At 48.4% G+C, this 133,082-nt stretch overlaps 12 protein-coding genes across 31 annotated transcripts; 3 read left to right on the top strand and 9 right to left on the bottom strand.

Annotated features, from left to right (window-relative positions):
* The first annotated feature begins 44,161 nt into the window (after positions 1–44,161).
* On the top strand, positions 44,162–52,728 carry LOC117903747 (hormone receptor 4). Of its 2 annotated transcripts, none has more exons than XM_034816147.1 (6): positions 44,162–44,558; positions 47,010–50,088; positions 50,166–50,314; positions 50,769–52,211; positions 52,294–52,415; positions 52,503–52,728. In XM_034816147.1, the coding sequence occupies exons 1-6, from the start codon at positions 44,294–44,296 to the stop codon at positions 52,581–52,583; spliced, it is 5,139 nt and encodes a 1,712-aa protein (XP_034672038.1). In that variant the 5' UTR covers positions 44,162–44,293; the 3' UTR covers positions 52,584–52,728. The 2 variants fall into 2 exon arrangements, with proteins under 2 accessions (XP_034672038.1, XP_034672039.1); XM_034816148.1 differs by having other exon boundaries at positions 44,163–44,558; positions 52,297–52,415.
* Positions 52,729–56,670: 3,942 nt separating this feature from the next.
* On the bottom strand, positions 56,671–61,020 carry LOC117903755 (putative GPI-anchor transamidase). Its single transcript, XM_034816165.1, has 6 exons — positions 60,373–61,020; positions 60,193–60,310; positions 60,025–60,135; positions 59,804–59,964; positions 59,643–59,737; positions 56,671–56,935 (listed from the first exon to the last, which is right to left on the bottom strand). The coding sequence occupies exons 1-5, from the start codon at positions 60,963–60,965 to the stop codon at positions 59,644–59,646; spliced, it is 1,077 nt and encodes a 358-aa protein (XP_034672056.1). The 5' UTR covers positions 60,966–61,020; the 3' UTR covers positions 56,671–56,935; position 59,643.
* A 2,584-nt stretch (positions 61,021–63,604) lies between these two features.
* Positions 63,605–75,774, top strand: LOC117903745. 11 transcript variants are annotated; one of them, XM_034816145.1, is made up of 8 exons: positions 63,605–63,852; positions 65,818–69,590; positions 69,661–69,811; positions 70,364–70,606; positions 70,686–71,155; positions 71,226–71,395; positions 71,461–73,081; positions 74,005–75,774. In XM_034816145.1, exons 2-8 carry the CDS (start codon positions 66,039–66,041, stop codon positions 74,227–74,229), a joined length of 6,432 nt encoding a protein of 2,143 aa, XP_034672036.1. In that variant the 5' UTR covers positions 63,605–63,852; positions 65,818–66,038; the 3' UTR covers positions 74,230–75,774. The 11 variants fall into 11 exon arrangements, with proteins under 11 accessions (XP_034672036.1, XP_034672031.1, XP_034672032.1 ...); XM_034816140.1 differs by having other exon boundaries at positions 63,606–63,852; positions 70,686–70,850; positions 70,881–71,155; positions 71,461–75,774; XM_034816141.1 differs by having other exon boundaries at positions 63,606–63,852; positions 71,461–73,835; positions 73,869–75,774.
* A 1,544-nt stretch (positions 75,775–77,318) lies between these two features.
* On the bottom strand, positions 77,319–89,711 carry LOC117903749 (alpha-actinin, sarcomeric). Of its 5 annotated transcripts, XR_004649528.1 has the most exons (11): positions 89,607–89,697; positions 87,939–88,246; positions 82,835–83,251; positions 82,620–82,773; positions 82,309–82,460; positions 80,001–80,093; positions 79,586–79,936; positions 79,341–79,519; positions 77,928–79,062; positions 77,473–77,855; positions 77,319–77,441 (listed from the first exon to the last, which is right to left on the bottom strand). XR_004649528.1 is itself a non-coding variant. In XM_034816152.1 (10 exons), the coding sequence occupies exons 2-10, from the start codon at positions 88,050–88,052 to the stop codon at positions 77,697–77,699; spliced, it is 2,754 nt and encodes a 917-aa protein (XP_034672043.1). In that variant the 5' UTR covers positions 88,053–88,243; positions 89,607–89,711; the 3' UTR covers positions 77,319–77,696. The 5 variants fall into 5 exon arrangements, 4 of the variants coding, with proteins under 4 accessions (XP_034672043.1, XP_034672046.1, XP_034672042.1 ...); XM_034816152.1 differs by having other exon boundaries at positions 77,319–77,855; positions 87,939–88,243; positions 89,607–89,711; XM_034816155.1 differs by lacking the exon at positions 82,309–82,460 and adding an exon at positions 81,151–81,236 and having other exon boundaries at positions 77,319–77,855; positions 89,607–89,699.
* Positions 89,712–92,852: 3,141 nt separating this feature from the next.
* LOC117903754 (protein ultraspiracle) lies at positions 92,853–95,103 on the bottom strand. Its single transcript, XM_034816164.1, has one exon. It carries the CDS (start codon positions 94,660–94,662, stop codon positions 93,205–93,207), a length of 1,458 nt encoding a protein of 485 aa, XP_034672055.1. The 5' UTR covers positions 94,663–95,103; the 3' UTR covers positions 92,853–93,204.
* A 1,387-nt stretch (positions 95,104–96,490) lies between these two features.
* LOC117903756 (protein goliath) lies at positions 96,491–97,063 on the bottom strand. Its single transcript, XM_034816166.1, has 2 exons — positions 96,850–97,063; positions 96,491–96,791 (listed from the first exon to the last, which is right to left on the bottom strand). Exons 1-2 carry the CDS (start codon positions 96,972–96,974, stop codon positions 96,506–96,508), a joined length of 411 nt encoding a protein of 136 aa, XP_034672057.1. The 5' UTR covers positions 96,975–97,063; the 3' UTR covers positions 96,491–96,505.
* Positions 97,064–97,623: 560 nt separating this feature from the next.
* On the bottom strand, positions 97,624–101,579 carry LOC117903751 (G-protein coupled receptor moody). 4 transcript variants are annotated; one of them, XM_034816157.1, is made up of 6 exons: positions 101,306–101,579; positions 101,001–101,002; positions 100,494–100,604; positions 99,906–100,046; positions 98,825–99,834; positions 97,624–98,750 (listed from the first exon to the last, which is right to left on the bottom strand). In XM_034816157.1, exons 3-6 carry the CDS (start codon positions 100,595–100,597, stop codon positions 97,939–97,941), a joined length of 2,067 nt encoding a protein of 688 aa, XP_034672048.1. In that variant the 5' UTR covers positions 100,598–100,604; positions 101,001–101,002; positions 101,306–101,579; the 3' UTR covers positions 97,624–97,938. The 4 variants fall into 4 exon arrangements, with proteins under 4 accessions (XP_034672048.1, XP_034672049.1, XP_034672050.1 ...); XM_034816158.1 differs by lacking the exon at positions 101,001–101,002; XM_034816159.1 differs by lacking the exons at positions 101,001–101,002; positions 101,306–101,579 and adding an exon at positions 100,697–100,871.
* Positions 101,580–106,809: 5,230 nt separating this feature from the next.
* On the top strand, positions 106,810–108,639 carry LOC117903752 (G-protein coupled receptor moody). Its single transcript, XM_034816161.1, has 3 exons — positions 106,810–107,352; positions 107,414–108,055; positions 108,116–108,639. The coding sequence occupies exons 1-3, from the start codon at positions 106,865–106,867 to the stop codon at positions 108,588–108,590; spliced, it is 1,605 nt and encodes a 534-aa protein (XP_034672052.1). The 5' UTR covers positions 106,810–106,864; the 3' UTR covers positions 108,591–108,639.
* Positions 108,640–109,572: 933 nt separating this feature from the next.
* Positions 109,573–116,395, bottom strand: LOC117903748 (serine/threonine-protein kinase par-1). 2 transcript variants are annotated; one of them, XM_034816149.1, is made up of 9 exons: positions 116,026–116,395; positions 114,621–115,591; positions 114,492–114,555; positions 114,140–114,426; positions 112,891–114,081; positions 112,545–112,841; positions 112,418–112,491; positions 110,517–112,344; positions 109,573–109,708 (listed from the first exon to the last, which is right to left on the bottom strand). In XM_034816149.1, exons 2-9 carry the CDS (start codon positions 115,299–115,301, stop codon positions 109,601–109,603), a joined length of 4,530 nt encoding a protein of 1,509 aa, XP_034672040.1. In that variant the 5' UTR covers positions 115,302–115,591; positions 116,026–116,395; the 3' UTR covers positions 109,573–109,600. The 2 variants fall into 2 exon arrangements, with proteins under 2 accessions (XP_034672040.1, XP_034672041.1); XM_034816150.1 differs by lacking the exon at positions 116,026–116,395 and having other exon boundaries at positions 114,621–115,714.
* Positions 116,396–117,224: 829 nt separating this feature from the next.
* Positions 117,225–120,266, bottom strand: LOC117903750. Its single transcript, XM_034816156.1, has 4 exons — positions 119,802–120,266; positions 119,385–119,730; positions 117,680–119,308; positions 117,225–117,609 (listed from the first exon to the last, which is right to left on the bottom strand). The coding sequence occupies exons 1-4, from the start codon at positions 119,917–119,919 to the stop codon at positions 117,456–117,458; spliced, it is 2,247 nt and encodes a 748-aa protein (XP_034672047.1). The 5' UTR covers positions 119,920–120,266; the 3' UTR covers positions 117,225–117,455.
* Positions 120,267–121,021: 755 nt separating this feature from the next.
* Positions 121,022–122,087, bottom strand: LOC117903220. The gene has a single exon (XM_034815120.1). It carries the CDS (start codon positions 122,012–122,014, stop codon positions 121,022–121,024), a length of 993 nt encoding a protein of 330 aa, XP_034671011.1. The 5' UTR covers positions 122,015–122,087.
* On the bottom strand, positions 122,048–123,820 carry LOC117903753 (probable cytochrome P450 311a1). Its single transcript, XM_034816163.1, has 4 exons — positions 123,652–123,820; positions 123,212–123,589; positions 122,808–123,157; positions 122,048–122,745 (listed from the first exon to the last, which is right to left on the bottom strand). Exons 1-4 carry the CDS (start codon positions 123,800–123,802, stop codon positions 122,155–122,157), a joined length of 1,470 nt encoding a protein of 489 aa, XP_034672054.1. The 5' UTR covers positions 123,803–123,820; the 3' UTR covers positions 122,048–122,154.
* Between the last annotated feature and the right edge of the window lie 9,262 nt (positions 123,821–133,082).

The following is a 133,082-nucleotide window of genomic DNA, read 5'->3' as shown; positions in this document are numbered from 1 at the left end:
GCAACCCCTACACTCCGCACACACAGATGAAGTTCTAGGACCTAAAGAGGGACAGGGACAGGGACAGCTAAGCAGGGAGCAAACACAGCACTGAGAGCTCTCCACGCTCTTCGCCTGCCGCGGTCGGCTCTCTCTGTGCCTCTCTCTGCCTCTCTCTTTGACAAAAACAAGCACACGGAAGGGAAGGTGAACACCAGACAGAGATGGAGCGATGAAGCGAATGATAAGAAGAGAAGAAGGGAGGGAGAGCGCCACAGTAGGTGCCTGGGGATAAGTTTGTGTCTTCTTTTTTTTTGTCGGTCGTTGCCCGAAATGTTGGCGTCGCTGTCAGCGTCGCTGTTAGCGTCAGCGTCAGCGTCGGTCGTCCCGTCGTCAGCGCCAACTTTGGGGTCGTTCCTGGTCGTTATCCTATATACCGAGAAAAATCTATTTTTATTTGCATGTGCGCAGGGGCTGCCCACCCCGCCTGCCCCCTGTCTGGTGGCGATGTCGTAGTCGTCGTCGTCGTCATCGTCTCGTGCTCGTGCTGCAGCGAGCCACAAAGGGCAGGTTTGGGGGGCTAGGACCAGAGGGTGCATGGCATGTAAATAGGAAATAGATTGCAAGTGGAGGTGGTAGTGGTAGTGGCAGTGCGGCAGGAAACGGGATGCGGAACAGGAACGGCAGCAGCGCAGCACCGACAACAACAACAAGTGAACCTGCCCTCGGACAACTGTTGTTTGGACCTTATGCACTCGAGAGGGTCGGTCGTGGGGTTAAAGGCCTTGAGAGGACACACTGCACACACACACACACTTCCAGGCACAGTGACAGTCGATGATACGCTCCTTCTCGTACTCGTGCTGGTAGTCTCCGTTCTCAGACCTCAGACAATAAGAAGGATTTTATGCAGGAACCCCCCCGGCGCAGCATTTGATTGGGAACATTGTTTTGTTATAGCTTAAAGCTGTAAGGCTGTACGTTGTGGGGTTCTTTTTACTCCGATTTTACGCGGAATTAGCTGGCAGTTTCCGCACATTTGTTACATATTCCAAGAACTTCTTCTGCCCTTTTTCTTGGGTGAAAATCCACACCTCCAAGCTCTAAGATTTCTCCAAAGTCCAGTCCCACATGGAAATCGAAACTCTTTCTGCAGATCTTGAAATGATTTTTATGAATTAGTTATGTTGGACAGGAGGGAGCATGGACTCGTACTACCGCTGTGCTGGTCTCGTCTCAACTTTTCTTTCCACCTGACGGGGAGAGGCTCAGTCTTGGGCGCTTGCCTTGAAATTTCCCCCATCATTTCCAGATTTTCCCCGTTGATTTCTGTTTTTGTTTTGGTTTTAGTTTCGCCATGCTGCTTGCTCTTGGCGCTCGCGCCATCTCCATCTCTCTCTGTTTCATTCTTAGTTGCCCTGAGTTGCATTTTCTTCCGCATTTCTGAGAGCCAGATTGACTGACGAGCGAGAGCGAGAGAGAGAGAGAGAGAGAGTGCAAACTCCGCAAGAGAGTGGAGTGAAGTTTAGGCGTGGGGAGGGAAGGCAAGTCATGCTGTGGGAGCCATGTTGCAGGTGCTCTTCGGCTAGGATGTGGGCGTGTGGCCATACCGAAGCAAACAACAGCAAAATGATTAAAGTTTAGATCGAAGGCGGCAGGCAGCATTGCATTAGAAATAACCCTTTTCAGTTCTATCGTTATATTATCTGTGGCAAGCGTTTACACTGTGAACAAATATTTTGTTGACTTTCTGTTGCTAAATAAATTTGATAATTACGAGGGCAGGCTCAGGTCTCAGGTTTAAAGGGCTACGCTGACGCCGCAAATCTTTGTTTCAAATTACCCTAAAGTATGCCGGGAAATACTTATCCTCTGAAGCATGTGGAAATATCAATGTTTCCCTTAACATGTTCTCATCAATTCAAGGTTAATAATTGCCTTGGCGCTTTAAAGTTGTTTGGGAAATATTAAAGTTTGTTTAAAAAATTCACACATACTCCTATTTGCCGCGAATAAAAAATATACCTTTAGTATTTAGCAGTAGCTGCAGGGTATCACATGCTGTCGTGTCCATGAAACGTACTTTGTTGACCTTTCTTGTCGCTGTATCTGTGTGTGTATTGCCGCAGTCGGCGTCGCTGCAACATTCGTTGGGGTTAATGGAACCGATTGACACACAAATTGCAAGCACAGGCGGCACACACACCAGCACAGGCAAGAGAGCGCCTAGTCAAAGAGAGCGGCAAGTCAGTGTGCACTCACACAGAGGCACTGCCCTAAGAGAGTCGTTTTCAGAGTAAGAGAGTTTATGGCTCGGCGCTCTCTCTCTCTCTCTCTCTTAGCTTTACTACCGCCACCTATGTTATGTGTGCGCAACTGTAAGTATTGCAGTGGCTCCTCCACTTGCACTCGACGAGAAGCTGTTTGGTCTGACAAAAGCTCGCCGCCACGTAACTGGATGTGTGTTATCGATTTGCCACTCGACAAAAGCTGAAATGTATCATTTTTGTATACTTTATATGTTCCTTCCTTTATGCACATGTTATACAGTAAATAATTATTTATAATATAATGATAATATGTTTAATAAGAAAGCATAAGTTAACGCCACCTGTCGTTCACCGGCAAGGGCCGAACTTGGGTCTCTGGGCGTTACTTTTTGAATATTGCATCTGTTTTTTTTGTCTTACCACAAACCAAACTTAATTTAGCTCTCCCTTTCATTGCAGCAACCAAAAAATTGTGCATTGTCGAAACAGCTTTGCGTTAAGCTTTTATATCATTAACAACCGATCGGAACCAGCCGGGCTCAGATCATCCACCAGCTCAACCTCAACCTCATCCTCGAGTACGAAAGCTCGAGCCAAGGACCGTTTGAAGAGGGGAAACGAGGGGTAAGTTCGCAAAAAAAGCTTTTCGAAACTTTATTTGCCAGCAGCAATCGAACATTTTGGAATGGAATGTTCGAGAAATGGGCCAGAATTAGAAGGAGCGCAGCAATTGTCGCCATGGGCAGAGCATTCTCACCTACAAATGTCTTTAGTTAAGCATTTTTTGATTTTGTAGCTTTAAAAATGGACAGATCACAGGCTCATTTAAGCTGGGGCACAAAATTGTCTGCATTTAATGGATCGTTTTTAGATAAATTCTTACTTACAACAGAACAAAACTCTTTGTGCTCGGAACGGTGTGGGAAAAACTTTGATAACCTCCAACTGCTCGACGTGTAATAAATGGAGAGGCCAGGAGTCGACACTCGCATGAGATGGGAGTTGGGCGTGAATTGTGTGTGTTAGTGGGCGTCGACGTCAGCCCACCCAGTCGGGATGGGATGGTTGGTTGGATGCATTGTGTTCGTGCAGGGAGTGACTTTTATGTAAGGCCACCCCACACTCGAGCGGGGGTCCGTGAGTCCTTCAGTCTGGGAGTCCAACGAACACTGACCTTTAACCTACATACCACCTGACGGATGGGTGGCCGCCTCCCTCCAGCTTCGATCTGTTTCAGGTCTGTAATTTGCTTGCATTTTATTGTTACATGCCATTTGGTTGGGTACCACAGGGGCATACTCGAATTGAGAAGAATTCCTGCTCCTTGATCAGCTTATGTTTCCATATGTTGTAGCGTATGTTGTGGATTTTCCAGCATGTTTTGCAACACGATTGTTAGATGTTTCCACCTTCTTATTTATAAATGTTTGGTAGAAATATTTCATAAGGGAATGGACTAGTTACGGGCAATTCAGGATATTTTATGATGGAATTCCATTGAACCATTTTCTTGAACCTAAATGCTAACTAGGATCCAACGTACATGTGAATGTGTTGTGTTTTATTCTATTGCTCTGCAAAAGATCATAAAAGTGTAATAAATTGTGTATTTATGTATCTTTGAAGTGCATTCTAGACCCGTGCATATCAAGATGATTTTGACCTTTTTTTTATTGATGTGTACCGTTTTGGTAGAGATAGCCATTTGGCCAGACATTCGCAATCAATAATTTGGCGCGTTCCATGCGACGACCATGCCCATGCCTCTAGGCCCATTACGACATCGCTGAATGCAACGGCAACTGCAGCGACGGCCAACTGCAGTCTCTTCACATTCATCGCTGTCGACGCCGGCGTCGTCGTCGTGGTCGCCTTGCCTCGCCCCGCCATATGGAAGCCACTGCAAACAAACATGAAAGCGATCTAGTGGAAGGGGAGGGATGGGTGGTTGGGGGAGGCAGTCGCAACGGCAGCAGTGAAACATGTGTTCCCCGTCAGTCAGGCAGCGTTGCCGCTGCTCTGCGCTTTGCCTTATGCTATTTACATTTCGAAGCTCATTGCCTGCCTGCGACGCAGTTGGCGTCGACGTCGACTTCTAGATGCAGCGACGAGGACACGACCGTGGGGAAAAATCAGCCTTTATGTGAATCGTAAACGTTCAAACAGTTTGTCAATGATTTCCGTCTGCAAAAATATGTACGAAATTATGTTATATAATCTGGTTTTATATATGGTTTTATAACTCGCAAAACTAGTTCAAAAGTTTGAGAATTTTTCTAGCGCGTTTAATGGATGGGATATCATTTTCGCAACGTAGAAATTCAGTTGGGCCCACTGTGCGACGCATTACAGACGCGCGCAGACGAAAGCGAAAGGCCATTGTCCGGAATTTTGTTGACCTACTAAGGCAGAATGTAAAGTACGAGGCGCTTGCTACACTGTCATTGCCGTTGCCGAAGCGACGCACAGTGGCTCGTTTTATAAAGATAAGCTGCAAAAATCCATTTAAAGTTTCTTGGGCAACAAAGTGGACATTTTATTTGTTTATTAATTATGGTTATTGCAGTACCAGGTTTTATATTTAAAAGAGCTTTTGGAAAATAATTGTTGCTGTTACTTGCCTAAGCATAGTTCGCCAGTCTTTGGGTCAGACATACATACAGATGTATGATTGTACATCATAAAAGTGTTGCTCTATTGCAGCTGTTATGGAAAGTTACTTTTCTTTCAAGTAAACAAAAATATTCTGTACAAACTTCAAAGGTTATGAAAAGTTTGAAGTTTTTTGAGAAAACGAGCCACTGTGCGTTGTTGTATGCACGAACGCTGAGCGAAAAGCTTTCGTGGAGCTGAAAGCTGCGCTGTTGTTGGTTGTTTAGGTTGTTTTATGCATTGCGCCGGGGGGCAGACGGGGAGATCAGCCTTAGCTATGAAAGTTCCTCGCTCATTTTTAGACAGACAAAAACATCAACTACAATACGAGTGTATGAGTATCTAATGCCCTGCATTTACAATATCGCCCAAAATTGAAATAGTAGCAGCAGCAGCAGCAGCTACAAGCGTACGTCAGGGGAGCGAGAGCGCAAGAGCAAGAGCGAGCGAGCGAGCTAGCGGCTGCGCAACTTCAAGTCATTCACCTTTTGGCCGATCGATGCGCTCTCTCAATCTTCCGTTGCGCTGCTCTCTCACTAAACAAATGTTCTCTGCTTGCTTTTTGTTGCTGTAAGTTAAGCTTAACCGCTTGCGCGCTCTCTCTCTCTCGCCAAGTCTCTGTCGCTTCCGACTGCGCAGCTGACTTAACGCCCACACCAAAAATGGATGTATACATAGATACCAGGGGATTGGGACAGAGGCAGCGGCAGAGGCAGAGGAGTGGGCGGAATAGAAAACGAAGCAAACACCCATCAAACTTTTTGATCCATGATGTGTACGAGAGAGACGGAAAGAGAGAGAGAGCGCAAATGAGTGATGAATTGTTTTTGTTTTTACTTTCTCCTGGCAAACAGAAACGAAATTATGTACGTTGAAGGCAATTGAAGAACCAACTGTTTTGGGCTATGTAAGTGTATTTGTCCCTGGCGTACACTGAATCGATGTACATATAAGCTTAAGTGAATTTTCACCTATCATCTTTTTGAAAATACAATATGCGAATGCATTTGTTAACTAAAATCAAATGTACATAAATCGGTTACAGGTAGGGCAGACCACCATCCCATTTCGCATCCCATTCGAAGAGTGAATGAACTCGTTATTCGAGGTGCATTCAAAGCTGTTCGGTTCGGTTCTGTTCAGCAATGCATATTCATAGTTTCATGTGAATGATTCATGAGGCTGCATTTAGGCAAACAAACTGCTTCGCTTCGCTCTCTTCCGCCCTCTCACTCGCTCTCTCTCTCGCTCTTGCTCTCTTTCCCACTCTTTTTGCGCTGCTTTCGGTTATGCTCTGTTGCACAGAAAGTTCAATTTATGTGCAGGCAGCCCCCCATTACCCCTCTGCACACCACTATGCGCCGCGTCTGAGGTAACTTTGGCGAGCTTTAACCCAGTTTAAGGTCATTTCTAGTCAAAGACAAACAGCAGCTTGGGCGCGAGAGGTGGCAGGGCATAGAAAGTGCTTGGGGGAACAGTTCATTGCAGTTTGATAAGTGGATAGCATGTGCGAGTAGGAGAGGAAGAGGCGGAGGAGCAGAAACGGGTATGGTTTGGCATGGCAATGCTGCCATTTGGTCATCCTGTTTGGCATTTGTCAAGGACTTTTCAAATAACGGAATTACCATTTCTAGAATCGAATCAGGAAGCGCAAAGCTGGACTCTCTCCCTTGCTCTCCCACTCTCCTATTTATTGCATTATTTCCATGGCCAAATTGAGTACGATTGGTAACCACAATGTTTACACTGCAAGAAAGCATCAAAAATCCTTATATCAACAGATCAGAATGGTGTTTCTCTATTTTCTGTATTATGCACGCATTATTTTCCCAGAAGGACGTCCTTTTGAATGGTCTCGGCTGCATATCCTTCCCCAACTTTGCGATGAATTTCCTGTTTTCTTTTTAAATTTTGCTCAAATTATACCCAAACTGTCTCAGGGCTGTCGGATTTTCTTTTTTTGTAATTGATAATGATATTTATTTCTGATGATATTGGAAATTGGACCACATTTTGGGAGTTCATTGTATAAAGTGTCGAATTGCTCGGGTAAATGGTTTCTGTTCATGTCTTTAGAAACGTATGTGTCCGTTTACTTATAGGATATTTATACAGCGAGTCAACGTCACTCGCCGATATTATCCTCCGCCGCTTTTTGGGATACTGTGGGGTTCCACTGTGGATAACTTTCACTGTTTATTTACGTACATCCATGTGAACATATGTACATATGTATGTAAATGCATACATATGTACGTCTGAGTGTGCGTACATATACGCAATTACATTTGTTTTAACTGTAAATATGAAAAGAAGGTCGCAATTAGCTTGACATTGCCTCGTCTAGAGAACCAATGCCGCCAGAAATTAAAACCGAAAGACAACCGTTACCCAGGCATCAGTATTCCCGTTTACCCATACGCATATCCCTCCACCTGCGCCGGCCCACCTCTTGCCACTACCACTAGCCCCCCTTTGCACGCTTATCAGCTGGCGTTAACGGCGAAGTTTTGTTGCTTTTGCGGTGGCTGTCCGGCAACGACTTCAACGCAGAAGTCGGCGTCGACGCTGGCGTCTGTGATAATGAAACTGAAAATTTCATTGCTAATTGCGTTTAATATTTATAATTGACCCAAATAAATTCTGCGATTGGCTTTGCCAAAACAAAACCAAACAAAGAAAGAAAGCAGAAGTAGAGGGAGAACATGCAAAGCGAGAATAAAATGTGAGAGAGTGCGCGAGGGGGAATGGGGTGGCCTAGACAGACAGAAAGACAGAACGAAAGACGAAGCGTGTCTTGGGCCTGGCTGCCTGGAAGCGTGTCTAGACTCTGCACCGGTCACACAATTACAGCGGGAGGATTTGTTGTTGCGAAGTACCTCACTCGACTGGGGCCACACCCTAGGAAAAAAGGAGGCTTACATTATGTATTACCTTATGTATTTATTGGGTAAACACAGTTGGATCAAAATCCTACATCATGTCCATATGTACATACAATATCATCCTCTAAAAAATTGTATATGAAATATGTATTTACAATAAATTAGCGTACATCATTCCTATGTGCTTACATCACGTCGTTGTTGGATCAGTAACAGTCAATACTCCTTTTTTTTATAGCTAAATGCGATTGCAAAAGGACACTGGAGAAATTCCAGCAACAAAAATTTGATTGGAAATGCATTCCATCAACAGTTAGTTGTTGATCCAGCAGAGTGGAGGCTGTATCTCTGATCCAACGGACTCGATCGCAAATTCAACTCAACTCCGGGCATGTACTGTTACTGCTGCTGTATATTGGATGTCCATTTGTAAGTGCAAGCAGCACAGCCACATCAAAATGAAACTGTTCTAAATATGTGCACGAGAGGGACAGCGACTCAAATGATTCACATACGAGTGCACCTACGTACATACATATGTACATCCATACATATGAATGGGATGTACGTAACTTGAGAGCTGACTGCACGCTCTCACTCTTCCGCCAGACACATTTACAGTTCTGCCTGCCATTGCCTCACCCTCTCGCTCTTGCTCGCAGCGAAAGCAACGAAAACCAAATTAAAAAGAAAAAAAAAAGTGCCAGCAATGATGAAGCGGGGGGAGGAGGGCAAAGAAAGAACAAAAAGTAGGTGAAAGGTCTTCAACCTTTTTGCATGAAAACAAAAATGTTCAAAGCTGTAGCAGCAGCGGAGTGGTGGGGGGAAAGCATTTGCAGTTCTAGCTGAAAACGGAAAAGGAGGGAAGAGGGAAGAGAGAGAGATCGAGATACAAAAGGAGAAAACAAAAGCACAACACAAGCTGCAAGAAAGGCAATAAAATGTGAAGCAAAAACGATAGAGTGGCGAAGGAAGAGCAGGAAAGGAGGAGCAGGTGGTGGGTGAGGTGGTGGTGGGCAAGTGACCGACAGACCAACAGAGCGAGCCACTGCATTCAGCTATTTTTAGCATTACCAGCCACAAAAACACACATTCATATGCGAGTGTGTGTCTGTATGTGCAAACAGGCACAGCCTGGACTTGGACCTATCCCAATGGCCCAACACTGTGGGGCAGGTTCGGTCGAGCGGCGACAAAACAGATGCGCCAAAGTTTTTATTGCAACGCTTTTGCACTTTTATTTTTGCACTGAGAGAGCTTTTGCACAGAGTGAGCAGGGAGAGCGGGAGTGAGAGCGAGCGAGTCAAAGAGAGAACGGCTGTGAGCTTGGACATGGATGCAGCGCGCTCTGTTTCCTACCCGCTCGTTTGCGCTGCTTGTGTTTTTGCTAATGCTTTTCTTTTCTCAACTTTGTCCCTCACCGCGACCCTCAAAAGCTTTTCTCTCAGCCAGACATAGACATTGATTTCGACTGCTGCGCCGCTGACTTGTACGGCGCGGGTGGGTGTGGGACGGGGACGGGGTTACTTTGTTGGGATATATTGAGGTAGGACCGACCGAGCCAGAGCAAAACGCTCAATAGGATGGGGAGGCTCTACAGATGAAAAAGCCGGAAGAGGAATACAGCAAACAATTACAGTAACAGTGAAAGCACTTTTCGCTTACAGCTTGTTGGCACGCTATTTTCTCCAGGTCAGCAAAATGCTTTAGAAATACCTGAACGGAATATTTGTATGACTAAAATTACTAAGCAAGCTTTTACTATAGAAACCAGCGATTAACAGGGACATGGAAGTCACTAAAATTACAGCTAAATAATTGGTTGAAAAATATGCAAAAGATATGTTTAGTTTTACAATTATCAGTTTTGTAAGTTTTAAGATCGAGCTTTTTCTAATTAATCAATTTCGCTTGTTTTTTGCACTGTGTAAGCAGTAAGTGATCCCTGTACTGTAGTCACCATAAAGCAGTGCAACGGTTCCCTTGTGCCCTGGAACTTCCCTCACATTACCGCTACTTTCCCCACTTGCGTTACATAATTATTCATCGTCATCGTCTTCTCCTTCTTCCTTCTCGTTGCAGTCATATTCATTCGAGTGAACAGCCAGACGTCGCCTCCTCCTCGCGGTTTCTTGCATCCTCTGCCGCCTTGGTTCACCCGGTAAGTGTCAAGACTTCGTCGCCGATCGGCAGAAGTAGTTGCCGCCCACTTACGCGGCATCCTCATGCACATGTAAAGTTGTTTTTTTTCGGATGCTGTGGTAGCCCATGAATACCCTTTACTTATTTTGCGGAGAAGATATTCGTTTCGGCTCGGGCACTTGACTTGTGCAGACTATCTTGAGCCCTGCCTGAGGATCAGCAGCAAGTTCGTCCAAATAATCTTTTCTTATGGAGTGCAGCAGCGAGCCTGGTTACATTTGTTACTGTCCCCGCTCAGCTGGTCATACCATCGCTTCCCCATCCCATCCATCCAACCATCGACTGCAATGGCAAAAGCAACTTAAACATCGACTTGACTGCGAAAGGGGCTGGCTGGAGTGAAGAGTGGTGGCGGGTGTCTAGGAGAGAGGGAAAAAGCAACAACCAGAAAAATCCAAAGCCGAAATAGAAGCAATGCAAAAAGAAAAAGGAAAAACAAAATGCCCGTGTGTGTGTGTGTGTGTGTGTGTGTGTGTGCGAGTGAGTGAAAAAACTGTGCCAATGCCCTGACAACGGCACAAGGTGATGATGCAAACTGCAGCCGGCTGCAGTCGGCGTCGACGTTGCCGTCGTCTCGGTCGCTTCGCAGTCGTTGCAGTCGTCTCAGTCAGTCAGGCAGGCAGTGACGCCAATTGCCGTGATGAAAGAGCCAGTGGCACAGTAGTCGAAAAGTGCAAGGGGGGGTAAGGGGTGGCGGTGGTGTGCTGCTGCCGCTGGCTGGCTCTGGTAACGATGCGTTGGCGAACATGCAATGACGTGAATGACATACATACATGTACATATCTATGTATGTATGTATTTATGTACATACATTTGTATGTGTGTATGTATGTATGTATGTAATAAACGACTGGCGCAAGCAGTTGCATGCCAGGGAGAGGGACGTGGGGGCAGAGTGTGTGTGCGCACCAGGAAGGCCGGGCCATGTCGAGGTCGGGCAGAGAAGGGGATCCGTGTGGGTGGGTGTGTAGGGGAAAGGGTGGGTGGTAAGGTGGCACTTGTCCGTTGTTGTTGTTGTTGTTGTTGTTGTTGCTGTAGTTGTACGTGTATGTTGCATGCAAACAAGGAAGTACAACAATTTCACGCTTTGCAATTGAAATTGCAGCCAAAGCCAAGATTGTGCATGACGATGGGGCGAGTGGGAGGGGGAGGGTGAGGCACACGAAGAGAAAGAGAGAGTGTGTGAGACAGAGAGCGAGTGATAGAGTGAGAGAGGGGAGGAGGGCTATTAGGCCCCAACTAAAAGAGGTGGATGGACACACTGGGAAATGTCCACTGGGAAGTTCATTTGGCACCAATCCACTCCACCCCACTCCCGTCCGTGGCAACCTACAACAGTTCCCACAAGCCCTCACTCCACTCCACTTCCTTCTCTTTTCTTAGTTGCGCAGCCCACTCCTGTTTTTCCTCTCCTTCAACATTGACTTATGCAATGGAAAGTGTGGCAAAAAATAACAAAATCGTATGGAGGGGGGCAACTCCTGTAAATGCATTTGACTTTGACGAACAGTGGTACAAGCCGTCTAGTCGGAACTTTTGATTCGTGTACCACAAGTGTACCGACACCAAGGTACTAGGATAATGCTTACAGGCTTAGATTAATTTACCAGCCATCCGGCTATATTCAAATTAACTAATTTATAATCAAAATCATATTCAGGAACACCAATAGCTCTATTATACATACCTCTTCATATGAGAATGTGTACAGGGTGTGTCAGGGCAATCATTTTTGGCAGCAACCTCGAACATTTCAAAGGATTACAAATGTCTTTCCAAAACATTTTTTTTTGAATTAAATAAAGAGTTTCCTGGGAGTTTTCAACCCGATTTGGAAGATAGTTACAGCGTCTTGCCAGTCATTGATTACTGTTTACATACAGTATGTACAACTTATACATAAATTTGTATTTAGAGTTCCGATTTCCCAACTAGCTCGGAATACAATAAAAATCTTAGAAAACTTTCAATTTGAATCGCTGCATGTTCAGGAATATTTAACGCCACGAATACAAAATTCTGTAAAAAGTTATGAAAGTTCCCAGATTCCAAATTTTAGTTTAATTGATTTTGGGGTAATATTACAAATTCCTAGTTTAAGAAAGTGCTCCAACCATTGAGGACTACAACTTAATTTTTGTCGCCTGTAGTCGATTCCTTCAAATCAAAGTCCAAGATAACATTAGAAGGGCTTTTGGAATGTTTTTGGAATCCACACATGTCGCATCTGAAACAAAAACTAATCGATTCGACTAAACCATAACACCACTGAACGTTTTTCGGTTTATCACATTATCACATTCAGTTGATCTTAGCAAAAGGTAACATCAATAGGTAATGGCCAGAGGGTATTTTTTGGTCGTGTCTGTGCCTGATTTGGCCATGCTGCACCTCGCCACCCCTTGCCCGACACCCATCCCAGCGCTTGTCTAGTTCATTTTTTTGTTGCACATTTTCCCGTTTTGTTGTTGCTGTGTTGTTTTATGTGTGTTTCGCTGTTTCGTGTTGGATTTTCTCATGGTCTGCATTTGTGATTCGATTTGACTCGGTTCGTGGCGACTGACTCGCCGCCGCGCCTAACCTCGGTCTGTTGGCTGCCTCGGGGGGGGGGGAGGCAATTGCCAACAGCCGCCATTGACTCGTTGACCGAGCGACTCACTAAGACTCTCACACGCACTGGGCTTCACTGCCTGCCTGCCAGACCGCCCGCCCGCCTGCCTGCATTGGTGTAAGCTTTTTGCTGCTGCCGCTGCTGCGCTGCTGCTTTGTATTGCATTTTTCAGCGAAATCGAAAGTTCAATAAACTTTCACGTAATCGCAAGTAACAAAAAAACGGTGTTCAAATTTGCATGAGGCTGGTTGGGGGTTTGGGGACGTGTTTTATACTGTCCTTTACACTATACTGCAAGAAGTTTACTTCTATAATAATAATATTGTTATTATAATAAAATTATTAAGTATTCAACTTCTCCCTTGCTCTTCAGGGCCGGGGATATGTAACCATTGAAGCTCTTCCTGGCTATTGGCTCTCCTTCTCCCTCTCCATCTGTCCCTCTCTTTGCTTTGCTCATTAGATCTTCAATGGCCTGTGCTGTGGGATAGCTGTTCAAGTCAATCCCACTTTCCCACCACCACCACCACCTCTCTCTCCCTCTTTATCAGCTCTCTTTCGTTGCTGGTCTGGCAAAGAAAGTGAATGGAAAAAGGGCAAGTACAAAACCAGACAGACGGACAACACAAAAAAAGAAAAGAAAAGAAATTACATAAAAGTAACAACGAACTTTTTGCGCATGAACAAATCCCGTAACAAAAGCAACAACAACCGCATGGAATGTCAATCAAGAGTTATAACAACAAAAACAACAACTGCAACTCTGCGAAAACAACACAGCAAAACACAGCAACAACTCTAGTTAGAAGCAATCAAAGGGGAAGAGCCAGAGAGCGAGAGCTAGAGAGAGCTCCAGAGAGAGAGAGTGGGAGAGCAGACGAGATCTCTCACTGAACTTGCATGCGGCTGCTCTGCTTCATGCTCGACACGTTCTGCTCAGTTGCCTAAGCTCGTCGCGCCGTCTCCCTCTTGCTATGGCTTTCACAACACACACACACGATGATTCCCGTTCGCTTTGATGGAGAGACGACTCCACTCTCCCCACTGCGCGCTCTCTTTCCACGCTGTGGGACTGAAATTGGGTCAGCCATTGAACCCGTTGCGACGACGCTGCTGCGGCGCTGGCTTTGCTGGCGTCGATGTTGCTGCCGCTGCCGCTGCTGACGTTCGTTCTGTGTGTGTTCTCTCTCTGTCCCCCGTGGGTGGTTGTCGGGTGGGGGGTCATCTGCTTGCTGCCGCTTCTCCTGCATTTCTTCTGCTTTTTCTTATTTTTTCACTGCAACTGGATAAGTACTGGCAGAGGGCTTACCTGAGCAGCAGCAGCAGCAGCAGATCCAGCATCTCAGCAAACAGCTGCGATCAAGCTATCTCCCTCCCCCACCGAATGGAGCAATCTTAAGGTTATGGTCACTCGTAATGAGCGTCACTCGGCTTTGACCCCAGCCCATTCGCTGTCCCTGCCACTGCCCCCTGCCCAACCAAAAATAGTGTAAACTAAGCTCCAAAAAATGAAAGACGAAAAAAAACCAACAATAAAAAACAAAATAAATGGAAAAATTTCACTTTCACATCAATTACGACGACTGCGGCTCTGTCGGCGCTTTTTTTGTTGTTGTTGTTGTTGTTGTTTTTTTAGTACTGTACTTGAAAAAAAACCCCCAAGTACAGTTATGCACGTACACATACAAATGTACATATGTATGTATGTATGTAAAATGTACGAACGTACATATGTATATATAGCCGTACGGGTGGCGAAGAGTGTTGATTTTTGTGTGTCCAAAATTTGATGCGACATTTGTCACATATTGTACATCGATGGTAGATAGTTCCGGTTTTTTGTAGCTCCCATGATCCCACACTTCTCGAATGATCCCCGCCATCAAGTTTGGGCATTCATTTGATTCCCTTCGAGCAACCTGTCTGCAATTGCAGGCCATGCCACCAATCCGTTGGGATACCTCCTTATCTTTACTTTGAAACGGTTTTTGTTGTTGTTGTTGTTGCCTTTTCGACCATCGTTCGAAGTCAATGAACGTTTAATGGGCAACAAAAACAACCATACGCTACGCCCTTTTGGCAACAGCAACAAAAGCAGCGGCGAACAAACTAACCAAAAACTGGTAGACAAAAGAAATGTCAAGGGAAATGGAAATGGTGATTGGCAGGGGTGGTGTGTGGTGCATGGAGGGGTCAACACAGTCCGCCACCAGACACAGTCTGACGCTCTATGCATACTCTTTCCAGCTTTGGCTACACACAATGGCAATTATGAAGGGAATTATTTTGATTATTTGAGGGGAAAGTTCACCCAGTCTCTACCAGCAGAAGTAGAAGTAAAAGTAGAACGAGGATGTGCCCAGTTGGAGCGGGCTTATCCTAAGTCTCACTTGTCCATGGGTAAGGGCATTCGAGAGTTTTGCTTAAACGGGGGAAACTTGTGTTTTTTTATGACAGCTGTTTTATGACAGCTTTCCTTTGCTCTGCCTTCACACCCTCTTCACCCGCTCACCTTTCCCGTTGGGCGGCGGGCTTGTAAATGTTGCCTGGAGCCAGAGCCAGAGCAAGAGCTCAAGCCAGACCAGAGACCCCCAATAAACAGAAACAGAAAAAAAACAGAAAACAGAAACCGGTTACAGTTACAGTTCAAACATCTTTTGCAGCGTCTCATATTCGGGGGTCAAACCCAGACATGTGCACACACCGACACGTGTGTGTTTGTGTGCGAGTTCAAACATGACTTGCCACACCTTGAAGCTCAGCAGCAGCAGCAGCAGCAGCTCCACCATCTCTTTATCTGCATCTCTTTCCTTCCTTCTTGTCTGGGGCTGCTGCTGCTGTTGCTGCTGCTCTCGCGTCATTCTGTCGCCCTTTATTTTTGTTGTTGCTTTTTTGGGCAGCTTAATTTTTGTGCGTTTCTTTTGCTCTTGTTGTGGCATGTTGCTGCTTCTCTTTCTCCAGAAAGTAAACTTGAACTTGTCCGTTCACTTTTACTCCAGCTCAGTGTGTGTGTCTCTGTGTGTCTCTGTGTGTGAGAGTTAATTGGCAGCCCTCCCCACCGCTCCTCTGCCCAACACTTCTCTGCTCTTCTGGCCCCATCTTGCAGATGCTTCGACTTGATTACTCCATGGATGAGACACTCATCTCTCTGTATTGTATCTGTCTGTCTGCTTGCTTTGCTTTTTTTGGGCCCCCCATCATGGCCGTTGATCATGAAAATTTTCTATTCAAGTTTAGGTGAAATTTTAATGCGTCACACCCGAAACGGAAGAAGCGACGAAGGGACAGCAACAGCGAGAGAGAGAGAGAGAGAGGGAATGATAAGGCCAAGCGAGGAAAGTTTTCTGTTGCTGCTGCACTCTTTCATCCAGAAGGGGAGCTTGGTGTTGCCAATAGCAGGATTTGCATTCTCAGTTTGGCAATGAATTGTCATCACGGAGGGCTATCATTCGTTTAATGCTCAGCATACAGGTGAAGGGCAGGGGGTAAACCTTCCTGGTCCAAGGATAAATATTTTATGATAAATCAAATTTCCAATCAAATCTCTGACCAAATTAATTCCTACCACAGAAGAACATGGACAGAAGCTGTGGAATTTGGAAGCAGTTCAAAAACACCACGCGTAGAGCAGCAATATTTCAGGAACATCATGCACACGGCATGTGTATTGTTTTTCCCAAATCTACGCTGAGAGTTTCTTGCTAAATTCCGTCTGTAATGGCCGCTCTGGCCTGCTCGGCCTGCTATGTTGTGGATTCTCATCATTCACATATGATTATCACCCACGTGGGGGCTACCATTTGCATGTGGATGATGTAGGGCTACCAGCACGGCTGAGCTCTCCTTTGGGGGCTGCCGCCACATGAAGTCTGTATTTGTGGCAATTTCAGTTCTGTTTGCTGATTGCAGCACCAACCCGCCACACCCCCCACCCGCACAAAAAAACTTGGCCAGCCCCTACAACCAATATCTCAACTCTCCCCTCGGCCCGCTCATCGGGATCCTGTCTTCCTGTGTCCTACAACCCCCACGCTTCTGCTCCTGCTCCTGCCACTCTGCTAACTCAAAACAAAACAAAAAAAAAGGAAAAAAAGAGGCATAAAAATGCAGCCCAGCCCGAGCTACTGCACTCCACTCTTAGCCAGCACACGACCACCCACCACCCACAGGCCGTGCACCCCATCCTCCCGCACCCCCGCCTCACAGCAATCTCATGCATGTGGCCAGCGAAAGTTTACTGGGACTATGACCGCTTAGAATGTCTACACAAACACAGGCGCAGGCGAGCCACACACAGACATCTCACATGCACACAAAATGCGTTTCTCTGTGTGCGTGTGTGTGTGCGTGTGTGTGTGTGCGTGTGTGTGTGCAGGAACTTGTGTCTGGAACTTGAAGCACAATTTGTGCAGCTACACATGTGTGTGGCCCCAGCGTTTGGATGCCCCATAGAAGTGTCTGCCAGTTGAATGGCAGTGGCAGTTCGCCCTCCCCCCTCCCCATCCTACGCCCACTCTCTCGCGTCACTCTCTCTCTTGAACCTCCTCTCCCTGTGGCACATGTGTGTGTGTGTGTGTGTGTGTGTGTTTGTGTGTGCTTATCTCCGAGTCGTTGCCTTGAATGTAGGGCAGTAGTCGGCACTCGACAAATGTTGCTGTTGTTGTTGCAGTTGTTGCCGCCGTTGCAGGCGTCGGCAATGCAGACAGAGGGCAATGCATGCATGCCACTGCAGGCCCCCAGCTAGGCCCCAGGCAGAGGCACCACACCACACCACTCCACACCATAGACAAAAAAAAAACAACAAAAAAACACACAAATAAACAAGCAGCGCCAGCACACATGGGCATAGGCATACCCGCGCCAGTGCCAGTGCCAGTGCCATCCCTGGCTCGGGTTGCGCCTCCTTCTGCTCGCACCACCACCCCACTTCAAATCAAATGCATGCATAATGTGCGGCACCTTTTGATACCCTCCCAAAGGCTTCGGTTTGCCCGAAAGCTAAGCGTCTGCGACGACAGCCACTGATCAAAGGATGAAGAGCTGCTTGAAAGTTGGTTTATGAAATATATTTTACGAGTCTTTTGGCTGGATTTAAATCGTTAGCTGCAACTGCAAGTCCCTTTGCGGACTGCCCAGTCTTTGGTGTCAGCAGCGCAGCCGTTGTCTAAGTGCGAACTAATAGCATGCATGGTTAGAAATAATCACATAGATTGCGATTTAATGGAGATTGTGCAAATAATCATGTACCGAGCATGTACAGTGTACTTAGGTAGGTGGCGATTTGAACTGCAGATGTAAATATGTGTACCGGGTCATGGGGAGGTGTCCGTCATTAGAGCCTTAGCTGGAATTTGGAATCCTTGGAATTAGAGTGCCACCAACCAGACAGACTGGACTGGACAGGGAATGCCACAATTTCAGCAGCAATCTTAGCATTTAGATTGCTGAAACTGGTCCACACTCCACGAGTATTTTTTCAAGGGAACCACGAACCACGCGATAAGTTCCGTTGCACCATGCTCGTATTTATTTTTATTTGCTTCTAACATTGAACGGAGCGAGTGATACGAGCGCAAGAACAATGCACACAGATAACTCGTGGAAGCGGGGTAAAAGAGTCACAGATAAAATTGAAGTGCAATGGCGAACAGCGCTCCCCTGTCATGCGAGAACACTGGAAATGCAATTGATTGAGTAATAATCAAATATTCTATGATACATACATATATGGAATAGTTTGCTGTCGATATTGATCTCTAAGAAACCTGGGGAGAGGCTCTCTGTAGGGGAGAGATCTAACGAAGATCTTGAAAGCTTTTGTAAAATCTTTCTATCCATCAATTTTGCTTATCTAATTGCTTATCTCTCGCTCTTGCTCTTGCTGCCTGCCCTTCTGGTTGCGTTTGTTCTGGCTCATCTCCTGCCGCATGCTTGGGCTGAGGTTAAAAATAAAAATTAATGAAAAAAAAATACTTCGAACTCAATCGAGGCCCCATAAATAACAAGGCACCCAAATGGGCAGGAACTTCCACGCCCCATAATAGAGGAAGCAGCAGGCAGCGCAGCGGTCTGAGGCATTGAAGTAGCCAACGGGTACAGTAGACACTCTGTGCAAACGAACAGCACAGGCTGGTTGCCAAGGGATCATTAATTAGAGATTTTATAGCACATGATCCTTAGCCATTGGCGTTAATAGGGATCCTTTCGAGGAGGCTTTCACTGTACCTGCGTATAAAAGAAAGAAAAAACGAAGCAAGAGAGGAGAAAAGTGGAAGAAGAAAAAGAGTCATCGTCGTCGTTGTCGTTGTCGCCGCCTGTGTGTAAATAAGCCATTCAGAATTGGGTTAAAAGTTTATAGAGCAATGCAGTGATTTGTCTCTATATTTGTCTCTCTTTCTCCGCCGCTATCTGCTGTCTCCCTCTGCATATGTGTGTGTGGTGTGTGGTGTGTCTTCATGTCATATCAGAAGTTTTTGGAGTGGTTACATGGGTCTGCGAAGGCTGCGCCAGTTTCTAATGGCAAAGACAAGTCAACGTGCTTCACATGCCACATGCCACCACCACCTGACACCTAACCTGACACCCGCCACCCTTAAAAATGCACTAAATTCACTTCCCGGTGGATCCAACAAACATTTCCATACATATTTACATATTTACATATGTTCGTACATAGTATGTAAGGCAGAAGGTATGCAAATGCAAACAGATGCTCAAAGACAAAGCAAAAGCATGAAAGATGGAAACGGAAATGGAGAGAACTTAGAAGTAATGCGGAAGACAAGGGAAGCGGCAATATTGTGGGTAAACTAACCCAGTTCCTGGCCCAGGACGACAGGAAGAGCAGACCCAAGGAGACAGGTAGAGAGTGGACAGCAAGAAGACAGATGATGGAGTGAATGCAGAGGAGTAAGCAACGAGCAAAGGAAGTACAAGAAAGATGAGCAAGAGAAAAAGAGGAGAGATAATTATGAAGCGACTTAGAGGAAGAAGTAAAAGAATGAGCAGTCGGATTAAGAGGGAGGCTGATGCCAGAAAATGTTACTGTCACTTACAATACACCAAAACACATGCATACATGCATACATACACGTGCACATCCATTGAAAATGCAAGTAATTTTTTGGCAGCAATGAAAGGGAGTGGGAACCAGAGAGAGAAACTGCAACAGCAACAAAAGAATGGCAGAGAGTGGAAAGAAAGCAGCAGCAGCAGCCCCCCAAAGGGAGAACCGCACAACAATAGGAGGCTGATAAAAAAGCAGCGGGATGGATGGATGGTTGGAGGGAAGCAAAAATAAGGCGAAGTAGAACCTAAAAACCAACCAAACTGTGGAAAATAATAACAACGTGCAAATGAAAATCTGAACAACAGAGCGGAGAGGGAGAGAGAGTGTGTGTGTGTGTGTGTGTGTGTGTGTGTGTGTGGTAGCGAGTGCGAGAGAGGCAGCTGACTGACTGGCGAGAGAGCTTCGTCAACAGTGGGTCAAAGACCTGTAGGAGGTCGTTTCAGTCGTTGCAGTGGCAATAGGCAACGTACAATACCATGGCGAGGCAATGTGTTTGTTATTGCTGTTGTTGCTGTTGCTGTTGTTGTTGGCGGCGACGTCGTCGATGGCGGCAGATAGCGTAAGCACAAAACACACACACACAGACACACACACAGACAGAGATAGTGTGATAGAGACAGCAAGGCGCAGCACTATTGAATAACCAGAGACGACGTCAGCAGCGCTGCATTTTGCAGACTGCAGCCAGCGTGTGAGAGATATATCAAAGCAGTTAGATAGAGAGAAGAGAGCGAGAGAGCTTGCTCTCTGTAAAAGCTCATTCGCTGCACTGCTCTCTTCTAATGCACGCCAGCCAGCTGCTGCTGCTGCTGCTGCAGCCTCTGCCTCTGCTGCTGCTTTTGCTGCTGGTTGCTGCTGCTGCTTCTTCTTCTTCCTGCACGAACGACCCAGCGACCGAGCTAGCGAACGAACGAGCGAGAAAAAGCGAAAAACGAAATCAAGAGTGAAATGCAATCGGCTGCACATGCAGGCATTCTAGACTCAAACGAAGGGGGTGGAGGGGGGGGTATATGGCAGTGGTTGTGTTGTTGTGGGGGCATTGTATTGTACGTAAACATGAATTTGATGTATGATATGTGTACCTACATTAACCCCTTCTCTTTCACTCTCGTTGCAGACATGCCAGGCGGAGGAAAGGCAGACACCAGCAGGATCACACAATTCAGGTGAGTGAGTGGTGATCCCGAACTCCCCCATCCCCCCCGCCATGGAAGACTTATGCAACAGCTCAGCCTCAGCAATTTCCAAAATGGTATGAAGTGCACTCCAAGCACTGTGATTGCATGTGCCCCAAGACCCCATGACACCCACAGGTAGTCATTGTGTGAGATACTCTAGCAAAGGGTACAACATATTACGATATAGGAAATGGGATAGAATAGTTACCATATTGAATGGTTGATCGAAAGGGTTGATCAAGCTGCAGGGAGCTAAAAATGTACAAATGATCGGTGGCTCATGGAAACTTTAGCTCAAAGTTACTGCCACTTATTTGTATCCTGATTCCTGTATTAACAATCATTATTCTCCGTATTAGAGGCTTTTGTGTGAGGCTTTTGACTTTGATCAGAATGAAGAAATTAATACCTAAGCCCGGAAATCCTTCAAACGTTCGATTGAGCTTTCTTTTTCCTTTTGCTGCGCAGTTAGTGTAGCCCTTCATTCGGTTTCGTTTGCTTCCTGTGTACCTCTCCTGCGCCTACTTTTTGTGGCTGTTTTTGGCATATCATTTTCCTTTCGCGTTGAATGTTTTATGTGCCACAAGAGCTGGCTGGCTGGCTGGCAAAACTTTTCCGCTTTTCACGTTCAACGACGACGATCGTTACCTGCCCCTGTCCCTGCTCCATCCTACCCCTGCTGCCGTCCACCGTACAGCTGTGTTGTCGCCGTCACTGATGTTGTTTTCCTTGTTTTGCTCTCCCTCTCTGCTGACTCCATTTGCGCAACATTTTGCGGTGCACACACACACACACACACACACAGAGGGAGACAGATAAATAGATACGTATAGTAGAAGGGGTTGGGAGGGGGGGGTGCATCATATGATTTGCAATTTCCATTTGCCGCTGCATGCATTGCTGCATTGGTTGCCTGGTTGCGTAACCCAAAAGTTAATGCCACATAATCATGGCTGAAGTTGCAACAAACTGCGCCGCGCTGCACGGCGGCGGCGGCGGCGGCGGCCGCAATGGGAAATGGGGAAATTGTTGTTGCTGCTGGCTGTTGTCCGGGGTAGTAGGCACAACCATGACACGCCATCTTGCGCCGATCATCGTAGCAGGTTTTCCAGTTTTTCTTTTCTTTTTTTTTGCTCGCTGCCTTTGTTTTTCGTTTTTCTTTTTGTTTTTGCAACGTTTTTCCTGCCACTTTCTCTCTCTGGCGCACGCGACGACGCGACGGGACGATGAAGTAATCGAGCAGCAGCAGCACCCCCCCTGGGTTACCCGGGTGCCTGCCACCGATGCAACGGGGTAGGTTGATCGTCACAAAAGTTGCGGTTGCATTTTGCAGTTGCACTTTTTGTTGTTGCTGTTGTTGTTGTTGTTGCTTTTGTTTTCCTTTTACCGGTGACTTAATTTTTGTTGTGTGTTTGCCTCTTTGCTTTCCATGGAAAACGGGTTTCGCATTTTCCTCCATGCCATGCCAAATGGTAATGATGCTCGTTGTCGTTGTCGCTGATCGCAGCCAGGCGGGGCGGGCTCTTGGCCACTTTTGGTGTGGCCCAAACGGGCATTGCAAGTTGATTACGTCTTCGTGCAACGGCAGCAGCAACGGCAACGGCAACGGCAACGGCGGTTGCAACTGTAGCGCTAGGAGGCAGCAGGACGCTGTTGGCATCGGTGGGTGAGCGGTGTGGGTGTGATGTGGGTGAGCGGTGTGGATGTGTTGTGTGTGCAAGGCCCTAGACCCCTAGCAATGCGATACGTCTCGAATTTCATTAGCAAAAGTCCAGAGACAAGAGCCTGGGGGAGAGAGAGAGGGTGGACAAAGGGGAGAGATGATTTAGTATTATTTTTGGTTTAGAAATTCGAAAGGGAAATGTTCTAGTTGGATCAGGCAGCAGCTTAGACATGGACAGGCACAAAACTGATTTGTTTCATCCCGTAAATACTTGCATCAAATATAAGCTTTGACTGCTGTACAAAATAATTGTATCTCAAATGTTTCGATGCAGTTTGTCTCTCACGGATAGCTGCAACAATCTGAAGAGCATTTTTTAGAGCAGTTCCAAGAGCTAAGTGCAGGAAAAGCAAATAATTCCTTAACAAACGATATGAGGATAGATGGATACAGCTACAGGAAGGAATATTTACATAAATATATTGAGGGATCTATGAGGAAGGAGTCTTTGGTTTCCCACTGCATCAACCCCTTCATCAATTTGCAATTTCTAATGAGATTTTAGAATGTTTTCCATGATTCTCCTCCAGGATAATTGCATTCCAAACTCTCGGTGGAATTGGTTTATGTTTTCCTATAGCTTTACACAATTATTTGCAACTGATTGCGCCACAATCGAAGCGGCACGTTTGAGGAAATGCAACCTCAATTGTGCCTCATCTGCCTCACGATCGCGCGCTCTCTCTCTCTCTCTCTCTCTCTCTTTCTGTCTGTGTGTCGCCACCCGGCTTCCCCTGCTGGATCTCGGTAATCGATGCCAGTGGAGGCCGAGGAGGCCGTGAAGGAGCTGCAAGGAGTGCAGCAGCAGCGGGAAAAGTTGTTCGTGGCACTTCCTGCTTGGCCATGCAACCATTTGAAATCGATCATGCCACATGCAACAGTCTCAACTCCTGATCTCCTCCACTCCGCTCCCCTTTGGCTGTGCCTCTGCTGGCTTGTAACGGTAACATTGCCTGCTAACACCATTTTCCTTTTGCTGCTGTTACGTGAGGAAAAACGAAAGTAAAACTCGCAATTTACCGCCGACGATGACTTTGGTGCAACGCGTTGCAATGACGTTGTTGTTGTTGTTGCTGTTGTTGTTGCTCTTGTTGTTGCAATTACAGTTGGCATTGTTAGTTTTCATTTTCACATTATACCCTCACCGGGCAGCTAATCGGCAAAGCACTGAGCCCTTTCCATTGATGGGCAACTTGGTCTCTGTCTGATATCCAGAGGATGCAAATTTCTTTTATTTTTAAAGAACAAATAATTATTGCAGATTGCAGATGGTGCGTAATATTTGTGAGCTTTATTCAATTGCATTAGACAAATAAATTGTCTACCATTTTTCCTGCAATTTAATTCCGTTTTACTGCAATTGATCTTTACAAAATCATGAAATCATTAGGGAACTTTGCTTATCCATGTCAGAATCAATTGAAGGATGAGAAATCGCTCAAGTGGATCGATCGTACGAAATGCATCTGGAGACTAATAAAATTCTTTACATGTAAAGATCTTCGCTTGATCGTTTGAAAGTAACGAAAAAACTGATGGAGATCGTGAAGCTATCAACAGATCTTTGGCAGGAGTTCCTTTTATTAACTCGCTTTAAGATCAGCGATTTAAACCGTAAAATGTAGGATGCAAAATGGTTAATTTTGTACTGTTTGTATCCTGTGGATCCTTGCAGCGATTAGGGATCTTCGAATGTTAAACAAATCTCTGTCTTTGCACTGAAAAGATTCAGCTAGAAGCTTCGCTCAACAGTTTCTCTATGATCTTTTATCCTCACAAATAATGAGCGCACAGCGCGTATCCTTTTGGGAGAGTAGCTCCGATATCGGCTCTGGAAAACTCTACGGTTTTTGGTTTTTCATTTTCATTACGATCGCCGCCTGATCGAATCAGTGAATGGGGAAAAACGGGATTTTCCAGCCGAAAGGCAAGAAAACTGGAATGTGGCACAAGCACACAGAGGAGAATGAGGGGGTTGCCTGCTGGTGTCTCAAAGGAGGGGGCTCTTTGGCTCTTTGGCTGCTTGGTTGCTCGGTTGCTCGGTTGGTTGGTTACACCTCACTCTGTTTCGTGTAGGTAAAGATCGCCGTCGTCGTCTCCGACTTGTTGCCGCTTTTTGTGCTCTGCCCACCGGCAGTTGGCTTGGCTCGGGTTAGGTTAGGCAGTTGTTATGTCATACAAGGAAGCGAATGATGGCCAACAGCATGGATGTGGAGTGGAGTGGAGTGGAGTGGAGTAGAGGGAAGTGAGGAGTCAGGTGGTGGTGCTGCACGCTGCCTGTTTGGGCATTGGGAAATCGTTGGAGCAGCAGCTGGAGATGGAGCTGGGAGCTGGGGACTGAAGACTGGGAGACTGCGAGACTGGGAGACTGCAGAAGAGATTCCAAGACGTGGGCTGTCTTTGCTGTCTTTATCCTCCGCTAGACCCGAACAAGTTTTCCTTTCATCGACAGCATAAACTTCGTCGTGATGTTTATTTTGTTTCTCCTTTTCCCCATTTTCATTTTCATTTTCATTTTGGGATTTGAATTTTCTAGGTTTCCTGCTGCTTTTGGCGTTAGTGGGTAAATGTTACATAATCGCTTCGGGCTCTCGCCTCTCTGTCTCCCGTCGAATGTGAACGAACTTTGCTGCAAGTCGAACCTTTGAAACGAGTCGCAGAGTCTGAAATTGGAAGCTTCCAGAGAGGTTAAAGCTGTGCGTGGGTGCAGGGGCAGGCACTGGTAGGGCTGTAGGATGTGTTTTTTGGTTGACTTTCGGTTTCCCGTTTTATTTCTAATCCGTCTTTTGTCTTTGAGCAACAATTCGGTTTCGGGGAGACCTCTGACCATCCCATATACCGCCCCCACTTTATGCCACTACCCCCTCCCCACCCCACCCCGCGCTGCCCTCCCCCAACGCCCGGCCATACCCTTTTGGCCTGGCCGTGGCTGTGGATAATGGGCAAAAAGCAATTAAAATGTCAAAAGCGTGCACAAAAGGAGAAAGTGGGAAAAAAAGTGCAAAAAAATAAAAATAATAAAAAAAAAATAAAAAAATACAGCAAAAAAATAAAGATTGTTAAGCCATTGTTGTTGCTGTCTTTTTTGTAAGTTTTATTTCATTTTTGTATATATTTTTGTTGCTTGTTGCTGTTGCTTTTGGCACTTTAACAATTACACTTTTGTTGTTGTTGTTGTTTTTTTGTTGCTTTGTAAAATGCGAGACAGGCGAGACCCCAGCAGCAACAAGAGGCAAACGACAAAAAACAAATAAAAAATATAAAAAATTATACGAGTGTCAAAAGTGACCATGGCCATGGGGTGTGGTGTGGTGTTAGGTGTTAGGTGTTAGGTGTTAGGTGTGTGTGTGTGTAGAGGAAGGTAACGGGATCTAGCAGGCGGAAGGGCTTAGGAAATGGGCAAAAGGTGCTTTGGGGAGGTTTTCTATCTATTTCAAGGAAGGATTTCCCCTCGGAGCATTCAATTAAAAATGAAATAGAGATCACTTTTATTTAAACATAAATTTAAAATTAAAAGTTAATTGGATATTACCCATAATTAATAAACTGAAATTTAAATTTGTTTTTAAGTTTTATTTTAAATTTTTTAGTGCTAAAAATCAAGTGAAAAATACTTTCTTTTGGTGCATTTATAAATCTAAGTTGAAATGCGACAATTTCAGGCGCTATTTTTTGGTCTAAGTTAGGTTTAGGGATTCCGTTTTCTTGACATAAAAAGAGGAATAAATATATGCACCTTGATGATCATTGTCATGTGGAAATATGTACGTACATGACACCCAGTGTAATGTGTAATAGCAACAACAAATAGTTAGAGCAACAGCAACAATCACAATATTCACATTTGAGCAACTTTCACTTGGCGCTTGAATTCAAAGCACGACAAATTCAACGACAAACGATCAAAAGCTCATTGTGTGTGAGAAGTTCGTACGCGGAGTGGCAGTGCGAGTGCGAATCAATGCGTGTGGTGTGGGTGTCCGCCCCTCCAACACCCCCGCAAAACACACACAAGAAAAGTAACGAAGAAACAGAGAGAGAGAGAGAGGAGAGTGGAGTAGAGATCGAAACTCCATCGATGCAAACTAAAAGTTGAGCAAATCGAATGGGAATCAAATGCGAATTGAATAATCGAATCGAATAACCGATTCGCTGCTGTGCATAAGACTCTGAATATCGAATTCGTCTAGAATGGGCACTCCAAAGTGTCTTGAATAATTGTAAAGAACTTCTTGCCACGTGCTCACGCAACAAAGCCTCAGGCTGCGCTGCACAAATGTCACATAAGCGAATGGCGAACAGTGAGATTATTCGGCATGAGCGATTGCTCGATTCTGCCTTGAGCTCTTCATGCTGCATGGGCCAATTTGTGTCTGTTTGTGTGTTTGCGTCACACTCCTCCACAGAAGTAAGAAGAAAGCAGAAAATGTCATTCGCATATCGACTGAGGATGAGGATTACATATGTATATAGAGGCGCGTCCTTCCGCCACATGCGTAACGGGGAAACGGCAGAAGGCAGACGGAAAAACTGCGTAATTTCTTGTTGGGCAAAAGAAACAAATATTTTAGAGCCCAAAATTAAAGCAAAATTTAAGTTTAACAAAGAGTAAAATTAGCAAGGAAGCTGGCCAGCAGGAGAGAGATTCAGGACTGGACTTCGTTTCGTTGAAGGAACTCCTCGAGGAAGGAAATGTTCTCTGTCAACTGATGAATGGCATCAGGTGCAGTTTTCCCCAACTCTGTTTAGGCAGGGCAATGCTCGTCCTTGACTACGACAACGCCACAAATGACGTTGCAACGCTTGAATTAATTTTAAGTAGCATAAAAGACAGTCAGGAGGGTGCAAATAATAGCAAATGGCAGACAGAGCAACAGGTTTTAGGTACGCATTTGTAATAAGCATCATTGATGCCAGGCCAATTAGTAAATTTGTAATATAATTCCTTTTGTTTTGTGCAGGAAAAACTGAACCAATTTTGCGTATTTTCCATTAAATTAAATTGATGTTGAGCCTCAAGCCGAATGCTAAAAAAAATACACTCTGTATGTGTGTACATAGTGCACGGCATATCCTTGATTCCCGCTCTTTGCCTAACCCCAAAACGTTGCCTTGAAGTGCGCTTAACTGCAGCCAAGTAAAACAACTTCACTCCACAGCCAGCCATCCCCCCCACAATGCACTCACCGCAAAAGCAAATCAAACAGTACATATTCGAATGTAAATATGTACAAATTTACATATTTTGTACATATGTATGTACACTTGTACATTGTTTCGTTTGTGTTTCCATTTCTTTTGCTAAGTTTGAGTAGGTGTTTCTGTCGCCAGCACATAGAGCGCCTCCTGCAAGTCTCTTCCTGGGATCTTCGTTCCATTCAGAGATCAGTTTTGGGGGCATTCAATTTTGAATGCATTGAAATGGACATTGGGACTGTGGACTGTGGACTGTGGGCTGTGGGCATTCAATGCCAGAGGGTCTCGCCTGTGACACACTTTTAACGTTCTCCACGTAATCCACATACACGGACTTTGATATATAAATACATATATGTTCATACATGTCTGTGTGTATTCGTGTACATATATTTATGCCTGTGTGGGCATACATGTCTGCACATCCATGGAGCCTGTCATGTGCAGCAGGCATTGTGCGCGTATCAATGTCCTTGGAGCGCTCGTGGCCCGCTGTGGTGCATTGAACCCTTTGCTTTCGTGTTGCCTTGGAGCAGACCCAACTAACGGTACAGCGTGGTGTGAGTGCGGGGGGTTGGGTTTTGGGGTATCTTGGCTGGGCGCCTGTGACGGTTGACACGGTTCTGGGACCTGCGCAGTAAACGTCACGGACACGGACATGAACACGGACACGGACATGGACATGGACAGCATTTGGCACGGTGCGGTAGGTCAGTGCTGCTGCTGCTGTTGCTGTTGCTGCTGCTGCCAGAGCGAAAGCTCTGCTCCCTACCCCCATTGTTGATGCTGTTGTTGTTTCTGCTTCTGTTTGGTTCGTTTTTGGTTCGGCTCGGATCGGCTTTTGCGCTGCTCTACGCTGCTCTGCTCTGACCTGACCTACCCCAGTCGAGGCTGGTCGCGAGCAGCGGGCTCGCTGCAGCGTCACGTCACGTCACCTTGCCAGTCCAATCCCCCAGTCCCCCCAGTTCCCCCTCCTCGCCACAGCATGCCACACAGCATTTCCATCCTGCATGCATTTTTCGACTGCTGCTGCTGCTGCTGCTGCTGTGTGTGTGTGTGCTGTGTGTGTGTGTGCGTTTGTTTTGCGCCCAAGTGCAAGTTCAATCTATAAATTTGAACGGATTCTGTGCACGGCCCCGACCCCGAACCCGCCATCTGTCCTCCCTTCAGGCCCCTGCATCTCTCTCTCGCTCTCTCTCTATCGCTCTCTCTGCGGTGTGTCCTTGCCAAATTGCAAAGTTCATACATCAGCGTATACATATGTAAGTCCATGTACATAGCAGCCAGCAGCACACAAAGGCGAAGCCACAACTGACATCTAGCTGGGATTTGCTCTCCCTTTGCCTGCTGGCAAGCGTAATCCAATCGAATGCGAAACGAAATCTGAGCATGACACACACACGCACACACACTGCATGGATCATACGTCATATTTGTGGAGTTGCTGGAGTAGTTGAAAGTTTAAAGTCATTAAAATCCATTCACGCACGGCCAGAGAGAGAGAGTGAGGCAGATTCATGGAGAGTTCATGGCTCACATTGTGGCATTAGGCAGAGCTTAGCAGTTATATTTATACTAAAGTTAAGTGCATATGCTGATGTATGATAGATACATCAAAGAGCCACCAAAGAGCCACAAAAGAGCCACCAAACACCCCATCGAAGTCTCCACAAAGAGCCACCAAAGACCCAGCCAAAGACTCCCCCAAAGTGGCACCAAAGACCTCATCTAAGAGCCATCGAAGAACCACGAAAGACTCCCCCAAAGCGGCAGCAAAGTTCCAGCCCAACTTCATTCAAATGTTAAAAAATGTACAAGGAATCTTTTACATAATTTTGCTAGCCAGTCAGCGGATAGAACAAAAGATGAGTGCAATCAGCGAATTCGACTCATGAAGAGCTGTAAATACATAAAAAATATATTCAAAAGTGTTGAGGAAATAGAAAACGAATCAACAGGTTAACTGGCACTATCCAGAAGAGTTTTGCACCAAGAAAAAGTGTTCAATGTTGGTTGGTTCAATGATTAAGCTTCTTGGCACAATCATTTTGTATGCTATCCCATTCAAGTGTTCAATGTCAGCCACACACAGACAGGCAGCGAGATCAAGATCAAGAATCGAATTGAATTGAATTCTTGTTACCAGATTCTGGCTGGTAGATATTTGTCTGGCCACTTGCCTAGGTCTAGGCCACAGCCACAGGCACAGGCACAGGCATGCCCATGCTCCATGCCAAATAAAGGTACGACCTGCCTTGCCTTTCCCCAACTGTTCCCCCTCTTTCTCTCTCTCTCTCTCTTTGTCAGACTGTCTTAGCCGATCGATTGACGCTCTAGCTGTCTGGCATTCGCTTTATAAATATCAATTTCCCAGCAAAAAGCGACAACAGCAACAGCAACAGCAACAAAAGTTCTGGCTCACGCTGCCTCCTGCCTCTCTGTCTCGCTGCTGCCATTCTGCGTTTCGATGTTAAGTTCAATGTTGAAATTAGCATAAAATACCGTTAATTGCATTAGCATTAGTCTGGCCCGGACTCGTACTCGTACTCGGACTCGGACTCAGACTCAGACTCGCCCCCGTCTCGTCTTGGCTCCCACACCCGCAGACGCCGGTCGAGCGATCAATTGCGTTGTCTCTGCCATGATTACCGTTCAACGATCACCGATCACCGATCCCCAATAGCCAGCCACTCAATCCCTGCCCCCGATCTGTGATCCCCTGCTCCAGCCAGCAGCATTCAACATTCGATTGCACTTTTTACGGCGCATTCTTCGCGCATATGTCACGGAACACACGGCGACAGCAGTTATCCTTGAGCATGTTGCCGCTGCTGCCGCTGCTGCTGCTGCTGCTGCTGCTGCTGTCTCTGTCTTTGCTTTTCCGACATTGCATTGCGCATACGCGCCGTTGGCTGCCAGCTAACAGCACATTTCTCAGTGTTTAACCATAAAAAAGGCAAATACAAATAAATAAGAATAACGCAAAGACTATACAAAAAGAGAGCCGAGCGACTAGAGCTGTGCATGGAGTTACCCTGTAAAAAGAATGCCAATTCAGCTTCAGTTAAATGTAAATCAAATAAGCCTTAAATCTCAAATATTATTACATTTAATTACAGTGACTTTGACATGGTAAAGTTAAGCAAAAAATGAGGTTCTTTGGTGCTTCGTTTTAGCTCTCCAAATTTGTGCTTGTTCTGCACAAAAAGTCTTAACGTTGGATTAGAGATTAGCTGGAGAAAAACTTCTCATTAGTTTAGATCCAATCGCTGATACGCTACATGGGGGATAGTTGGCCATTAACTATCGATCTGCGATAGCCATAAAATCTGATTATTGTTTTGTTTTTGCTGCAAGCTCCGTTGTGCCACAGAACTGGTTGTTCTATTTGTGTGTAGAGCCCAAAAGCTATCAGCGCAGAGTTAGCTTAACATTGACTCGGCTGCCGCTGCCGCTGCTGCCGCTGCTGCTGTTGGGGCGTTTTAGCCCTGACCATAAAATGGTTTTAGAGTAGAGGAGAGGCACACACACAGACACACACACACACACACTGCAGGCAGCGAGAAGATGAATGGCAGATGTGGAGCCAAAAATAAACAACACTTCAATGCATCCACATAAATGTATTACAACATTTTTCTATTCAAAACTAAATGTGAAACACTCGAAAGTAAATACGGAAATGCTGCTAAATACGAAGAATATTTACTTGAATTATTGGATTTATTTAAATGAATTATTTCCATGTACCCGCAAACATTTTAAAGGTAATTTTTCCAGGCATTTTCCTCAGCATGGATATTTGGCAGCAGAATTGTGCAAAGGTTCAAAAAGAAATGGGAAAAATGGGGAGCAAAACTAATGATAAATGGGCAAAGACGAATTGGGCAGGTGAACAGAAACTAACAATTAAAAAATGAATCTTGATTAGCAAAAGAGAGTTCAAGGAATGGGAGGATCCTTCGATGCATGAAGGTTTGGGTGGAGTGCGCAGGCCAGAAGCAAGAAAGAGAAACAGCTGCGGACAGAGAGAGAGAGAGAGAAAGGAGAGTGTAGACCGGAGAGAGTGTCGATCGGTGAGTGGCGGGGCGGCGTGCGTGGAGATAGCCGAGCAAATACAAGTAAAATATTTGACCCAGTTTCCAGGCGCTGCCTCTGTGTTGGTACTTGTGCCTCCGTCCATGTGTCCATGTGTCCATGTGTGTCTGTTTGTTGCTGTAGACTAAATAATTCGTTGCTTGCTGTTGCTGCTGCTCTATCGCCGAAAAATAAGTATTATTAATTCGTGTGTGTGTGCGCACCCTCCACCTCCACTGATCGAGCGTATCAGCTGCGGGCTGGCAATTGATCATCCGCGGCCGTGCAGAGCATTTCCGCTTCGACTTCGCGCCCCCTCTGCACCCCTCTCCCGCTCGCTCTTTCTCTTTCTCTGTTGATGTTTTATGCCGGGTGCGAAGAACATGAACACACACACACACACACACGCACACGCACACACACACGCACACACTCAAGCAACCGGCAAAAGCAAACAAATTTGTTCGTTCACCGAAAAAAACATAAACGAATACAACAACAAATTATTCTTTGTTTAAACTTTGTTGTTTTTGTTGTTGTTGGAAAAAGAACTTGGGGAAAAAAAAGACCGATGACTGCCGATAAGATAAAGCCGCACAACAACAACAAAAATTAGGAAAAAATTAGAAAAAAAATATGGAAGCTAGGAAAGAAATTTTCGGGAAAGAGTTGAGAAAAAACACAACACACACACCGGCACACACTTTTACACGTTTTTTTGTTCTTCTATTTCGAAACGCTGGCGACCTACTTGTTGGCTATGTGTGGGCGTGGACACACGGCGGGGGCGGGTTGTGGTAGTGGGCGGAGGGGTGCGGTGCCGTGTGCTGCTTTCGGCTCTTTTTTTTCTCTCTCTTGTTATTCATTGTTAAAAAAACAAAAAAATGATTGTAAACAAAAATAAACCTTCAACTTGATACGCGTCCAGGGATGTGTTGAAGGTGTCCCCGATAGAGAGAGAGAGAGAGAGAGAGAGAGAGAGAATGTAAATATGTATGTAAATATGTACATTTTATGTACATATGTATGTAGCCAGAGATATCAGCAGGCCAAGCGGCTGTGTGCGTGGAACTATCGTCAAAGCAAGGCGAGGGCACAGTCACAGACACAAAGATACTTGCACCGAAAGATCTCTCAGTGTCTCATACACCTTTCCACAAATTAAGCGGTGCGGACACGGGGGCACGGGGCACAGGGGCGCCGATATATGGGTCAGCAGCAAACATAAATAGTGCTTTGTGGGGTGGCGATTGTGGCCGGCAATGCCTGACGCATGGACAGACGCAAGAAGACCCAAAGAATAGTCCCACCAAAAAGGCGTGCATCGCAATGGAAATGGAAATCAATCGCAGGAAATTGAGTGCATAGATTAGGCATGCTCCTTCCGTTCGATTATTTAGAGTCTATTGGTGGGGAGAGATGGATCACAGATCAGCCAGCAGCACTTCTTGGCTCTAACTATGGCAATTAATTGCTCAGCGTGCAGGTTACAGCTAAGGCTACAATTTTGTGAGTCAAGTCTAAGCTGGTCGCAGCATTAATGGATATTATTTGGAGTGCTTGGAGTTTGCCATCAAATTGTATAAATGCCAGCCAGCTCCATGCAAATGAAGGCTGATGGAATATACTCTGGTTCTACCTTCGGCGATCCAAATGCTTTTGTTATGTTCTTCAATGACTTCTCCAAATGAATATATTCTATTCTTCAATGAATATTGGTGCTTCCCCCTCACTTCCTCCTTCCATTAATCGTTATCTCTGCAATTCCTCCAGGAATTCTCTCTTACCCAGCTCCCAGTCCCTCCACTGCTGTTCCTTTTCCCCCCCATCTGTGCCCCATCCAACGCATTCCCAGCAGCAAACCAAATGTGGAGCAGACATGAATTTTGTCATCCATCCAGCAGCAGTGAAAGAAATGAAAATGAAAAGGAAAATGAAGAGGAAAACCCACACACAATTTCAAGTTCTTGGCCCAGCGCCCGTCGCACATCAACTCTGGGCTGTTGTTGCTGGCTGGGGGCGGGGGGGTGTTGCAGTGGAAAATATTGATGCTCACTCAAAGTGCTGTTGTTGGTCTTGCTGCCCAAAATCGATCCCTGGGCGCTGCCGCTTGCCGCTGCCTGTCATTCATTGTCGACGCAACTGTCAAAATTGACCCAAAAACCAGCCGAAAGAATACAACAAAAAAAGCACAAAAAATGAAGACTAAAATCAAAAAAAGAACAGAAACAAAATGAGAATTTGACAAAAAAAAAGCGCAGCAGCAAAGTAAGGGCTGTGTAGGGTGTGGGGCGGTGCGGTGGAAATTTGATATGTCCGCCTGCAGCACGCCTCCTGCCACCCCGCCGCTGAGCCCTGCTGCTCCGCTGCTCCGCTGTTCCCCTTGTGGGAAATCCGAGATAACGGTGTGCATTTGGTTCCACATAGAAAAAGAACACAAAGAGCAAATAACAGAACAAAACACTTCAGTTGACCGACAAAATGGTCGAACCGAAATGGGAAATTGAAATGGAAGAATGGTCTCTGGGGTCTATGGGGATCTGGAATATCTTTTTTTTTAGTTGCGTATTATGCAACACTGTCAGCACAGAACTAGAACAAACTATTGAACCTATGCATGTACTATGTACAGTGCGTTTCATGGCTTTGTAGGTAACCAAGTGAGAGCTGGCTGCTGATCGCGATCATCAATCGATGACTGGAATGCATAAGGAAAGGATTAAAGCTTAGGGAACTGGCATAAGCATAAGGCTGAGCAATGATCTATGGATGCATAGGAATAAATATTTTACATAGATGGATATCCAGTCGGCAGCTCAATAAACATTTCTGGGATCTACTTGGGGGCTCTACAGCCTGTGAGTTCTTGGCGTAGTCTCAGTTGCTCCCTTGCTGACTCGAAGACCCTTAAATAATTGTGAATATTTGATCAATCGCTAACTTATCGATCTCTTATTCCATTTCAGTTCTAAGAGGGAATGACGCGGGCATTTCTTTTGCAGCGTTGGACTTTCGTTTTATAAGGTAAGTGGCTTGGGTGCAAATGGGTGCCATGGGGTCACGTCACCCTATGGCAACACGAGGTGAGAATTGATACGGACTAGATTTATGGTTAGGTTACACTCTGCACCACCCCCAACCCCCAACCCGCGCACCACTCCACAGGTGTACTGGCGGGCTCTGGTGTGTGTGTGTGTGCGGAGCCTCGCGCCAAGTTCGAGTCGCTGCTGGCGCCCCTACAGATGCACCCGAAAGTTCCTATGTGCATGGATGGATGTGTTTATCGTTGTGCATGTGCAATATATGACTAGCTGGCTGTATGGGTGACCCAGAAACATAATGCCAGTAAGAACAGAAACAAAACAACAGCAGCAGCAACAACAGATTGTCAGCATTTTGCACTTTTCCGTACAGAACTTCACCATATTCTCCCTCCCTACCTCCCTCCCTCCCTGCTTCTCTCCCCCCCCCCCTCTTTCTTCTCGCATTCTCGCGCTTCTCTTCTTTAGTTTTTTTTTGGGCTTCTCATGAACTTTGTCTCTGCTCTGCCCGCAGCTCGCTTTTCTGTTCACTTGACATTCGATTCGGTTTGGTTCGGTTCGGACAAACCAACACAAAATAAATGCATAAAAAAGAACACATAAAACATATGATAATAAAATATAAAGTTTGGTAACAAAACAATCGTTTTGTTGGCCCCAATAATTCGCGTTGTGTTGTGGCCTTTTTCTACCACATTCTGCCGAATGCCAGCGACAACAAGAAATTAACCGCTCCACAGGCCCTACCTCTGGCCTAGTCGCTGTCTTCCTCCATTCGCATCTCTCTCTCGCGCGCTCTCCCTCTCTCCCTCTCCTGCTCTCTCGCGCTGTCCCACTCTTACGTCTGTTGCAATGGTGGCGTATACGTAATCTTGTTGTTTGCTTCAACGTTCAGCCTGCAGTTGGGGTTTTTATGCAAATGGCGTTCAAGGATTTTTGTGTGAAAGTTGTTGAACCTCATGACTGGCAATTAGAGTATATGTAGCTTGTATCTAAACACACACACACACACACATACACGTGCCATGTGTGTGTGTGCAGTTGGAGCTGCAAGTTTGAGTTGTACGCATAGGCCCATGGTTTCCATCTACATATTTTCTATTGTTAATCGAATGCGAATGAGCATGGAATCCACATACATCTTTACCCTGGCCAAAACGTTGCTCTGCTTATTATTTCCTGAATATTTGTAAAACAATTTCATCTCAAGAACAGAAGTTTGTTGCATTTTCTTTGAATTGGTTCCTTGGCCTTGAGGCTTGCATTTTTTGCTTATATTTGTAATGAATTCTGAGTTGTTTTTGATGGCATATTACGCGTACGTTGATTGAGTTGAGTTTTGAAGCTATAGTTTATCCCTGGAAACATAGTTTTGGGCAGAGTTTTGCCTGCTGCCACTGGAGCATGTTTAACGAGAGTAAAAATGATCGGCCGATGGATTTCTTTTCTTACTCCGCTGCTGGGCATATGGTAACCATAACAACTAGTGTTCCCCCCCCCCCCTGCTGTATTTGAGGAGCGCGAAGTCGATTCCTGACAGCAAGAGAAATGCACACAAAAAGTGCACGCAACGCGCGAATGTCAACCAAATAAACAAACAAAAGTGCACCGAGAGTGCTACAAACGCATGTACATAAATACATACATACGTGTACATACATATGTACATATGTCTATGTACAAGTTTATGTATTCGCTCTGTGTGCCTTTTGCTCTGCCATATACTGTTCCAATATCAGCCAAGGATATTCGGCTGCACTAAGTCCACATGACCTTCTAAAGTTGGTTGACTCGGTGGCTGCATGCGTCTGCAACCCCCTGCCCAACCCCAACCCCAACCCCCACCCCTTGTGCTTTTCGGTGGGTGTGGGGACGTCGTGTTAGCTTTTTTGCTGCTTGTTGTTTTTGGTATTTTGGGGGGCGCGTGAAAGGCGGCGGGCGGCATATTTTTTGATTAAGCAACGGCCACTGCAAAAAAAAAAGCAAATTCCAAGGCAAGGCAGGGCGAGGGCGATGGCGCGGGGTAGCCTATGATGCAAGCAGACCCAAAGAGAGAGAGAGAGAGGGAGCGGGAGAGAGCTTAGAGCGCTCGAGAGAGAGAAAGAGAGCGGTGGCGTTGCAGCGCTGCTACTGCCATGTGCACTTGATGCCAGTTAGAAGCCAAGAGCAGCGCAGTTGCAGCAGCAGCAGCAGGCAGCAGCATTAGAGCAGCAGCCACAACAGCAACAACAACAAATGGCAGTAAGGAAAACCCACATTGAGACGTTGTGCAGCAGCAAAACTGACTTCGTTTTCGATTTCTGTTTCTTTTGCTTTTGCCTTTGCTTTTGCTACTTCTGTTGCTGCTGCTGCTGCTGCTGCTCGTATCTCTCGCTCTTTGGCTCGCGCTCTCTTTGAGTCTCTCTGCGTTCTCTCTCTCTCTCTCACTGTCTCTGTGTGTGTGTGCTGCTGCTGTGACAATTTTTGCTTTGCGGCTGTTTTGGTGGCTGCCAGTTGCACATTTCCGTTATATCCGCCAGACCGCCGTGCAAGAAGCAGCCGTCAGCCACAGTCACAGCAGCAGCAGCAGCAACAGCAGCGAGAACTTGCCATAAATGAAAAGTGCACCACACTGCGTATGAGTAACGCTCGAAGGAAATCCCACAAAAATTGTTCAAAATAAAAATAAAAATATAATCCGAAATGTAAAAAAAGAACCAAAAAAACAAAACCAAAGGTACCAAAGCGAGTGGAAGGGGCAGACAGACGGGGAGGGGGTTAACGGAGCACAAGTGCAGCGCTGTCTGCTGTCTGCTGTCCAACGCTGCCAACGCTGGCCGTGCGTCTGCTGCTGCCTCTGCCTCTGCCTGGGCTTTGTTTTGGCCCCAGCCTCGGCAGCAACTTCAGTACGAATTGTGGCTCGAAGGCGCAGCCCCCGCGCGGCAAAAATAAATATACAAAAATTGCCAAAATACGGAACAAAATACGCAAAGAGAGAGACGGAGCGAGAGAGAGAGAGAGAGAGAGAGTAGAGTTGAGCGCGGCATGCATTTTTTTCCAGTGTTCTTAAACGAGAGTGTGCGTGAAGAGATTCAGATACAGCTACAGATCGAGATTCACATCCAGATCGAGTAAAGTGAAGTGACAAGTGACAATCCCCCCAGCCCACACCCCCCCCAAAGGAGCAGCTAACCAACGACGTCGCGCCAGACTCCAGCTGCAGCAATGCCTGGCCCGGCACTGTGGTCCGGTGAGTACCCAAAAATTGCGCACTCTCGCAACGATCTCTTGCTGAGAGCGAGACACACACAGAGAGAGAGAGAGAGAGAGCGAGCGAGCGAGCGACAGACAGAGTGGGAGTAGAGAGAGCGAGAGAGCGAGATGAGATCGCTCTCTGTGGCAGAGCCAAACTGCAAGTTGCATACACGTAAACGTGTATATTTCCGCATGCCATCTCCCTCTGGCTCTCGCTGCTGGTCTCTGCACTGCGATCAGAATCCCAGCCTGCCCTCCTCCCTGGCACCAACGAAACGTACAACTTTCACTTTGGCACCAACCAGCAACACACACACACAGAGAGGGAGAGAGAGAGTGGAAGAGTGGGAGAGGGAGAGACAAGCTTTGAGCCAAAGGCTTCCTGACATTACAACTTACAGCAACAGCAACAGCAACCCCAAAGCCAGGCTAAGCCAAAGCCAAAGCCAAGCCTCTGCTGCGGCTCTGCGACGTCTTGATATGCAGCGACTGCTGCTCCGCTTCTTGCTGTTGTTGTTGTTGTTGCTCATTATAAAGTCGTAAGCCATTTACGTTATGCATTGCGTGCGTGTGTATGTGTGTGTGTGTGTGTGTGTGTGGCAAAATGTCAGTGAGCAATAAGGAAATGAAATGTGCGCCAAACAATTATTGCTGTACTTTTGTTGTTGTTGTTGCTGCTGCTAGCAGAGCAGCATTTGCAATGTGATTTGAAATCGAAAGTGCTTTCGGACAATGGTCAACGAACGTATTGAAAGCAACAAAATAACGAACGACAAGCAACAGCAGCAAGAAAGGGCAAACAAACTGTGGGTGGACGGGATGTCGAAGCAATTGATACACTCGCAGAACCATTGCTGGGAGCCACTGTTGGGATAAGTGAAAATATATTTGCACATTGCTGTTGGATTCTGCTTCCGATTGATTCTTCTGATTGGATTGATGCCGATGGATGCCTCTTGTGTCTGATCTTGCCCATGGCAGTCAGTTTTCTGAACAGTTTCTATTACATTTAGCAGAAATCACATTAAAAGAAACTTCGAAATTTGAGTTTAAAGACTTATCCCATATCAAATTATTGGCTCCAAAAATCAACGAATAATTCCTAGAACCTCCGCAACCAATTGCTGTATCTGATCAACAATATTTGCAATGTATTTTCAAACTTTTATCCATTTGAATTTTGAATTTTAATAGAGCATTCGCAAAAGAGTGCCCAAAGTGAAGCTGAAGCTGGTGTCCAGAGCATAGATTTCGGGGGAGGGGATGGGTGAGTGGGCCACCAATTTCTTTTGTCGTATTTGGCCATTCCATGACATTGGCGATTGTCTCCACCATTCAACGTCCACTGTCCGCCGCTCCACTTGCCATGCCATGCGCTGCGTTGCGCAATCGCCTTGCCATTGCCCATTGTTCAATTATTGTTGCAATTGTTGCTCCTAATACGAATTAACTTTTACCATCCACCCACCCAAAACGCACACTCACACCCAGCACTGCTGCCGCTGGGGATTGTCTTTTGCGGCGTGAACATAGAACTTTCGATCTGAACTCCCTTTTGGGTGGGAGAGAGAGAGTCACACTCCAGAGTTAGAGAGAGCACAGGCAGACGTGAGAGCGAGAGAGAGAGAAAGAGAGAGAGTGTGTGTGCAGAGTGGGAGAGTAGGAAGCAACAATCTATACTAGGCAGCACACTCACTCTCACTCTCCCTCTCCCTCTCGCCAAAGCTTCTCCCGTCTCCCACCTCTGCATCTTCCCTGGCACCCCCTCTACACCCCGCTGCCATCATCCAAAGCGAGTGCAATGGCAGCATGTGGCACAGTTTTGACACAAGGCTGTTGGCGTGGCGGGTTTGGGTTGGGTTGGGTTGGGGGCTATTGGGCTGTTGCAGTGGCAAAATGGGTGAGCATGTGCAAGGGTTGGGGGAAAAAGAAGCTTTTTAGGGGGCAGCCAGAAGCTTTCAGCGAGTGTGCGCTTCCTCCTTAGCGCCCCTCTGCATTCGCCCCTCCCCAGCCAACACACCACCACACGGTTTAGCCGGTCAACGTCCACACAGACACACACACGGACACATATGAATACGTATGCACAAATGTATGTTTGGAGTCGCTGCTTTGCTCAAATTCTAATTTGAATGCAATACTTGGATATGTAAGTGGTGCACAATGCACGGGTAGGGGGTGTGGGTGTGGGTGTGGGTTGGGAGAACTCTTCTCGGTGATAGAATTTCCATGTTCTATGCTGCCCATTTGCCGTTGCAATGAACTCCAGCAGTATAGGTGAGTGCGGGGTGAGTGCGGGCAAGGGGATAGACAAACAAACATGCAACTGTTAGAGCGAGCCCCAAAGCGGGCAAGAGAGAAAGAGAGAGAGAGAGAGAAGGAGACTGGCGCTGACTGACTGCCTGCCTGCCCGAAAGCATAACTATGACGTCGACGTCGTTCGGCTAAGTATGTTCGTATGCTCTCGTCTCTCGTCTCTCGTGTCTCTTGTCTCTGTGCCGCTGCCTATGCCTTTGCTTTTGCCCCTGTGCTGGTGTTGGTGTTGACGTGCGCTTGCTTTTGTTGTATTTGCTCGGTGTGCTTTTTTTTGTTTTACTTTTTGTCTATTGGTTTTCATTTTCGTTTGCAGTCAGCGTCGCTGCTATGCGCTGCTCTGCTCTGCTCTCAGCGCCAGCTGCGCTGCGCTGCCCCTGGCCTATGTCTATGACTGTGCTCCACTCTGTCGCCGCTTCTAATGTCTGTGCCTGCGCTGCGCGCCGATCGCTGGCAGCGACTTCGGTCGAAATAGTTTTGATGGAGCTTGGGGAGTACCGTCAGTGCCAGTGCCAGTGCCAGTGCCGCGATGGGCAGAGAGAAAGGGAGAGAGAGAGCGAGAGCGAGAGAGAGAGCGCGCAAGAGAGATAGAGTGATAGAGTGAGTGTGGGGAGTGAGTGTGGTGTGTGGCGGCAACGTCTACGCCTGCGCTGGCATAGCTTGGCGCTGTTGCTGGTTGCTGGCTGCTGGCTGGCTGGCAGCGGCGACGACGGCGACGACGACGACCGCGACAGTGGCAGTGGCAGCAGCGCTTTTGTGGCTGCTGCTTTCTTTCGCTCGCTTACTCCTTTCATTTCACTTTATTTCGTTCGCATGCACGCACGTTGGCCGCGGAGAGCAACATCCCAACCGAGCAACACTAACAACAAAAACAACAACAACAGCAGCCCAAGCAACAGCAACGGGCTGTCGCTGTCGTCGTTGTCGTCGTCGTCGTCGTCGTTGTCGTTGTTTTCGTCGTCGCAACACACGGAAGAGATTTGCAAGCTTTGACTTAGAGCTTCAACTCCGACTCCGAAATTCAAAACCGACTCCAAACAATCCGACTACGGCTCGGACTTGAACGGTTTACGGCTACGTTCCGTGTTGAAGTTTTTAGTTTCGTTTCGATTTGGCGGCTCAACGGATTGCCCCGGTTACAACGGTTAACGGCTAACGGCTAACGGGACAAACACATGTGCGATTCTGAACTGAACTGATCTCGACGAAAAGTTTAACGATTAACGGTTAACGGAGATCCCCCCCCCCTCGTGCAAGAACGTTTTTTTTTGTTGTTTCTATTGCATAAATGCATAAATGGATATCTATTTTTTTACTGTTTGTAACTGAAACTGAAATTGAAAATTGAGAACTGAAATCGAGAGTTTTTGCTCGTATGTAAAGTATATAGAGGCAAGAGAGTTGAGCCAAGAGTGGTATGTGCCAATAGTCTGACCCACGACCCACGACCCGACCCAAGCCCTGCCCTACACCCACACACATACACACACCCACACACACACCCAAGCAAACACATCCCACAAATCCGATATCCCACATCCCAGTCTCAAACGAAAGTGCGAAACCCATTTCAAGCGGATCCGCTCCGTTCCAAGCCCGCCGCCCATTCGTTCCATTCCATTCCGTTCTGTTTCCATATCTATCGATATCGTTTCCACCCACCTATTCGTTCTTTTTTTTATGAGTGATTTCTTACATTGGCAATGGACGCAGACGAAGAAACGGGCTGAGAACTATGCACCCACCCACCCACACATGCAGCCATATCCCATAACCATTTGTTTTTTTTTGTTTTTGTTGATCTGTGTGTTGTTTTTGATTCAACAATTAACTAACGAAGCATAACGGACAGGGCAGAAGGAGCTGCCAAAACCAAAGTATTCAAAGAGAGAAAATAAACATTTTCCTGCTGCTGTGCAACAACAAAAAATAGTTCAAGTTACATGCAAATCGGATAACGGACATAGGAATAACGGACACCCATTGGTAGGATGAGCACCTGGAAGCAGCACGGAAGCCAGCATGGCCAGAGCAATTGCAACGGTTAATCTGAAACTGCCCACCTAGGATCTAGCATCAAATGAGCGCCAGCAACCAGCCGCTGATCCTCGAGCCGCAGGCCACTGGGCCGGCGACAACTGTTGCTGCTGCTGCTGCTGCAACAGAGGATTGTGGGACACCAGCAGGAGTAGCACTAGCAGCAGCAGCAGCAGCAGGGACGGCAGTCAGCGCAGCCGCAGCTGCAGATGCCCTCGACTCGTGTCTCTGCGTGGCTGGGAGTGGCAGTGGAAGCGGCGAGGTGCGGCTTAATGGTCGTGAGGAGCCAAGGAGCCTGGTGGTCAATGGCAGTCGACATGCTGGACACAAGCACAGCAACAGCAACAGCAACAACAACCACAGCAGCAATAGCAAGAGCAAGAGCAACGTAAACAACAACCACAACCGCAGCAGCGATGAGCACAACAGCGATGGAAGCAGCGACAACAACGACATCGATGAGCCCACCGTCAAGGACGTGCTGCTGGACAACAACAAGCTGATTATCATCAAGACGCCGTTGACCAAGACGCTGCTAAAGAAGTGCACCATTAGCAGCAGCAACAACAGCAACAGCAACGGCACACTGCCCCATGCAACACTAAACAACAGCAGCAGCAACAATAATAATAACAACAGCAACAGTGCCCGCAGCAACAGCAACAGCAACAGTAACAGTAACAGCAACATTAACAGTAACAGCAGTAACAGCGCTGTTAGCAGCGCTGGCGCCAACGACTTGACAGACGCCGCCGCCTGCGTTGATTCCGGTTTGCAAGGCGGAAATAGCAATGAACAAGAAGCGTTTCCGAATGATCATCATCATCACCATTACCACCACCACCATCATCACTACCATCATCATGGCGAGGGCGGCGACAAGGGCAGCGATGGTGCTGCTGCTGCAGCCACCGGTTCGGGTTCTCGTTCTGGCTCGGGCTCGGGCTCGGGCTCGGGCTCTCCATCTCCGGCGGAGCTGTCGTTGGTCAAGACCGAGCAGCAGCAGCCGGATAATGATTTTACGACAGCAACAACAAATATTTTAGCAGCAACAACAACAACAGCAACATCAGTGGCAACAACAGCAACATCAGCAGCAGCAACACCAGCAACAACAACTTCAGCAAATTTGGCGCTAAATGCGTGCCATCCGAGCAAGTGCAACAAGTGCAATTCCCACAATAATAACAGCAACAGCAACAACAATAATAATACAATAAGCAGCAACAACAACAACACCAATAATAGCAGCAGCAACAGCAACAGCAACAACAATAATAACAATAACAATAATAACAACAACAACAACAACAATAATATACATTACAACAATTACAATAATTATTATAAGAAAAAGTCTCGTATGCCGCCCATTTGCCGTTAGTATTGTTTTTCCATATATTGTCTATTCTTTCTTCGTATCATCCACTACCCCTAGCCCTACGCCCACCCACCCTCTCACTCGCCCAACGCCCCCACAGACACAGCCACAACCACAGCCACAGCCACACCCCTTAAGCACAGCCTCCTCCAGCCCATCTAATTCCCTTTACCCTCTACCAACAAATTCTAGTCAAACAACCAAAAAGTATGAAAACAAATACGAAAATTAATACAAATTTCAAACAAATTCAAAAGTGCAAACAAATGTGAACAAATTGGAAAATATTCGACAATTGGCCAACCCAAACCCAAACCCCCACCCCGCACCACCAGTCAAGTCATCCACCAATCCACCACCCTGTTGGAAATGCATTTGTGTTGGACCCTGCCCTGCCCCAAGGTAGCGAGCAGCGAGCAGCGGGCAGCGGCTGTCTAGACTCTAGATGCTTCCCGAACCCGAAGTCACAACAATACCAAAAACAAGAAAAGCAAAAGCAAAAACAAAGATACCAAAACACACACACACAACAAGCAGAGGCCACACACAAATGCAAAAAAAGATAAGAAACAGCAAGAAGAAAAAGCAAAACAAACACAAGAAAATCAAACCAATCGGCAAAGAAGAGAATTTTTTGTTTTTATCCAAATTTGAGAAATTCGAGAAATTGGCAAAGACAAGAACAAACCAAATTACAATGACATCCATAGGTAATTTTGTGACTACAATATATCCTCCCGCACACCAAAACTAACCCGTAGACATGCCCCAACACCCACACAACCCACCCTGGACGCACAGCTGAGAGTTTCTAGAGCTAAAAATGGGGGCAAGAATGATTAAAAATTGAAATTTAAGCGCTAAGCTTTGTGCGTAACTCCCCCATTTTCAGTCTCTCTCTGATACTCTCGGTGTTTCCAGCTGCGACCTAAGCCCGCTTACCCGATTCCTTATGTACAGATTGCTAATACCTATCTAAAATATATAAAATATCAATCAAATATTACTTCAATTGAATGCACATCGAATATATCAAATATTTATCTATTATTCTCTTTGGTGCACAATCGAGGGGTCCATTTGCCATACAAACTTCCCATAAACGAACGGCTAATTTAATTTTTAAGCAATTCAAATTTAAGCTTACTCGATCTGGGTACTTCTCAACTTTCTAACAAATATATTTATAACTTTTCTGGCAAGAGATCAGCACAGAACTGCACACAACATGTACATCTTTGTACACTGGAATGCAGTTTCTGTTGATCTTCAGCTGGAACAGGTACACAACACAAAAGATAGCACCAGGAGGGGGGGTATAGCTATATCTGTTTTCCATGTGCATGTCTCCCCATATACGGACACAATGTATGGACAATTTGTGTTGGCTCCACGCGCCTCTACAGAAACACAGACGAAAGATATACGCAGAGAAGAGAGGAGAAGAGAGGCAGTGGCAGGGGCAGGGGCAGGCGGCACGCATGGTTTTATTGTTTAGAATAATCTTGCGCTTGATAATGAAAATAGGTCAAATTTTAAAAATACACACACAAACGACATTGTAGTCGTTCCCCAGTCATCAGCGTCAGCGTTGTCGGCCAGACGTAAGAGCGTAAAAGAGAGAGAGCAAAGGCGAGAGCGAGAGCGAGAGCGAGAGAACTTCTGCCGAGTGTGTTGCCGATCGATGGCCGAGTGCGCCGATCGTCGACATCGTGTGCGTTTGGGGGCGCATTTGGAGCCAAAGTTCTGAGTGTGCGTGAAGAAATCGCCATTAGATAGATACACACAGGCACACGCACCTAGACCCAGAGAGAGAGAGAGAGAGAGAGAGAGAGAGATACAGAGGGAAATGTCGTTGCTGGGCCAACGCACCAAGTGACCGACGTGACCGAAGCGTGGCGGGAGAGAGTGTCGGCAGCGAGGAGAGAGTGTGCTGCAGGCAGATAGCATAGAACTTCAGCTGCAGAAACGAAAGCTCAAGTGCTCCAGCTCCAACTGGGACTCGCACTTGAGGTCTGCCCCTTGCCGTGAAGTAATTTCGTTCCTCCCTGGCAGCTGAACCAATGAACTGCTAACTGATCCGCAGATCAAATGCCGATCAAACCTAATCGGAATCTTATCCTAACCAGTTCTGCTGCTGCTTTGTCTGATCCGTCACCTGCTTGAGCATCAACTGTTTCGCTTTTTTTTTGTTTTTCTTTTGTATCTGTCCGCTCTGTGGAAGGGAAGTAAATGCAAATTTGTTTTGTTATTTGTTTATATTCCAACAACTTCCGCCACAAATACAAATGCGAACTTATGCATATGCAAACTCGTAAATATGAGTGGGATCTGCATGAGAGATGAGAAATGGATATGCGATGACATTAAATTCCACTGTTTGGAAGAGCTTTTTGCTGTAAATGACATTCAATTGTTCGCAGTTTCCAGCCTCAGGGCTGAACTTCACACAACCCCTACTTGGTTCTACAGTTCCTGAAATAAATAAGGGCATATCCATAGGCATATTTTGGGATACCTTTCTTGGGATTATATTGGCGATTTGTCTCTGCTGGAGGCCGATCACTTGTGAGAAATTTAAGCAGTGTAACATAGATGAAATGCGTTCGAAGCTGTTCCAGTTGGAACTTCAAAGTGTATTCAATAATTTTGTAAAGGGTTTGCTTTCCTTGAAATAACTTGATTTGGGATTTAAACACTTGACTTCAACTTTGTCTTTTATGATAATAATCGTACATAATTCGTTCAAAATATCTTCAATGGTCACAAAATTGCTCGAATTAAGCGAAGTAGCGAAGGAGAGTTTTTAGTGTCGGATATCAATTGAAAGTTGAACCTTATGAATCGAAGAAAGAGAGAAAATCGAAGCTTAAAATATAATTAAATGGAAAGGAGAGCAGCAGATAGACAGTTAAGATGGGAGAATTGTTTTCCACACGTTAATCTTTAGTTATTTTAAGCACAAAATGCACAAAATTAAACTTTGTGCTAATGATAAGTAATGATACAAATCTCTCGAGTCGAATGAATCCTAGTCTAAGTCTAAGGCCTTAGTGTAAGCGTATGTCTGGGATGATTAGTACACCCCCGAGACCGATCTCAGCTTTGAGACTAATTGCAACTAATTGTGTGTCTTCCCTTTGCTCCTTCGAATCGAACAGGAATTATGACACTGAGCCGTGGCCCGTACAGCGAGCTCGATAAAATGAGCCTTTTTCAAGACCTCAAACTCAAACGCCGGAAAATCGATTCGAGATGCAGCAGTGACGGAGAGTCCATTGCGGACACATCGACCTCGTCGCCGGATCTTTTGGCGCCGATGTCACCGAAGCTCTGCGACAGCGGCTCAGGCGGCGTGTTACCCCTGGCACTGCCGCTGCCGCTGCCCCTGCCGCTGCCATTGAGCCTGCCGCTGCCCATGGCCCTGCCCCTGCCACTGCCACTGACCACATCGGCCACGGCCGCATCGGTGGCGGCGGTCTCTGTGTCCCTGGCAGCAGCGGCGGTGGCATCAGCGGGAACGGGCACGGGCACGGGCACGGGATCTGGAGGCGGAGCAACGGCAACATCAACAGCGCCCTCCGTGTCCACATCGATATCAGCGGTGGCCTCCTCCTCCACATCATCGCTGTCATCGACATCCTGCGCCTCCTCCTCGTCCTCTTCGTCATCCTCGCTGTCCACCTCCTGCCCCAGCAGCAGCAGCGGCGGCGGCGGCGGCGGCGGCAGCAACACCATCACCATCACATCCAAGGCCGGCCAGGCAGCCGGCTCCGGAGCAAGTATCAAAAAGGAGCACTCAGAGATTCACTCCTCCAGCAGCGGGAGCAGCAGCGGCAACGCAGTGACGACAGCGGCGGCTGCCTCCTCGGCAATGTCACCACCGCCCACGGAGCATCAGGCGCGCTCCAGCAGTCCGCCCACGTCGGAGGTGGCAGGCACCGCAGTGGCGGCGCCCAGCGGTGGATCGACGAGTGGGGGGACGCGGGCAACGCCAACGCCGCCGCACAACAATGGGGGCGGGGCATCCAGTTCGAGCAACGGCGGCGGCAGCAGTCGCGCCTCACCCGACTCGCTGGAGGAGAAGCCCTCGACGACAACGGGTCAGCGGCCCCATGCCGGACCCACCAACGGTGTCCTCTCATCCTCCGCCACCACCACCACCTCCTCCTCGTCGTCCTGCTCCGCGGTCTCGGCCAGCAGCAAGCAGAGCCCGGGCGAGGTCAATCTGAGCGTGATCCGATCCGTCAAGGAGGAGCGCCTGCTCACCGTCTCCACCAAGATGCTCGCCTTCCACCAGCAGCGGGAGCGTGAGCGGGAGCAGGAGAGCAAGGCGGCAGCGGCAGCGGCAGCAGCGGCGGCGGCAGCAGCGGCCGGGCATGTGACGGTGCTGGTCACTCCGTCGCGCATCAAGTCGGAGCCACCGCCGCCCGGCTCGCCCTCCTCCACCTCCAACACGCAGCGTGAGCGGGAGAGGGAGAGGGAACGAGACAGGGACCGAGACAGAGACAGAGAAAGGGAGCGGGAGCGAGAAAGAGAGCGAGACAGGGATCGAGATCGGGAACGGGAACGGGAATCCTCATCGTCAATCAGCTCCTCCCAGCAGCATTTGAGCCGGGCCAGTCCGCCTCTGGGCGTGGGCCAGCAGCTCTCGCACGTGCCGCTGAGCGGCAGCGGGCACGGGCTGTCCACGGCCATCGTCCAGACGCACCACCTGCACCAGCAACTGACACAGCCGCTGACCCTGCGCAAGAACAGCCCGCCCACGGAGCTGCAACTGGGCCAGAGTCCGCAGCATCTGCTCAGTCAGTCCATGCAGCATCTCACCCAGCAGCAACAGCTCCACCTGCATCATCTACTCGGCCAGCAGCAGCAGCAGCAGCAGCAGCAGCAATCGCCCCACCAGCAACAGCAGCAGCAGCAGCACTCGCCGCACTCCCTGGTGCGCGTGAAGAAGGAACCAAATGCGGGCACACAGTCCGCTCAGCGGCATCTGTCGCCGCACCATCAGCAGCAGTCGCCGCACATGCAACACCACCAACAGCAGCAGCAGCAGCAGCAGCAGCAACAGCAACAGCAGCAGCAACATCACCACCAGCAACAGCAGCAGCAAAGGGAACCGCCACCGCAGGCGTTGGCATTGATGCATCCGGCGTCGCTCTCCCTGCGCCACCCGAATCGGGATGCGGCCATACTCTTCCGGGTGAAGAGCGAGGTGCATCAGCAGGTGTCGGTGGGCTTGCCGCATCTCATGCAGTCCGCGGGCGGAGCAGCAGCAGCGGCGGCGGTGGCCGCCCAACGGATGGTCTGCTTCAGCAATGCGCGCATCAATGGCGTCAAGCCGGAGGTGATTGGCGGACCACTCGGCAATCTGCGTCCCGTTGGTGGCGGCGGCGGCGTCGGCGGAGTGGGTGGCAACGGGGGCTCGGTGCAGTGCCCCTCGCCGCATCCCTCGTCGTCGTCCTCCTCCTCGCAGCTTTCCCCGCAGACGCCATCGCAGACGCCGCCACGCGGCACGCCCACCGTCATCATGGGCGAGAGCTGTGGCGTTCGCACCATGGTCTGGGGCTACGAGCCGCCGCCACCATCCTCCGGCCAAGGAGCAGCACACTCCCATCCGCATCCACATCCGCAGCAGCAGCAGCAGCAGCAGTCGCCCCACCACCAGCAACAGCAGCAACAACAGCAGCAGCATCAACAGCAGCAGCAGCAACAGCAACAGCAGCAGCAGCAGAGCGGCGTGGTCGGGCAGGTGCACTGCCTGCAGTCGGCACTGCCCTCGCCCTCCGCTGGCTCCATCACACCCTCCCACTCGTCCGGCGGCGGTGGATCGGGCAGCGGCTCCCTGACGCCCTCGGGGTCGTCGAGCGCGGGGCCGCAGAACAACGAGGAGGCAGCCCAGCTGCTGCTCTCCCTCGGACAGAGTCGCATCCAGGACATGCGAGCGCGCCCCCATCCCTTCCGCACCCCGCACGCCCTCAATATGGAGCGGCTGTGGGCGGGCGACTACTCGCAGCTGCCGCCCGGCCAACTGCAGGCGCTCAATCTCAGCGCCCAGCAGCAGTGGGGCAGCTCCAACTCGTCGGGCGTGGGCGGAGTGGGTGCGGGCGGTGCCGGCGGCAGAGGCGGTGGCCTCGAAGCGCCCCACGAGCCCACGGACGAGGATGAACAGCCGCTGGTGTGCATGATCTGCGAGGACAAGGCCACCGGCCTGCACTACGGCATCATCACCTGCGAGGGGTGAGTTTTCCTTCAGTCTGTTTAGAAAACTAATCCCTGAACCATCGTCATCCTCCTCCTTCCTTTCCTCCCCACAGCTGCAAGGGCTTCTTCAAGCGCACGGTGCAGAACCGACGCGTCTACACCTGCGTGGCGGATGGCACCTGCGAAATAACCAAAGCACAGCGCAACCGTTGTCAGTATTGTCGATTTAAGAAATGCATTGAGCAGGGCATGGTGCTGCAGGGTGAGTAATTAATGATAAGTGTTATCAAGTCCCCACCCGATCACATCCAAACCAATCAGCGATCTCCGAGAGTGGCTCAGGAATCAAACTAACTTTCAGAAAAGAATATTGAAAGATTGCCCTGGTTGGTGATCTCCCATTGCTGTGTCCTTGATGAATCGTGGCACTACTTACCATGCCAGGTCCAATAAAACCATTGTCCGATGTGCGCCAGAGTCCCAAGCCCAGTCCCTTTCATTTTCATTCATCTTTCCCTTTGCCACTTGTGTAGTTTCGAGCTCAATTGCAACTGCTATTGATTTGGTGTACAAATGTTCCATAAGCGAACGGACACATTACTTTTGTCAATCGATTCGGAACTTGTGTTTCAGCTTGATCTTTGATCTAGATCAGAAGTATTTTAGCCTTTCTCTTACTAATCTCCACCCTCTCTCCCTGCTCTACTCTGTTCTAGCCGTTCGTGAGGATCGCATGCCAGGTGGACGCAACAGCGGCGCCGTCTACAACCTGTACAAGGTCAAATACAAGAAGCACAAGAAGACGAACCAGAAGCAGCAGCAGCAGCAGGCCGCCCAGCAGCAACAGCAACAGCAGCAGCAGCAGCACCAGCAGCAGCAGCAGCAGATGCACTCACCGATCCACCATCATCATCAGCATCAACACCAGCAGCAGCAGCAGCATCATCAGCAGCATCACCACAACCAGCATCAGCAGCAACTGCAGGCGCAGCTCTCGCCCCACCATCTGCTCTCCCCGCAGCAGCAGCAACTGGCAGCCGCTGTGGCAGCAGCCGCGCAGCATCAGCACCAGCAGCAACAGCAGCAGCAGCAGCAGCAGCAGCAGCAACAGCAGCAGCAACAGTCAAAGCTGATGGGCGGTGGTGTGGACATGAAGCCCATGTTCCTGGGTCCCGTGCTCAAATCGGAGCTGCTGCAGTCGCAGCCAATGCACAGCCCGGCCCAGCAGCAGCAGCAGCAATCGTCGCCGCATTTGTCCCTCAGCTCACCCCTGCAGCAGGGGCAGCAGCAGCAGGGACAGGGACAGGGACAGGGTCAGGGTCAGCACCACAACCATCATCAGCATAGCTCTGGGGGCGGTGGTGGAGGTGGAGGTGGAGCGTCGCAGCCATCGCTGCCGCCGCATCTGATGAACGGCACCATACTGAAGACGGCCCTGACCAATCCCAGCGAGATTGTGCATCTGCGCCATCGACTGGACTCGGCGGTGAGCTCGTCGAAGGACAGACAAATCTCGTACGAGCACGCGCTGGCCATGATCCAGACGCTGATCGACTGCGATGCCATGGAGGACATTGCCACGCTGCCGCACTTTAGCGAGTTCCTCGAGGACAAGTCGGAGATCAGCGAGAAGCTGTGCAACATCGGCGACTCCATTGTGCACAAGCTGGTGTCGTGGACGAAGAAGTTGCCGTTCTATCTGGAGATACCCGTGGAGATACACACCAAGCTGCTCACCGACAAGTGGCACGAGATCCTCATCCTCACCACGGCCGCCTATCAGGCGCTGCACGGCAAGCGCTCCAGCCAATCCGGAGCGGGTTCAGCGGCCACCGGAGCATCCGCCAACAATCATGGCAGTCGTCATGGGTCGCCGGCGTCAACGCCGACACCCACGCAGACCTCAATGTCAATGTCCTCGCCCGCCCAGCCGCTGCACAAGGACGATCCGGAATTTGTGAGCGAAGTGAACTCCCATCTGAGCACCCTGCAAACCTGCCTGACCACACTGATGGGCCAGCCCATTGCCATGGAGCAGCTGAAGCTGGACGTGGGCCACATGGTGGACAAGATGACCCAAATCACGATCATGTTCCGGCGCATCAAGCTCAAGATGGAGGAATATGTCTGCCTCAAGGTCTACATTCTCCTGAACAAAGGTACGTGAGCGCGTCTTGATTGCACATCCTCGATATTCGCTTGTTCTCATGCCATCTTATGTGTCCTCTTTGTCCTCCTCAGCAGAAGTGGAACTGGAGAGCATTCAGGAGCGTTATATTCAGGTGCTGCGCTCCTATCTACAGAACTCATCGCCCCAGAACCCACAGGCGCGACTCAGCGAGCTGCTCTCCCACATACCAGAGGTACGTGACAATTCTCCGAGTTGCAATTGCACATTTCCACTCACACTTTCACTCTTATTTGCCCCAATCTGTGTGTCCCCCGTGTAGATCCAGGCTGCCGCCAGTCTGCTGCTCGAGAGCAAAATGTTCTATGTGCCCTTCGTGCTCAATTCGGCGAGCATAAGGTAGCAGATGCTTGAACACGGCCTGCTGCAAACCACCAACCATCTACCAGCACCATCTCCGACTTCACCCGGACCACCAGAAGCGGCGCAGGAGCGGCAGCAGCAGCAGCAGCAACAACAGGAGCAGTCAGCAGGAGCAGGAGCCGGAGCAGCGGCAGTGCGGCGTAGAAGTCGAACGATGCAACAGCCTCAGTTGCGGGATTTGCCCAAGATTAAAATCGAAATCGGGCTACCCAGGGAGCAGCAGCAGCAGCAGCCACAATTGCTGGGCAGGCCAACATCCACATCCACGTCAACGTCCACGTCCACATCCATACTGAAGACATCGCTGCTGAGTGGGGCGGCGGCCACATTGGCCACACTGACGGCGGCTGCCGAGCAGATTGCACGATCATCGGCCACAGCCAATGACACTGCCATGGACTATTCCCACAGCAACAGTAGCAGCAGCAGCAGCAACAACAGTTTAGAAGAGAGCAAAAGACTTGAGCAACAACAACTGCAACAACAACAACAACAACAACCACAACAGCAGCAACAACAACAACAACAGCAACAATATACATCAATTCTACAAACGGCCTTAATGTCACATCGGGCCATGCCAACCGCAGCAACAGGCGCGGAAACGGCAGCAACAACTGCCACAACAGTAGCGACGACGGCATTGATCAAGACCAAGACTATGCACACGTCACCGACACCTGCCCACGTGATGAAAACGGCGGTGACATTGGCCAATCTAAGTGAGATTGCCACAGCACGCCAGCAGAAGCAACAATTGCTGGCGTTGCAGCAACAGCAACAACAGCAGCAACAGCAACAGAAACTGCCCAGAAGGATAATCAATTTTACAAGCAACACTGCCACAAAAGGATTGGGACTGGGATTGGGAATGGGAATTGGATTGGGAGCGGTAACAGGAGCTGGAACGGGCATGGCCAAGCAATTGCCGACAGCAACAGCAGCAACAACGACAGCAGCAACAGCAACAGCAACATTGAGCGTCAAGCTGGGTCAGCATAGTCAGAGCCAAAGTCAGATGGCAAATGGTAAGCAGAAAGAATTGTGAGCTTTGTGGTCCATAACATTGTTGTCCAATACCGTTGCCAGAACGAACAACGTTGCGGCTGCTCAACGGACACGCAGCAGAAGCAGCGGCAGCAGCAGCAGCAGCAGCAGCAGCAGCAACTATTCACACTGCCGACATGCACACACAGACTGATGATGAGCTGCCGATTTTGGACAGTGCCATGCCACAGATAACTGCCACAGCAACTGCAACTGCAACACCATCATCATCAACAACAACAACAACAACAACATCTGCATCGACTTCATTATCATCTCGCGCAGCAATGCAGCAACAACAATGGACTGCCGTGTCGACGACGCCAGCAACAGGAATGATGATGACGACGACGACACAACAATCACAAGCAACATTAGCACCACCAACACCAACACCAAGAACCACAACCACAAGAACAACAACAACAGCAACAACAACAAACACACCAGCACCACAAAACAAAACCAACAGCAACAGCAACAACAACAACAACAATAAGAATTACAACAATAGTAATAATAATAATAATAACAATAATAATAATAGGAATGCCACTGCCACAGCCACAGCCACTGCCACGCCCACACGTGGTACCCAGCGCACGCCCGCGACCTCAGCTTCTGTTACTGTAGTTGTGTTCAAAACAATGTTACCTGATGACTGAATTATTTTAGAATCGTACACGTAGAGCATGTTTTATTATGATTATGGATTATGATTATCGATTATCGATTATGGATTATGATTATGATTATGAAATACGATTACCACTTATGATTATGCTTATGCTTATATATGCCTACGATTATTCATTAACTATTAGTTGTTAGCTATTATGGATTCATATTCGAATTGATTATGAACGATTATTACTATTACTATAGCTTTTACAACAAAACTGACCATTAACTATTTGCTACATGCATAATGTAGAGCCTAATGTCTGTCTGTCGTATCGTGGTGTTATGGTTGCTGGTCTGGTCTTCTGGTTTCTCTGGAGCCAGCCAACCCGATTATCGATCGATCGATATCCCTGTACTATATCCCGCTCACAAAAGCATACAAAAATCATTGATCCTCATTCACAATCCACACACAATCCACTCAACCCACACACACACACAGAGAAAGAGAGAGAGAATCTTCTAACCTAAAAACATTTTTGTTTTGTTTTTTATTGTTTTGCCCAGAGCAGAGGAAGAAGATGTAGGAGGAGGAGGAGGAGGAGGAGGAGAAGAGAGAGCATTGAGATTGGAAGAAAAAGTGTTAACATCTATGAATAACGAGAGTATAGTAGCGAGTACACACTATGTAACGAGTATGTAATGAAATATTTAATGTTTATGTAGCCACAATGCCACACACAGCTATAGCCGAGCATTTAGGATGCGTGCATATGTCAGATAATAATATTCTTTTTTTTTTTATAATCTATGTAAAGTCTAGAAATATATATATATGTATGTATTGTAAAATGGTGAAGCACCGACAGAAAGCAGAAAGCAGTAAACCGAAAGAAGAACGAGAGCAGGATGAAAGTAGCGAGTGATGAGAGAAACCAACCACATAAAGTATAAATAGTAGAGTCCATGTAGCATAGTGTCCAATCATCCTTGTAGCCGTGGCCGTGCAGTAGAGAAATTATCAATGAGCCGGAGTGGGTGGGTGTTCTCTCCATAGGAGCGCAGGATCCACACAGTACCACACACACACAGACACACACACACACACACAGATTCGTTGACACTTTGGGAGGGAATATAATATGTAATGTTGTTAGTTACCCCTACTGATCCCCAGCCCCACTCCTCTCACATGTTATATACATACATACTAGCTATATATATACATATATATATACTATTATTATATACCACTAATATGTATATGTTTGGGAGTACTACACATACTGCCACACAGCAATTGCAACTTACTTTGACCCTCACACATTTGCCCCGAATATTTATCGTATTGTGTGTGCGTATTGGGGTGGGGAGGGATGGGCGGTGGGGTGGCAGAGACACACACACACACACAATATATATATACATAAATGCGCAGAAAGGAGCACACCCACACACACCACACACACACACACACTATACCTATACCTAAGTTAAGAACGCATAATCACGATTTTACATATAGGATATACCAATGTATGCATATAACAACACACCCACACCCACACACACATACATACATACATACATAAATACATACACATAAATCTAGCTCTAAGTATGCATATTATTTTTTTTTAATATATATACACACACACACACATCCAACCAACACTTATATATGTGCTCGTATATATGTATTTGTATATGCAGAAAATATACATATGTATTGTATATGTATAGATAAACACACATAAATTACGCAAAGAGCATACATACATACATACATACATACGTACGAATGTGTTGAGCTGAAAGAAGAGAAAAAACTAAGGAAACAAAAACGAAAACAAACAAAAAAAACACACAAAGAATGCAAAGAGCAAAGGATATAAATATATATAATTATTTTTTTTTTTAAAGACGATTACGCATTTTGAAATCGTAATCGTGGTGTCGTAAGCAACCCTATTCGCCTATCGCCCATGGCGATATTGATGCCCGGATTGTTATCGATATCGTCGTACTACGTTTTATTTTGTAAATGTATTAATTTTGTTGATTTTTTTGCTGTCTGTATACATTTTTTTAACAACATTTTTGAATAAATGTAATTCTTAAAAAGTTCTTATTTTCTATTTATTTTTTAACTTTTTTTTTTTTTGTATTCCGTAAAGCCCCTACCCCCACCCGTCCACTTGCTACCGCACTGTGTTAGAGATCGACCGAAATTCCCACACGATCGGATTGTACATACTAGAGAGAAGTTATTCCGCTTATACCATGGCGAAGAACCCACAAATTGTAAATTTACATACATATATCCATTATGGATTGGATTGGATTGGAAAAGCACAGCAAGAGAGTGGCCCCATTTTTGTACGACAATACTCGAATGAGTTCAACATTCGTTTGTTTATTTAAGCAATACGATTGCTAGTCAAGGATATATACAAGGGGAGATCTTAAAAATATAATGCTGCTTCCCATGGCAGTTTCACCTCAATCTCAGTCGAACCCCCGCGAACGCCCCAAAAAGTATACACCGAAATATGTCTACAAATTGTCTTTTGCGGCAGATGGGCGTTGTCTTAATCCAGTCGATCCACTTCTCATGCAGCATAATGCTGTATTTTGGGTTTAGTTTATATGATTTGGAACCTGAAACGAAGAGCAAGGAAACATATAGTAGAACAGAGTCTGTTAGAACTGAATTATAGATTATTGTGGCGAAGGCGCTTGGCCATTTGCTTGTATAGATAGTAAAACCATAGATTCCCCCCAGCCCTACACACTCGATCTACCACTCATTAAACACACATAAACATAAAGATAAGAGAACGAGAACGAGAACGAGTACGTGCAAGAGAAACAGATAACGAGAACGAGAACGAGAACGGATAGGGACATCCCAAAACGAAGCAAAAATAAAAAAAAAGCAGGAAACAAAAACAAAGATGAGAATAATGAAGAGAGAGAGAGAGAGATGTTTAGAAAATAAAGAAAAGAAAAAAGAAAATGAAATTAAGAAAGAGTCTGACATCAAATTGCCTTCAAATGTTATTTTTGATTTTTTTTTTGTCCGTAGTAAGGTTTTTTTACAAGCAAATAAAAAACAAACAAAAAGAATGAAAAAAAATCAAATACGAAATACGAAATAGCAAATAGCAAGAATATTTAAATAACGTATACTTACATATACATATACAAACATATATGTGAATTTTCATAAGCGAATTAATAATACGAGAGTTCGTGCGAGAACAAACATCCCCCCCCCCCTCCCAAAAAAAAACCAAAATACGAAAAGAGAGATCTGATGTGCAGATCTGTATGGGATGGTGGGGCGGGGCAGGCGATTAACATTTTTTGTAGAGTGTAAACAGCAAAGGACGTCAGTGGCGGCGATAACGGAAGCTGGGAAGGGAAATTAAAAATAACAACAGCAACAAAATGAGGAAAGTAGATAAAAATAAAGTAAAAACGAAAACCAAAAAAAGAAAAGGGAAAATGAAAATGAAAAATATTTTTGCACAGCGTGTTATCGAATAAGTGTTAGATATAAAAAACAAAAAGCGTAACCGTAAACGAGATTCGAATCAATCAAAGTGTAGACAGGACGGGACGGTACGGTACGGGACAGGACGGGACAGGACACCTTAGCCAGACCAGTCAGCCGTTTCCTCTAACCTTTTGCCATTGTCCATCTCCCCCCCACCCACATGCAAGTCCACGTCCCCTAATGAATAATTAGCGACAAGCGTCAGATGGCGGGTTTGCTACCCCGAAAGTGTCTTTGTAAATACATAAGCAGAACGATCAGAGGAGCAGTGAGAAGAATTCTGTATGCTGGCTCCCCATCTGGCTGCTCGAGAGACATACATAAATACATATGTATAACATTAGTTAGCTAATTTTAACGACACAGAGAAACACCCAGTCCCGGATGGCACCCGAAAAGTAAACATACAGCCAGTTACAGCAGTCAACAGCCGAGGCTTATCTAACCAACTACACACACATACACACACACACACACACATATATAACTGTTGTGCCTACCCCCCACCCACATAAACTACAGACACACTCCACGCCACGCTACACCACACCAAAACTGCACACTCAACAACGTCCCATTCGGACGCAGACCCGTCCCAATTAGACACCTCCCACACCTCCCACAATGGCCCACAACCCGTGTGTTCCGTGATCGATATTCCATGGTCCCAATAGTGTTTAACGACGTGGATGCAATACGAACTTCTTATGGTGCTTAATCTGGATCTTGATCTTGAGGACAAACCCCCAGCCTACAACTCAAATTATGGGACTGATGCAATGAAACAAAAATAATACAAATAAAAACACACAAAAAAAGTAAAACCAAAAATAAAAAAATAAAACCAAGAAATAAATTATAATTATATGCATTATACATACACATAAGTATAGTGCTTGTGTATTGGTATGTAATGGTGTATGAGTGTGTGTGTGCATTCATTTAAGAAAAATGAAACGAAAAGCGAAGCGATAAATGAATTCAATAAATAAATAAAAATCGAAGTAGATCCTTCCATATGCTAAACGGGAGAGAGAGAGTAGTAGGGGTAGGGGCTCTACCAGATGGTGGGTAGATGGTGTTGCTGGATGGAGGAGGCCATTGTTATACTCTTTGAATTTGTGAATACCCAAATTAGAAAATTTCAAAACGAAGCCGAAGCAAAGCAAAGCGAAACACAAAACACAAAACACAACAAAAATGAACCGAAAATTATATATTGTACCGCGTAGTAGATACAATGTACTGTTTTTTTTTGTGTTTGTTAGCTATTTTTTGTGTGTGTGAATTTCTAAGTCTATATAACATATGCGGGGGGAGGATGCGTATCCTTGCCGCTTTTTATATAAGTATACAATATGGGTTTTTGTTTACTTTTGTTTGGATTTGATATGAATGTTAATTGATGGATTGATTGATTGGTTGATTAGTGAACGTTTGATAGTAGATACCAAAATATAATTTGTAACTGAAACATGATGTAATATGCATATAAGCAAACACAAACACAAACAAGGAAAACGAACCGAGAATGATAATGAAAATGAAATGAAAATGTTAGCAAATATAAAAAGAAAAAACAAAAAAACTAAATCGAAGAACTAAGCCCATAATTGAGATTTTTAAAGCACGATTCGAGATCACATATAAATTTAATAAATTACACATGTATTAATAATAATGAAATGATGTATTTACGAATAAAATTAATATTATCACATGAATGATGGATCTCTGCGTTGCTTTTTGGATTTTACTGCCTGCCTGCTTGCTTGCTGGTCGTCTCTTAGCTCGCCCCTCACTCACGTTACTTGAAAAACTCGGACGGAAACTGGGGCTCCATTACGATTGCGAACTGCCGCTTGGCCACAGCAATATCCTCCGGATTTGCTATAAAATCACTGCAAGAGACAGACAGACACGCAGTGTAATAATTGTAATTACATATTTCTATGCTCTGGCCATACCTCTCGTTCGCCAGCGTCACATTGATGCGATCTGTGGAGACGCGTGTGGGTCTGATGGCGCCAAAGAAGTCGGTTATGGGCACCTTGTGTGGGTCACGGCGGTAGAGGTCCTTGCGCACGCCAACAGTCGAAATGCAGACACGCTTGGGGCACACTTGAAGCTGCAACGAGGGAGTAGCAGGGTCTTAGCATGTTGCACGGTAGAATACAGAAACACTTACAAATTCGCCAATGGTGCGCGTGCTGAATGGCTGCACCTTCTCCAGGAACTCCAGCGCATAGTAAGTATAGCGGTCAATCATGTACACACCAATCGATGGATCCACATGATGCTGCAGAGCGGGAGACAATCAACACAGGCATTATATTCACACAGTCATTCTGCTTACCGAGAGCGAGTCCTGGCCCACCAGGCTGCTGGCCACTGCCAGGACATTGGGCGAACTGAACTTCTCGTACAACGAGGCGGCCTGGCAAGTGTCCACCATGAAGAAGAGCTCATTGTAGCTGCAATTGGTGGAAATATGAATTGAAGATTGGTTCAAATATTTAGCATAGGGCGGCAGCACCGTTTCTTCTCCCACATCTGCTGAATGCCGTCGGCCAACTCCTGGCTGGTTATCTCCTCCGAGTCCTGGAACTTCAGGAAACCATCGCCGCCATGGCCGGTGAGGTAGATGAGAACATTGCTGCCGGCATCGGAGAGCAGCTTCTTGGAGCGCGCTGTGCCGTTTTGGGTGCGACCAGTAAGGAGGCGGACAAAGTTCTCCACGGTCACTTCGTAGCCGCGATAATCCACCTCCACGTCGTCGCCGTAGACATTGATGTGCTGGTTGGCGTTGTTGTAGACCTGACCGGGACGCGGATTGCGGGCGTTGCAGGCCATGTCGTCTGCTATCATCAGAATGATCTGCGAGTCGGGAATGCCGAGGCGCTTCACGGAGCGGTAGATGGACAGGACGTTGGCCACATGCCGGTAGTTGAACCAGAACCGGGACGCATCCACCAGGACAGCCCAGTTGTTGGTGTGCGTCGATCTCTGAGTGGCATCCACATAGCCCTCTGGCAGGATGGAGGTATCTTCATTGCTCGCAGAGCCGCCGCCAACGCAGATGCAGAATATACAAACAATAGACACCAGTTTAAGAAACATTTCGTTCATGTTTTAAATAAAATCAGTGAAAACGCAACTGCGAGAAATGTCAAAAATATGCGTCCAAAATCCCCTAACGCGTGTTATCGATAGTCATAACAGAGGTTTAACATAGCTCTGTTGCGCTTAACATGCCCCTTATTTACATTTTCGATCTTTTAGTAAATTAATTGCTAATAATAATAATACCATGCATATATGCCCATATATTATCAGTGCATTTAGCCCAACATACTATTGACCCCCTAAATCAGTCAAACTGATATTTTAACATTTCCCACAAACACTTACGAAAGGGTGGGCAAGAGAGACAAAGAAAGGAAGACATTTGGCAATGGGAAAATTTTCCGCAGCTATTTTAGCCTTCAAACCCTGATTTGACTTAGCTTTTTTGCATAAAACAGTTAAATCACATTAAGGTTGATACATTCCAAGCAATAAATCTGGCATAGGCATGCTGAAAGTAGTAAAAAAAAGCCCAAGAAAATGGCAAATGGCAAATGGCTCTCGGCAATAATTCAATATGGCGTAAAAAAGAATGACACTGCGCCACAAAGAGAAGAGCGATAAAGAGAGGCGAAGAAGAGAGAGAGCGAGGAGAGCGAGAGAGAATATTGGAGTGTGCTGGTGGATATGTACTTATGTACGTGTGGCTGAGTACCCATAAAAGCCTTGTTTGCGTGCTAGTTTTAACTGTTTTTTCGGTTTACTTGTGTTGGTGGGCACCAACACCAATGCCATTGGCTTTCCACAGGGCAAGAAGTAAGGAAAATAATGTAAGACAACCACAAATACTTTGCTTATGAAAACTCTGCGAATTCGCCGCGATCATAGGTGGCTCTCTCTGTTCTTACGATTGCGAGTCTGGTCTGTCCCCCTCTCTGATTCACGTGGGTTTCCATATGTTTGCCTGTGTGCGTTGATTTATGATTGTATGTAGAGTGTATCTTGGTCGATTGTTGTCTGCTCTCAGTCGATTTCGATGAGCTTTGGCTCTGCCGGAAGTTTTCTTTTTATCCATATGTATATCGCCCATTCCGCCTTTCCCTGTCTGACCGCTTATCACTGCTTCTGCCTTCCACTGTACTGTGTACTGTGCTTTGCTTGCCTTGCCTTGCCTTTCATCTATCCATGTAGCTGCGTGGCGTTTTGTCGGCCATTTCGTTTTCCAATTGCCTTTGGCACAACACTCGCACACTCCCGCCTCACAGACAAAGCGAGTGTGAGTCTCTCTGCAAGTAGATGTGTCTCGCGGAGCGTACAAATAATTTCTAGGTGAAATTAATGGGTGGGCGTACTGCAAAAAGCGGAGCAACCTACAGGCGAAAGGCCTTACAGACATATTTTCCACACAGTCCGCACTCTTTATCATCAATTGCTTTTATTTAAACAAATCAAATGGGAAAACAAAAGCGTCTGTACAAAGGATCATCGTTGAAAAGTGATTAAAAATTGAACAAAAGGTAAATCACAGAACCTAGAGTGGGGGGAGTGCCTATCCCAGACAGGATAATCGATCTAAGGGGTGTGTTTGTCGTGGTCAATGTTACTAATTGATGATGTCATTGCCTATAAGCCGGGGGCGGTGAATGCCATCAAGAACTGGCGTGTCCTCCATCGCCGCCATCCTGCCTTGCCTTTCACTTGACCCAGTTCGAGGGAAAGCCATTTTCCACGACTTGTTTGTATGTACAAGTGTATGTATAGTATGTACATAATATGCATGCGGCCAGTAGAGACAAATGACATTGTTAACGCCAGCGGCTCGGCTCGGCTCTCTCTTTCTCCTCATTCGGTGCATAATAACGCGATGCAAAGCTATTGATTTTCCCTTTGCCCTTCATTGGCCGCCAATGGGCGCCGTTTATTTGGCAATTAAGTGTGACTTTAACCTAGTTACAGCCGCTTCACTTCAATCGTCCTATTTTGTCCGATGAATTTAAAACAAGAAGGGGGTGGATATGTTTCAACGGCAACGGACGCAGGACGCCACCTGACACTTGCAGGATTCCCTGTGGTGGGCAGGCGAGTGACGCCTCTTACGCACATGTCTTCGTGCACGCCTTCCGCTGCTGGGATGTTCTTCCACTGGGATGGACAGGACATGAAACAAAAACAGATACCGTGCAAAAGCATCCGAAGTGGATGCTGGGTGGTGATGATCAGAGGGAGGCAGGAATCTGTAAAGGGCACGAGAGCAACAAAACAATTCAAACGTATTGAAAAGTTGGCTTTATTTCGCTACCCAGATGCTGCCCGCTACGATCCGGCCCGAGTCCTTTGCCGACGGAACAAAAGACGAGGCAGCCGTCACGGCGAGATAAGATGAGAGCCAGACGGCGAGAGTGAGAGAGAGGCCAGCAAACATTTGCCAAATAAAACAGACAGCCAGCCGGTAGCATTGTGGTCGACCACTCAATGCCCTACCCTAGCAAGATCATATACGCTCAGAGTGTGCGCTCACACTCATGCATGTATCAACAGGCATGCATATTCATCCCCCGTACACAGAAAAAAAGTGTATCTGGCGGTGGGTGCTGCTCATGGCACAGCCAACTGGCGGCGGCGAGGCGAATAAAAGATTTTCGCCGCCATCGACGGGCCGCCACTCGCTGCACGACGCTCTCTTGCGTGCTCTCTGCTCTGCCTCGTTATTTCGCTTCACACCGTGTTTGCGTTCACAACTCATTCGGTTCGGGTTCTGCATTTTATTTTATTATTATTTTTTTTTGTTTGTTCTGCTCCTGCCTGGGTGCAGTTTCTTCGTAAGTCGGCTCATCACAGGAGTTGGCGCCCTCTCTCGCGCCGACGGGGAATGTCGTCGTCTCATCGATTCAGTGAAAATTAATGCGGAAAATTCGCAAATGGACATCTGAACAGAAAGAGCATTAAGTAGGTAAAGTATTCGCGTTTGCGTTTGCGTTTGTGTTTCGTTTCGTTCGGCTTTCGGGCTCGGTTTCGTTTCGGCTGCCGCTCGGTTTCAATGAAAAAGCAAATGCGAAAAGCAATTCAAAAGTGAAACGAAAGAGACAAGTGAGTGCTGTTCCGTTCGCGCGTCATGCTTGTTGTTGTTGTACCAAAAGAAGAGAACAGATTGAAAAGAAAACAGCAAATTTTGTAAAGTTTGCTTCATTTTTTTTTGGTTTTGTTTTTTTTCGCAACTGTTCTTTGGCGACCCTTAGGTCCGCACAATTTCCACAGTTTTTCATTTAGCCGAACGTGCATGCCTGTCTGTGTGCGTGTGTTGTGTGCGAGAGTGAGTGAGCGAGCGAGCGTGCGAGTGTGGCTCTCTGTTTGTGTGTGTTGTGCGAGAGTTGCCGAGGCGGACGATTGCAACGCTGATGGCAACTCTGTCAATTCTTTAACAACTTTTCCATTTGGTGAAAATTCTTGGGCCAGTTTCCGTTGCCCTGGCCCGGCACGGCCTGGCCTGGCCTGGCCCACGGTGATAGTTTCGCCGCTCTTCGTTTGGCCAGTGTGGCCAGTGTTTACAATTGCCCTGTCAACGTTTTTTGCACACTTCATGTACACGAGAGTGGCTATGCTATGACGGGAATATTCCCGTGGCTTCAGGCTGTGGTGTGCGTGCATTATACATAATAGTGTATACACACATAAATACTTCATCTTCATTTTGTTATTTGCGATTCGCTTTTACTTCCTTTATTCGTCTGTTTTGTTGTCGTTCGGCTTGCCGCTTGCCCCGCTGTCTCCCGCCTCCGTCTTCTTTGATACGTCTCCTCTTCGCTGCCGCTGTCAGTGTCATTTTCCCTTATGCTTGCTTTCCACCATCGTTTCATTGCTCGGCTCTGCAGAGGGTGGTGGCGATGGCTTCAGTTAATAATATGTGTGTGTGAGCGTCAGTATATAAGTATGTGTTTGTGTCATTAAATCCGTGGCTGTGTGGAAATAGAGGCAGATTTCCTCCGCCAAAGCAGTGCAGAATGCAGCCGCAAGCAGCACATACAAAAGATAAAAAAAGTGAAACACCAAAATCAAAGTGAAGGTCGCCTGTCCTCTGAAAAATATCTAGAAACTGTCTTTGGCACTGTTCCCCTTTTGCCTGATTTAAGCCTGTGCCTGTGGCCGTGGCTGTGCCTGTGGCTCTGACTATTATTTGCTTGCGCTAGTCTGGCCACACCAAAATGGCGCCTGTCAGAATGTACTTTGGCTCTGGGGATCAGCTCAGCAGCAGCAACAACAGCAGGATACCAAAGCGATTTGGGGATTACTCAAATGTGCCCATCAATTCCTCAGCTTTGGCTCTTGCTCTTCTTTCAGCCTCAGCCTCAGTCTCAGCTTCTGGTTCGCTTTCCTCACATTCTCCGCTCTCTCTCGCTTAGCTCCGATCCAAACCGATCCGCTCCGCTCCGTTCTCTCGCAACCGCAGTTCCAGCTGCTGCCAAAACTTGTTTTCGACTTTACGACTATGCCAGTGCGATAGTGTGTGGGGGCTGGTGCGGTGCGGTGCGGTGTGGTGGGGGGCTTGGCATTTGCAGGGTATGGAAACTGCAAAGCATGTTTAATGTTCTAGCCACAGAGGCAGGTTGGTCGGTTGGCTGGCTGGCTCCAGCGACAGCTTCGGTTGTGCTTCGGGCTGTCCGCCCGCTGTCGTCGAGCTTCGTTCAGGATCAATCCCGTTGCTGTCACATAACCTCACAAATTACAAATTGGGATATCCAGGCAGTAGCCAAATGAAATGCAATTAACAAACGGATGAGTGAGCGAGAGGGAATCTAAAAAGGAAGATCCACCTCGGGATCCTATCCCATTCTTGTGACCCCCCCAGCCCACATGGCGTATTAGTAATCGGATCCACAATGGACTTATGCTGTGTTTTCTTTTGCGTTTTTCTTTGCAGGAAATCCACATCATCAATCCAAGTCAACCAATGGGACCAACTCACTGTGACTCGAAGTGGACACAATCAGCATCCGATTGCCAGGAGCAGAAGCAACATCATCAGCAGCTACAGTCGCAGCAGCCACTGCAGGAGGAGGCGGAGGAGCTGGCATCATAGGAGCAGCAACGTCTGCAGCAGCTGCGCTAGGTGACGGCGTCTCCGTCACCGGCTCGTCAAGGATGTCGAGCCGCAAGCCAGGAGCCGCAGCCACAACGGGAGCCGCCCCTAAGGCGGAAACCCCAACCGCAGCCGTCCTGGAGGACACTGCGAATACCTCAGCCACTGTGATCCTGCCAGCCAGCAGCGAGGACCAATCTTCAAGCACTGGCGAGGAGCAAGCCACAGCCGGAGCCACAGCCACAGCCGGAGCCACATCCCCCCCTCCCGAGGACAAGGATATTGAGGGGGAAAAAGAGAAAGCGGTAGAGCAGGAGCAGCAGTCCAGCGGGGATGCCAATTCGAATGTGGACCGAGGCCAGTCCTCCCCCGCGACAATAACCGAGGGGGTGGTGGTGGTGGTCCCACCAAAGCCACCCACGCCCACAATTGTCAGCGATGGACTGGCCAGCAAGAGTGTTCGAATCACACGACTCTCGTCGCCGCTTCTGTTGCTTAGCTCTCCCACAACCACCGCCACCGCCACCGCCACGAGGAATCGTGAGGCAAGCGAAGATGGCGAGGAGCCGCCACCGCCACCGTCGCAGTCGTCGGGAAGTCAGAGGAAGAGCTCGGCGGAGCGCTCGGTTGTTGCCCCCGTCATTCGCGGACGCAAGTCCATTAAGGATCTGAAAGAAGCCAAAGAAGCCATCGCCAAGCTCGAGGATGGGCCAGTGCAAGTCAAAGAGGAGGCCATCGATGGCAGCGAACTGGAATCCCTGCCACCAGCAGCAGCAGCAGCCGCAGCCGATGAAAAAGACAAAGATACAAAAGACAAGGAAAAGGAGAAAGAAAAGGACAAGGAAAAGGAGAAAGAAAAGGACAAAGAGCAGCATCCTGCGCCGACTTGCAATCGTGTCACCCGCAAGTCACACGCCCAGGAGCAGGCCAACAACACACGCGTCACTCGCAATCGTCGCCAATCCTCGACGGTGCCCGCCTCCAGCGAACAGCAGCCGCAGCCACTGCCGCCAGCACGCGGCCGCCGACCGAGAAAGTCCCAGGCAGTGGTCCCAACGCCTCTGGAGCCGGCCACCAAGCGCAAGCGCTCCGAGGACGACGTTGAGAGTGCGACAAAGTACAGTAAAGTTGAGGTGAAGGCGCCGCCACCGGATGACGAGATCGACGATGCGGCGGACACTGCCGAAGAGCCACCCAAGGCTGCTGCACTGATCAAGCATGAAGTTTCTGAAAGGGACACAATCTCTCCAGCAACCACACCCTCATCCGCCCCTCCTTCTGCTGCTCCGACACCAACCTCAGGGGGACGACGGGGTCGGGGCAGACCACAGACCAAGAATGCTGGAGGTGCAGCAGGTGCTGCCACATCCACCAGCACGCGTGCCACACGTCTGAGCAAGGCAGGATCGCCGGGTGGACTGGGATTGGGAATGGGAATTGCCGCTGCTGCCGAGCCGCTGATGGCCAAGCGGCGACGGGTGGGCTCCACCACACGGAAGACCGCATCTGCCAGTTCGCTTGCCACCAGTTCGCATGGCGGCGGGGACGAGGACTCCAAGGACAGCATGGCATCGTCCATGGACGACCTGTTGCTGGCTGCCGCCGACATCAAGATGGAGAAGCTGACGCCGGACTTTGATGACAGCCTGCTCCTGCCAGTGGATCCTGTGGTGGGCTTGCTGAAGGACACACAGACACAGGCCATGGAAGATGAGGGCTCCACCACCAGCGGAGGGGGGGCCAACGGTCATTCCTCCGGTCATGCCTCCTGCATTGAACCGCTCACCGTGGACGCCGATCCAGCGGAGGCCGATAAGGATAAGCCGAAGGAGTCGCCCCTGGAGGCGACGGAACTGCCAGAGTCCGAGTCGGAGTCTGCCTCAGGATCGGTCTCCGCATCCGGCGAGGCTGGCAAGGCTGCCTCGCTCAGTCCCGACATGATCAGCGTCAAGTTTTACAAGAAGTTCCTGGCCAACAATCTGGGCATCGAGAAGGACCCAGAGCTAGGGGAGATTGTCCAAATAGCCAGTCACAGCGAAGTGGAAGTCGAAGCTGAAGCCGAGTCGGAGCCTGATCCAGAAGCGGAGGTGGAGACAGAAGCGAAAACTGAAGTGGAGCTGGAGCTGCAGCTAAAGCCAGAGTCCGGAACGGAACCGGAGGCGGACGCGGAAGCCGAGGCCGAGGCAGAAGCGGAAGGCAAATCCGCGTTGGATGATTCCTTGTACTCGAACAGCTCCCTGAAGGCAGGTACACTTCGGCTGGAGGAAAGCACCGAGGAGCGAGGACACACGGATGATGTCGCTGTAAATGGGGATGATGGCCATGCGGTGGACGAGGATGACTTTGACGAATTGGATCACGAGATTATGGAGCAGCTGGCCAGGGTCAAGGCCATGGGTGTTGCCAGTGATCCAGATCCAGTGACTGAAAGTGATTCAGCTAATGCTGATCCGGAAGGATTTGAGGGAAAGAAACTGCCGGCGGTAACAGATGAAGAGCCATCGCTGCCTGTGCCAACGGATGCGGCGGAGGAGCAGCAGGCGGAGCAGGCGGGACACTGTGTCGTGGAGGTGTTGGGGAAATTGACAACAAACGATGCGGACACAGAAATGGAAATGGATGTGGACGTGGATATGGAAGCAGAAGCAGACGCAGAGCCAGAGGATGACTCTGAGCCAGAGAAAGCACAGCAGGAGCTGCCTTTGATGGCGGATCATGAAATGGACAATGATTTTCCAGAGGAGAACAAGGAGAACCTATCGATGTCGAGCACATCGCCCAGGCGATCCAGTCACGAAGGTCTCGACATTCAGCTGACCCTCAAGGATGAGGAGGACGAGGAGAAGCCTTTGGCGGCCATAACAGCCACCGAAACGAAGCCCCATCTGGATGCAGGCGACGACTCCGCAGCTCCTCAGCTCAGCTGCCTAAAGGTCCTCAAGGACCACAAGGAGCAGTCCGAAGAGAAACTCCTGCCCGCGTCTCTGGAATGCACGAGCAATGCCGAGGCCAATGGCCAGCAGGAGATGGGACTCTCTGGCGATGAGAAGGAGCGGCGCGATCAAGAGATTCATCTTCATAATCTTGGCCTGCTCACGCACCAGGCTGCCGAGCAGCGGCGCCAGGACCTGCAGGAGGCTCAGACACGGCAGGCGCAGTACCAGCAACAGCATCCGCAGCCCTATCCAAGCGGAAAACGACGATCTACGGCTGTGGCTGGAGCGGCAGCGGGAGCGGGAGCAGCTGCAGGATCGGGCTTGGGCGGCAGCGCCACTCACGTGGAGTCCAGCGGAACACTGAAGACTGTCATCAAGCTGAATCGAAGCAGCAACGGTGGAGCCGGCGGCAGTGGCGGCGTGCCCACGGGCACTGTCATCCATGGCAGCGGCTCCTCTGGCTCTGGCTCATCCTCCTCCTCGATGGGCAGTGCCACGCGAAAGGCGAGCGCTGCCAGCACAGGGTCAGGCATTGGCTGTGGTGCCCACGGCGTACGCCGTCAATCCCTCAAGATGACATTCCAAAAGGGTCGCGCCCGCGGCCATGGGTCAGCGGATCGATCTGCCGACCAGCATGGCGTCCATGCCGAGGACTCCTACTACACCATCCAGAACGAGGTGAGTGCCTGCCCCAAGAGCATTCCTGAATCTCATCTCTAATTCTCATCCTTTTTTGTGTATTTTGCAGAACGAAGGTGCGACCAAGTCGAATATACCGTCGGGTAATTCTGGCCGAAAGACCAATAACCGTTTCAGTTCGACTAACAACAACAACAACAACCAAAACAACTCGACGATAGCCAAGCACTTGGGTGCGCTCCAGCATAGATCTCTTTTGGGTTGGTTTTCAGCATCACTGCCCTGCCCCGCCCGCCTGCCACCAGTCTGTGTCTCTCTCTCTCTCTCGCTTTAAGGGAATCAAACCGCAGTCCAATACGTTCTCGATCAGTGTTGCCAGTGAGCCACAGTAAAAATCTAAGCAATAAGCGAGTGGGAAAGCAAGTGATGAATGAGAGAGCCAGAAGAGACTCCTTTGTCTGCCTCTTCGTTGCTGAGAAGTGCGGGAAAACAACTAGAATATTTATCATTAGATGGAAGAGAAAGTGCCTTTGGCAACACTGACTTTGATCAGGCTCTAAGTGCATAAAGAAGTTTGATTGATGGATTGATTCCCTGAACTTCATTCGTATCATGCGTTCATCCGTTCATCCGCTCAGGCGACAACTCTCATCTCCGCCATTATCTCATCCAAAACAGACGAACAGTAACACAAACAGTTATGGACACAGCTACATACAAACAGATACATTCAGTTACAGAACAGAAAGACAGAAAATGTGAATTAATGGATGGAATAACCAGGGGTTCTGCTCTCTCCTTTTCTCATTCAGATTCATCGCAATCGGAGGGTCATGGTGGCCATGGAGTGGCGGATCATGGCTTCTATCAAATGGTGAAAAAGGATGAAAAGGAAAAGATATTAATACCAGAGAAGGCATCTTCGTTCAAGTTCCATCCGGGGCGACTGTGCGAGGACCAGTGCTATTATTGCAGCGGCAAGTTCGGGCTGTACGACACGCCCTGCCATGTGGGACAGATCAAGTCGGTGGAGCGACAGCAGAAGATCTTAGCAAGTAGGTGTTAGGATGCCCAACCAATTCCCATTGCCCCACTCCAAGAAAATGCTAACATTTGCCATCTCCCATCTTTTAGATGAGGAAAAGCTGACTGTGGACAACTGCCTGTGCGATGCCTGCTTTCGGCATGTGGATCGTCGCGCCAATGCGGCGCCCTACAACAAGAAGCGTCTCTCGGCACCCGGCCACTTGGAGACGGGTGGCCCTGGCGGCCCTGGTGGCAGTTCCGTTTCTGGCTCAAATATGGACAAGAACTATGCGGGCGATGGTGTGTCCGCCGAAGGTGCCGAATTGGGCCCCTCCACATCGGCGGGCAGTGCGCAGCGTTCGTGCGCCGTGAAGGATTGCTGCGAGACAGCCGGACATCAGTTGCGACGCAAGTGCATACGCAAGAGCGTCAAGAAGTTCCAGCTAAGCTTCGAGATACCCGCCGGCACATCGATCGTCTGGCTGTGCGAGGCCCACTACAACACGTTCATTCAGTTCACCGGCTGTGTCCTGTGCAAGCGGCGGCTGGGCAAGAATCACATGTACAACATAACCACGGTGAGTGGGTGGAACTGCCTGTCTTTATCTTGGTGATTCTCATGCATTGTTCTGTGCTTTCTGCACCTAGCAGGACACCGATCGACTGGAGAAGGCGCTCACGGAAATGGGCATACCCGTTCAGTTGGGCATGGGCACCGCCGTGTGCAAGCTGTGTCGCTACTTTGCCAATCTGCTGATGAAGCCACCCGACAGCACCAAGTCCCAGAAGGCAGAGTTTGTCAAGAACTATCGCAAAAGGTAAGTCCCGAGGCAGCAGAGTTGCGATTATTTATGCCCTAATGCCTTTTGTGTTTCCCTTGCAGGCTGCTCAAGGTGCACAATCTGCAGGATGCCAGCAATGAGGTGTCCGAGGCGGAGGATGAGGCGGTTGAGCAAAATGCACCATCCGCTGCGTCCACAAGTGCAGCCGCCTCCACGCACGAGGATGCCGAGATGCAGCCGCTGGTGGTGGACTTTGACGGTCCCACGGACTCGAATTCGAGCAGCTCCTCCATCACGGCCGCTGCAGGCACGGCAACTGGCACCAGCAAGCAGATATCCAAGCTGCAGGCCATCCTACAGCAGAATCTGCCTGGCGAGCCTCAGGCCAGTGGCAGTGGGAGTGGCAGTGGAGCTGCAAATGGTTCGGCAAACAGTTCGAATGCAGCGAATCCGGACATATCGAATGTGCTGCGCGGCAACCCGAACATCTCGATGCGCGAACTCTTCCACGGCGAGGAGGAGATGGGGCTGCAGTTCAAGGTGCCCTTCGGCTGCAGCAGCAGCCAGCGCACGCCGGAAGGCTGGACGCGCGTGCAGACCTTTCTGCAGTATGACGAGCCGACGCGCCGACTCTGGGAGGAGCTACAGAAGCCGTATGGCAACCAGAGCTCCTTCCTGCGTCATCTTATTCTGCTGGAGAAGTACTATCGCAACGGGGACTTGGTGCTGGGTGCCCATGCCTCATCCAATGCCACCGTCTACACGGAGACCGTGCGCCAGCGTCTAAACTCCTTCGACCATGGCCACTCCTATGCAGGAACTGCAGCGGGAAAGCGGCCCACAGCAGCCGACTCTCCGGGCTCGTTATCGCAGGCAGTTTCGGTCACTGGCAGTGCCCTGGCCACGCCCATCGCCAACTCTAACCAATCTGCAGATCAAGCCGCGCAGGGAGATCCCCTCATTCCGCTGGTGGAGCTGAACGACGACGACGATGAGGACGGCGGCCATGAGGGCCAGCGATCCCCAAAGGAGGATTTGAACTCGCACTTGGAACGCCTCACCAACGTCTCGGTGGACAAGCTGACCAAGCAGCTCAGCTCGAATGCGGTGACCATTATCGCCCGTCCCAAGGACAAGGCAGTGCCGCCGAGCACCGCCGCAGCCGCAGCCACAGGCAGCACAGGAACAGGCACAAGCACAGCCACAGTCACAGCCAAACCAGCCACACTCGCCTCGTCGCCGGCATCGATCTCCTCTGCGTCGTCTGTGTCGTCGTCACCCGAGGGGGGTGAAGGTGGCACCCAGAAGGCGGCAACCTTGTCTCCCGCCCAGTTCAAGAATGCCCCGCCCCTGGTGCCCACCAGCAGCGCCAACAGTCGGAGCATACTGAAGACCAACCTTCTGGGCATCAACAAGTCCGTTGAGATTGTGCCGCTCTCCGCGTCGCTGCCCATCTCCACCAGCCTGACAGCCGCCACATTGATCGCCAGTCACTCGACCGGCACGAAGACTGGCCCAGCTGCCGCCGTCTCGTATTCCGCCCAGGAGAAGCCACACAAGATTCTCGATGTGGCCAACAAGCTGCTTAGCACCCAAAACGAGAGCAAGTCCCAGCAGCAACAGCAGCAGCAGGCGGGCGCACGTCTGGGCGGGGGCCTCCACTCCAAGCTGAAGCCGACCACGCCGATGAGTCTACACCAGCAGCAGCAGCAGCAGCAACAGGCAGCGGCATCCGCATCCGCAGCGTCCACGAAGACGCCAACGGGCCATGTGGTGCAGCTGCTGAACTCACCGCCGGAGTTGATCAGTTTGGCGCGAAGAAGAACGGCCGGTGGGGGGCCCGCAGCTGCAGCAATGGCTCCGGCTGGCTCCAGCTGGATGGGCAATCATCTCAGCAGGCGACTGCAGCTGCAGAAGGCTGGAGCGGCAGGAACGACGGGAACAGTTGCTTCAGCAGGCAGTCGAGGGCCGGCCGCATCGCCGAACGTGGTCATACTGCCGGAAACACTGACCACGCAGGAGCGGCACGAGTGCAAGAGCTGGAAGCCCACACTGATACCGCTGGAGGATCAAACTCATGTGACCAGCAAGTCGCAGGCTCTCTACCAGGCAGCCGATGGCCGACGGCTGCCGGCCCTCGTTCAAGTGCAGTCCAGTGGCAAGCCCTACCTCATCTCCATCTTTGACTACAACCGCATGTGCATACTGCGAAGGGAGAAGCTGCTGCGTGACCAAATGCTCAAGACCAACGCCAAGCCAAAGTCCGGCCAGGCACAGTTGCAATCTCAGTCGCAATCGCAGTCCGGTCAGAATTCAGGCCCTCCCTTGAGTGCCGCTTACTCGAACATGGTCAAGATGGCACAGCAGCAGCAGACCGCACGACAGCAGCTCCAACAGCTGCAGCAGCAGCATCAGAAGCAGCACTCACAGCAGCAGCAGATGCCAACACTCCAGCCGGGAGGTGGAGCTGGCGCTGGTGCTGGTTCTGGAGCTGGAGCCGGAGCCGGAGCGGGGCGACTGGCCCGCCTGGCACCCAAGCCCATGCCGCCGCTGAACATTCCGCAGGTCGCCAGCCAGGGCCATGCCCAACTGAACCTCAATCACAGCCTAGACGGCAGCACCAGCAGCAACAGCGGCGGTAGCAGCTCCTGGCTGTGGAACAACTTCCCCGATCCCAAGCAGTATCTCCTGAATGGCAACGGCGGCGGTACAGGCCCCACCGGCAAGATGCCACACCTCACGCCCAAGCCCTCGACGGTCACTCTGAGCAGCGGCGGCAGCAGCAGCAGCAGCACCAGCCTCAAAACTGGCGGCCCCACCTACACTCTGAAGCAGCAGCAGATGCAGATGCAGCAGCAGAGGCTGATTGACAATGCCATATCGAAGATACCCAAGAGCCTGATTGTCATTCCGCAGGGTGGCGACTCTTCGGGCTCCTCCAAAGAGTGATGGCATGCTGCAGAGTCAGTGCTGCTGGCACGTTGCCACGTTGTACGTTGGCAGTTGTGAAAAGCGAAGACCATACCTAAAAATCAGGAGAGCAAAATCCAGAGAGCAGAAAGAGAAGCAGAAGCATAAAGGAGGAGAAAATCAAGATAGTGTTTAAGACTTACTTACCACTTTTGTGTGTATAAAACGAGATATACGGCTACGAATATGTCTAGACTTAAGTACTACAACTAAATAATTAGGCTGTTTGTTTGCGAACTGAAAAATGTCCCGAGTATCGGAGACATCTCGATCGACTCTAGAGAGAGAGAACTTCACTCGCAGTCGGAGCAAACTGGTGCCAGCAACTGACACACGAAAGCAGATACGAGTTAAGGGCTACCCCTCGTTAGATATGCATATAAGAAATACCTAAACCTATACTCTAATCGTCTCTAGGATATCGTATATATTTTTTTATTAGATTTAAGGAGCACATTCACTTGCGATTCGTGTATTATAGATACCAAAATTGCTAGAGCGCCAAGTGGTTAGACGTAGAAAAGGTGGTAGAGAGATTCCACATAAACACACACTCACACACACACACAATCAACACACACACACACACGCACCCAAGCTAATGTTTAAAATTATAAAGAAAGATCAAAGAAAGATCAATCAAAATCTGCGGCACAAACGCGGCTCATCGTAGTCCCAGCAGAGCTCGGTCTTGCGCTCAATATTCTCGAATCCTGCACACATTATTTGATTCGTACATTTACATTCAAAGTGCATTCAAAGAAATGAAAAAAGTCTGCGTTATTGTGGTTAGCGATTGCTTCGTTTCGTCTGGGCAGATTCCTAATTTATATTCATTTTCAATTTCCATTTACTACACACAAACACACACACACTTGTAGATTTTAAGGTTAATTGTTACACGACTGTACATATGCATACAATATACATACATTTAACATGAGAATGGAAAAATACATAATACAAAAGAAAACAAAACAAAAACCCAAGAAATCAAACACTAAAACAGAAAACATTCAAATTGATCGGTGTCGATTGATGATTCGAAGAATTCTAGTACTATAGATCCCATAAAAAGAGAAGAGGGAGGGCCTGGAGAGGATCGTATCGGATCTCCCCAAATGGAATCGGTTTGACAAATTGAAAAGCTTTCACCACAAATCCATACAAATTTACTAAGAACCCAAACAACAAATAAACAAAACGTATATACATACATATATACAATAGAATATAGAGATGATATCTATATGTGTATGAAGAAGGATAATGAGGAGATATTTTAGTGAGCGGCGAGAATACAAATGTAAAATAGCCTGTTAAGCATAGAGATATATTTATACACTATGAGAAAATTCAATTGTTGTTGTTGAAACATTGAAAATGTACGAGTATTTATAAAGCGAGCAAAGTCTATTGATAATGATATAAAAAAACAAAACAAACAAAACAAAACAAAAAGAAACCAAGGAAACAAAGCCCTGCCCTGCCCTGTCCTGTGGCTGCCCTGCCCAGAAATTAGAACGAAGTTCGCCACATCAGCAGTCCAGGACTCACTCAATTGATTGCCTTTAACGAACTTGGTTATATACAAAAAAAAAAAACAAAACAAAACAAGCATATAGAATTCTATAAGCGAAAGTGTGGGGTGTGCGATGGAGAGAGTGCATGGGTGTGAGATTTTTGTGAGGTTTATATGTTATTATATTGTACGTTGTAGCTGATAAAACAAAACAATAACCATAACCACATTTCGATGATGATCAAACACACACACACACACACATACGACATGCATACACATACACACATATTTATGCAATTATTTTTAAACAAGCAAGCAAGAGAAAAGATCAACGCAATCGTGAAATAAACTCCTCCCATGTCCAGCTAATAATTGCCCAAAAGGTTTTTTTTTTATTCCTTCGCTGCATTAGCCTGCATTCCCAGTGAAATTGTTCGATGGAAAGCATTGTTGGTCGAAACACACACAATATATCACCAAATAAACGCTTTATTCATTCATCGCTCTCTCATCATCATCTTTCTCTCGTATTTGCTTTGCTTTGCTGTTTGTCTGCCTGTGTGTGTGTGCGAGTGTTTTTTTTTTAGTTTTAAATTTTCAAAAGCTGAGATGTGAAAATTGTTCGAGATAATCAAAATTTGAAACGAAAAACCAATCAATCAATCAATCATGCATATATGTATGTTTATGTGAAGAATACGAGTTTAGTTTTTGGGTTTTCTTTTTTGTTGTTGTCGCTGGTTAAAAATAGTTGGCTACAATAAATAATTGTATGAATTATATAGAACAGAATTGTTTTCTTTCTTGTATCTGTTATAATTGAATAACTGTTCTCCTACTCCCCGCTCTGACTACTCTACACTACCGCTAACTCGCTCTGTAGCTATCGCCATCTCTGTCTGTCTGGTGAACTTCAAGGCTGAATGGCATCCATATTGATTCTGCTTCTGCTTCTGCCTTTGCTCGGACTCCCGTTATTTGTATGTTACATATGAGTGCATTTGCATGCATCTAGTGCCATCTCCTTCTGACTACTCTACCCACTTTTCCTTTGGAACTCTTTCCACGCGTGTGTTAGCTTCTCTTTGCTGTCTGTTTCTTTGGCTGCTTGGATCTGGCAGTCATTCGCAGGTGCTTTTTCGTTCACTCTTTTCGTTTTCGTTTCTGTTTTTTTGGTTTTTATGGTATGGATTTTGTTTTTTTATTAACATAAATTTCAAAAAATATTGTTTTTAGAGTTTTTTGTATGGTTTTTGTTTATGTTTTGGACTTGGTTTTTAAATTTATATTTAGATTTTCGACATTCGATGTGCTGATGATGTTTCCATTCTTTTTTTCTTTTTGCTGTTTTACAATTGATAAAGATCCTGCATAAAAATATATATATATATATAAATATTTATATATATGTATATGATATATGTATGTATATAATGTATTGTATGTGTTTTGTTTGTATGTGTGTGGTGTGTGCGGGCTTTTTGGGGGCACGGTCCGCACCCACGCCACATCATCGGTTCGAGACGGAAAGCTATAAATATTCTCTCATGGATAGTACTCTCTCTCTTCTTTCTCTCTCTCTCTCTTCTCTCTCTTTCTCTCTGTGTGTCGCTCTCACTGAAGTTCTTCTGAAGTTACCGTTACGAGTGTAGGTATAATAAATCTATGTTTATTAATATTATTATTATTAGAGTTTAGCATTATTATATGATCTGGCCACGGCTCTCTTCCTGCTCTGCTATGCTCTGCTGGGCTTGGCTTGGCTTGGCTCGGCTTCTACTCCTCTCTCTCTCTCTCTTCTATCCTCCTTTGTATCCTCGTGGGCTGCGTGGGCCGCGGAGCTTACAAATCGGTTTCGCCATAGAGAGCTGTGCTGAAGGACATGTAGTCCAGGGCACCGGGCACACCGTTGGGGCCCTTGTATGGTGGCATGCGCTGGATGCAGTATTCGGCCTGATCTGGGGGCAGCTCGCGGCGCAGTTCGTCGGGCAATATGTATGGCTAAGGGAGGAAGAGCGAGAAAGAAGGGAAAGTTATAAGATTATGCTGAGAGTTAGGGACTGAGTGACTCACCTTATCGGCTGCCAGGATGCGGAAGGAGTCGATGACCTGCTCGGCAGTGTCGGTGTCGGTGCTCTCGCGGGTCATGAAATCGAGGAAGGCATCGAAGTGGACGTAGCCAGTGTTGTTGGGATCGACGACGGCGAGGATGCGCTGGAAGTCCAGGTCGCCCTGTCGGTCTTTGCCGATCGAATAGCCCAGCGAGACGAGGCAGGACTTGAACTCCTCCGGCGTGAGGCGGCCGGTGCGGTTCTTGTCGAAGTGATTGAAGCTGGAGCGGAACTCGTTCAGCTGCTCCTGGCTGATGCCCTTTGAGTCGCGTGTCAGGATCTGGTTCTCCACCTCGTTGATGTTGCGATTGATCGATGTGAGCAGCTGCTCCCAGCCGACACGCAGCGTCTCCATCGTGTAGTTGGTGTAGCGGTTCTCGAATATCATCGACTCCTGCACGGCCTGGTGGATCTTCTCCAGCTCCTCGATGTTCGGCTTGTATGCGTACACAGCCTGTTCGTACTCCTTGAGGCGGTGCAGCTGATCCTCCAGGGAGCCCTGCAGTCCCATGCCTATCGCCGTCACGGCATCCATCTGCCTCTCGATCCAGGGACCGACCACATTGGCCTTCTCGGCGAACTGGCGGCGCAGCATCTCGTTGTTCTGCTGCTTGCGCAGCTCGTTGGCCAGCGTCTGGTCGCGCTGTGGCACCAGCTGGCGGACGTCGCTCCACTTGCGGGTCATGTCGTTGGCGGTCAGGGTCGTGTAGGGATTCTCCAGACCGCCGGGTATCTGGTGCTGCTTCACAATGGACTCCACCTCGCGCACCAGATTCACAATCAGATTGAACTCCTTGTCGGCCTCGCCGAGCGTCGCCTTGAACTGATCGTGCGCCTGGATCAGGCCCTGGATCTCCTCCATGGTGTGCACAATGAACATGTCAACCAGATCCTCGCGTGTCCCGTCCAGCCAGTTGTTGAACGGTGCCGCACGCTTCGCGAACTCCAAATGCAAGATGTCGATCTTCTCCAGAATGCGCTCAGCCTCATCCAGCGCCGTGCGGCGACGCTGAGTAAGGGCACCCAAACGGTCCCACTGGTCGCAGATGCGCTGGCATCTGGCATTCACAGACACGCAGTCATGATACTCCAGGGTGCTGCATGTGGAACAAGACACGCATTGATTATTATCGAACTTGGATAAGCCGAAGGATCAGGGAAGGGATCATGAGAATGCGTGGCTTCAATGGATCAAATGAGCGAATGTGAAAGCGAGTTTGAGTTCGAGTTCGATGGGTGGTGGCTTCTCTACCTAACCTCACACTTTACACGCGGTTTCAACATGTGCGCCCATTGGGCCATTAGGCAGCAGGCGGATTTGGGTACAGATTAGATTTTATGGCACTAGATCGACTAACACTCGACGGCGACTTACTTGAGCTCCTGGGCGATGGCAGCGATCTGTTCAACGCGATCCTGGTGGGCGGCCAGATCGGACTCGAAGGCCTCGTGCTTCTTCTTGAGGGCCTTCAGCTCGTTGAGCTTGCACTGGCGGAAGTCCTGCGACTGCAGCATCTCCTCCTTGCCGCGTGTCCAATCCTCGTGGGCATCGGCCTATGCGAAGTGCCATCCACAGATGAGTATGAATAATAATAAATAATAAGAAAAACGGGCACGTACCTTGTGCTTGAACTTCTGGGCCAAGTGCTCGAGACGCTCGAGGCGCATGGTCTCGGCCAGCAGCCACTCCTCGAATGCCTTCTCGGCCAGCTCGAGGCCCTTCCACGAGTTCGAGATATCGGACACGGTCTTGCCTTCGGTGGGAAGGTAGGCCGGACGATTCGACAGACGCAGCTTCGTCTGCAGGGTGTTGAAATTGGTTTCGAGTTTTGCCTTCTGCTCCACACGCGGTGGCTTGTGCTTGCGTCGGTACGTGCGGTACTCCTCCAGTTTCTTCTGGACTCCAGCCAGCGAGTTGTCCGCCTGGCGGGAGTTCAGCCACGGCATGGTGCGGCGGATCCACTCCAGCAGCTGTTACGCAGAAAGAACAAATGAGCAAAGAACTAGCAGGTAACCCACCACGATGTTCACTTACATCGCTGGCCAGACGCTCGTACTCCTCCATGAGACGCTCATTCTCCTGATTGACCTTGAGTACCTTGCAGATGCGGTTGGCAGCCGTTTCCGCCTGTTGATTTTATGGGATTATTGGGGGTGGGGGGAGAGGATAAACAAAAAGAATTCATTAGAAGGCTTCTGATTGTGGGCGGCTCTGAGTGTGCGTGTGTGTGTGAAGCACGGAACCAACTCAGATTTTTTGTCGAAAGCAGAAACGAGACGAAAACAAACGAAACAAAGGAACAGCAAAATAGCAAAAATCAAAAGCCAGCGACAGTGGCAGCCAAATCTGCATATGCATCGATTTCTGCAGCTTGGAAATGAGTTTGCAGTTGAGATCTGGCTGCCACTGAGCGTTGCGTAACGGAACATGCCCAAGCGAGAGGAGCGATAGCAAACAGAGCAAAACAGAAACGACAAAAAAACAGAAAAGAAGAGAAAGAGAAACGAAAGAGAGCGCGCGCGCGCGTGGACCTAGAAGATTCTTCGGGTGTGTTACCGAAGCTTTGGTTTAGTTCTTTAAGGCAAAACTTGACGTTTAAAAACGTATGAACTAGAAAAATGACTGCTAGTAAAAGTGGAAATGTACTAGATCGGATTGAATAGAAGTACAAGTTGTGATCGGTCCAAGGGGAAAGAGGATGTTTATCAGTGATCAGATATTTGTATATCTTCAACAGATCTTCCGGTATGGACACACAGACAGACATATAAGGGACTTTATCTCTATAAAAATCTGCTCTATTGACATTAAGCATTCTGCAATCTTTCATCTTTCTTTTTCAAAAAAAATACAAAAATAAAAAGATCAAAAACTCTCTCTTTGCAGGAGTAGAAAAAAAGCTAAAGCGGATGTCCTGACAGAGCAAGCCATTCGCATCTATGGATGTTAATATAGGATTATAGGACTAGCGCATTATGTGTAGTATGTAAATATGTATGTAAATGTGTACGGGTTTTGTAAAAGGTATGGATATATCATGGCGAGATCGAACACCCTTCCAGATGGGACACAGAAAAGGCAGGAAGGGGATTATGTACTCTTATGTACACATGTCTTATGTATTACTTATTTAATTCTTGAATTTGTTTTTTGTTTTTTTTTTCTTTTTTTGTGTTCAACAGACCTTTTGGGCGCCACTGAAGCAGTGATAGTACGACGATACATAGGTCATGACCGCACGCTCATCGGGCAGTGCCGTGTTCTGCAAATCTGTATGTGTATGTGTGTGTGTGTGTGTGTGTGTGACATGTGTGTGTGTATTTGATAGGGAATTTGGCATTTGTTGTTGCAGTTGCAGTTGTTGTTGGTTTTGTTGTTGTTGTTAATGGCGTTTGTTGTTTGATGAGCGGAGCGGAGCGGAGAGGCGGGCGGTGCGCGCACACACACAGACAGATACAAAAAAAAAGAGAGAAGAGAGAGAGAGAGAGAAAGCAACAAACAGACAAAATGAGTTAATTCATAATTTGGTGTTAGTCCTTTGGCAGGCATCATCATCAACATCCACATATCGGTTTAGTAACTGGTAAGTCTCATGCCTTCAGCGGACTCTGGTACTCGAGCCACACCGAGCCCCTCTTGTGGCAGGCATGGATCGAGTTCCAGAGCCCATTTTGGATATATTCTATATACAAATAATACGTTTGTTCCACTGCAGCACACTCAAATTTTCCATAAGCGAAAGGAGACATTCTGCGCATTCAACAGGACAAAGTATCAGTGATCAGGGAACAGGTATCACTAATCGTAAGATATTCATCACTGATCAGGGATCAAGTTGTCCTGTAAAACGCGCTCATTCCAAAGCTGAACGTGCTGCCAATGGAACTTTCTATGGATATTTATAGGTTAACTTAACAAAAAGCAGGGTCACACTGCAGCAGCAAAAGAAGAGAGGGGACAGGATCAGCGTAGGGCCGGAGATCTCTCTCGCTTAGCCAATCTTTGGCTTGTCGGATGATTCTGGGGGCAGTTAGTGGGGAATTTGAGTTGCGGTTGCGGATGCAAATGCAGGACAACGAACAATATTCCAGGCAATAGGGAAAAATCATAATTGAACACATATAAAAATTCATATAACGGTAGATATTGTATATGTATATGAAAGCGCAATTTTGAGGCGATATCCCCCGGCTGGCAGAGGAGGGATGTTGCATGGCATCTGCATCGAAACGGGCAACAATATCGCAGAGTATACTTAGAACGAGTAATGAATAGATAGATATATAGAATAATATATCTATCTACATATATATTTATGTGTATCGTGGTGAAGTTTAGTCACATTGTAATTATTCGGGACGTAGGTGTATTGTCTTGTGGGTTCGGGTACATGCGTCACATTTCCAACCTGTTGGGCTCCCTGGAAGGCGTGATAGTAGCAGGAGACGTACGTCATGATGGCACGTTCATCCGGTTTCGGTGTGTTGATCAAATCTGGTTTTTTGTTCAATATATCAATTAATACGACATCACGTCACGACGATATCCCTCACTTATAGCCAACACTAAACATTATTCATATTCAACTTGAGGTCCCCCAAGGCACTAGCCTTAAATGATAATTAAAACGAGACTTGGATCCGACAAACTCACCATCTGGATCCAACATTCTTGGAATATCGAGATACTTCTCAGCAACATCGAAGGCAGTGTTCAGGTTCTCCAATGGATTGTCTTTGGAAAGCTTGGCATAGTCGATCAGATCTGGGCGATGGCGATGGATGAGAGCGCAGAAAGCCAAACCGTCCTGTAAGGAAGAGCATAGATCATGTATTTGATGCATGACGGAATCATGATGGATCCCTTACCTTGAACGACAGATGGAAGTTCTGTACGTTGACGTTCTTGTAGGGAGCCGTCTTGCGCTGGCACCACAACAGCAAACCCTCCTTGGCGGTCATCTCCTCAACGGAGATGTCCTGTATGGCAAAGCGCAAGATGATTGTCCAGATCATGCCGAGGGTCATCTTCAGATTGCCATCGACAATTTCCTCGGCGCCAATCGACACGAGGTGCACACCCTTCGAGGCAATAAAGTCCAGGGCCTTGTTCACATTGGCGATCTTGTGGAAGCGCATCTTGCCGCGATCGGGCTTGGGCAGCGTCTCGCCGGAGATCACCTCCAGCAGCAGCATCAGCTTGAGGCCATTGCGGAAGTCCTCATCTATATTGTCGATGGCGGTGCCAGCTTTGCGCAGATGACTGTTACACCAGGCGGTAAATGTCTATGCAAAGGTTGTATAAAAATAAAAATTGTTGATTACTTCATAATAAATTACTCCCAATGCTCAGATAGAACCTTTGGACAAGGCAGTACAATTTTGGGAGGAATCAAAGAGGAAGCCTTAAATGGTCTCAAGACTAAACACAATCTATTATATGTGCAGCAAATTTTGAATGAAATATTTTCACGTGTGATCCAACAGCGGTTGGCCCACTCTCGCCTAGCCCTTTCCCAGCCATTTAGGGCAATGTCTGCGTCTCAGCGGCTCAGAGCAAAGCGGGTTGCTGTGTTGCTGGGGTTGACGATTCTGATGAGATCTGTCGGCAAGCAACTCCCCAGCCCACACACCACACGCTCCACCTCTCTGCTGCTACACCTGATGTGGGGTCTACTGTCAGTGAGGCTGCTGCTGTTACTGTTTGTTCTTGTTCTTTTCGTTGTTGTTGCTGCTGCAACAGAGGCTGACAGTTGCAGTTATTTTTCACCGAATGGGAACAGACGCCGAAGACGGACAGATCAGCCAAAGAACAAAGAGAAAACAAGAAAAACATACAATACCAATACATGCATACACATGTATGCGCATGCACATGCATATAAAAAGATAAACCAGTTCTTTTTTTGCACACACTTCATTATTTTGGAGCTCTACAGTTCCTCTCTCTGCACTCCCTCTCCCTCACGCTCACCCGCTTTTGTCACTTCCCGCAAGACTCTGCCTCGTTTCACGTGTAAGTTTACAACTGTGCATTGTTATTGCTCTTTGGGCAGAGCGAAAGAGAGTAAGAGAGATGGAGAGCCGAGAGGCAAAGCCGAAGCTTAATTCCCATATGGTAGGGCGATACGCCCACAGAGCACAGAGCAGAGAGCAGAGCAGAGTGCAGTTTATGGGAAAAGTATGTAAATATGGAGACACAACCATACAAAGTGTGACCCCAACAGAACTGAACAAAACAATTGTAAACCGATTTGCAGCAGGAGTAGGAGGAGGAATCAATGGAATGGATGGTGAATGGAATCGGGCGATTGAAAAGGAAATCCCCGTGGTGATAAATGCAGATGCTATAGATGTAGAAGGAGATCCACATACACAATGGGATACCAATGAGAATGGATCACCGCTAGCAGCCAAGAAGACAGCTACACCAGAGAGAGAAATAAAGAGAGGTGGCTGGTGGCTGGGGCTGTGGATATCTAGTAGACTCTATTAGCCATTAGCTTACAGTTATTTTATGTGCGTGAGACAATGGGATGCTGTTCGACTGGTGACTTAGAAGAGAGTCGAGAGAAAGAGAGTCGAGAACAAGAAATGCAACTGTTAATGCAAATCGCTCACCATTCACACACACACAAACACAGAGGCAACGATCAAAACGGTCGGCGGGGACAGATTACACATTACCCCACCTCTTTCTCAACCCACTCAAAGCAAAACAATGTTGAAGAAGGAAGAGAAAAGAAGGAACAAACATTGGATACCCTTGAACTTGGTTTGTGAAGTGAGAGAGCGTGTGACAGCTATTTCCAGCTTATGTATTACATATTAAAATTGGGACCACATTTTAGGGTATACGATATCTGCATGTTGCATGTTTATATGGCAAAATACAAGGCAGTAGGTAAAAAGGACTCCCAGTACAATATTCTTTTGATGGCATTGCCAACATCTGCTCAAAATCATAATACCCCCTGCAAGGGTATAACTAGGCCAACAGCCAGCGCCGCTGTATGCATTTGTGTGTGTGTGTCAGAGTGAAGCTGCCTCTGCCGGCTGCAGTTCGTCGCCAAACAAGTCGCTCAGCAGCAACAAGCGGCTTACCGCTAGTTAGGCTCGTCTTTGACTCTGCACCACGCCACGCTGGTCTCTCAGCCTATGCGACTGCCTCTCTCTCTCTCTGTCGCTATCTCTGCTCTGGCGGCTGGCGCATTCCGCCAACCCGTTTTCAGCGTCGTCTCTGATCAATTACCGTTATCAGGCAGTGGCCTGGCCAGGCCTGGTTTGTCGTGGGCTGCTTGATCGGGGGAGGAGGAAGCTGCATTCAAAGTTGCCTGGCCTGGCCCGGCCGGGTCTGGGTCTGGGTCTGGCCTGGTCTATGATCTTGGCCAGGCGATCGATTGAGCAATCGCGAGCCAAGTCAATGCGCACGCGCCAAAAAAACAAGCAAGCAAATAAAAGAAATTAATACATATACTCGCCCATACATAAATGTGTGTATATATGTGTGCACATACATATGAATGTGGTTGCTTCTTTAATTTAGATGCCTGCCTGCCATCGAGCACAGAGCTTTTGCCAAAAGCTCTCCTTGGCAGCAACGCACTCGCTCTTGCACACCCATTTTTAGCCGAGTGTAATTTGAGCGGCCCCATAGCATGGACTCATTCGCACATGGCGGCCAGTCAGTCGGCAAGTCGGCGGCTGTGGGCCTGTGCCCGTGTCTGTGGTGGTGGTGAGGCAGAAGGGGTGGCAACCCTGTGACTGATCCTACCCACCGCACACCACCCCATAAGCACAGCCACAGCACAGCACGGAACGTAACGGAACGACACGGCACGGCCACTGCCAGGAATGATGAGTCACAAAGCGACCAAGAGAGTGATTCGGAAATCGGAAGGGGAGGGAGAGTAAGACTCATCATCAACACACCGACGAACCAACCAATCACCCAATCAACAAAACCAAACCAAACCAAACCACCCACCCACCTTTTGCCACCTTTTGTTGCGATCAATGTAAACACACAAAACAGAAACGCCACTTTTTTTTTTGTGTTTTGGGGCCTTTCATTTTTTGAAAACAACAAAAACGCTTGCCAGAGGCAGAGGTAGAGAGAGAAAAGGAGAAATAGCAGAAGGTGGTGGAGGAGGAGATGAGGCACTGGCAGTGGCAGCCTAATGACGAATTCTGCTTGGTAATTTACGGTTACGAAATGTCTATGCACACACATTCATGTGTATGTAGATATTTCGAGAGGAGGATCACAGAGAGAGAGTGAGGTGGAGATGGATGCCACGCACACATACTCTCCACTCCCCGTCTATCTCACACACGCACACACAGGTGGAGGTGTGACCATGTCAAGCTCAAGTCATCTGTGGCCTGGCGACCGCCAAAAAAAAAAAAAAAGAATCCTCATATTTTCATTCTCATTTTCATTTTCACCTTAATTTCTTTGGGCAGATATTTGTCATTGCATTTGCGGTTCGTTCGGTTGCTTCGGGCTGTGGGTGGGTGTGTGGTGGTTCGGTGGTCGTTTCTCGTCGAATCTTGTGGAAATCTTGTGCATAGGAATGCCTGCGCCTGGCTATTTTTAATTGTCAATAGCAGCCGTGTCCGTGTCCGTTCCGTTCTGTTCCGTCCGTCTGTCCATGTGTCCGCCTGTCGGTGTCCGTCCGTCCGTTGCTTGTCGACGCCTACCTAGGCAGCCACGGGGCGTCGTGTCAAAAACATAGCCTTGCACTACATTTTGTTAGCAATTTATAGAATTATGCATATAGATACTTACAATATGTATTCTATATGTATGTATCTACATAAATATGTATGCATGTATGTAAATATATGTGTGGGCTGCCCATCTCTTTGGGTTGGAATGCATCTCACAGAAAAAAAACCATCCAATGGAAAGTGCTAGAGAGTGTTGGCAATCAACCTTGGGGCTTCCCGAAGATATGCTCTAACAAATGACAATTTGTTATGTTGTGTACCCGATAGGTAGATATATGGCTAGATATATGTATATGTGTGTATCTCCCTCATCTGCCCCACTCCAGCGTTATCTGCACGGTGGCAATTAGTTGCTGTTCGGCTGCTGTCGTTGCTTCTTCTTCTGCTGCTTGCTTCTCTAATGCTTGGGGTGCTGCTTGCTTCTACTGCTGCTTGCTGCGCTGGCCTACAGGTAACGGTAACAGACGCTTCCGCTGGTAACATACATACATACGGCGACGACGACAAAAAGCAAACAAACAAACGAACGAACGGGATGAAAGAGCACAGCCAGCCAGCCAGCCAGCCAGCCAGCTAGCACTCCACCTCAACAAGAGCATAATTGAATGGGAGGCCTATACATCTAACCTTCGGTTCTGATTGGATTGGGCTGGGTTGGGTTGGGTTTGGTTCGATTCCGGCCAGTGGGTGGGAGATAGCGGGAATGTGGGAATTGGATGTTCAGTTTCAGTTGAGATTCGATTCGATTCGATTCAATGTTCCTATGCTTTTCATAATGATAAACGATCAATTGGGAATGGGAATAGATATACTCGCTATATTTACGGTCGCCTATGCATATACTAGTACAATATGTGTATGTAGTTCCTGAACAGCAACAGCAACAAACTATTTTTGTACTATCTTCAAACATTTCTCGAGCAAGAGCCATGAAAATGAAGCAAGAGAATTCTATTTTTAAATGCGCGCCGAGCTTTTGTGTGTTTTCACAGTTGTTTTTTTTGTTGCTTTCGGCGATTCTCAGTGAAATATTGAAACATAATCGAAAAAAATATAGAACTTGGCCAGAAGCATATATAGCACACATTGTACGTATGTACTTATCTACATATATACGGATACTATATGTTCTATATCTATGCAAATGGTGGACTCTACATATTCATATGTACATACATATGTATATGTATTCTATAGATGGAATGGGGAATATATTGATCCGGCACGGTACGGCACTCACCTTCTTCTGTTGCTTCTCCCACGCAGGATCGAGGAGACCCTCACGCTCCCATTCCTCCTCCTGTTCCATGTAGCCGTCTCCGTACTCCATGGAGAGACCGTTCTCCATCATCATCTTGCTTGTGTCTGGGGTGCTACTGTTCTTCCTGCTCTCGCTGGCACACACTCTTCACTGTCTGCACTGGCACTCTCTCTTGGGGTGTGTGTGTGTGTGCGTGTGTCTTCTGGGCGCTGCTTCTCTCGCTGCTCGGCTGCTGCTGCTGCGGCTGACGTTTGGCTGCTCAGATGATGCTGATCCAGTTGCTGCTGCTGGCAGGGATGGAGAGGAGAGGTGGAGATGGAGATGGAGGTTGGTTCGATTGGATCACTGTACTTGTTTCTCTTTCTGCTCTTAGTTCTTAGTGGGGTATAACAGTCTTTAACTGGTGCAGTTTCCCCAACCTCAGTGTGTGTGTGTATCTACGTTTGTGTGTGTGTGTGCTCTGGCTGATTGATTGATTGATCGATTGATTGGCAGAACGCAACGAAACGAAATGGAGCTAAATCTTCTTCAGCCTACAAATCCTGAAAGTTTCTTATGCACATCAAGCGAAAGCAAAGCCACGAGTGGCTAAGCGTGTATGGGACGGACAGGGACACCGATATGTACATCGCTCGCTTAACGGAAGTTCTAACGGTGGCCGCCGACCGACAGGTGGTTGCTCCATTAGCGCGTGCTCCCGTTTTACCGTTTACCCGATTCCCAATTCTCCTGGAATCGCACAATTGACAGCAAATATTAAAAAAAAATGTATACATACTATGTACAAATACATAGCTATGTACATATGTATATTGTATGCAGAATGGGGAAAAATCGTTGTATAACACGTTAATTTGCTGCTTAATTATTTTTCTTGCTTTATTCGCTTTTCTTTTCTTTGCTTTCGTTTAGCTTTTTTATTTTTTGTAATTTTTTTTTTTGTATTTTCCGCTCGTTTTTCGTATCTCATCGGATCGTATCGGTTAAAAATAGTATGTTTTGAAAAAGTTTTATTTTCGGCGTCAACGTCAACCGCCAGTGCGGGGGGAGGACGGTCGCGGAGGGTGGTGGTGGCCGGGGGGTGTTGGTACATATTTGAAATAATTTTGAGAAATACGCGCTCAACGCAAATTACGAATGCGAATCCGGATCGGAAATCGGAACTAACTGTCATCTGTACTGTATATGCATTTAGTTCGATTCTGTTGGTAGCACATTATCCATTCTGCTGGCCGTTTTGGACAGATCTTTCAACTTTCCATGTACCCATATATCATATAAATATGTATCTTGTTCAGATATGCGTATATATCATATATGTACATGGATAGATTTATTTTTTTGTATATATAACCATCACACACACACACACACACATACACACCAGCGCATGTATTCGTAATACATTCGTTGAAAAGTTTTTCGGTTTTTTTTTTGGGTTTTTATTCCTTTTTTTGCAATTTAATTTTTTTGAATTTTTGTATTTATATTTATTTGTTCAACGAGTACAAAAAAAGATGTATACGAGAAAAAAAACGGTAAAAAAAATATATAACGAAACGAAAAATTTGTGTGCATAAAACCAAACAAAAACAAAAACAACAAAACAATGTGTGGTGGAATGACAATTGGAGGAAGAATATCTACGTGTGTCGCTTGCGAAGAGAAAAGACCCGCTCGCGTTGAAAGCCAACTCAAAACTGATGTCGCGCCAACTGGGGACTGAATATCGTACACACGACCAGCCGCCGACCCACTCTTGGGGCTGGCCACCGCCGCCCGCTGCCGTCGAGGAGCCCATGCAGTCGCAGTCGCAGCAGCGACAGCATCGGATCTCGGATCGGATCGGAGCCGGTTCGGCTCGATTCGGTTTGCGTTTTGCTTTGGGTCGGGTCCGAAGATCGCCGCGCACACGAAGAAAGAGTGTGAGTGGGTGGTGGGTGGGTGACTGGCGGTGGCCAAAAGAAAGTATGAATTCGGCATCCAAGCATCCAAGCACTGGGCAAACGAGGCAGCACACAGCCCCGGTTTAGTCAGTCTTCTTATTTGGGCTGATTAGTGTATTCTTATACAAAATTGAATGTTTCATCGTTTGTTGGAATTATAATTAGAAGCAAAAAGGCGTTTCAAACAAAGAATTGTTTATCTAACGATCTGTTATATAATTTGATCTATTTAAAAATTACAAAAATAGATTCTGGCTAAAAGTAAGCTTACGGAGTACAATTCTTGGTGTAACACGTTCTTATGAGTTCTAAAATAGGCAGAGAGCCTACCATCTTTTAGCAGGTTCAAAAACTTAAAAGTTAGTGTACAGCAATTATTCCCAATTACTTCCCAGAGCGTTTATAAACTTCATTGAAACTTTGAAACTGAAAAAATAACTTTTGATCATGGTTCAGAGCAGGGGTATTTATCAATATCCTGGAAACATGTTTAGCTTGAATGTAATATCACTGCATCAAAGCTGCTAGCTCGTTTAGCCAGTGCTTAGCTTTTTTTTTGCTGCTGCTGCTCTGCTGTCGTCGCTGCTGCTGATGCTGTTGTTGGTGACTGAGTGTGGTATGCGCCAAAGAGACCTCTCAGACAGCGTCTCCCTCTTACTACCTTCCACCCATTCATACATGTGTGTGTGTGTGCGTGTGTGTAAAATTGGTAGGAAAAGTCGTCAGATATTTTTTTTGCATCACTCCGCCTCCCAATGCAGGAGTCACCCTGTGCGAGCGTGTAAATATGCACACACATACGCACATTTCGTACACATGTATGCGACAACAACTTGTTGGCCCCAAACGTTCTGTCTGTCAGCGGGTCTGATCTGTGGGCCCTGCCCCCCGTCCTGGCCCAACCATAAAACGCCCCCGCATAACTACAAAAATAGCCAAATTGTTAATTTCGCTTCGAAAACTCTTTTCCAATGCACACACACACACGCAAACGGAAACACACAAACGCCAAACACACAGAGTGGGAGGGGGGAGACTGTCTTCAACACATGATTTTATTGGCATGCTTTCATGGTTTTTCCGTGCGAAACATTTTATTTTTCATTTCAAATATTTCAATATGTAAAATATCGTACGTATGCATACATACACATGTACATATTGCTGTATTTGTGGAATATTTATGAAATTTATTAAATATGCTCGCAAGCCAGAATGGAAAATAAAGCATCTCAAAATCAAGGATAGCGAACGATTAGCTAAACCAATAAAAACCACCCACAATAAGAGTGGACAGAGCGAGCGCTTGCTTCCCATCTCTCTCCCCATGGCTGCTGCTGCTGCTGCCGATGAGTGAGCTTTCAAAAGCTTTCGCTTTCTTTCTCTATCTCTCTCTCTCGATCTTTCTATATATTGATTTCTTTACGCGAACAGGATCATCTTAAGACATAAACTTTCAAGAGACGGAGATAAATATCTGCACAGGATCGAAACGGAGTGTACAGAGTAGCAGATCAGTCGAATTTATCCCGCTACATATCCGTGCGGAGGACAGCGGAGAGAGCAGAGGATATAACCGAAGAGACGACGACTGGCTGCTATTTTTGGAACATAATGTGCGTCGTCAGCGGCGAATTTTCTTCTTTTTTCGAAAACAATATCTATTCTTAGGCGCTGCTTGTGCGTTAATACCATATTTTTGTAAATACATACTAACATACATTCGCCATGTCCGTCCCATTGTCCCGCTGTCCGTCCGTACGTCCGCTGGCTGTCTGTGGCATGGAAAGGGGTGCAGGGGTGGCGTACGGGGGAGGCCAAAGCAAGAGACATCAATTTTATAAAAATTGACCAAATGCCATGGGAAAAGCGCAGGCGGCTGGGGGAGCGGTATGGACGTGGGTAGGGGAAGGACGTGTCCCACAAAACCAAATCATTGGGTAATAGCACGCAGCCATGGACACATTCATATTCTCATACTATATGCACGAATTTACACAGTGCCAGTCATAGCTAAAGGAAAAGAAAGTTTCCCATACACTAGGATGGATTTGCTTAACATTCGCTTCATTCGAAAATTGAAATGATTAAATCTTAAATCGTTACAGAAACTTCAGAAAATTGTAAGAACATCTTTGGCTTGAAATAAATATCTTTAGATGGAAACTAATTAAGCATCTAAATCTTTTTCCATACATCGCTGCGGCTGCAGCGTGAAAACTATAAAAGCGCTAAAGGAGGCACCTAAAAGCCATTTGTGAATTTCTTAAAAAAGATTTTGTGGATATATTGCAAATTATATACATAGATGTATTTATGATACAGTCTACTTGATTCATAAGTGGATATTCTGTCGCACAGTTTATGTCTAAATCTGTTCAATTGAAATAACAATCGCATTCAAATATTCAAGGGTGCTCCAAACTGAATCGGATTGAATATATGGTTATTTGTTGCCAATGTATACCAGGTAGTCAATACCGGCAATGCTGAAGATCCCACTAAAACATTCTCCTTCTACAGCACTGTCCTACAGTTTTGCCAGGCACTGTACATTGTCGCTCAAACAGCTGGATTAATCAACGATCGACTTGTGAGTGAGTGAAGCAAACGCAAATGAAAGCCTTGTGTTATGCAGGAGTTATATTTTATACAATACATAGGTAGCATATATATATGTATGTATCTGGTTGGGATACGTTTGTTTGTGTGTTGCTCTCGCATGAAATCGTTAACTCTGGTTACAATTATGATAAAAATTAATTACAATTGGTTCAAGAACGGGCATACGGAACACATACTCGTACGTGCACACGTACATAACATACAGAGTGGAGTGGAGAGTATCTGTATATATATTTATGTATATATAGATAATGTATGCATACGTTTGTACATCATAATTATGTCTAGATCTATGTTCGTTTAGCTTTAGCTTTACCTTTAGGTTAACTTTATTCAATTTGATTTTGTGTGTGTGTATTCGCTTTTCGTCTTTGTGTGTGTTGTGTGTTGTGTGTTGTGTGTGTGTGTGTGTAAGTGTGTACTTCTCAAGTTTTGGGATTGGTTTTTCGTTTACTACTTGGCCATAAACGTTGTCGAGGCATCTAATCATCTTAAGGAAAACATTTTCTATGTCAATAATAATAATAATGTTAATAAAAAAAAAAAACAATTACATACACATTTTGCGTAATATTAAGAGGGCGGGGCGTTGGGCGGGGAAGGATCAGGATCAGGAAGGAGAAATGCAAAGAACGCAATCACAATGAAACATTCGCTGGGCAGCATTCGGCCGCTCATTCGTGCTTCAGCGTGAGGCCGGGAGGGGGCTGCGACTCGAGCTGCTCGATGAACAGCTCCTCCAGCGGCCGATCACTGATGATGCGGAAGAAAAACAGATGATCGAGACACTTCAGACTGATGGAGCGCAGCGCGGGCAGGCGCAACAGCAGCTGGGCAAAGCGGCCATCGTCGCCGGGATGCTCGACGCGACAGTGCTCGTCCAGACAGGCGTAGACCTTCTCGCGGCATATCTCGATCTCGGCGCGGTTCTTAATGCCGCGCATGTCCGGGTTGTAGAGGATGATGGCCTTGAGGCAGGCCAACTCGCGGCGGTCCAGGTTGAGGCGCTTCATCTTTACGCTCAGCTCGGAGAGGATGCGATCGAAGATGGTGGAGACGCCCGCCTTGATGGCGCTGTTCCGATGGTAGGAGAAGCTCTGGTTGAGAAACAGCTGCTGTGGCTGCAGCACCGGCGAACGCCGCTCGAAGGCGCTGTCGTGGCCCGTACCGGTGGCCATGGCATCGTCCAGCGACACAATGCTGCACCAGGCCACGTTGGCGATCAGCAGCTCGTTCCAAGCGGCCTTCAGCAGGATCACCTGGTCGTCCAGCGGCAGCTGTGCAAAGTGCGGCATGAGGCGAGCGTACTCCACCATCTGGTAGAGCTGTTTGTTCACCACCTGGCACAGGGCCGACACGGCCCCCTTGTAGTCCGGCTGCACCGTCGAGTTGGGGCCGACGCGCAGGAACGCCAGAGCCCGGTCACCGCTTGCCGCCTCGGCCCGCTGCTCGGCATCCAGCAGTCGTTCGATGGTGAAGTCCCTGGAGACGTTGTTGGCCATGAACTCTTCCGCTCCGTTTCCGCCCGCACTGCCGGCGCTTCCTCCGCCACCGCCAGAGCCGATGTTGCCACCTCCGACAGATCCTCCGCCAGCACTCAGCCTGCCCGCTGCACTGCGGGCGCCGCGCTGTCGCTCCTCTTGCACCGCCTCGCGCTTCATGCCGCAGGACAGACACTTCTGGTAGCGGCAGTACTGGCAGCGGTTCCGCTGGCGCTTGTCGATGATGCAGTTGCGGTTCTCGCGGCACGCGTATGTGAGATCCTTGCGCACCGTGCGCTTGAAGAAGCCTTTGCAGCCCTCACAGCTGTAGACGCCGTAGTGCTTGCCACTGGCCCGATCGCCGCAGATGGAGCACAGGTGCTTGGAGCCGCTCAGCGGATGGTTGGGCGGATACTGCTGCAGGGCGGAGGCGCCGCCCGCGGCCGCCTGTGCCATCTGTCCCTGATTTTCGCTGCTGTTGCCCGATGGCATATCGTGCACCATGGACATGGCCTGCAAAAAGGGACCCGGGCTCTCCGCCTTGGGCGAAAAGCTGCTGTTGTTGCTGTCATTCAGCTGCGAGATGTCCGGCTTGACCTCCTCCTTGATGTGGCCCAGCCGGAAGCCTGCGTCCTGGTCGCAGTTGTCCATTCGACAGCTCTCGGTTCTACCTTCTGTTTACAATTCCGAGTTTCGTTGCTTATGGTTCTGGTTCTCTCCTAATATTTTTGTTTTTGTCGTGTGTGCGTGTTTTGGGTGCTGCTGACGCTGACTTTCCCCTCTCTGCTCTGCTGGTGCTGCTCTCTTCTGCGCTGGTTTCACTTTGTGTCGTCAACGCCAACGCCACCGTGTCTGTGCGGTTGTCTAGGTGGTGCAGCTCTGGTCTGGTGTTGCAGTCGCCGTTCCAGGTGCTGCATTTACATAATCTCGCTCGTGTCGCACTCCGGACGCCAAATCCCGCTTTTGCAGACTCCAAATGCGATTTTCCAACAACAAAGAATGCCAGACTTTCTGACTAATGGATTAAAACCTTTTTTCGCGTCGACATTTTTTCTCAACAAAGGCAATCTCACCACAATGATTGCCCACAACTCACCTCATGGAGATGAGCAGTGTTTTGCGCAAACCCGTGACACAGATCACGAAATATTCTTTACGGTCACGGGTCGCGGCTTGGCTGCAAGTCAAAGTGGAAGACCTTAAATGAAATGCCCACAACTAGGATTCAAATACACATGTACTTGCACAAAGTTATTGCAGCATTTAATTGTATTATATGTTTATTTTTAAATGCGAACCAGACCATAGTCTGCTCTGTACTGTGATTTGACATTCACAGCACTTGCGCATCTCTATGTGTGCGGCCACTGTTGTCAGAGCTGTTACACCGCCCGCAAATGCAAAAATGTGTCCAGCTCATCAAGTATTTGCCCACAAATGTTTGAGAAAATAGCGATTTGAAGGAATACTTCCTGCACTTGTCAACCGAGCAAAAAATTCATATCAAGACCTTGACATTCGCGCGCAGATTGTCAGGCAGTTTGGGTGAGACGACAGCCCTAGCAGCGCAGCGCCATTGCGTTTCTCACCACAGCTACAACAAAAGCAACTCTGCGTCTGTCTGGTTTGCCACTGTTGCAAATAAAAATTTCTGCTGCAATTATGTGAAAAATGCATATGAATGGAGAATGGGCCAATTTCTCCGGTGCCGGCCTCAGCCTCGACCCCAATACCGTGACGAGGCGAGACGAATCGGCGCAAGCGACACACAAATAAAAAGCCAGCAAACAGCAATGCCAACTGCCACTGCCGTCGGATTCAGAGCCGACAGCGAGACTCAAAAGTATTTACTATGGAATAATAGATATGCAAATGCAACTTACTTGCAGCCAGGGCCGCTTGATTTCTTGCTAAACGACGCGCACTTGGGTTTAAATACTTATCGGGGCAATCACAATCGGGGAACGCACACATACACTTGCAAAATTAATTTGTTGCAATTTTTGTAATTGTAATTGAGTCCATCATGATACAAAGAGACGCGGCAATATGCTATTCACACGGAACGCCAAGAAGAAGCACATAAAGTGGCGATTTTTCGCAAAAGAACAGCTGACTGTGCACTCGCTGCAGTCGGCAAGTATTTGGGGGTGCACAGAGTGTTTCCCAGCTGACATCCCGCACGCACTCACGCCCCTGGTCCGTGACCATGAGCGAAACGGGTGAATATCTCCCAAAATGAACGGCAATGAAAACCCGACAACAGTGAATTTTCAGTTAGTTCAAATTACGCGCTCAACGTGCCGGGCGAATGGCAAGCGTAGAACAGTGCTGCAAAACTGGTTCGGCTCACAGCTGTCAATATATTTTTTATCTGCGTTAAATCAGTTTGAGGCTTTGCGAATGTTTTTGCTCGGTGTACGACAGTGCATAGGTGCAACCCAATCCGGTAGACTGATAGATAAGCGAATGTTTTCCCCTCACAAAAGTAGCTTTAATCGGAATCACTTGACATTTCCAGCTTCGACTTTAGATGCGAATTACGCAGCGTTATGGCCTCCATGCGCTCGTTTAAGTACTCTATCTCCTCCCGGTACACGCCCGTTTCGTACAGCAGATTCTCGTACTCCCGCATTATGCCCGAATATTCGCTGTCCGCTGTGCCCCCGCTCTGACCTTGGCTCTGATCTTGGCCGGGCGACGTGGATGGCTCCTCAAAGTCCAAGTAAAGCTGAAAGAACACGGACTCGTCGCTCCGGCAAATGGGGCACGTACTTGACCTGGAATTGAATGAAACGATGATACGCCCCGAGCTGCTGGCCTGTGTCGCACACTTACTCCGATCGCCAGCGCCCCAGGCACTCCTCATGGAATACGTGACCGCAGATGCCAGCCAGGATGTGATCCGTCATTCGATACCGCTCCGAGCAGATCGTGCATATCACACGTTGCTGCACACTCATTCTGGCTCTGGCTCCGGCTCTGCCTAGATCTGAGTGGACTGCTGCCTGTTCGCTCTGGCTGCAACAACTAACTGAGGAGAGTGCAGTCCAGCGGCTGATAAGCGTGCCAGCCGTCCAGCGCCCTTTCCCTGCCATCCTCCCATGCCCAGTCGCAGCACACTTTGTGCGCCGCCCCACAAAAGTGGTAGAGAAATGGTTGAGTGTGCCAAATTGGGTCAACAGCCGTCTGCCTGGTGGTGTACGCCCTGTGGCTTAGATGGAACGCAGATCAAAGAATGTTTGTCAAGTCTCTAAACAAATGAAAACTTATAGAAATCCTTTGATATGGAGTAGAATTTCTGTCTAGAAATTCAAGGAGAGAGGCTCAAGAGTTACTTCATTTACTTTCTTTGTGGTTTATGGTTTCAATCCCAACTTGGCAGAGCTAAACGGGCTTAAAGATGCTGTCCAAAGTGTCTCGCTTACAAGTATTAATCGCATTTATATTTCTATGCATAAATATGTATTTGTTTATGTTTTGTGTATATGGCTAGGTACTCCACATAATTGATATTCGATTGCTTGTCGTTTGCTAGGGGGTTGTACATTTACAGAGGCCTAAGCAGAAATGGAATGTTTCAAACAAAAAGAAGAGTGAAGAGCTCTAGGATTAAAGTTACAAAAAAAATAGATATATAATTGCTAATACTAAACGTGTGACAACGATAAATAGCTAAATGTGTAACTAAAGTTCTATTACAATAATATAGATGTAGGTGGGTGGAGGAGTATGCGTGTAAATGTCTGTTTTGGGTTAAAGGTCTATGATCAAAAAGGAATTTGGATACAAAATATAAGAACTGATGATACGAGCCCAATCTATGTGTGTGTGTGCTTTGTGTATGGCACAAATTTCGCATCCATTAACTATATCTGATCCGATTTATAACAATTACAAATGATATTTGGAATTTAAAGCATTTCGTTAGTCTTTTGGAAATTTCTTTTTATCCATCAGCTTGCCGGTTGGCACTTGGGAGTCCTTGACTCCGTCGTGATCCTCTCTAGCTGGAGCTGGAATGTTGCGTTCGCTATAAGACTGGTTCCTCTTCGGGCTGTCCACGTTCATGTAGATGGGCGTCTTTGGCGTTGTCGTTTGCCTGGAGGAGGATAGCAGCGGCTGTGGTGGCGGCGGTGCCTGCATCTGTGGCGGAGTGTTCGCTGTTGGTGTGGGCGGCAGCTCCTCCTCCTCCAGTATAATGTCGTCCCCCACCATGGTGATGCGACGTATCGATGCCGAGCCGTTCCCCATCGAGCCAATCCCGGGCCGGTAGAGGCCCACGCCGCTGGAACTGGAACTGTGACTGGGGCTGGGGCTGGGACTGATCCCGCTGCTGTTGAAGCCGCTGTTTGTGTAGGAGTGATTGTTCTTCTTGAGCGGCAATCGTTGGCTGCTGATGCTGCTGCCGTTGCTGTGTGTCGCTGTCATCACCGACGGTGGCGGCGGTGCCGGCGCTGGCGACGATGTAACGGACGGAGGAACTGCCATCGGTGGGATCTGTGGCAGTGGCTGCGGCAGTGGCAGATTCGTTGATTTGCTGATCAGATCGGGTGCCCGCGGCGTCAGCTCCAGTGCCTGAACCGGACCCTGTGTGGACGTGGACTGTGGCTGGCTGCCCGACGCTGCCGCTGCCGCTGCCGTTGCCGCAGCCGTTGCCGCTGCCGTTGCTCCTGCCGACATCTGGGAGACGATGGTGCGGCTGTGGTTGTTGCTCAATCCGGTATCTTTCCATTTCTCTGAAACGATTTGAGACCGTGACTTAGTGGAGGCAGTTCCCGGGGTTCGATGAATGGCCTCAGCCGGTACGTACCTGCGGCACTGCTGGCCCCATTGCCCTTGCCAAATGGCAGCAGGAGGCGAGCGGCTGGCTGGCAGAAGACGACCGTCTTGTAGGCCTTGCGGTATTGCTTGTTCATGATCACATAGATGATGGGATTGATGCAGGCGGACAGGTAGAGCATAATGTAGCTGAAGATGTGCAGGCTGGGATGCTCCACATCCTTGTCGGCCACCTTGACAATGGTGATGGGCAGATAGCAGATGACAAAGGACAGAAAAATGGCCAGCACCATTTTGGTGATGCGCCACTCGTTCCGCTTGGCTCGCACCTCCCGCTGATCCTTGACGCGTGTCGGCTGCTGCTTGGCCGCGCCACCTCCCCCCGGCGCTGTTTCGGGCACATCCGTGGAGTAGCTGCTGCTGCTGTCGGAGGAGACACGACAGCCGGCGGCACCTGGCACCTGGCTGGCATTCGCACCATCGCCGGACGGCAGCGAGTTGGCGGTGGCAGCAGCCGCAGCCAACGGCCGCAGATTATTTGGTATGGAATTCTGCTTGGTGGCATGCCGCTTGAGCCGCTGCTCGGACTTGTGCACCACCCAGAAGATCTTCGCATAGCAGGCGATAATCACCAGGCAGGGTATGACGAAGGCCGTAATGAAGAGCGTCGTCTTGCTGCTGTGTCCATGGCGATCGCTCATAATGGAGCAGGTCTGCAGTCGGGCGTCGTACCCGAAGCGGCCCCAGGCGCCCAGCAGTGTGGGCAGCTGCATGCCGTACGAGAAGAGCCAGCAGGCGGCGATCATGATGGCTATCCAGTGGCGCTTGTAGATCCTGTTGTACAGGCTATGGTGCGTGATCATCACATAGCGATTGATCGTGATCATCGCGATGCACAGCAGCGATACGCCAATGTTTCCGTACTGAATGAAGGGTATGAGCCGGCACAGCACCTCGCCATGCCGCCAAGTGCCCTGGACAAAGCGCAGGCCCTGAAAGGGCAACACCAAGGCACAAAACAGCAAGTCGGCAATGCAAAGACTGCGGGAGAAGGGAAGCGGAGAATACGATTAAGAGGGGACTCTGACTCTGTGCTTGCTGGAGCTACGCACCTGATGATAAACGCTGCGGCCACATTGCGCACCTTGGGGCACTTGAGCAGGGCCACAACCGTCAGCAGATTGCCACAGATGCCCACGATCATGATCAGAAAGGTCATGACTGCGGCAAATGTCAGCAGTGAGTGCGAGAAGCTGCAACAAAAACGAGAAGAAGGGGAGGGAGAATAAGAATCCTTGCGGCTATCGAAAGTGACGCGACCTTCGACACCCTAGCACCGAAGCCCAGCCAAAGGCAAAGCCAAAGCCCTCCGATTATCAACTCCATGGGGCTTCCGCCCAGAAGCACAAGAATCGTTCTCTTTGTTGGCACTCCCCGGGCGGAGTCATCGCAGCGATCGTGTCAACACATCTCGAAGCACTCGACTGGGAATGCGAGCGCGAGTGCGACTTTGGGATGCCCCTTTCCCTGCTGGCGCTCTATGGGCCCCACAACTAGTGTAATGAAGCGCGTAATATTAACGATCTCTTATCGGACCTTTCACACTGCCCCGCCGAGTGCTATAATTACCCATGGCTGGCCCGATAGGGTCGCATCACATAGCACCACTCGAATCGAATCGAAGCCGCTGCACCACTCACCCGCTCTCATCGACATCCGTTGGCGGCGGGGCCATCATCGTTGTCGTTGGCATGTCCATGGGGGAGAAGGCATCACCCAGGCTGGCCGCCGTCTCCTCACTCATTCTCTAGCTGTGGCAGGAAGATACACAGATTGATAGAAAGTCAGGCTGGGAGGGGGTTAACAAGTGGCCGAGTTCAAGATGAATGCCAGCAGTTAGTACCTTCAATTAAATGTAATTCCTATTCTGTTTAGTTCTATTACTATTATCCTGTTTTAGAGCTAACGTCAAGGACTGATCACCGATCGCCACGACCGACAATTTTCAACTGGGAGCGCAGTCGAGGCGATGCTGCCACTTGCGGCCTGTGCGTCGGCGCAGATGCACAACATAGCCCCGGGGCGGGTCACCCTTTTGCTGCTGCTGCTGCTGCTTCTTATTGGGAATGGGACTATGATAAATTAGTGTCAATTAAATAATTTAAAGAGGTCACACTCGTCTCTGTTTCTGCTACTGCTACTGCCACTGCTGCTTCTGGTGTTTCTGATGTTGCTGGCATTTCTGGTGTCTCTCCGGCACTGCCTGGAGCACATCTTGGGGTGCAAAGATCAGCGTCGAACCTTAATTAATTGAGTGCCTTGCCTTTGTGCGTGTGTGTGTGTGTGTAACTGCCTGTGTCATCGCTACGCTGGCTATCCGCTGCTCTAATGTGTGAAGTGGCCCCCTAATGGAGACAAGTGATGAACCCGTCACCAGCGGTGTCCCCTCAGCCTGAGAATGCTGCCTGCACTGCGTATACGCAATCGAGAGATGAATTCACAACCCGCTCACCTGAGTCACACTGAGAGTTATCTGGCTGCTCTCATACGTTTCGATTGGTAGGAGTACTCTCCCACTCCCACTCCCACTCCCACCGCCACTCTCCGTACACTCTCCAGACGATCGGTTTCACTCTCTGCTGGCGTGTTTTTTGCTGTTTGTTTGTATCTGTGTCTGTGCGTGGCGTTATCAGTGGGGGACTGGCGGCTGCTTGTTGTTTATTTTCTGCTCACGTAATCGACAGCGACTTCAAGTGCTTGCTGCAGCTGCGAATCTCCAAAGCGATCCTCCCACTCCACTTCACTCCACTCCACTCCAATTCAATGCAATTCAATGCGTTCGTTCTCCGCTCTCTTGCCCTTTCCACCTATGCTCGGGTTGCGTCAGGTTGTGGGAGCGAGCGAGGTGAGTAATGCTGTTTCGAGCAATGTAAACAGTTTACGGCATTCGAATTCGGTTATTCATAAGCGAGTAAAGTGGCGGTGGCCCTGCTCGTGTTGTTGTTGTTGCTGTTGGGGACGCCACTCGGAGGTGGAGGCTGAGGCTGTTGCTGTTTCAGTTGGTGATTCAAGAGCCGCGCTCTGACGATCATGACTAATACAGTGCGAGTTTCGGCGGCACGCGAGGTGTGCTCTCGTGGGCCCAGCCTGCAGGTAGAAATTGTTGCGCCACACTCAGCATAATCACAGGGAGCACCACCAATAATGACCCGCTAGGGTTATCTCACTCACACGCACTTGGACAGGAACAAACAAACAAACAAAAATAGGAACACAAGAATCAGCAGCGATCGGCAATCCGAATCAAATGTCACTTTAATAGATTACGGCAACAGCAATAAACGGGAATCAAACTCAACTACGAAACTGTAACAGAAACTGAAACCGAAATCGAAATCGAACAAATCCGAGAGCCGACAATATTTACTAACCGTAACGTAACGGACAAATTGTATAGCGCCTGGGCGTTTGCGTTTGCCTAGAACGAGTGCACTTTATCGAGTGTTGTTGGCAGAACGGCCTCCGTCGTTGACGTCGTTGTCGCCGTCGCCGTTGTGATATTGTCAGTTGACAAATGCGCGCCGCTCTCTTGCGCTGCCTCTCTCTCTCTCTCTCTTCTGCGCTTTCGCGCAAGTCGTATTTATGCAGGGTGTGGCAGCCTCTAATTTAGGGTGACCTGTTTTATGTCTCACATACATTCTCTTTCCCATTCACTCGTTTTCTGCTGATAAAGAAATCTACAAAATGTCTATACAAAACGAAAGCAATGTTTAAATATTGTTTTTAGACTCCTAATTGTAGATTTGTAGCTGTTTGTATGACTGCTGATACTGCCCTACCTTATAGCAGCATACCCTGCCTTGGAGCTTTGGCGCTCTTGCAGACAGACAACGTGACAGACAGAGATGGCACGCACAAGAACAAGCATACCAGCCAGGGCAAATGCCGATCGTTGCGGTTGGGGAGGGTTGTGTGTGCGCTTGTGTTTGTGTTTGTGTGATGGGTAATGCCAATAAAAAGTGCTCAATGATTGCCGATCCACGATGAATATGTGCAGATACGCAATGCTTCCCAGAAGCAATTGTGCAGCAGAATGAAGAATTATGTACGAAAGTATGTCCAGCAAATCACGTTTGTATCTATGTATGTATGTATGTATTTATGTACTTATGTACAGATAAAACCATTGATCCTGATAAGGTTCGGGGTCTGTGGAAGGGTCAACGGCAACAGTGGGTAGGGGCGGCTTGTGTCCGTATTCTAATGTTTACACAATTGGACATCGACATCGATATTGGACATCAACGGTTGTCGAAAAGGGAAGACGAAGCGGTTTTTGGTGCCAGCCAGCGATCGCTTTTGTTTGTTGTTTGTTGGGGATTGTGTGAAAAACATGATAGTTTATAGTTATCTAAACATACATACACACACACACATAAATATGTATGTACATACGCTTCAATTTGAAAATAATACATAGTCTTTTTAAGAGAAATAAATATGTTTTCCGTTTTAAGAAACAAAACCACCAAGAAACATATAGAAACATGTACAATATGTATGTACATACATATGTACATGTTTTGTCTATAATAAATATCAGATCTGGTGCAGATTCGATAAACTAGTAGATTTGGTCATTATCTAGGATGCAGCATTTTCAGTTTTCTCTCATCTTCAAAATTGTGTGTGCCACAGATTATCCCTAATATATTCAGAGACTCTTGGCACATCTGCTATTGGGAATCACCGAGTTATGCAAAGTGACTCTTGTGAGCACTTTTGTATCGTGAACTTAAATATGTACATATGTGTACATCTACATATGTACATACATACATACATACATAAAATTCGTTGGTTCGCCTGCATAAAAACAAACAATTATGATGGTCCGTCCAGTCCGTTCGGGGTCAGTTCATCACGTTGCCAAAGAGTTTTCCTCGGAATAGTTCCAAAAACGAAACTCAATTCAATTTTTTCTGCCAAACAAATGGCCCGCACCCGACCCGACCCGACAACTGTTGTGGCAGTGCGGAAGGAGAGGGTGAGGTTGGATGGAGGGTTGTTGCTTTATTAATTGAGACGACTTTCCATCGAAACTGTGACGCGTAAAAGACTTGCTGACGGCGCCTAGCAATGACCCAAGCCCAGAGTGCCTTAATCATTTGTAACGGGTTATGGGGGAGTGGCGTAAAGGTTGGGGTAGCCATGAATCAGCAACATTCTGCTTGACTTTCCAATAAATGTGATTCACAAGATGGCAAAAGGGTAAATGTTCCACATACGGGCCTATGCTACTAAAATCGTGAAAAAAGACCATCAATTGATTGTGGATCAAGAATTTACGTGTATTCTTTTCTTAATTGTGTGTTTAAAGATTCATTTTGGCGGTAAAACTTTGTCGATTTTGTGTTTGTTTTTATAACCGATACTTAAATAGTATCACAGATTCCTGTGAAAACACAATGCTACAAGTCCACTCCAGATATAACGGCTTGCCTTGTTGTGAGAAGAGAGAGGGAGCCAGAAAAATATTTTAAGATTTAGTTACTTGGCGACTGAAAAATGAATTGCGGTTTCATAGCATCCAGATTTCGGCCAGGAAACAGGAAACAGGAAAATTTTCAGACAAAGTACCAGGCGAACAGAAGTCAGCAGAAGGTAACTGGTTTCCATGTTTTTTCACTGTGTCAAAATCTGGATGCTATGAAACCGCAATTCATTTTAGTTACTTGCCGACTGAAAAATGAATTGTGGCTATAATAATGATCCAATCGGATAACAATTTGGTGATCTGATAGATATGGTCCTTCCCTACGAAATGGCGTTTTTAGTTTTCTGTTATCTTCAAAATTGTAGATTTGGGAGGTTTTCGCCCTTTTGCGGGGGCGGAAGGGGGCGGGGCTAATTTTTGAAATACACTGGTTTCAGTGTGAGCATACAGCAGTCTGGTGCCATAATGTGGTGGCTCTAGCTCTTATAGTCTCTGAGAACTAGCCGACAAACAAGACGGACAGACGGACGGATGGACGGACAGACGGACAGACAGACATGGCTCAATCGACTCGGCTGATGCTGATCAAGAATATATATACTTTATGGGGTCGGAAACGTTTCCTTCTGTGCGTTACATACAACCGTTATCCGCACAAATACAATATACCCTATTTACTCTTCGAGTACCGGGTATAATAAAACGAAGTGCAAAAAGTAACATTGAATATAAGAATTTCCAAAGTCGGAAGCGGAAGTTGACAGTGACACAAAGTTGTTCCGGCTAAAAAGAAATGACAGATCAAAGAATTATAAGTTGGCAGGCAATAGAAGTGCAATTGAAAGGTATCAGAATAGTTACACTATAGGCTTTGGATTTTGGCAGTCTTAATTGCCATTTGAAATCTCCATTTTTATCTCAGAATCGCGGCTCTTTCCGCTGAATGAACACGCCTCCAGCCTATCCAGAACTGCATCCATTGGAGCTCTGCAAATGGGGGAAGAAAAGGATTAAACAAAGTGCAGAAATATGCAATATGTATAGCATTGAGCATTGTGCAACGTAGGCAGAGATGACTGTATGCACACAAAAACGTAAGCATTTTGTATGCCTACATTTACATTTTTTGGCATAAGTTGCGTTCTTGTTGCCAGTTCCAGTTGCTAGTGAAAGTTTAGATATCATACAATCATAAATAAATACATACATACAAATGTATGTGCATATATGTATGAACTATGTATGTACATAAATACATATGTACATATGTATGTAGAGCACAAGAACTAAAAAGTTTTCAATTTCTCGAATATGCGTTTAATGGCCCAGGGCTGCGGCACAGCACACGGCAGACATGTCTCGGCCAGGCCGTTATCCCACTTGCCTCGCCCAGCCCTGATTTGAGTACGGCTATTTGGAAATTCCAAAAATGAAGAGAGCAGAGCAGAGCAAGCAACAAGAACCGTTGGAATAGCACGATCTCACCATCCAGAGCGATCGATCGAGCGAACAAGCGAAGGAAAGGAACGGCAAAACGCATACAGAGTGGGCCAGGAGCAAGAGCGGGATGGAGACAACGGGAATAGAAGAATAGGAACAATGTAAACAAAGCGCCCCATTCCACAAAAACCAAATTTCCAAATTACCAAAATTACCCGATGATGAAGTCAATTGTTGTATACAATAAAAATTTGTTGCTGTTCTTTTTGTTTTCCTTTTCGAAAGTTTTTCTAGTTCGACTGCTGCTCCCACCGTCCCCCAGCACCCGCCCTCTGACGCCATCGACTTTGCCTGTTCTTGCGCTTTTTATACTCTTTGCAGAGGGTACTACGAATGGGAATATCCTAACTGACAGTTTGCTTCGATCCTTAGATACGATACATTAAAAATGAAGGTGTAAAATATTTGATATAATATTTTCCGTTTATAAATTACAAAATCTTCATATAAATTCTCTTTGTTGCTTTGTTTTTCTAATACATACATACATATGTACATATAAGATATACATATAACATATATTAATAAAAATTCATTCATTCAACTTTTACAATATACAATTTAGTTCGATTTAGATATACTCGTAATATGGTCCTTAATTTCTTTAAATAAATGTAAATTACATTAAAATTGATCTATTTACACAAAAAAATATTTTTCTGAGTGCCAAAAATACTCAAAAAATAACCTAAAACTGTTCCAAGAGGGTGTTCCAAATAGAAATGTTATTTATATATATTAAAAGCGATCGTAAGTTTGATGGCCGCTGGAAAAGGGTATCTAGCGCGTCGACACTCCGATATTCTGCTTCTCGTTTTGTTTCCAATATTCGCTTGGCCGCGGCCGCCTCTGCGCCCCGCCACAGTTTGCTGCCACCAATACACTTCATACCCAGCCCCAGCCCCAGCCCCATTCCCATCCTCATCCCACCCATCCGTCTCTGGTGCGTCTTTGGTGCTCTGGGGTGTGGGGAGCCGTGGATGTGGAAGTGCGGAGAATTTAGTTTAGTACAAATTCGGCGCAGGAACCGGGCGCGTCACTGTCGAAACGGCCCTAACAGATCAGTGCCGGAGCATGTTCCCTCCCCTCCAGAGCCAGTCCCGCGTCCTGGACAAGGGCCAGGACAGCTACGAGCTGAATGGCAGCGGAATGCTGGATGCTGGCCTGCGCGGTCCAGCGACCGGTCCAGCTGCTGGCAACGAACTCTTCCAGGGCTATTCCGACGAGCTGCTAACCTTCGCCTGGGTGGCCTGCATCGTTTTCATCATTGTGGGCGTTCCCGGCAACCTGCTGACCATTGTGGCACTCTCGCGGGGTCGGCAGACGCGCAACTCGACGGCCATTTTCATCATTAATCTGTCCTGTTCGGATCTGCTGTTTGGCTGCTTCAATCTGCCCCTGGCCGCGTCCACCTTTATGGAGCGGGCCTGGACGCATAGCGATCTGCTGTGCCGGCTCTTCCCAATGCTGCGCTACGGTCTGCTGGCCGTGTCCCTGCTATCCGTTTCGCTGATTACCATCAATCGCTACATCATCATCGCACATCCACGGCAGTATCCCAGGTGATATCGCAGACCCCGCTTATTCTTTGTGTGACTACAATGGAAATTTTGATTCTTTTAGGATCTACCAGCGACGCTACTTGGCTTTGATGGTGGCTGGCACTTGGGTGTTGACCTTCTCCATTATGATACCCACGTGGCGCGGTGTCTGGGGACGCTTTGGGCTGGACACGAGCATTGGCTCGTGCTCGATACTGCACGATCAGTACGATCGTTCGCCCAAGGAGTTCCTCTTCATGGCCGCCTTTATGCTGCCCTGCATCTGCATTGTGATTTGCTATGCTCGCATTTTCCTGCTCGTACGCCAGGCGGCCATACGTGCCGGCACCAGGGTCGGCGAGACGACAACAGCAACGGCATCAGCCGCAGCGGCAGCGGCATCAACCCAGTCCCTGGCCATGCCCAAGACGACGGTGGAGAGTAAGGAAAAGGCGAGCACTTCCAGCTCGGAGGCGGAGCACGGCCTGCGACCGTTTGTGGTGGATGAGTATATCGCATATATCGATGATAATGCCTCCACCGAGAGTCTGCCCATCTCGTACAGCATCGGTAAGCAAAGGCAAAGAGAGCAGCAAAAGGATCAGGAGGATCATCAGCTGCCAGTCGATGCAAATGTGGTGCTCAAAGATCGCGATAAAAACAAGAACCAGAATCAGACACAGACACAGAGCCAGACACAGCTGGAGCAGAGCAAGAACTCCACGTACGTATTCAGACACTCTATGCCTTACCCTCTTGACACATTTAATTCCCTTTTCTGCAGGAAGAATCCCAGTCCCGTTGCCAATCCCATTACCACCTCGCTGCGCACCTCCTTTACACGCTTTAGTCCACGCAAATCCCATTATGTGTCCATGGGTAACACATCGAATGCCTCGTCCATCTACCCCGGACGCATGAGTGTCAAGGATCGACGCCTGCTCAAGATGATATTGGTGATCTTTGTGTGGTTTGTCATCTGCTATCTGCCCATAACGGTGGCCAAGATCTGGAAGAGTGCCACCGAGGTGCATGTGTTCAATATATCCGGCTATCTGCTCATCTATCTGACAACCTGCATCAATCCGCTCATCTATGTGCTGATGAGCTCCGAATATCGACGGGCCTACTGGAATCTGTTGCGCTGCCATGGCACACCCGATCCGCATCAGCATCGAAATAATGCCAATGCCAATGCCAATGCGAATGCGAATGCCAAGAAAAAGTTACAGGAATCGAATCGACAGGTGAAAACATGATTCCTTCCTTCCTTCCAAGTACACACACACACATGCACACACACACACACACACACATACTTATATAAATGTACAATGAACCACAGAAGAAAAAAATATTTGCATTTTATACCAAATGACTTTAATATCTGGTTTTACATTTGAATTCCATGTTTAAGAACAATCGATGTTTTGTGTTTGGTTTTTAGTTTGTTTTGCTTGTCGCTAATTATTGTACCAATACATAGAGATATAAACATATATCCGTATACAGATATACGTATCTATAGCCCCCAATAAATGCTTCGAATAATTGATATATGTAGTTACGTTGTTCATCTCCCAGCAACCCAACAACCCAACAACCCAGCTACCCACCCAGCAGCACCCCAACTCTTGTGGGCAACTTCAATGGCCTTGCAGTGGGCAGCTCGATTCGGGGCTATTCCGAGTGTATACTCGTAGTAAGTATAATCATAAGTAGAGCTATAGCTTAACGCTATTATTATCAATATACCATATACATAATGTATATGTCTGCTGCGTATGCGTACGAAACGTTTTTGGACTACTTATCGACTAGTAACACAACTAAATTATTCTTCCAATATAACGGCAACGGTTTCGGGCTCGTTTCGGCAACGGTTTCGGCTCGCTTTGGGCTCGCTTCATGCTCGTCTCAGGCTCGCTTCGTGCTCGTTTCCAGCTCGCATCGACCTCGTTTTTGAATTGGCTTTCTTCCTTCCAATAAATATAGTTAGAGAAGAGAGAAGACCCCTGCCTGCTCCAGCGAACCAGCGGTCCAGCGATATCTGCTTGTATGTATGTATATCCGTATCTGTATATGTATACGTAGGTGTATATGTATGTATATCATCTATATGTATGTGTTGTATATCGTATATGGATTAAAATAATTCATAATTGCGATTGCGAGCTTAATAAAAGTGTGGCCCTGCTTTCGGACACCATTAGTTCGTTTTCCCATAGTTTCCACATCCTTTCCACATCCTACATCATTTCGCTTCCATTCAGACTGATTCCATATGCTCGGAGATCTCCAAAATGGGACTCTCGCTGAGAGGTTTGACCAGCGTTTGCCAGTTGGGCGTGAACAAGCTGAGCACTGGCGTCGATGTCTATAAGAAAAAAAGAATTGATCAAATCGGTTGAATGATAGAAAATTCTTTGTAGATTATGTGCTTCGGGTTATGCCCACCTGCCGCTGATGACGTTGGAAATTATGTAAAAATTATTCAAGACCATTTCGTTAGAATCGATCGTTCAATCCGAATGTTAATAACTTTATAGGGTAGTCTGGCTTTTTGAGTGAAAACATTTAAGCAATTCGGTTTTAGTTCGATCTTTTAGGAGGAATATTCAGACTTAATGTGCAGGTTATAGGTGGGTCATAGACCAATGAATGTACGTTTGGGTTCATTGCTACTTGAGCTGGCAACAGTTTCAACAGTCAAGTTAGGGATTTGAAATGTGTTTAAGTTACTTGTGGGGACTATGATTATGGTGATTATTATGATAATCATTTTGCATTAGGTAGATATAGGGTTAGGGTTTGATTTGGAAGTGTTATGATCCATGGGAACATGGGGACTGAAAATCACAATCATCCCCTATATGGTTGGGATAATTGTAGCTCCTTAAAAAGTTACTTCAAGTCTTCTGCTGCTTCTAGTTAAAGTCTTAGTCTTAGAGACTCTTCTCCAGTACTTTGGTTAAGCGAAGTATATTTTGCACTTGTTTTTCTTCTGTGCAACTCCCTAAAAGGAACTTTTCTGGTCAATGTTCTACCCAGCTGCCAGATCATTTAGAATCGATTGGGAAATTGAAAGATTTAGCTGAAGGAAGTGGGTTGCTCTATGGCTATATGGCTCTATGCTCTATGGCTCAATGGAAACAATGGGAATTAAAATGAATGACAATCCTTACATGATAGTCTGCCTCGTGGCTGTGCCCGTGTGGCGTTGATGGTTTGCACTTGACCGACGTAGGTGTGCCCGGCGCTGTGGACGGCGGCGCTGAACCCGAACCAGAGCCCGTGGCCGTCATTGAGCCTGGCCCCGAGCACGAGCCCGAGCCTGGGCCAGACGACGATGACGACTCAGACGATTGGCCGGGCGGCTGGCTGATGTAGGAGGTCTTGAGGTTCATCTGGCTGAAGGCATGCGCTCCGGGCATCGTCAGCGAGTGCTGCAGTCGTGGAGTGCCACTCCTGGGGCGATCCAGCATGGCCAGCTCGTACAGCTCCTCGGTGAGGTGCTGCTCCGGCATCGGAGCTGGCGACACATGACCAAGTCCGAGTCCAAGGTTCAGTCCGTGATTCAGGCTATGACCGTGGCCATGGCCGTGGCCGTGGCCGTGATTGAAGTGCGCAGTCTGGTGGTGCTGATGCTGTTGGTGGTGCTGCTGCGCCTGCTGCTGCTGCTGGTGATGGTGGCGTCCAGCTAGCTGTGCCTCCAGAGCATACTGCTTCTGGAAGAGCTGTCGCTTCTGCTGGAGCAGACGATGCTGCAGCAGTTGCTGCTGCAGCGGTGGCTTCTGCATGGGCGACATGGGCACCGCCATGCCCGTCAGCTGGTGCTGATGCGAGTAGAGGCCCGGCGGTGGCGGTGGTGGGGCATAGCAGGCATGACTGTAAATATCACCACCAGCCGACTCCAGGAGCAGCGGCACTGGCACAGGACCACCCGGAGATCCCGGATGGAATAGCCCATGACCAGGATGATGGTGGTGGTGGTGCTGCTGCTGGTGCTGGTGCTGCTGCTGCTGATGGTGGTGGTGGTGCGGCAGTGTCAGCAGTGGGTGATGATGGTGCGACGTCGGCTTGCCTCCAGGCAGCGCATAAAATTGACCATTCGGGAATTGACAGTTGCCCAGGCTGAGCTCATCCAGTCCATAGGGTGGCGCCGAATGTGGATGCGGTAGCGGGTGATGATGCGAATGCGAATGCGAATGTGAATGGGGATGTGTGGCTGCCTCCTGCTGCAGCTGTTGTATCTCCAGCCAGCCATGCCGCTTCACCTGGTCGTAGCGGTAGCTGCCGTAGACGCGGCTGCTGCCCAACAGCGAGCCACCCCCGGAGCTGAGCAGTCCTTGGGCCACCAGTCCATCGCTCGCCCGTCGCCCCTCCCGAAAGTGAATGGGCGAACGTTTGTCCTGAAAGGGACCACCACCCGCACCCGCACCCGCTGGCGGTGGCGGCGGTGTGGGATTCGGTGTGGAGCTGGCGGTCAAACTCAAATTGACGGCACTGGGCATGTGGATGCACGAGTTGTGGCTGCTGTAGAGGGATCGCTCCGAGGAGTGCTCACTGGAGGCGGCTGCCCCGGCGGCGACAGCGACGGCCAGCATGGAGCTCGAGCCCATGCACGAGGGCAGGCTGCCGGAGGGCAGCACAAAGTCCAAGCTATCGTAGGCCCCAGCGCTGCAGTTGCTCTTCGAGGAGCCGCGACTCAGGTTCTGGCTGAGACTCTTCGAGTAGCTGCCAGAGGCGAGCACTCCGCTGGAGCTGCTGCTGCTCGCATAGGAACGCATCCTGGTGGTCTGACTGTGGCCGTGGCCGTTGCCATTGCCATTGCCATTGCCATTGCCGCTGCCGCTGTGTGCCGTGGTGGTGAGGTCGCTGCTCGACTGTGAGCCTTCCTTGGCACCACCCGGAGTGGGCGCCTCGTTGCCCTGATCCGTCTCACAGCCCTCGTCCGTGCTGGAGCTGCCCTGGGCTAGGACCTTTTTCTCAAAGGTTTTCTTGTCGCTGCGCCTGGAAAATGGATGAGCCATGAGCCATGAGCCATGATGGAAGAAAGGGAAAAACACCTGGAGGAACAACTCACCTGTCGCCGTTCAGCTCCTGCCCCGCCTCATGGCCATTGCCATTTGTGCTGGCCACGCCACGCCGCTTGGGCTTCTGTTTGGGCAAAGGAGTGAGAAATGAGAGTGGGCTGACTGTCTGCTACTTACCTCCACGGGCAGCGGACTCTCTTGCAGCGTTTGGAATAGTTTGTTGGCCTCGGCGGACATCTTGTAGCGAAAGCTCTGATTGAGATTGGCGGTGGAGTCGAAGCTACTTGAACTCGACATGACCTTTATTGTCTTTTGGCTGTGATGTTGATTTTGATTCTGATTTTGATCCTCGGCGTGTGCACTGCCCGTGGCTAAGGCCGTGGCAGAGGAGGATGTGGAGCCACTCGCCTTGCAGCCACCGACTGTCGTCTCCTGTCTGACCAGCTCCTCCTTGCCCTCAGCAATGGCCGTGGACTGAAAGATAAAAGGATTAGGAGCTGCCTTAGCTGAACCTTCGCCTCACCTGTTGCAGCAGCTGGCGGCAGTCCTCGGTGCTCTGTTTGATGATGTACTCGCTGATGGTCTGCTGCAGCTGCTTGGATACCAATGGACCCGCCACAGAAGCCACCGCTGGACTGGGCTGTCCGGGCTCCATGAGCTCACGGCAGCGTAGATTGGCCAGTGAGGGATTGTGATTGTGGTTGTCGATGCTCAGCGAAATGGCCAATGGCCGATGACTTCTCGGCGAACTGGAGGTGAGGCTGTGCCGTCCCATGCGCGAGACGGCCGTGGAGGAGGAAATATTAGTGGCAGAGGGCAGAGGCGTGTAGCGCACAGGCAGCACAGGTATGCCGCAGGAGGGTGCATCCTCGCCGCCATTGAGATAGGCGCCAGGAACGTGGGTGGGCAGATTGTGATTGTGATTGTGCAGCTGCAGCTGCATCTGCTTTGAGTAGTAGCCGGGATCCCCAGTGGGCAATGGTCGCTCGCTCATGAGCACAGTCTGATGGCGGCTAAGTCTTTTCTGTGGCTGATCCTTGCCCAGGATCGTCGTAGTGGTGGATATTGTCTTTGATTGTTGCTGCTGCTGCTGCTGCTGTTGCAGGAGTAGAAGCTGCTGCTGCTGCTGCTGCTGCTGTTGATGCTGCTCCAGGCTGAGCGATTGCTTGCTGCTCTTGTAGAGCAAACGGCTGGAGGTGCTGCTGCTGGTGCTGGACACGGAAACGGCACCACAGCCAGCTGGTGCCGGTGGTGGCACTGGCAAGGCACCCTCGGTGGGCCGGGCCTGCTCCTTCTTGTGACTGACGCGATCCTGCAGCAGCAAATAGATGGCCGCCACATGGTCGTAGGTGTTCTTCTTGAGGCTGGCACGCGTCTTGTCCGGCCCGATGCCCACATACTCGGCCATGATGCGGAGTATATCCTCGCTGGGCTCCAGCACCGTCTGGCGATCCACATTCAGGTTGTACTTGGCAATCAGGGCATGCTCCAGCAGCTCCGGGCACATCCAGCGATGATGCTTGATCTGTTCGATGGTGTACCGGCGCGTTGGCTCCAGCACCAGCATGCGACGGATGAGATGTTCGCACTCGGAGCTCATGAAGAAGGGAATGCGAAAGCGGCCCGAGAGCACACGATCCCGCAGGCTCTGCAGCGTGGAGCCATCAAAAGGAAGAGCTCCACAAACGAGCACATAAAGCACAACGCCCAAGCTCTGCAACAGCCAAAGAGGATGAAGATCAGGGACAAAGCTTCCATCGTTTTGCACTCACCCAAATGTCTATCTCGGGTCCCGTGTACTGCTTACCCTCGAACACCTCTGGGGCGGCATAGGGCGGTGAGCCGCACCAGGTGGCCAGCAGCTCGCCGGGCTTGAAGTGATTCGAGAAGCCAAAGTCCGCAATCTTGATGCTCATGCTGCAATCGAGCAGCAGATTCTCGGCCTTCAAATCCCTGTGGACGATGCCCTTCTTGTGGCAGTACTCGACCGCTGAGATGATTTGCCAGAACTTGAAGCGTGCCGCTGACTCGGACATTCTGCCATATTTGGCAATGTAATCTGTGGAAGAGGAAGGCCAAGGGCAATGAAGTGAGTTTGGGCTAAGAGTTGGGACATCTACGCACCAAAGATCTCGCCCTGGCTGGCATACTCTGACACTATGTAGATCATGTTCTTGGTTTCCATGACCTGCAAAAAGGAAAGGAAATGGGTAAGCGGCACGAACTGGAAGGAAGATCTGCGGCCACACCCACCTGATACAGCTTGATGATATGCGGATGCTTCAGACGCTTCATAATCTCCACCTCGCGGTAGACCTTTTGCAGATTGATCTGATCCAGCTGCGACTTGTCAATGATCTTGATGGCCACCTCGTTCTTGGTGATTCGATGACGGGCCAGCTTCACCACGGCAAAGTTGCCCTTGCCAATGGTCCGCTCGATGTCATAGAAGCCCACACGCATTGGCTCCTTGAGCTTGAGCAGCTCCTTGGTATTGGGACTGGAACTGGAGCTGGGAGACGATCCAGAGCTCGGTGCTGGTCCGGGTACCGGTCCCGAGCCCGTTATCGATCCTGGTGCGGGTCCGGGCACATTGCTGCCGCCACTCGCAAAGAGTTTCTGGGCGAGCAGCACATCCTTGCAGGCCACCAGGGCATCTATGGAGGGTGCGGCCATGCCACTGCTGCATCCCTCCAGCAGTGGCGCCTCTTGGTGTGGCTTGGAGGTGGGCTTTGGCTTGGATTCGTTCGACTGCTCCTCCTGCTGGATGATGCTGTTGTGGGACTGGGACTGCGACTGCTCGCCATTCGACTGCTGCTGTTTTGGCTGCTCCTCCTGCTTCTCCTGCGTATCCGTGTCCAGCTCGCTGCGACTGCGACTGCGACTACTGTGACCGCCCGCATCCTCGCCGGCTGTCGCCTCGCACGCACTCATTTTCCCAACTGCGCCACCCTGCCTGCCTGCCTGCTGCTGCTGCTGCTGCTGCTGCTGAAGCCACTCAGACGCGGGCGACTGCGGGACTCCGTCTTCGACTCAGACTCTGACTCAGGTGCTCAGATGGTGAGACAGAGATGGCGCTACAAATGATGCACATGCTCGCACTGCATGCAGAAGCGGCTCTACTGCAGTCGCAACCGTCGGCTGCTGCTGCTGCTGCTGCTGCTACTGCCCAACGCCGCCTGCACCGTCTCCCTCATGGTCTGGTCTCCCAACCTCTGGTCAGGCTGCAAGATGAAGCAAGAGCGAGAGAGAACGAATGCAAAATAGTTCTGATAACAGATTAGCACGTGTGTATGTGTGTGTGTGTGCGTGTGTGCGTGTGTATATGCTTTGCCTTCACCACCCCACCCCCAATCATACCACTGAGAGTGTGTGACGTCGCTCTCACTTCGCTTTGCTGCTGCTGCTGCTCACCACTCACACGCTCTCTCTCCTGCTCTCACTTGCGCTCTCGCTCTCGCCGTCTCTCTTGTGTGGAAAAATCAATAAGCAGCAGCGGCCGCGTCGTAAAAATCTTCTCCTCTGTCGTCGTCTCACGTGGAGGAGGACGAGAGTTGGAGCTGAAGCCCTAAGCTGGAAATGGAGCCTGAAACTGCAGGCTGCAGCCTGACAGTTGCAGCTGAAGGCAAAGCTGATGACTCCGCGAGTTGGCAATTACCGTTGGTTTGTACCGTTTCGTTTTTAGGCTGTCAAGACAACAGTTCGCTGATGTCGGCAGCGACACTGGCAACACACTGGCGGCTACTGGAGACTAAACTTTGGCTTGGAGTTCCGCCTGTCCCGATTAGCTCTGATTGTGCCTGCTTGAAGCGAAGATTAGCGACTCCGGCTCCTAATTTCTTCATTCACATCATTCACACGGCGTGAGAGTTATTGACACTCGCGTGGGGGGGCCACGGCGGTGGTGCTGGAGCTCACAAACATGAGTAACTTTGGTTCCAATCTCCCCGTTGAGCTGCGTCCAACTGTGTCCGATACCGTCGAAAGCTCAATGCGCTTCTGCCGAGGACGACCCCGCGGCGACCCGACCCCCAGCAGCGCAGCGCAGCAGCGCCAAGGGTTGCCATGTGCCATGTACACATTGAGGGTTGCCGGCCGCCACCAGTTAGAACGGATAAAATACCTGGGCCCAAGAAGCCCTGGCCTGGCCGACAGCAAACGTAAACGTAACCTGCCTGCCTGGCAACTCTGCTCCAGCTGGTGGGTGGCCGTGGGACCAATGAGCATGCGCCGTCCTCGACGACCCCCACCACACCACGAGCAGGTCAAAGCGGGCAGCATTTGAATGGCACACACACACTGCGAATCGGGAACATTCCGAAACTGGAATCGAAATATTTCGCAGGTTCGAGTTTCGTCCAAGATTCGCTCATTGAATTCTATTCACAGCCGAGGCATCCTTCAATCCACAAACCGATTTCAAACTCCATAAATTCTGGTCCCTTTCCATGACAGATTCAAGGGAAGCTAATGGTGCCCATGAACATATAGAAGTACAGATGGTGTCTGCACATATTTACATATACGAGTAAATATATATTAATATTCGCCTTTTTATATCTTTTTGGAACAGGCATATACATATATGAAGTATTTTGTACAGTGGAACAAGGCAAAAAGATCCATGCCATATGCCATACAGCTCCATCTCGCTGGCACGCTTGCCATCTCGCTCGTAATCAGGTGACGATGGGAATTGCATTGATTATGGACAGGTGGATCTTGTTCGCCTCGTACCCTAACAAGTTTTACAATTATTATATTGTATATTAGTATATACACACGGAACGATATACGCGCACATACAGACACACACGCCACAATATCATTCGATATACATACATATGTACATGGGACTTTACAAGAACACTCTTAAAAGCTTTAATATTACTCTCGTTGTAACGTCAGATCGAATCTATTTCTCTAACTCGCTGTCGCTGTAGCTGTCGCACTCGTTCTCGTTCGCTCGCTCTCGCTCTTAGGCAAGCGTAGGCAGGTCCTGAAATTCCTCGAAGTTTTACTCCGCAGCGAGTTCCATTTGCTGCCGCTATGGGTGGTGGACTGGTCCGGTGTTCAGGTTCTGATTAGTCATTTGTTGTCCAACTCTTTAGCTTCGTTCTCCCTCTCGCCATCTCCCTCACCGTCGCCATAGCAGCGCCGCTTAAAGTCGCCAAAGAGATCCGGATGCTGCGGCAGGCCACGCTGCTGTGGATGCTCCACGCTGACCGACTGTGTGGTATTCCTGTCGAAGGAGAATGAAGCAGATTTGAGTTATTACTGTGTGACGGAGGAATGTCAGGCAGGCCACTCACCCTGTCTTCGTAAGCACTGTGCAGCCGTGCTCCACCACCATCGTGAGCGAGTACAGGTTGGCCAGGTTGTAGAGGCTGTCGGACTCGCTGATCTCCATGTCGGGCAGCCGGATCTGGGTCTGGCGCGGATCCTGCAGAAAGCGTGCGAGTCGCTCGTTCACGCTTAGCTTAATGCTGAAGCCGGGCCGGTCGCCATTGATGCGACGACAGCCGGCGCGAATTTCGCGCACCTCCTGCACCTGTCCGGGCGGCGAGGAGGAGAGGAATGGGTTCGATGTCTCGCCGGACATCTCGCTCTCGATTTGCTTCACCGCCGGCACTGTGTCCACATTGATGTCCATATCCAGGCAGTGATTCACATCGATGAAGCTCGCAGTGGCATGACGATAGCCACTGGCCCCGCCCTGAATCTCAATGGGCTCCGAAGCGGGTGCGGGCTGAAAGCGGGACAATTCCTGCAATGCATCCGTCAGCCAAGGCGTCTGTGTCTGAGGAGCACTCTCTGCGGCCACAGTGGTCTCCGTGCCCGACATGAGGGTGTCGTCCTCGCCAATCGTATCATCCGAGCGTATCTGCGAGAGCAGTGACTTCTTGGTGAGCTTCCGCTTGGGATCATACTTGCCCCCGGGCCCAAACTCGTTGCCCGGCCAGTCGGTAAGCTCGTCGTCGCCCTCGCGGCCAGTGTCGTGGCGCCTGTGGCCTCCATCCTCGCTGTCCGATGAGGAGCTCAGCGAGCTGGAGCTGAGGAAATCGTACAGCTCGCTGATGTCCATGGATTGCGCTTGCAGCGGCTGCGGCGTCTGGCAGAAGCGGCGTCGGCGATGGGCCTTGGAGGCGCTATTGCTTTTTTGCTGGCGTGGCATCTGTGGCACCTGTGGTACCTTGTCGGGTGTGCTCAGGAGCGACTCGATGTCGGTGACGGGCACTATGGTGTCCATGCTGAAGCTGCCCAGGATGTCGGTGACGGTGAGCACGGAGGCAGCGGGATCTACTGCTGGCTGGGGAGCACTCTGCCGCTCTCCACGGCCCGTTGACGACTTGCTTTTGGACAGTTCCTCCAGCTCCTCCAGCTGCTGCAGCTCCTGCGTGGACTGTCCGGTCTTCGGGGTGTCATCGTCATCGGCATCATCGTCAGCATTGTCAGTCTTTTGTGTTTGTTGGGCCATGCGATTGATTTTCGATAGCAGTCCCTTGTTGAGGGGCAACAGGCGGTCGCTGTGCGGCTTAGAGGTGGAGGAGTAGCTGCGCGGTCGCATCCGCTGGTACTCCTCCATGTGGGTGTAGCGTGGCACGCTGGAAGAGTGCAGCTTGCTGCTGCACCCAATGCCCGAGCCGGTGCCTGGTTCCTGTTCGTGGTAGCGGTCGCGATTCGAGCGCTTTCGCTTTCCGCAGAAAAAGAAATTCGATCGATTGCCGGCATCCGCCTTTAGCAGGCGCTTGCGAATGGTGCCCGTCGATGCCAATGCCAGGCCGCTGCATGCGCCACCGCCACCGCCCAACATTCCCGGCTGCAGTGGTGACTCCGTGCAGCTGTGCGGCGAGGCGCCCGGATGTGAGTCCTTGCTGAATTCAAACTCCATGGACATGCGCTTTATCTTTCGCTTGCGCCGCGAGTTCGGCTTGTAGAAACTACACAGAGAGGGTGGGAGTTGGGGAGGGTTAGCTTACATATTGAGGCACCTCCTGCTCCTCGCTTGCTGCTTACCGTGCTGGACTAAAGTTCGTCTCGTTGAGGGAGTCCGACTCGAGCGCACCTGCCCCCATGCGAACGGCGGCCGCTGCGTTCAGCGTTTTGACTGGTAGGCGGAGCGGCAGCATGGCACCCGCCTTGTCATCCGAGTCGCTTGCCGCCAGCTTAAGGTCTAGTCCGTCTACGTTGGCACTTGGGTGTTGGTGGTGATGATGGTGGTGGTGATGTTGGCCATGGCCGTGTACGTGTCCGTGTCCGTGGCCATGACTGTGCCCGTGGCTATGTCCATGTCCATGTCCATGAGCGTTCGCTGTGTCCGTGGGGCTGCTCGACGAATCCTCTGTGGGCTGTGGCGCACAAGCTGCGGATGGGAGCAGAGATAGGTGTGGCTTCAACAACATGTGGAACAAAATGCGTGTGTGCACTACTTACGCAAATTACCCGTCGATCGGGTTCTGCGACGTGAACCCCACCTACCAACGCCGCACGCCCTGTCCATCAGCGAGGTCTCCTCCAGGGCCAGCGTCAAGTCGTGCGAGAATTGATCCATTTGCGCCGTCTGCAGTTGAGCCTGCAGGCCGTGGTCACACCGTATTCAATTGTGTTTCATTTATATATTATTGCACGTGCGCGGAAACAATAAAAATGCAAACCCAAAAGGCCCAGCAGCCAGCCAGCCAGCGAGTGTGCGATGATGTGATTCCGCGATTTTTATATTCGGCTTTGGATTACTAGCTAGCTAGCACCCTCAGCACGGATCATATAATTTTCAACTACTAATTAACTCATTTCCTAAGAGATTTCCAAATTTTAATTACTCATTTTCAATTGATTTCCTATAAAATAGGGTTTAATTAAAAAAAGAATCGTACAAATTAATTCTGTGCATGGTAACTACACGTTTGCTACAGGTTAACTACATATGTATGTAATTCGCGATGGAGACACCTGTCGAGGAAATGTTTACGTTTCACCGGTAATTTTTTTAACTCAAGTTTTTTCATTTAAGTTTTGCACTAACTCCTGTACTTTCAGGGCATCGCCGAGGAACTCGAAAGTATTGGACCGGAGAGTTGCCCAACTTAAGTCCATTACTTGCGAATATGTCTTAATCCCATGTGGTGTCATGTTTTCAACAAGTTAACTCCTGAACAAAGAACAATGTCTTCTCAAATGATTTGGAATACACATCCAGTGGGGAAAGACCGAGATTTGTATTGGAAAACTCATCACCAAAGCGCAGACTGCGGAGCTGGAACTGTAACCAAATCCAGAGAACCAAATATGTAAAATGTGAAATGTAAAATATCTAAAAGTGCTATCGATACTCACTATCCCATTTCAAGTGAGTACTTTTAAATAACTTAACTATCGAAAATCGCAACTATCGGTAAAAATAGTAAGTCTGGCAACGCTCTGGTTTGTTTACGTTTGTGCGCCCGCCCTTTGCCATTCGATGTTAAATGTTTTATTTACTAAATTATAGAAGACTATAGCTTGCAAACGCAGTCGCTGACTGGAAATGCAACGGAACGCCAGCTGCTGATGTGTCCCCACTCCTGGCCCAATCCTTGGCCAAAAAAGGCCAGCGTCAACAAGTGGAAATCGTTGCATATTTATTCATGTGCATCGTAATTTGTTGCAGACTTCATTCAATGGAAGAACCTGCGAGCTGAATCCGAGCTGGCCTGCTTGACGTACACCCGCTGCTGGGAGAGCACGCTCAGATCTTTGTCCACAATGTCCAGTTTTTGCTCCAGCTGCCGCTTCAGGTTGCGCACACGAAGCGTGGCCGTGGAGAGTGGCAAGCGATTCCACTCGGCGATCAGCAGGCTGCGCAGGCCACGTGCCTCTTCAATCAGTTCTGTGCGCTGGGCCTCTGACAGCAGGATGCGATGCTCCTCCACCTTAACCTTCGGCTCCTGCTGCTGCTCCAGCTGTGGCTGCTGCTGAGCCTCTGGCTCTTCTGACACGCGCTCCACCTCTGTTGATGCAGCAGGGGCAGAAGACAGCTCACTGCACTTGGAGGTTCGGGAGCGTGCGCTGAGCGGATCCTCCTGGTCCACGTCTGTGATTTCTGGTATGGCCGCCTGGCGCACCTGCGGCGATCCCATACGCGACGAGTCGCCCGAGCTAATGGATGAACTCTCGTCCAACTGGTCCAGCTCGGAACCAGCCACAGGTCCGGCAACGCCGCCCAACAGCCGGTGCAGTGTGTACTGACCACCGGCCTGGTGGCCACAGCGTTGCTCGGCCACTCTGCCCAGCTCGAAGTTGGATGTGGTGCGTCGCAGACATCCGCCGGCAATGTGCTTGAGGCCCAGAGTCAGCGGCGGGCTGCATTCATCGCCCTCGCTGTGCGTGGCTCTCGTCTGGCCGTGCTCGCTGCACTTGAGCAGCGCCGCGCTGAGGAACAGCTCGTCGCAAATGTCATCCGTCTGGATTTGCTTCTCCGAGCAGCTTCTGCGAGGTCGCTCCACCAGAGCGCTCTTGCGGCTCACGGCTGCGGGTGCCGTGCGCCTGGCCAGCGAAGCCGCCGTGGGCATCTCGTAGTTGTGGTACTTCAGCGGCGGCCTCACGGACGACTGATGCACACGAGCGGCCAACAGTCGATTCTCGAGCAGAAAGTTCCGCTTGGGAAACATTTTGCGTTAATGGAACAAGAAACTAAAACAATCAAAAGGGAACGATGTGTGTGTATTGCGTACAAAATTGGAAACTGAACACCGAAAAATGTTACAAAATGTCAGGCATGACAGCCAGGACAGCCTGGACAGGCCCCGCGTCAGCGTTTTGTAAATGCCACATGGATGCCCTCACGTGCCTTGAGCACCATCTGTGCCTGCAGCGTCAGCTCGGGTTCGTCCGGGCGCAGTTCCAGCCGAAGCGCAGTCGCTATGCGCACCGTCAGCTGTTTCATCAGCAGAAGCGCGTATCGACGCCCAATGCAGACATGCGGACCGCCCGAGAATGGAATGTAGCTGAAGGAAGCAGCCGTCTCCGGCTGCCGCTCCGTCTGCCGCTCCGTCTGCTGCAGCCAGCGCTCCGGCTGGAAGGCATACGGCTGGGGATAGTAGCTCGCATCGTGTGCCAGGCCGTACATGTTGATCCAGAGCGTGACGCCAGCGCAGTACTTGCGGCCACCGATGACAGTGGCGCGTGTGGTCTGGCGTCCCGTTGTGGGCACAATCGTGTACAGACGCAGCACCTCCTTGAGCAGTGCATCCAGATAGGGCAGCTCATTGAGGGCATCCAAATCCATTGATGCATTCGGCTCTAGCTGCCGCAACTCCTCCTGCAATCGGTGCTGTGCCTCGGGATGCTTGGCCAGTGCGTACAGGACAAAGGACATGGCCGCTGTCGTTGTGTCCACGCCCTGCAAGCGGTACAGAATAATCAGATGGAAGTCCGTGCTGGATGTGGAAAGCGCCTGCCTACCGCAAACACAAAAGTGTTGACCTCGTCGCGTATCTGCTTGCGGCTCAAGGGTTCACCATCGACCTTGGCCAACAGGAGCGTGTCCAGCAGATTGAGCGACTTGCGGGGCACATCCCCCTCCTGCTGGAGCTGTGCGGAGCGTCGCTCAATCAACGAATCCATCAGCGTGTGGATAACCTGAAGCTGCTCGCTCAACTCGCGCCACAGTTGGGTGCGCTTGAAGATCCAGTCGGAGGCCAGCAGGGGATTGATCATGCGCTTGAACAGCAGCTGGCTGCTGCGATGGAAGGCTCTGATGATGGGAGAGTGGGCCACAGACTGCGTCTCCAGCTGCCCACCCATGGAGGTGTCTAAGGGCGTGAAATTGTAAAAGTTGTCTGCACAGCGGGGCACACTCCACTCACCCACGATGGCGTCCAGCAGACAGGCAAAGAGTGGATCTGTTACCTCGAGAAAGGCGCCGCTGGTCGCCTCGAGTCGCTCGATCAGACGATCCGCATGCTTGGCCACGCTGGGGCCAAAGCTGCGCAAAAGGATGGGCCGAAAGGCGGGCGTGAGGAGGCGACGCTGCTGCGTCCAGTGGGAGCCATGGCTTATGAGCAGCCCATTGCCGATGAGCGGCTCCAGCTGGAGAAAGGTCTCGGCCTTGCGCAGTGTGGGATCGTGCAGCGCCTCGCGCGTCTCCTCTGCTGTGTGCAGGAAAACCCACAGCTGCGGCCCCAGCCACAGGCGATAGGTGGCGCCAAAGCGATCGCGTAGCTCTGTAAAGACCAGAAAGATGACTGCAGACCCAAGGCTGCCACTCAGCGGCCAGATCCCAGTACGATGGCTGCTTTGTACTCACATTCGGGCCGCAGCTTGCCCACCATTTGGGCGTTGCCCAGCAGCGGAAAAGCCCAGGGTCCGGGCAGGCTGCTGCCCAGGCGCAGCAACGACCACTTCCGTAGGAGCAACAGCAGTGCCAGGCCCAACAGCAACAGCAACCAAATAGGCATCTCGGCAGTGGGTAATCACTCTCTGGCCGCCTCGCACTGACTGGCTGACTGAACCGGAATAGAATCGAGGGGAAGCCAATATCAATCAGCGATAATCTTCTGCCAGTATTCAATTGGCAATCTGGGTAATACAAGCTCCCCCACATATGTATGTAATCTCTGTGTGTATCTGGGCGCTGCTAACAGAGCAAATATTGCAACTCTTTCGACTGGTCAGATAATGTTACCAGACATTTGTATGTACTTGTGTAGCGTTACTTTGCTTTGGGTTTAATCGGATTAATACATTCAAATGTATATTTGTATCTCCGATTGCTCTTTTGTCTGGCTTTTTCCATCAAGCACCTTCCCATATCTAATCTGGCTTAGCGATTAGCAAAATGCACCTATGCAGCACTGTGTTGGTTAAGCCTAAGCAATAATTTATGGTAAAGTCCATCTCTGCCTCTCAGCAAAAAACGAGAGCAAAAAGAGCACAGAGTTCTGCAGATCTTGCAAGTTGATGTAGGTCCACCAAGGCCTCATCTCTGTTCGCTGGCTGCTAAGTTAGCATGCCTCTGGAAGCACACCATGTTAGCACTTCACTGTTAAGTTAACATGTCTCTGCAACGACAGCAACACATTTATTAGCAGTGAGCTTCACTGCTGCTGCACTTCACTGCTATGTTAACATGTCTCTGTAACGGACTGCGCCAGTAACTTTCCATGACGTCACGTGTTTCACCTTGAATAAGCATTGCAAGATTAAAGGAACAAATAAATAACGCCAGGGCAAGAAACTGCAGCCGGATCATACAATGGTGTGGGGCTCGTCGTGGTGGCATAAAATCCTTAAGACTAGTGTCTTCCAATCACCTTCGATCACAGTTGTTGTAATTCTAATGTCCCCTTTGGACACTGAGCACACAGCAACCCAACCAACACATAAGCTGCAGTCTGTTGGCCCCAACGATGTGAAAGTTAATTAAAAGAACTTGTGATTTTCAGTTCAGCGAAGCGTTGGGGCGTAATAATTGATTTGCCAACCAAGGCTATCAGCAACTAATCAAAATTCTCTGCTGCTGCCAGTGCATGTACCGTCCAAGCCAGGTAAGACACCAACAAAACACACACAAAATTAACAGTTGCATTTTCTTGGTATTTATCTGCTAAGCTCAGACACAAACCCATGCTAACGGGTTGCAAAGTTGGGAGGCTGTAGGGAGCTGTTAGGCAGGTACGCTTGTCGCCAATCAATCGTCTTGAGTTTTCATTTGGCTTAACGCATTCAGCTGCAAAATTGATCAATGGCCACCGCTCACGTGTGGGCTTGCTGTCTCTGTGAACTGCTACGACAGCAGGAGAGGCTCAAAAGATTAATTAAGTATGAAAATAGGCGTACTTGAATTGTCATTTAAACTATATATTTTCCCTGCAGCTTAGGGGCTGCCAGCTGCATCCAAAGATGGTAAACGAGGCAAAACGAAAACTCAACAGAGAAATTAATCAGCGCAAACACGCTCAAGCCCTGAATACTTTTTGCACCGTAAATTTATATTATTTTTCTTTGAGCTGCCGCATTGAAGATCAACAGAGAAAAAGCCTAAAAGCGAGCGGACTTTTCATTGATCTTTCAATGCAGCAGCTTCCCCCGAACACCAATGGCACTCAGACAGCAGCAGCAGCAGCAGCAGCGGCTTATGACATTTGATGAACTTTGTTAAGCCTTTGAAACTCACGGAAAACTCACAATCGTTCTGCTGTCCGCTGCTTTGTGTCTTTGATCCTTTAAGGAAATCTACAACACTCGCTTCGGGCGAGTCCTTTGTGCGGATGGAAATGCAAATTTGAATTTTAATTCGAAATCGAAATTTGAATTGGCCCTTTTGTGTTATCATTGCGCAGCGTGCCGAGTTATTAAATTTTTGTTTTGCTTCTTTTTTTTTTCATTCTTATTTCTATTTTTGGTTTTCCGTTTCTCTGCTGCCGGGTTATTGTGTTTGACTTGGCCTCCTCACTCCCACACTCGCACACCGACACGGCCACTGGCCCCCGGCTGTATTCCCATGCCCAAACCCCATTGGCGGCTCAACTCACCATTTCAATTATCATACGGGGTGCGGGGGTGGTGAATGGGGTGAATGGGAATGGGAATGGGAATGGGGTGGGAGCGTTTTGAATGAAAGCCAGAAAGAATGAAAGAAAAGCCTGCAGCAAAAGCAGAGGCAAAGCGTAGCAGTTACAAGCAAGGAGAATAAACTTCAGGATGCCGAAGCGAAAGGTACACTGCCCTCAGGAACTTCTCGTTACTAATTGCAGGTTCTCGTTGCCGCTTCTCGTTACCAAGTGCAGCTTCTCGTTGCCAATTGCAGCTATCACATTTGAGTAAATCATCAGGATTATACCTATCAAAAAGGGATATCCTTTTGCTACTTAGCCACCAATTGTCCCAATGGCAGTCACAAACCTGCACAAGGGTATAACAAATTGTGAAATGGTCAGGGCAGAGGAGCGTAAAAAGCATGAAGGGTTTTGCTCCTTCTGTTCCCTTTGTCTCCATCATTCCCACTTCCAAGGAGTAATTAGTGTGCATTTCCGTTACACTCCTCTGAGTCCCCCCAGCCACCAGCACCCACCTCGACCAACCTACACTCTGCCTTGCCTTGAGTTGCCTTGAGTTGCCTTGAGTTGCCTTGCTGCCACGGCATGCGTGTGTGTTTGTGCAACATTTGCGTTTCCACTTCGTTTGCGACAATCAAATGTAACAAGGGAGCGCAGAAAACAAGAAACAAGAAAGGATGAAAACAAGAAGAAAAGAAATCAAGTTGAAGCGGAACAGGAAGAGGTGCAGCAGCAGCAGCAGCAGCAGCATCTGGAGAGCCGCCTGCCATTTGCCATAGCACTCACCTGGCTCAAGTACTTTCATCACCAAAGTCGTGGCTCTACCCTGGAACGTGACATTGAATACAGGCAACATTGTCTACACTCTCATTCCATGAGGCAGTGCACCACTGCCACTGCCAGTTCCAGTCCCAGTCCCAGTCCAGCATGCTAATCTCTCTGTAATTAAGACTGTCACTCATTCAGGCATTGCCACCCATCTTGGGGCAGTCTCTGGGCAGGCTTCCTCCCTCACTTACATCCCGCATCAATGTGGAAGAGGCCATATTGAAAATGCCTTCAATTGCAAGTTGCGACTTGTGCTGGTCGTGCGCTTGCATCTCGCATGGAGCACACGGGGTCGAAACTCCAAGTTCCAAGCGCCTAAATGGGATTTGTATCTTCTCCATCGCCGCACGGCAAGGCCACTCGAATGGTAATGGAATGGAATGGAATGGAGAGCCTTGCTTAACGACCACTCACCATGCTGATGCACTTGGGAGATGATTTTATTTAACTCTGCATTGGAAACACTCAACACGAAACGAAATGGGAAAGGCATCGAATGACAATCGGAAGAACTGAACATGGACATGGTAGGATATTCATTTCTAAATATTTACTACAAATCATAATAATACTTAAATAATTCCATATTATTATCTTATTTGTAAAATGTCCACCGATTCTTAGCACTTCAAATACCATAAAGAATCCTTCCAGAATCTAGATTGATGGATTGTTGGACTCCAACTCCAACAAAAGGAAGTCAAATGTTTGCAGCGAAAATAGCCACAGCGATTCGATGTTTTGGGTGCAGAAAATTCTCCTGCCTTGCTTCCACCTTGCCATGGATAATCCCGCACAGCATCAGTATTTCCATAGCCTAAAAAACGAAGTAAGTTAGTCGCAGCCTCGTCAAAATATTTTCATCTCTTTCTTTCTTAATCATTTAATGGCACTTAAAAGACAGAGGCACCCAAGAGAATGGGCTACCAAATTGCGCAGCTTTCATCTCGTTAATTATCACCCAATAAATGTCAAGAAAATAAAATACTCATACTCCCGCTCCCGCTCCCGCTCCGTGACATAATTCGGAATTGTTCGCTGCGTTTCCGTTGGGTGGGGTGGGGCTGGGGGGATTGAGCAAGTGTCTGCTTGCTGCCCATTAAAATGCTTTATGATTGTCTGCCATAAATAACGGGCAAAACATTGGATTAACACGGTCCATTTATAAGTTTCTGCGATTAAGTATTCGAGTGCAGAAGTGTGAGTGTGTGCGTAGTTGTAGGTGGAGACGTAAGGAAATTCGAGATTTATGGGGTCCTATGGGAATGCGTGGGATGTTAGCGTAGGACTTGGACTTGTAGTCCGCACATGCTCCCATACATATGTACATATATGTACATACATATGTACATACATATTTACATACAATATTTATACGAATGCACAAACGATATGCAAGTGTGAATTTCATCTGGCCCCTGAGAATTTATTTACATTTCCATGGCAAATGTAGTGCAACTTTCGGCCCACCGAGACGCTCGTCTCGTCTCGCCTCGTCTCGCCCATCTATCAAAGTCTTAAGTGTTGCTGGGGCGAGTGGGAGGGGGCGAATGGTTTTGTGGCATGTAGTGGAGGCGTCGGAGTCGTTAGAGCAGTGTGTGCGCTTTGGGGCCGGCTGCTGTACGGCGTATTGATGTTCGGCAACTAAAACGTTTTGTTTATGGTTTGTGTCGGCCAACTCTTTTGTGCGATGGAGTGGAGTCTGGAGTCTGCTCCCGTGACACGCGCCATGGCTGGCAGCGTGAGTGAAACTTTCGTCGTGACTACTTATTGGCAGTCACTTTTTCCATATCAAAGTATGGGTGGATTCTCGGTGAATGATTGCTAATGATGACATCCAGTTGAAGAATTTGCTTGGCAGAAAATATGTACAAATCGCAGCTCAATTTTATTTATAATTTAGTTAGGTGCTAAAAAGAGAAGCGCAAGTGTAAGCTTATATGACAGTGCGGTACATATTTATCAAGCATGTATGCTTCTAGTTATCGATAAAACGTAAGAAGTCGTTCACTCGCCCATCCCTAGCTGCGTACATTTATGCCACTGTTTGGCTTTGTCGGCTATTTATGCTATGCACTCACTTCAAATTACACTCTTCAATATACATACATACATAGAATGTGCATACTTCATACAAGTATAAAAATGGTTTGTAGATCTTTTCTAGTCTGACTACTAGGAATGCACAGCTCGGTGCCTCCTTTTCACTTTATTGTTATTGCCAGCCAGCGGTTTGTTGCAATTTTCGAATCTTCATTGGCACTTGCACGGAATGTATATCTATGTACATATATACACTTTTACATACATCGGTGCACAGATCGGGTATACCTAAAGTTCAACTTTATGTTCCTCTTTGAGTTCAATGAAAAGTTACTTTGACTTGCCATTAACCCAAAGTCCCAAAGCAACTGCAATTCAGCACTGAAATTTTACATATTCTTAAGATATAGATCAAAAATAAAGGGCCTATAGGATTTTGATAGAATTATAGAATTATTTGTGCATTCTGACAAGAAAAATATTCTGCCAAAAATGTTTGTATATTGAACTTAACGCCATAGAGCAAATGTGGCACTGACATACAGTTTCGAAACGTACTGCACAGCTGTAAAATGCATGCAAAGTACATACATATGTACATATCTACGCATTCTTATATAGTTTTTCCTGAACAGTCGTAAACCGAACATCCGAAATTCTGCATCTGGCGGAATGCAAGAAAAAAATGCCACTTCTCTCCCCCTGCCATAAAACCATAAAAACTGTTCAGTTCAGCAATTAAACGAGAAAAGAAAATGCAACTTCATTAAAAAAACAGAAGGGCATTAGATGTTTAAGAATTATTGCTTCTACATACCGTACATGCATCCCTATGTACTTATGTATGTAAATATGTATTTATGTATGTACTTTTTATAAATTCCATTGAAAAACTCTTGGACTGTTGGAAGATTTACCACTTACAATACTTATTGTTAATGCAGCAAGTAAATTATTTTCGAGCCTAAAATTTCATGAAATTTTCCAGATTGAAATCATCAAAATTAAAATTTCGAATTGAAAAAAAACTTAAAGCTTTGACCACTGCAACTATTTCGTATAGCTCCGACTTATATTTAGTTTCCATTTACGCTATTTCGGTGGTCGAATTATTTGTAATTTTTGTATGTTTCGGGGGGTCTTACCCTCGAAGTATTTGGTTTCATTGCGTAATTTTCTGTGCAACTTTTGTGCGCTCTGGTTGTGTGTTATGTGTGTGTGTGTGGGTGTATTTATTTCGGCAACTCTATAATTTCCATTCGATTGAATATTTTGTTGCAATTAGCAACGCTGACAGCTGTTGCATGGAGCTCCCCTATATTCGGAATATCGAATATCAAATGCGAATGCTGTCAGGCTGGTAAATGGGAAAATGCGAAGGACGGGGGTTCGACGTAAGAAATACATAAATGCAAGCAATATATGCATGCAAGTATGTACATAAATAATATGTAAAATAAGAGGAAACGGAACCGACCCAGCTTCCATGCAAATAGTCGGAAGTCACCCACGCAGGGGCTTTGGGTAAAGAGTTCCGATGCACAGGAACTATGCACATATGCACGAACAGCTGTGCATTCCATTTACATACACACAACAACAACAAAAAATGTAAGCAAGTGCAGCTTGGACCTGTCATGGAGACCTCTGCATAGCGATCTCCCAGTAGGAACTCTAATTCAAGGTAAATTTACTTCCACACACATTTTTCGCGTTTGGGGATCAGCATTAAAACAACAACACACGAAGACTGCTGTCTCTTTCTAGCGCTTGTCTTTCTGCGAGCCGAGAGAGCGTGGACAACCTTGCTCTAACGGAAGATCTCTTTCTAGCGCTTGTCTTTCTGCGAGCCGAGAGAGCGTGGACAACGTAACTTCACCTTGCTCTAACGGAAGATCTCTTTTGCTCAAATTTGCGTTACACTTCCTCTCTCTGCACTGCGGTGCACTGTGGACTCTGTTCGGGTTCCCTGCATGCATGGGCACATATGTATGTATGTATGCAAAAACCAAAGACAGCAGCAACGTGGTTACCCCTTACCCCTCTGCCCCTGCCAAGTTGTGCAGCAGCTGCTACGCTTTGCCCAGACAATTATGTATGTTTTTTTGTTCTTTTTACAGTTTTTTCATGGCTGGCCAGCTCCTCAGAGTTTAAGCAATTGCTGCTGAAGTTAGGATTGACTGGCCAAGGGAATTTTCGTTCCTGATGTACATACAGTACATACAGCGTACATAATACATACATATAAATGTATGTATGTACATATGTATGTACGGAAGTGTGTCTGTGCCTCTGTAAATGTTTGCCTTAGCTGAATGCATCTGCTGGCTGGACAAACGAGTGAGACAGAGAGGGAGAGAGAGAGAGAGAGACAGAGTTTGAGGACAAGGACAATGCCTTTGTGGCACAAATGAAGCAGCAGGCGGAAGGGGCTTTGGGCTTGGGGTGGATCCGTGGCAAATGCGGGCTCCCTCGACGCAGAAAAGTGTGCAGCGAAAAACGAGCTGCAAATACAATCGAGAGAAATGAATTAATGCCGGCAAAGACAGGCCACCGGCCTGGGCTGGGGCTTGTAGTTCTGTGGGGTAAGGGTGGATCGGTCGTCCGTTCACATTCGTGCCTCTGCGAGTTGCCGTCGGATTTGCATGGTGAAAAGTGAAAATTTGCCGCCCATCGATAAGCGGCTTAGGCGGCTGGCTGTCCGTGTGTGTGTGTCTGTCCTGTTTGATAATGAGTATCCGTATCCCTATTGTGCCACTATCCGCAGCTCAACCCACTTATTTTTTCTATGCGCATAAGCCATGGAAACCATATCCCCTCCCTGCATTCCGCTCTGCCATGGCACGCGCGTTTTTCAAGTCAAAAACTTTTTGACAGCAGCCCTCACATGCCACAGCGCAGGCTCCCCGGCCATACCGCAGCATTCGCCGCAAAGTATTCGAAATTAGCACGCAGCCCTGGTAAGCCGCACACACACACACACACACACACAAACGCACACAGATACCCATTCACCTGCCATATAGAAAGTTATTTGGAGGAGGCGGAAAAACCATAAAAGTGAAATGGATGTCAGAGCAGCAGCGTCACAGATTAGCTTCCGGGCAACGACGTGTCAGATACCCTGCCCCATCGATGGCTCCGCATTGAGTCCTGCATGAATGGGCAGCCGAATTGCTGCTGTGAGTCTCAGTTCACTCCTCACTCATTTGTGCAAATCCGAAAGTTTCGTTTGTTTTCTCCACTGCCACAGCGCAGAGCCGTGCCAGAATTGAAAGAGATTCGGGTAGGGTGCGGCGGGGTGGGGTGGGGTGTGGCCACCAGATTATGACACGTTCCTGGTGCATATATTAATGGCGGTCCCAACTCCTGTCGCTGTCGCTGTCGCTGTCACATCAACGTAGCTCCGAACCTAAACCTCAAGGCATCTTGCGGGTTTCTGAGATTTTCTGCGGTCTCCGGGTGGAGAATATTCGTGCCAGAGGTTCACGTGAGAGGGAGGGAGGGAGAGAGAGCTCGGGGCTACTGGGTGCTGTTGGTATGGGGTTTCAGCAAGGCTCTGGCATTGTGCTGGTCAGCAGTCCATTATCTGCTTAGAAGCATTAACTGTGGACTCTCCCTCTGACCGCTAAGCACTCCAACAGCACGCCCCATCGATGGCCGTACATTAATAAACGCAAACTTAAGGTCCCGCCGTACCCTCAACCTGCCATTAAGCTCAGTTTATGTGTGCAGAGCTGATTCAATTAACTCATTCATCGATGAGAGTTTCGTCTCCAAATGCTGGCAATTATTTGTACTGATTTCTGCAAACATTTCGTGAGCAATTCTACGCAAAATCTTTTTGAAGACGTTGCCATGGCGGCGGCATTTACGACAAACAGAATTAAATGCTTCCAACTAAGGGGCAAGGAGTGAAAGGAATGTGCGGCCGAGGGTGCACATGTACAGGGGATCTCTGTCGTCGTATTGCCATACAAAGTCATTTCTTTGCTGTGGCAGCAGCAGCAGCTGCCACCTCCTCCTCCTCCTCCTTTCAGCGATTGCTTCATAAACTGTCTCCAGAACCCCCGTCCATGCTCAAAGCCCCAGCCTGAACTATGGCTACCCCTGCTGGGGTGGTGGCTGTTTGCTTGTTTGTTAAATTGAACAATTTATTTTATTTTTTCTTCTCGCCATTTCGATGCTTGTTGGCCGGGCATCAGGCAGGCAGGCAGGCAGGCAGGCAGGCAGGCAGCAGCTTTCAATGCACAGCGGTGGAGCGACAAAGCTGCTGCAAGGATATCCTGCTGCTCCATGAAAGGACAAC

This window comes from Drosophila subobscura, chromosome A (genome assembly GCF_008121235.1).
Source record: "Drosophila subobscura isolate 14011-0131.10 chromosome A, UCBerk_Dsub_1.0, whole genome shotgun sequence".
In the NCBI taxonomy this organism is placed as follows: domain Eukaryota; kingdom Metazoa; phylum Arthropoda; class Insecta; order Diptera; family Drosophilidae; genus Drosophila; species Drosophila subobscura.
The sequence above is the reverse complement of the archived record's forward strand: the minus strand, read 5'-3'. Positions and strand labels throughout refer to the sequence as shown.

Bases quoted from the DNA above. Each gene is read 5' to 3' on its own strand.
- LOC117903747 (XM_034816147.1), top strand. From the start codon at position 44,294: ATGCTTCCCGAACCCGAAGTCACAACAATACCAAAAACAAGAAAAGCA. The intron at 44,559-47,009 runs GTAATTTTGTGA...CGAATCGAACAG, and splicing joins AATTACAATGACATCCATAG to GAATTATGACACTGAGCCGT. The intron at 50,315-50,768 runs GTGAGTAATTAA...ACTCTGTTCTAG, and splicing joins GCAGGGCATGGTGCTGCAGG to CCGTTCGTGAGGATCGCATG.
- LOC117903755 (XM_034816165.1), bottom strand. From the start codon at position 60,965: ATGAACGAAATGTTTCTTAAACTGGTGTCTATTGTTTGTATATTCTGC. The intron at 60,136-60,192 runs GTAAGCAGAATG...CCCGCTCTGCAG, and splicing joins TGGGCCAGGACTCGCTCTCG to CATCATGTGGATCCATCGAT. The intron at 59,738-59,803 runs GTATGGCCAGAG...TGTCTCTTGCAG, and splicing joins GTGACGCTGGCGAACGAGAG to TGATTTTATAGCAAATCCGG.
- LOC117903745 (XM_034816136.1), top strand. From the start codon at position 66,039: ATGTCGAGCCGCAAGCCAGGAGCCGCAGCCACAACGGGAGCCGCCCCT. The intron at 69,812-70,363 runs GTTGGTTTTCAG...TTTCTCATTCAG, and splicing joins CCAGCATAGATCTCTTTTGG to ATTCATCGCAATCGGAGGGT. The intron at 70,607-70,685 runs GTAGGTGTTAGG...CCCATCTTTTAG, and splicing joins ACAGCAGAAGATCTTAGCAA to ATGAGGAAAAGCTGACTGTG.
- LOC117903749 (XM_034816152.1), bottom strand. From the start codon at position 88,052: ATGATGATGGAGAACGGTCTCTCCATGGAGTACGGAGACGGCTACATG. The intron at 83,252-87,938 runs GTGAGTGCCGTA...ACCTTTGCATAG, and splicing joins GGGAGAAGCAACAGAAGAAG to ACATTTACCGCCTGGTGTAA. The intron at 79,063-79,340 runs GTAAGTCGCCGT...TTCCACATGCAG, and splicing joins GCCATCGCCCAGGAGCTCAA to CACCCTGGAGTATCATGACT.
- LOC117903754 (XM_034816164.1), bottom strand. From the start codon at position 94,662: ATGGACAACTGCGACCAGGACGCAGGCTTCCGGCTGGGCCACATCAAG.
- LOC117903756 (XM_034816166.1), bottom strand. From the start codon at position 96,974: ATGAGTGTGCAGCAACGTGTGATATGCACGATCTGCTCGGAGCGGTAT. The intron at 96,792-96,849 runs GTAAGTGTGCGA...ATTCAATTCCAG, and splicing joins CTGGGGCGCTGGCGATCGGA to GTCAAGTACGTGCCCCATTT.
- LOC117903751 (XM_034816157.1), bottom strand. From the start codon at position 100,597: ATGAGTGAGGAGACGGCGGCCAGCCTGGGTGATGCCTTCTCCCCCATG. The intron at 100,047-100,493 runs GTGAGTGGTGCA...TTTTTGTTGCAG, and splicing joins ACGGATGTCGATGAGAGCGG to CTTCTCGCACTCACTGCTGA. The intron at 99,835-99,905 runs GTGCGTAGCTCC...CTTCTCCCGCAG, and splicing joins GCCGCAGCGTTTATCATCAG to TCTTTGCATTGCCGACTTGC.
- LOC117903752 (XM_034816161.1), top strand. From the start codon at position 106,865: ATGTTCCCTCCCCTCCAGAGCCAGTCCCGCGTCCTGGACAAGGGCCAG. The intron at 107,353-107,413 runs GTGATATCGCAG...TGATTCTTTTAG, and splicing joins CATCCACGGCAGTATCCCAG to GATCTACCAGCGACGCTACT. The intron at 108,056-108,115 runs GTACGTATTCAG...CCTTTTCTGCAG, and splicing joins GAGCAGAGCAAGAACTCCAC to GAAGAATCCCAGTCCCGTTG.
- LOC117903748 (XM_034816149.1), bottom strand. From the start codon at position 115,301: ATGAGTGCGTGCGAGGCGACAGCCGGCGAGGATGCGGGCGGTCACAGT. The intron at 112,842-112,890 runs GTGAGGCGAAGG...TTTATCTTTCAG, and splicing joins GCCGCCAGCTGCTGCAACAG to TCCACGGCCATTGCTGAGGG. The intron at 112,345-112,417 runs GTGAGTTGTTCC...TCCATTTTCCAG, and splicing joins CAGGAGCTGAACGGCGACAG to GCGCAGCGACAAGAAAACCT.
- LOC117903750 (XM_034816156.1), bottom strand. From the start codon at position 119,919: ATGGATCAATTCTCGCACGACTTGACGCTGGCCCTGGAGGAGACCTCG. The intron at 119,731-119,801 runs GTAAGTAGTGCA...TCCCATCCGCAG, and splicing joins CCGATCGACGGGTAATTTGC to CTTGTGCGCCACAGCCCACA. The intron at 119,309-119,384 runs GTAAGCAGCAAG...CTCTCTGTGTAG, and splicing joins ACGAACTTTAGTCCAGCACG to TTTCTACAAGCCGAACTCGC.
- LOC117903220 (XM_034815120.1), bottom strand. From the start codon at position 122,014: ATGTTTCCCAAGCGGAACTTTCTGCTCGAGAATCGACTGTTGGCCGCT.
- LOC117903753 (XM_034816163.1), bottom strand. From the start codon at position 123,802: ATGCCTATTTGGTTGCTGTTGCTGTTGGGCCTGGCACTGCTGTTGCTC. The intron at 123,590-123,651 runs GTGAGTACAAAG...TTGGGTCTGCAG, and splicing joins GGGCAAGCTGCGGCCCGAAT to TCATCTTTCTGGTCTTTACA. The intron at 123,158-123,211 runs GTGAGTGGAGTG...TCACGCCCTTAG, and splicing joins TCTGCTGGACGCCATCGTGG to ACACCTCCATGGGTGGGCAG.